This window comes from Balaenoptera acutorostrata, chromosome 12 (genome assembly GCF_949987535.1).
Source record: "Balaenoptera acutorostrata chromosome 12, mBalAcu1.1, whole genome shotgun sequence".
NCBI lineage: Eukaryota > Metazoa > Chordata > Mammalia > Artiodactyla > Balaenopteridae > Balaenoptera > Balaenoptera acutorostrata.
The window spans coordinates 53,528,398-53,661,562 of NC_080075.1; the positions used below are offsets into that span (position 1 = coordinate 53,528,398).

Sequence of the window (133,165 nt, forward strand, 5' to 3'; positions counted from 1 at the left end):
CCAATCTAATCATTGATACTGACTTCACCATGAAGGGGAACTGGAGTCTAATTTAAATTTTACTTCAAAATTAAAGTAATATGACATTTTTTCATGCTACATCACACCTGATATATCTATGCTTTGTAATGGTATAGACAATGGGGGTTAAAAAATAAAAACCTGTTAAGACAGTTTGAAATGTAAAATGAAAGGAATGTGAAACTGTATATTTGTACCTGCATCTGAATTATAATTTTATTAAATTCCATACAGTGAACAACATGTGATATAGTCCCACTGAGGTTAATGATGTACTGAGCTCATCAATTTTACCACTCTGCATCACCAATGGCTTTTGCAAATACATAGTCTCTCCCTCCAAAACACATAACACCATCTTTCAAATAGAATTTCCATTTGTTCTTGCTTCGATGAATCTGGAGGGAGAAAAACAGCCTAAATTAATTAAATTTAGAAGTTAAAGGACCATTTACATTTCTTTGCATATCCCATGGGATTATTCTGATCCTAAATGGGAGTTCTTTATAAATAAGACCCTCCTCAAGATAGTTTATTCATTCATTCAGCAAATATTTGTTGAGTTCCTATGTGTCAGGTATTGTTTTAGGCACTGGAGATCTATTAGTTTTTTAAAAAGGAAAATATAGATATAATTTTTTCGAACAGGAAAAAAATTCCTGTCTTTGAAGAGGTTACATTTTAGTAAGGATGGGAGAAACAAACCTAATATACACGTAAACTATATAGAATATTAAAAGGTGGTAAGTGTTATGAAAAATAGATCTAGAAAAGGAATATCACAAACAAAGAGGTGGGGTTACAATTTTAAATAGAAGAGTCAGGGTGGGCCTGACTTGTGAAGTAACATTTGAGCAAAGACTTAAAAAGAAGATATTGACTAGAGAGCATTCCAGACAAAGGGAACAGAAGTCCTGAGGAGGGGCATGCCTGGATTGCTCAAGAACAGCAAGAAGTTCACTATGTCTGCAAAGGAATAAACAAGAGAGGATGTAGTTAATATTATCCGGAATGAAAAAATAGTGGTGTTTCATTTCGAAGAAGAAAGTCACAATAACGCACTGAGCAAGGTCTGAAAATACAGCTATAATCTATCAGATTCTATTAGCTATTCTTTGGATTCAGTAAATCAGCCTGATACAAAATTAAAACTAGAAAATCCTACTACCTTAAGAGGTAAGAAATCATACAATCATTGTTACTTCTGGGTAAACCACAAGTGACTATTTTAAAAATTTAGAAATATATGATCTGAAATCGGGTAAAAATTAAACCTAGTTGTTGATTGCAAATAGTCAAATCAAGGAAGAAAAGCCTGTGACTAGTATTTGGATGCATTTTGTGAAGCATAAGAAAATACACAGGATAAGCTCTCTATTTCTGTGTGGGGGAAATGGCCTGGCGACGGAAAACTTCTTTTCTGAGTTTGACTTCCAAATTTTCACTTGCACTTTATCTTAAGTCTCGGGGAACACAACAGTGACAACAGAATCCTTAACACAGATGACAGAATCTGGCCAGAATTAGGAAAAGAACAGTGGTAGAAGCAGCAGCAACAACTCATCCCAGTAGCTTTATCTAGTGACTACGTTATTCTAGAAATGCAACAATGGTTCAACATTAGGAATTTATAGTATAAAAACTATATTACTAGACCTAAGGAGACAAATAATATAATCATCTTCAATGATGTTGAAAAAGCTTTTGATAAAACTCATGCATTACAGATTTTTTTTTTTAACTAAAATAAGAAAGACTATGTCCTACAAACATACACATACACACACACCCCTACCTCAACCCAAAAGCCGTGACTTAGTGCTTAGTGCGGAAACCCTAAAAGTACTCCCGCTCAAGTCAGGACATAGACAAGAATACCCACTCTTATCCAACTTTTCACTCTAGAGGTACTAGCCAATACAATTAGACAAAAGGAAAGTACAACTGGTACTAGCCAACACAATTAGACAAGAAGAAAGAACTAGAGAGATAAAAATTGGAAAAGATGAAATAAATTTGCAGATGCAATGACTGGATGTCTGAAAAACCTAAGATAATCAATTTAAAATGACTAAATAAGAATTCAGTATTGATACAAAATTAATAAACAGAAAGTCATTGCCTTCAAATACTGATATATAAGCAACAGTTAGAAGATATAAAGGAAGAGTCCGTTTACCACAGCAACAAAAGAGATAACATAATAAGGAAAAAATTTTAGAAATACTTGATCTACTGGCACCATTCAATATATCCTCTTTAAAATACTTTCCTTACTCGGCTTCTAGAACATGCCTGGCTTTCCACATGACTCTTTGGCCACTCCTTTGATTCCTCCTTCTCTCTCTTACCTCTCAATTTTAGAGTGTACCAGGACTCTTCTTTCTGTTTATATTCACTCTCTTGGTGATCTTATCTAATCTCATGGCTTTAAACATCATCTATATGCTGATGACTCCCCAAAATTATATCTCTAGCTCACACCTCTCCCTTAAACTCCAGATTCTCATTCAACTGCTTCAGCACCTCTTCATAAATGTCCAATAAACATCTCAAGCAAGTTTAAAACAAGGACACTAATATACTCTCCCACAAACCTCACAGTCGTCCCCATCTCAGTGAGGAATGGCCACTCATTCTTCTCATTCAGGCCAGAAATATTGGACCCAATCCTTACACCTCCTACTCATATCTCATATCCAGATCCATCAGTAAATGTTAGTTCTTCCTACAAAGCATATTCCAACCACTTCTACCACCTCCACTACTATTACTCTTGTCTAAGCCACCATCCTCTCTCACCTGGATTAATATGTCCCATGACTAGTTTCCCTATTTTCACCCTTGTCCTCCTCTTAGTCTACTCTAAACATGGTAGCCAGTCTACTTTTACTATGGCCCTATTAAAAACATAAACCAGATATCATTTCTATGCTCAAAACTCTCCAATGACTTCTCATCCAAAAAATAAAGTCCTTAAAATGGACTGTAAGATCCCGCTCTTCCCCTCACTTACTGCTCTGCTCTCCTCATTGTTCCCTGAACACACAGGTATTCTTCTACCTCAGGACTTATGTATTATTTACTGTTCCCTCTGTCTGAAATGATTACATCCAAATATCCTCATGGTTCATTCTCTTACCTCCTTTTTTTTTTTGATTTTTTAAAATTTATTTATTTGGTTGCACCAGGTCTTAGTTGTGGCAGGCGGGCTCATTAGTTGCAGCTTGCCAGCTCCTTAGTTGTGGCATGAGAACTCTTAGTTGCGGCATGCATGTGGGATCTAGTTCCCTGACCAGGGATCAAACCCGGGCCCCCTGCACTGGGAGCACGGAGTCTTAACCACTGCGTCACCAAGGAAGTCCCCTCTCTTACCTCCTTTTGATCTTTACCCAATCACGTTCTCAGTAAGGCCTCCCTTGGACATCACATCCAAAACTGCAACCTACTCCTTAACATCACTAAAATACTAAATTCTATTAATTCAATGTTAATTAATTACACGCTATTTCCCACAATGCAGTACCACAAAGAATACTATATCTATAATAGTCTAGAAAATTATTTGTGACTCTATGAAATGCATATATAATCTAGTGTCTATACAGTGCAATACACTGTTTATAGAACACAATACACTGTTTATAAGAATCTAAAAGAACTTTCAAACCAAGACCAGTCCCTTTTCTATTACCTTTTCCTTCTTATGTTTATGTTTACCAGCATCTAAATTGCCATTTTCTATCTATACAAAATGTTATAGGAGAGAAAATGATCTTATTTTTAGAGAAAAGGATTCATTTTTTACAGCAATTCAAAGTACCATCCTCCATCTCCCCTGAGTATACTGAAATTGTTACTGAAAAAAAGTCAAAGATGTAAATATGCATTAGTCATTAGGGAAATGCGAATCAAAACCACGAGATACCACTTCACACCCACTAGGATGGCTAGAATCAAAAAGTCAGATAACAAGTGTTAGTGAGAATCTAAACCATCATACACTGCTGACGGGAATGAAAAATGGTACAGCCACCTTGGAAAACAGTCTGGTAGTGCCTCAAATTATTACCGTATGACCCAGGAATTCCACTCCTAGGTATTTACCAAGAGAAGTGAAAATATATATTCACAAAAAACTTGTACATGAATATTTATAGCAGAATTCTTCATAATAGCCAAAATGTGGAAACAACTCAAATATCACTCAACAGATGAATGGATAAACAAAATGTGGTATATCCATTCAATGGACTAGTATTCATCAATAAAAAGGAATGAAGAACTGTTACAAGCTATGATATGGATGAATCTTGAAACACTGTGTGAAATAAATGAAACCAGTCATAAAAGACCACATATTATATGATTCCTTTCATATGAAACTCCAGAATACGGAAATCTACAATGATGGAAAGTACATTAGTAGTTCCTTACTACTGGGGATGGGAGAAAGGGGGCAATATGGGAGTAAGAACCAAAGGGTATGGGCTTTCTTTCTGAGGTGATAAAAATTTTCTAAAATTGACTGTGTTAATGCTTACACATATCCATAAATATACTAAAACCATTGAATTGTACACTTTAAATAGGTGAAGTGTATAGTATGTGAATTATATCTCAAAGCTGCTAAAAAATGTAAATATGAATAAGTTAAGAACTCAAAACTGACCATTCTACTACATAATCACAGTTATAGTGTTTAAAAACAAATTTAAGCTGTATTATATATTTTTTTTTTTTTAAAGGATTTTCTTATTTATTTATTTATTTATTTATTTATTTTTGGCTGTGTTGGGTCTTCAGTTCGTGCGAGGGCTTTCTCCAGTTGCGGCAAGCGGGGGCCACTCTTCATCGCGGTGCGGGGACCGCTCTTCATCGCGGTGCGCGGGCCTTTCTCTATCGCGGCCCCTCCCGTCGCGGGGCACAGGCTCCAGACGCGCAGGCTCAGCAATTGTGGCTCACGGGCCCAGCTGCTCCGTGGCATGTGGGATCTTCCCAGACCAGGGCTCGAACCCGTGTCCCCTGCATTAGCAGGCAGATTCTCAACCACTGCGCCACCAGGGAAGCCCTGTATTATATTTTAGTTGCTAAAGTTCAATTGCTATTAACCTAATTTTTAGGCTTGAAACCTGGTAGACACCTTTAACTCTCCCTTGTCAATCATTCTCTCATGACTAACTAATCACCAAGTACCAATGATACTTTTTTTAATTTTATTGAAGTATAGTTGATTTACAATGTTGTGTTCATTTCTTCTGTACAGCAAAGTGACTCAGTTATACACACACACACACACACACACATATATATATATTCTTTTTCAAATTCTTTTCCATTATGGTTTGTCACAGGATATTGAATATGGTTCCCTGTGCTATACAATAGGACGTTGTTGTATAATATTATATTATTATAATATATATATTATATTAAATATATATAACCACAAACTCCCAATCCTTCCCTCCCCTACTCCCCCTCCCCCTTGTCAACCACAAGTCTGTTCTCTGTGACTGTGAGTCTATTTTCGTTTCATAGATATATTGATTTGTGTCATATTTTAGATTCCACATATAAGTGATATCATATGGTATTTCTTTCTCTTTCTGACTTACTTCACTTAGTATGATAATCTCTAGGTCCATCCATGTTGCTGCAAATGGCATTATTTCATTCTTTTTTATGGCTGAGTAATATTCCACTGTATATATATATATATACCACATATTCTTTATCCATTCATCTGTCGATGGACATTTAGGTTGTTTCCATGTCTTGGCAATGGTAATAGTGCTGCTATGAACATAGGGGGGTGCATGTATCTTTTTGAATTATAGTTTTGTTTGGGTATATGCCCAGGAGTGGGATTGCTGGATCATATGGCAACTTTATTTGTAGTTTTTTGAGGAACTTCCAATACTGTTTTCCATAGTGGTTGCACCAATTTACATTCCCACCAACAGTGTAGGAGGGTTCCCTTTTCTCCACACCTTCTCCAGCATTTGTTATTTGTAGACTTTTTAATGATGGCCATTCTGATCGGTGTGAGGTGGTACCTCAATGTAGTTTTGATTTGCATTTCTCTAATAATTAGCAATGTTAAGCATCTTTTCACATGTCTGTCGGCCATCTGTATATCTTCTTTGGAGAAGTGTCTATTTAGGTCTTCTGCCCACTTTTGGATTGGCTTGTTTGTTTTTTTGTTGTTGAGTTGTATGAACTGTTTGTATATTTTGGAAATTAAGCCCTCATCAGTCACATCATTTGCAAATATCTTCTCCCAGTCTGTAGGTTGTCTTTTTGTTTATTTTTTTTTACTTAATTTTATTTTTTTTAATTGAAGTATAGTTGACTTACAATGTTGTGCCAATCTCTGCTGTACAGCAAAGTGACTCAGTTATACACATATAGACATTCTTTTTTTTAAATTCTTTTCCATTATGGTTTATCACAGGATATTGAATATAGTTCCCTGTGCTATACAGTAGGACCTTTTTGTTTATCTTTTCGTTTTATTTATGGTTTCCTTTGCTGTGCAAAAGCCTGTACGTTTGATTAGGTCCCACCTGTTTATTTTTGCTTTTATTTCTATTGCCTTGGGAGACTGACCTAAGAAAACATTGGTATGATTTATGTCAGGGAATGTTTTGCCTATGTTCTCCTCTAGGAGTTTTATGGTGTCTTGTCTTATATTTAGGCCTTTGAGCCATTTTGAGTTTATTTTTGTGTATGGTGTGAGGGTGTGTTCTAACTTCACTGACTTACATGTGGCTGTCCAACTTTCCCAACACCACCTGCTGAAGAGACTGTCTTTTCCTCAGTGTATATTCTACCAAACATACAAAGAAGAACTTATACCAATCCTTCTCAAACTCTTCCAGAAGATTAAAGAGGAAGGAACTCTCCCAAAAACATTTCATGAAGCCACCATCACCCTGATACCAAAACCAGACAAGGACAACTACCAAAAAAGAAAATTACAGGCCAATATCTTTGATGAATATAGATGCAAAAATTCTCAGCAAAATATTAGCAAACTGAATCCAACAACACATAAAAAAGGTCATATACCATGACCAAGCTGGATTCATGCCAGGGTCACAAGGATGGTTCAACATTCACAAATCAATCAATGTGATACACCCCATCAACACAAAAAGGACAAAAACCACATGATCACCTCAATAGATGCAGAAAAAGCATCTGGTAAAATTCAACACCCATTCATGATAAAAACCCTTAGGAAAGTGGTATAGAGGGAACATATCTCAACATAATAAAAGCAATTTATGACAAACCCACAGCCAATATAATACTCAAAGGCGAAAAGCTAAAAGCCTTCCCACTAAAATCTGGAACAAGACAAGAATGCCCGCTGTCACCACTTCTCTTCAACATAGTATTGGAAGTCCAATGATTCTTCCATCATAATCTCTAACTCTTCCATGTTCTACACTGCCATCCTTAGTCTGGGCTCTGTTACTTTATGTACTATCCCTGTTCTTCTTACTATTTGCCTCTTCCAAATTAGCAAACAATGCCAGTTTTTAAACCCAATTACAATTTTCTCAATATCATCCTCATAAGGTTAATGTACATCAAATCAAGTTTGAACTTCCCCTACCAGGATTCTGGATTTTCCAATCTGCTCCCACCTCTGTCCACCATCCAGCCTCATTTCCTAACACATTCAAAAGGAAAACACCTCATGCAAGGCAGAGCTGTCTCTTCACTGTCCCTTATAAATTCTACATGCATTCATTTCTCTGCCTTTTATCAGGCTATTCTACTCTGAATGCCTACTCTCCACACTTATCTATATCCTACAAATCATTCAAGACCTATTTCAAAGCCCCACATCACCCATGAAGGATTTGTGGAGAACTCCAACTACAAATGATTTCTTTCTTGTATTTCCTAGCCCCTTTTAGGACTTACTGTCTGTGCCACTTATGGTAGCATTTGATTTACATGCCACTCATCTTAGCATTTGATTTATATGCCATGTATTTTAGTATTTGATTTACCTGTCACGTATTTTAGCTTTTGATTTACCTACTATCTTATTGTATGCCATTCTATTACTCCATACAGAAACATCTTGCTTCAATAAGACTGTCACCTCCATAAGACGACTATCACGTTTTTGGTATCACCAAGACCACACAGCACATTCTGGGTATTTAGACCCAAAATACCCTCCCAAATTTATAGAATTATTTAGCTATTTTGAGATTAATTTAACTGAACAGTAACTGATCATCATATTTCCCATCATTTTGCTTATTTTCTACTATAAATGCAATTAATAAACCAAAGTCTAAAAGGTGAATACAGTACCTTTTCATACTGACAGACAATTACATTATCTGTGTCAAACAGGTCCGGCACATCCTGCTCACTAACATCATCTCCAGAATTTAAAGGGTCCTAAAGATGAAATATACTCACATTAATGAATTTCATGATGCTCTGAATTTTTTAAAGACAGAAGGACATATTCTGTCCCTCCAAGGACACAGAATAGTATCGTATTTAAAAGTCAAACAGCCTGAGTTTGAATCCCAGCTTAGTCACTCAATAACCACAAGACTGACCTTTGGCAAGTTACTAAAACTCCTTGTATCTCAGTTTTCTCATTTGCAAAATGAGGACAGTAATAAGACCCATAAGGCAGCGGTAATGTTAAATAACAAAAGGCAGTAAGATTTAGTATGGTACCTTGCACATATGTACGGCACCATAAACGATAGTTAATACCACTTACATGCTTCTTAATTATCACATTCCACAAAGATTTCACAGCATTTATTAGGATTAGAGAAGATATGATATGCCTCTACCCTGGCTGCCTTCTTTACCTCCACTCCCGTCCCTTAAACCTCTCACTACCTCTAGTTAAGACCAACAAATATAGTAGCTGATTCCTAAATACTTAATACTGATTTAAATTACAGTTTAAGATTAGAAGTTTAAATACTAGATACAAATAAGTCTCATTTTAAAGACAAAAGACAGGATTAACCTTAATTGTTATCCCTCTTGGTTCCAAAGTATATTAAAGTACAAATGCTATACATTTTCAAAAGTTTCAGCTCAAAAATAATCCTTACCTCTTCCACAAGGTCTACTTGAGGGTCTTCATTATCACTACTGTTGGCCGTTGAATCTTCATTTGATATACTGCTGGCTTCTTCAAGTACCTTCAGGTCTCCTGCATCAGTAATCCCTAGAAATTTGTTCTCATCTACATCTCTTGTAGTTCCTATTTCATCACTGGAAGATGTATCTCCAGTTCCATCTATTTGAATTATCTCATTAATATCATCATCAGCTACATGAATGCTTAAATCCATCTGAGAATTAGAATCCTAAAAAGAGAAATAAATGCAATAAAGTTTTTTCCTGTCAAACAAGGTGTATAAAACATTGGATCACACAAAATATAAAATTACTTAAACAGTTCACAAGTGGCCTCTGAAAACATATTTCTTCCCTGTCAGATGATATTCCCTAATTTTGAATTTTAGAACACCCCTAGCATTTCTATATAAGATGGGAATAACTTTTAAATTGTAAATAAAGTAAACCCACTTACAGTCATACATAGACAGCAAATCAGTTGACTGTTTTCAGATAATATTTACCAGTTTTTATACATACTATCTTAAATTTATATACCTCTTAGGTTTTAACTATTTCATTTTAAACAATAATTCAATGAAGTAGAAAGGACAAGTGACATCATGCTCAATGGATAAATAAAAAATATAAAGGACTGTACTAACTAGAATAAGCCAAATACAAAAGGACAAATATAAATCAAAACTGACAGAACTGAAAAGATTAAAAGACAAATCCACAAATATAGCTGGAGAATTCCACATTCTTCTTCTTACTAATCAATAAAAAAAGCAGACTGAAATTCAGTAAGAATGTAGAAGAACTGAACAACACAATCAACCAACATAACCTAATTGGCATTTATAGACTACTCCACCCCCAAATAGCCAAATGCACATTCTTTTCAAGAGCACACAGAATGTTCACCAAGATGGACCATATTCTGGATCATAAAACAAATCTTGGCAAATTTAACACACACAAAGTATGTTCTCTTAGCACAAAGGAATTAAACCAGAAATCAGTAACAGAAAAATCTGGAAAATCCTCAAATATTTACAAATTAAACAACACATTTTTAAATACCCATGGGTCAAAGAAGAAGTCACAAGGGAAATTAAAACATAATTTTAATTGAATGCAAACAAAAACATTACATTTCAAAACCTGAGATGTACCTAAAGCAGTGCCTAGAGGGAATTTATAGCATTACATGACTATATAAGAAAAGAAGCAAGTCTCAAATCAGTGGCCTAAAATTCCACCTTAAGAAATTAAAAAAGAGAAGACCACAAGCTCATAGCAAATAAGGAAATAATAAAGATAAAAAGAAAAATACATGAAACTGAGAACAGAAAAAGTCAATTAGACCAAAATGGTCAATTAGACCATTTGATTTTCATTCCTTGAAAAGATGAATAAAAACGAAAAAACGTAGCCAGACTGACAAAAGGAGAAAGGAAACAAGTAAACGACATTACTAATTGAGGATAGGGTGCCACCATAGATCCCGAAAACATTAAAAGGATGAGGAAACTGTTTTAGATCATTTGGGCTGCTATAACAAAATACCATAAACTAGGTAGCTTATTAACAATGGAAATTTATTTTTCACAATTCTGGAGGCTGAGAAGTCCAAGATCAAGGCACCCGCAGATTTGGTAACTGGTAGAGCCCACTTTCTGGTTCACAGATGATGGCTTCTCACTGTGTCCTCATATGGCAGAGGGGCTAGGGAGCCCTGTGGGGTCTCTTATAAGGTAACTAATCCCATTAATTGAAGACTCCATCCTCATGACCTAATCGCCTCCCAAAGGCCCCACCTCCTAATTACCACCACCTTTTGGGGGTTAGGATTTCAACGTATTAATTTGGGGGTTACATAAACATTCAGACTGATGTAAGGCAATTTACAAAAATTGTATGGCTGTATAGTAGCAATAAACAATTGGAAGCTGAAATTTAATAACAGCACTATTTAAAGCAGCAAGAGAAAAGCAACTCATCACGTACAAGGGATCCTCTGTAAGATAACAAGCAGATTTCTCACCAGAAACTTTGAAAACAAAAAGGCAGTGGTATGACATATATTTAAAGTGCTGAGGGACTTCCCTGGTGGTCCAGTGGTTAAGATTCCACGCTTCCAGTGCAGGGGGCATGGGTTCGATCCCTGGTCAGGGAACTAGGATCTCACGTGCCGTGTGGTGTGGCCAAAGAAAAAGAAAAAATAATAGTGCTGAAAGAAAAGACTGAACTGGCAATTCTATATCTGGGAAACTGTCCTGCAAATAAGGCATTTCCAGATAAAAGCTGAAGGAGTTTATTACTACTAGGTCTACCCTACAATAAATACTAAAGGGAGTCCTTTAAATCGGCATGAAAGGAAGCTAGACAGTAATCTGAAGCCACACAAAAATATAAAGTTCTCTGGTAAAGATAAATACAATGACAAATATAAAAACCAGTATTATCATAATTTTGGTTTGTTAACTCTACTTTTTATTCCTCTATGAGATTTAAGAGATAAAAGCATTAAAAAATTATAATTATAAATCTATATCAAGGAGTACACAATATGTAAAGACATAATTTGGGACATCAGTAATATAAAGTGGTGGAGGATAGAGCTGAAAAGAAGCAGAGTTTTTATATGAAATTAAAGGTGAGTTGGTATCAGTTCAAAATAGATTGTTACAACTTTAAGATGCTATAAGTAATCTCCATGAACCACAAAGAAAATATCTATAGAGAACACACAAAAGGAAATGAGAAAACAATCAAAATGTGTCATTACAAAAAAACTACACACAAAAGAATGTAATAAGGGAGGAAATAAGGGACAAAAAAGCTAAAAGACACACAGAAAACAAAACAGCAAGAGTAACCTCTCCCCTATTAGTAATTACTTTAAATGTAAATGGATTAAACTCCCCAACCAAAAGAGACAGATTGGCAAAATGGATAAACAGTATCCAGTTACATGCTGTCTACCAGAGACTCACCTTAGGTCTAAGGACACACAAGGTTGAAAGTAAAATGATGGAAAAAGATATTCCATGCAAATAGTAACCACAAGAGTTGGGGAAACTATGCTAATAACAGACAAAATAGACTTTAAGTCAAACACTGTTACAAGAAACAAAAAAAACATTACATAATGATAAAAGAATCAATTCACCAAGAAGATATAACAATTACAAATATATATGCACCAAACATCAGACCTCCTAAATATATGCAACAAAAAGGGAGAAACAGCTCTGCAGTAATAGTAGGGAACTTTAATACTCCACTTCCAATAATGAATAGAACCACCAGACACAATGTCAATAAGGAAATAAAGAACTTGAGCATGACAGACTAACTGTACCTAACAAACATATACAAAACATGCAAAATAGCAGGATACACATTTTTCTCAAGTACACACAGAATGTTCTCCAGGATAGGCCATAAATTAGGCCACAAAACAAATCTTAGTATTTAAAAAGACTGAAATCATACAAAGTATCTTTTCTGATCACAATGGAATGAAACCAGAAATTAACAGCAGAAGGAAAACTGGAAAATCCACAAGAGGTAGAAGTTAAACAACAGTCCCCAAAAAAAAAAAATCAATGGGTCAAAGAAGAAATTTAAAAAAACCAAAATCTTTTGTCAAAAGATAAAAAAATATCTTGAGACAAATGAAAAGGAAAACACAGCATACCAAAACATATGGGACTCTGCAAAAGAAGTGCTAAGAGAGAAATTTATAGCTGTAAATGCTCATATTAAAAAAAGGAGAAAGATCTCAAATTAACAACCTTAAGGAACTAGAAGAAGAACAAATAAAGCCAAAGCTGGTAGAAGGAAGGAAATAATAGCAATTAGGGCAGAGATAAAGTAAAGAATAGAAAACAATAGAGAAACTAAACAAAACCAAGAACTGGTTCTTCAAAAAGATCAATAAAATTTATAAACCTCTAGCTAGAATGATGAAGAAAAAAAGAGAGAAGACTCAAATAACTAAAATCAGAAGTAAAGAAACTTTACTAGTGATTTTACAGAAATAAAAAGAATTATAAGACTAACTGTATGCCCAAAAATTGGATAACCTAGATGAAATGAACTAATTCCTAAAAACACAAAACCTACCAAGACTGAATCATGAAGAAAGAGAAAATATTAATAGACTTATAACCAGTAATGAGATTCAATTAGTCATCAAAAACCTCTCAACTAAGAAATGCCCAGGACCAGATAGCTTCACTAAAGAATTCTACCAAGCATTCATCAAAGAAGAATTAACACCAATCCTCAAAAATCCTCAACAAGGGAATTCTCTGGCAGTCCAGTGGCTAGGACTTCACACTCTCACTGTGAGGGCCCAGGTTCAATCCCTGGTCAGGGAACTAAGATCACACAACATGGCCAAAAAAAAAATCCTCAACAAAATACTAACAGAATTCAACAGCACATTAAAAGGATCATACACCATGACCAAATGAGATTTATTCCTGAAATACAAAAGTGGTTCAACATATGAAAAATCAATGTAATACAACACATTAACAGATTGAAGTGGGGAAAAAAATGACACAATCACCTAAACTAATGCAAAAAAAGCATTTGACAAAATTTAACACCCTTTCATGATTTAAAAATAAAAATTAAAAAAAAACACTCAAACTAGGAATAGAAAGAAATTACCTCAACATAATAAAATTGACCTATGAGAAACTCTCAGCTAACAGCATATTCAATGGTGAAAACTCAGCTTTTCCTCTAAAATCAGGAACAAGGCATGGATGCCCACTCTTGCCACTTCTATTCAACATAGTACTAGATGTCCTAGCTAGGGCAATTAAGCAAGATAAAGAAATAAAAGGCATCCAAATTAAAAAGGAAGAAGTAAAACTGGCTCTGTTTGCAGATGACATAATGTTCTATGTACAAAACCCCCAAAATTCCACACACACAAAAAAAAGTTAGAACTAATGAATTCAGCAAAAGGTACAAAATAGAAAACAACATACAAAAATCAGTTGCATTTCTATACACTAACAATTAACAACCTGAAAACAAAGTTAAGAAAGCAATTCCATTTACAAAACCACCAAATAGAATATTTAGGAGTAAACATAATCAAGGAGGAAAAAGACTTGTTCACTAAAAACTACAAAACATTGCCAAAAGGAGTTTAAAATGATACAAATTAATGGGAAGACAGTCCATGTTTATGGATTAGAAGAGTTAATATTATTAAAATGTTGATACTACCCAAAGACAACTAAGATTCAATGCAATCCCTATCAAAATCCAAATGACGTTTTTGGTGCGAATGGAAGGGTAATGCATCTTGAAATTCATATGGAATCTCAAGGGACCCTGAATAACCAAAACAATCTTGAAAAAGAAAATACAAGTTGGAGGTCCCATTCATCCTGATTTCAAAGCTTGCTACAAAACTACAGTAGTCAAAACAGTGTATTTGCATAAAGATAGACAAAAGACCAATGGAACAGAGAGACCAGAAATAAATTCTCACATATATGGTCAAATGATCTTCTACAAAAGTGACAAGACCATTCAACAGGGAAAGGATAATCTTTTCAACAAATGCTAAGAAAACTAGATATCCACATGCAAAAGAATGAAGTTGGTCCCCTACCTTACACCATATACAAAAATTAACTCAAAATGGATTAAAAAGTTAAATGTTAAGAGCTAAAACTACAAAACTCTTAGGAAAAAAATCATAGAGGAGAATCTTCATGACACTGAATTTGGGAATGATTTCTTAGATATGATACCAAAAGCATAGGCAAAAAAAAAAAAAGATAAAATGGACTTCATCAAAATTAAAACCTTTGTGCATCAAAGGACACCATCAACAAAGTGAAAAGGCAACCCACAAAATGGGAGAAGATATTTGCAAATCATATATCTGATGAGTTAATATCCAGAATATATTTTAAAACACCTACACTCAACAACAAAATGAAAAACTTGATTTAAAATGTGCAAAGAACTTAGACATTTCTCCAAAGAAAATATACAAATGGCAATAAGCACATGAAAAGATGTTCAGTATCACTAATCATTAGGGAAATGCAAATCCAAACCACAATAAGATACCACCTCATACCCATTAGGATGGTTATTATCAAAGAAAAAAAAAAAAACAGAAAATAAGTGCTGGTGAGAATGTGGAGAAATTGTGCACTGCTGGTGGGAAGGTAAAATGGTGCAGCTGCTACAGAACACTATACGGTAGTTCCTTAAAATATTATAAACAGAATTGTCATATGACCCAGCACCATATCTGGCTATATAATTGAAAGCAGGGAATCAAGGAGACATTTGTATACCCAAGTTTATAGTAGCATTAGACACAACTGTCAAAAGGTATAAGCAATCCAAGTGTTCATGGATGGATGAATGAATTAACAAAATATGGTATATATATACAATGGAATGTTATTTAAGAATAAAAAGGAAGAAAATTCTAATATATGCTACAACATGGATGAACACAAGACATTATGCTAAGTGAAAAGGGACACAAAAGGACAAATACTATCTGACCTCCTGCTTTGAGATACCTATAGTCAAATTCATAGAGACAGAAAGTAGAACAGTATGTGCCAGGGGCTGGAGGAAGAGACGAATGGGGAGTTAGTGTTCAATGGGTATAGAATTTCAATTTGGGAAAATAAAAAATGTTCCAGAGATGGATGGTGAGGACAGTTGCACAAGAATGTGACTGCACTTAATGCCACTGAACTGTACAGTAAAAAATCGTTAAAAGGTAAATTTTTACAATAGACAAAATCAATGGTGCTAGTAAACTGTCAAGTATGTGGTAAAACTGATAGAGTGCTGGTGGCAGGAAAAATTGCACAACCTCTTGAAACTACTGTGGCAATGTACTTGAAGAACCACGGAAATTTTTAGTTTTTTTCCTCAATAATCCTATCTTTGAAAATATTTTTTAAATTAATGCAAATGAAGCTTAAAATATAAATAACGTTGTGCTTTATGGTGTGTATTATTTTTTATGACAGCACCCAAAACCATGAAACACTTAGATAAAAACAGAATATGTGCAATATATGTATGTTGAGAACTATAAAACTTTAATAAAAGTCAAAGACCTAAATAAATGTAGCAATAAATTGGAACACTCATTGTGAAGATGTCAATTCTCCCCTTGTTGATCTATAGATCCAACAAAACCCATATCAGAATCCCAGAAGCTTTTTTTGTAAAAAATGACAAGCTCATTCTAACATTTATATGGAAAAGCAAAGAATTAGAATAACCAAAATAACTTTGAAAAAGAATAAAGTTAAGAAACTCATACTCTCTGATGTCCAGACTTACTACAAAGCTGACATAATCAAGACAGTGTGGTGCTAGTGAAAAGATAAGACACATGAATTAATGAAACAGAGTGGAAGTCCAGAAATAAACCAACACACATATGATAACTGATTTTCATTAAAGGTGAACATGCTTTAAACACTCAGTGTGATTTAGGCAACTCAATGGAGACAGGGTAGTCTTTTTAACAAATAATGCTAAAACAACTGAACAACCATATGCAAAAAAAAAGAACCTAAACCCTAACCTTGCACTATACACAAAAATTAACTCAAAAACGGATCACAGTCCTAAATGTAAAATCCATAAAATTTTTAGAAGCATTCGATGATCTTCACAACCTTTGGTTAGATACGACACATTAGCAGAAATCAAAAGGAAAAAAGAATAAATTAGACTTCATCAAAATCACAAACTTCTCCTCTCCTAAAGAGAGCGTTACATACCAAGGACATGAAGCAACTACAACTCTTACCCATTGGTAGCAGAAATTTGCATTCCACCACACATTGCTGGTGGGAATGCAGCCACTTTGGAAATGAGTTTGGCAGTTTCTTATAAGCATACAGGTATCATATGACCTAGAAATCCCACTCCTAGGTATTTACTCAAAAGTAAAGAAAACCTAAGTCCACACCAAAAAGGAAGGAAGGGAGGGAGGGAGAGAGAAAGGAAGGGAGGAAACCCACAAACCCACACATGAATGTTTTTAGGGGATTCATTCACAAATGCCCAAACTGGAAACATCCAAATGTCCAAATGGTGAATGGATAAACTGTGGCACAATGGAACATACTAATATATGCAAAAACATGAATGAATTGCAAATATATCATGTTAAAGTTACATATTGCATGATTCCATTTGTTTGACATTCTGAAAAAGCCAAGCCTATACCAAAAGAAAACAGATCAGTGAGTGCCAGGGACCAGATGTGGAGGGAGGCTATTGGCTACACAGGGGCCTGAGGGACCTCTTTGGGGTGATGGAAATGTTCTGTATCTCAACTGTGATACTGGTTATATAACTCCAAGTGTTTTGTCAAAATTCATATGTACATCTAAAAACTGTATACCTAAATAAAGGTGAACTTTATTGTATGTAGATACTACCCCAATAAATCTGATTGTGTGAAAAGTAAATTATGGTAAGGTTAGTCCTGGGCCTAAATCACATGTTGGAATTGGCTTTTCATGTTAATAGCAACAAGTACTGAAAACCTTAAACTGCAAGATCTTTTGTTACAAAATGAATCAGCGCTCCCATGGTACTTTACCAGATTAGTATAAGCTTATTAAGGAATATTAAAGATTCCAGGACTCTTGTAATTGAATTCACGTAGCATCATCTTATTTTACTTATATCAGTGAGGTCCTCTTTATTCTGGGAAAGGAATAAGATTACAAATCCAAATTTAATATCAATAACTGCAAAAGAGTTTCGTCATTCTCAACTTCTTTCTTCAGAAGCACTTCCACCAAGCATGAGAAAGTTCATATGATTATCTGACTCCAATCTCCTTTTCCAAGGTGGTAGTTTATAACCAAAATAGCAGGCAGTTTTGCAGCAACATCCGTACGTAATTGATACCGCAGGCCCATGAATAGAAAGATTTAAGCCTTTCGTATGGCAAACATCCACTACATAGATCAATGAACTCCTCCAAGTCAAATTGTTATTAGGAGGTTTCTGTCGGACATCATCCGACAGAAGCACTGCTTTAGTTTTCTTTCTCTGCTCTAAACAAACCAACTCAATGATTTCCAAGATTCTCAGCTTCACCAAGGTTTTTTCAACTGCATACAGCTTCTGTGACTAGGCAGTACAATGAGCAAATGCATAGGACGCTTCAAGATAAAGCTGTATTTGCCAAATACAGCTTCCAACCTTTTCAACTTAAGCTTTCCCCTAATGAAAGGACCATATTTTTCTAATGGCTGGTAAGGACTGACACAACCTCATACGCATATGTGGGAATAAAGATAAAACAAGAGAAGCCTAAGCTATAACATACTTTCTTTTCACATTTTCAAACTAAACTATGTGAAATTCAGTTGCCTATAATCATAATGGCAGGGTACATCTTTAATTCTTAACAGAAATTTAATCCAGCTATCTCCCACAACATAATGGCGATAATGATTATATATTACCTAACCATGTACAGGGGCATCCCATGCCACTCTACTCTTATTTGGGATGAAATATACCTCAACATATTTTGACAAGTACGAAAAAAAAGTATCTTGTTAAATTGGCTTTTTTCCTCTAAAGAAATAAAAATGTCACATACCTGGTTTAAAAATCTGATTTAGAGATATTCATTTAGAAGTAGCATATAATGACTCAAAAAAATATGTGCTCAATTAACTGAATCATGAATTCAAATAACTATTGGTATGATATTTTATCTTTTAGAGTATCAGAACGGATTGGAAGAAAAATAAAAGCTCTTAAAGTTATATATTCTCTAATCCCCTCACTCCATCCATTTTTCATTTATAAATTGATATTGAGCTAGATCAGTGGTTCTTAATCTTAACTATGTATTACAACCACCTCAGAGAACTCCAACAATAATGAGTGGACCCCACTCCAGACCAATTAGATCCATATCCCTTGGGGCAGACCTGAACATTTTTTTAATGCCCCAATAATTCTAATATTTAGCCAGAGTTGAGACCTATTGAGCCAAATAAACTAGTCATAGATCCTCTTCTTTTAAAGCTTATATTCTAGTACACATGAATATATATGTGTGTATGTGTGTGTGTGCATGTGTGTGTGTGTATATATATTCTTAGGTGTTGGGTATACAAAGATTAATAAAATGTACCTCTCAATGCACACAGGACATTTTAATGCATCTTTTAACTACACTATGACAGATACATACGTAAGGTGCTATGATAACACAGAAGAGATACACCCAACCTAATAATGAAAGGGGAGAGGGTAGATAGAAAGGTATTAAGTAAGATTTCTGGAGGAAGTAATAAATGGGTAAGTAGGAATTAACTTTGTTGTTTCCTGCCTCTCTTTGCTTTTGTTATCCCTTCTGCTTTGTGCCTGGCTTTTCTCCCGCCATCCTTTCTTCTGGTTAACACAGATAATTGCTCACAGTTTGTTGTTACCAATAAAGTAGTAGGCATGAAATAAAGGAAGAGTAAATAAGAAACTCCAGTCGAAAAAGAACATGGAGGTCCTCGTATGCCACATTAAGAATGTTGACCTAAAAAAAAACAGACTGCCAGATATTTCTCAGGCAAAGATAGGTTTATTCAGGATCAGCAGAAATTTGGGGTGTGCAACCATGGAGAGCCGCATGCAAGTCCCCTCGAAGGAAGAAAGCTTATATAGAGAAGAAAAGGAAGTTGGGAGGGCTATAGTAAACAAAGGGTCCACAGCTCTTCATTGGCTAAGTTGTTGTCAGGATAGAAGCGGGGTCTTCTAGTTGGGCTCTGCTATTGCCACAGGGCATGAGAGCACCCCCCTCAGGTCACCCAACTCTATTTAATTGAGATTTCTGTTTATTAATTTTTTTTTTACAAGCTTAAATTTTATCCACTGGGCAGTCAGTGACATGTTAAGCAGGCTGCATGCTGAGTAAATCTATGGTAGCCCTGAGGAGCAGAGATCATAGCTAATGTTCACTGAGCTCTTACCATATGCTAGGCAGTATGCTGCTTAGCACTTCACATTGATTATCTCACATAATCCTCCCACCATCACAATTCTATGGTAGCTACTATTATCTTTATTTTACAAATGAGGAAATAGTAGCTTGCCCAAGTCACGTAGTTATTAAGGGATAGAGAAGGAATTCAAAACATTTCTGATCCCTGAAGCCTTTAACCTCTAGGATGGATGGACTGGAAAGAGTGGAGTAAGAACCAGCAGAGAGTACAGGCTAATAAATCAGTTAGAAACTAGATTATCCCAATTGAGAGACAATTAGGGCAATGGCAGTGGGGATGGAGAAGAGGGAACAGATTCCAGAAATATTTGGTTTTAAAAGTTGTCAAAAATTACATGATTCAGCCTTTAAAAGGAATGAAATTCCCATATATGCTACATGAATGACCCTTGAAAATGTGCTAAGCAAAATAAGCCAGTCACAAAAGTACAAATATTGTATGATACCACTCATGAGGTACCTAGTAGTAGTCAAATTCATAGAATCAGAAAGTAGAAGTTACCAGGAGCTGAATGGAGGGGGTAATGGGGAGTTATTGTTTAATGGGTACAGAATTTCAGTTTGGGATGATTAGAAAGTTCTAGAGATGGATAGTAGTGATGGTTGCACAATAATGTGAACATGCTTAATGCCACTGAACTGTACACCTAAAAATGGTTAAAATGGTAAATTTTATGTTATACAGAGGACCCTTGAACAACATGGGTTTGAAATGCGCAGGTCCACTTATACGTGGATTGTTTTCAATAAATACATACTACAAGGTATGTGATTGGTTGAATCCGTGGATGCGGAATCATGGATACAGAGGGTTAACTATAAAGTTAGACGCAGATTTTTGACTGCACGGAGCTCAGTGTCCCTAACCCTTGCACTGTTCAAGGGTCCACTGTATATACTTTATAAATTTTTTTTTTAATTTTTAAAATAATTTTTAAAGGACTTCCCTGGCAGTCCAGTGGTTAAGACTCTGCACTCCCAGTGTAGGGGGAACAGGTTCAATCCCTTGTTGGGGAACTGGGATCCCACATGCCACATGGTGTGGCCTAAAATAAATAAATAAAAATAATTCTAAAAAAGCACATGATATAAGGAGGAGGATAAGGGGGAAAGGGGGCCAAAAAGTCACTGCAGTCCTTAGCTTGGGAGACCAGGTGGGCAGTGGTACTATGCAGTATCTCTGATGAGGAAACAATGACTTATTATAACATTCAGGGAGAGCTGTCTAGAAAGGAAACAGACATGAGAATCAAGCTCAAGGGAATAACTGGGCTGAAAATGCAGTCATCGACAAGCAGGTCATAGTTAAAAACCATGATAATGCATGAGATTGCCCAGGGAAAACATGAAGTAAGAAGAGAAATGGGCTGAGGATAGAACCTTAGGAAACAGGAAAGGCAGATAAAGAGGAGCTCACAAAGGAGATAAGAGGAAGCAGTCAGAAAGGTATATAATTAAAAGAGAAGGTAGCAGAAATGATAATATTTGGGAGAGAGGGCAATGAAGATGGTGGGGAGAGCCGGCAAGAAATAAAAAGGAGCTGGAGAAGATACACCACCATACCCATTTCTCTCCTTCTACTCCTACTTTTTGGAGTTCCAATGAAGACCTGAGTTTCTAATTTTCTATAGCATTATAAGATTAGCAAACAAAATTCCTACACTGAGGAAAAACTTAACATAGTAATATGCAGTTTAAGATAGGAACACATCAAAAATTGTCAGGAATACATTTTATGAAACAGTAATAATGCTAAACCTACATAAAAACTTAAGATCTCTGGCAGTCTACACAGGAAAAGTAAATAAGTAGGGCTAATTGTAACTTGCTTTAAGCAATAAGAATTTCTGAAAAGCTACTTATAGAGAGCTGTTTATAAAATTTTCTGAAAATTAAATCAGCATTAACTTTACCAGATCACTATTTTAAGATAACCTACAGTAAGTTTTTTAAAATGTTATAAATTAAATTCTTTTGAATGTTTGGATGTTTGTGTTTTAAATATAGATTTTAAAACAAGCAACAAGTTATATGAAAAGTTATCCAATATATCACATGCCCATAAAGCATAATAGCACTAATCTAAAGCTTATTATGGTGACTGAAGCTATTAAAAACTCTATATACACCTCTGATAATTCTTAAAATTATGAGCTTGGTTTTATGCCCAGTTTACAGACTTATGACTGAATTTCAGAGAGCAACATTACCTAGCTTGCTTGTAAGTGGTAAATCTAGAATTTGAACCTATTGTGGCTTTAAAGCTTAAGCTCTTTTTTTTTTTTTTTAATTTTTATTTATTTATTTATTTATTTTTGGCTGTGTTGGGTCTTCGCTTCTGCGCGAGGGCTTTCTCCAGTCGCGGCAAGTGGGGGCCACTCTTCATCGCGGTGCGTGGGCCTCCCACCATCGTGGCCTCTCTTGTTGCGGAGCACAGGCTCCAGACGCGCAGGCTCAGCAATTGTGGCTCACGGGCTTAGTTACTCCGTGGCATGTGGGATCTTCCCAGACCAGGGCTTGAACCCGTGTCCCCTGCATTGGCAGGCAGACTCTCAACCACTGCGCCACCAGGGAAGCCCCAAAAGCTTAAGCTCTTAACCACTACCCCCTAAACAATCCTTAATCTCCCTTAACTAATCTACTTTCCCATATCAGAACAAAGTACAATAATAAGTAACAGTAGAATAAGTCCTTGAATCATCACACCAGAAATCTTCAAAGTTCATACAGAGTCCAGGAGAAAAATGCCTCTAAAAGTTATATTACAAGTGATAAAAACAAACACTTATTTTACAGTTATTTTCCCTCAAAACCAAATGTTTCATAATTATGAGTTTATCCTCCATTTCTTAATTTTATATATTATGTGAAAAATATAATGAAAAAACACTCAAAAAACATTTTAACCTTAATACGTTATACCAAACTAAACCAAAAACAGACTTGCTAAAAGATTTTGAACAGGCTTCATCAAACATCTGAAATACTCTAAAACAAGTCAAATGGTTTCTGATGGACATATTCTTTGTTCATTATCCTTCACTGTACCCTATACCTTCCCCTTCTATCTAGAAAAATGTTAAGGTGACACTTAACTACCACATTGATACAGATTTGTGCAGCAGTTCTAAAGGACCACTAAACCATTAGCTAGAGACACAAACCTTTATTTGTCATGTCACTAAATTGTATAAATGGAGTTAGCTGTTAAGACATAATTTTACATTTGTAAAAAGATAACGCAAGATTTTTTAATTTTACCATGTGAAATTCTCCATGAATCTTTATGCCATCACTATGAATTCCTTGGAAATTAATAATGTAAACTTATTTTTATATGGAAAGCTAATTAGAAGCTATTTTTTAGTGGTTTGAATTCCAAAAGAAATTAAGTTAACTAGTATTTTAGCAAACGGAGAAACAAAGTATCTACTAGCAAGATAATTCCTCATGTAGAGACAACTTTCATATGGGAATTTAGGAAAATTAGGTAGAGCAAGAAAAAAAATACTTTGAACCTCTTTTGTATATTAAGTATGACAATGAATTACCTCAAAACACTCATTTAATTACTACGATGCATTTCTGAATCTTAAATTTTATGTGCAGACAAAAACCAATTCTCACAATGTAAGGGAGAGGTAAATGAATTACCTTAAAACAAATGCATTTTCTTTAAAGAAATATTCTAATTCATTAATCGAAACTAAAAGTTTAGACATGCTGAGCGTGAATACTTTTAAAAACTGATAGTTATACTAAAAATAATAAAGAAACAATCTTCTAAAGGAAAAAACAAAACATACTTTTGAGTAACCTTACAGTTTAAAAAAAAAAACACTCAGGACATCTAATCACTTGTTACTGTTTATCTCCTAATTCCATTAAATTGAACATAGAACTACCTTCTCTGAGACAGGTAGGCTGCTGGGCTCCTCTGTATTTCTTGGCTGCTTTACAGAATCACATCCACACATCCTATTTTTAAGAACACGAAGCTGAACATCAGGCATGTGCTGGTGCTGAGCCCCCTGAGGGCCTGTGGACAGGGGCCCACCATGCAGATTTTGAGTCATGCTAGCTGAAACACTGAGCACTGGCTCCACATCAGAATCCATTTGAGAGACCTGTGGAGGAAATACAACACCTGAAAGGCTGATATACTGAGAGTTTTCCGGATGACTCAATAAAGCTTCAGACATGATTTTATGCTCATTTCCAGGATGTATAAGAGTATCACCAGTAGCATTTTCTAAATGTTTCCTATCCACTGTCCCAGAACGAAGAACTACAGGTTGTTGGAGCACAGTTTCCATTCTCTGTGATTTTTCAGTAGTTGCTTCAAGACAGTATGGGTTTAATTGTGGAATACTGGTCTGTATTATTGAAGGCTGCCCAAGCTGCTGAAATACTTGCTGAAATGGATGCTGAAGAATATTTGCTCTTCCAGAAGTCTGTGTCACCATGATTGGTACATTAACTTTATAAAGGTGACCTTAAAAAGAAGAAAACAAAACTGTAAGTAAAACAGAATCCTAATTTCCTTTAAATTTCCTAAAAAAAAATCTCATGCACAGGAGGCTGGGAGGAAATACATCACTATGTTAATAGTGGTTACCTCTAGGAGTTTTTCTTTTATTTTTCAGATTTTTTGTGTTTTCTATAATAAATATGTATTACTCTTATTTTTAAAAATTAAATATATCTTGCTTTAACTCTAGCCTTTTCCCATTATTGCTTATATGGCACATTTTGAGACACATATAGGCCACCAATATTTATTCCATGAACCTCTCCCATTGTTTAATAAATTACAGTGTTAACAACCCAAATTGGGATTTTAAGAAACCTCATCATGGAGAATGTATTTCATATAGTTAAGATATAAGATACCATATAACAACTATAAGACAAGGCTACCCAAAAAGGGTTTAATAATTTCAAAAGTTATCAAATTTTCCCCCCTCTTTCCTTTAAAATAATACTAACAAGAAGAAAGAAGAAATTTATTTTTTGAGCATTGAGTCAGGTGCTTGCTTAAACTCTGTAACAACCCCAAGAATAGGTATGATTCTCTTTCAAATCAAGAAACAGTTCTTTGAAAAGCAGAGGTTAATCTCCAAATTTTTCAAATATTCTTATACAATCTCCAATAAGAAAGGAGGCAAAGGTTGATAAATCTAATCTTTAGTTTTTCTTGATTAAAGCTAGCCGGGACACATGTGTGTCAGAATTCAGGTAACTGACTTGAATTAGAGAAAACCTATATAAAGCATCTTACATAATGTTGGGATGAGAATTGGAAGTGAAATATAGGACAAGCTTAGTACCTGCCTTAGTAGACAGGCTTAGTGTATTTCGTGGTAGATTGCTTCCATAACAATAAAAACTACCATTTATTACTACTTTTAAATAAGTTTTATTAAAAGCTCCTATAACTTCAATAACTTGTGGTATACAGTTTATTTAAAATCATGAAAGTTAATACCCAGAAGTCAGTACCAAAGCTAAAAACAAAATATTTTAAAACTATACTCTTACCAGATGCCGTCTGTAGTGTCACACCTGCTGGTACGTGAACAGGATAACCAGGATAAGTAAAGTTTGCACTGGAGTTTGAGGTGCCCTAGATATGAAAATTTCATATTAGAAAGTTAGAGAAAGGCTTTACTTGAACCTTTTTTTCCTGATCTTACAGAGGATAAAAAAAATCTGATTAAGGTCAATAGGACAATAGTAGCACTTAACATTAGGGCTGAGTTCTCTGAATAAAACAGCTTTTTAATATTTGATTTAGATCGTCTCATTAAAAATAAAAGGAATTCTGTTCTATGGCTATTAGCAATGAAGTCAGTAAGACTTCATAAATAACATGAACATTGACTCATAAAACTTGCCCACAACACAGCTTTGCCTGGGCCACTGATACCCAGATGTCAAATATAAGAACCACAGTTGTTTATAGGAGTCCTCTAGTCTGTAAGTTGATCACTAATGTTATTTTAAAGCAGATAAAACAACAGTGTATAATTTTTATTTTGGAATAATTAAACCTTAGGGTTTTACATTTTTAATACTAAGTGAAAAGACAAAAAAGTTTTTGCCTACTAGACCTGAAAAAATTTAAAAGATTGATTAATAATAGCCAATGTTGGTAAGGATGTGATAAAAATCAGTTCTCTCAGACCACTGCTTATGAGTGTATATGGTACAATCCTTTCAGAGGCCAATTTTGTAACATATACCAAAATTGAAAACATGCATAATCTTTGACCTAGAAATTCTACTTCTAGGAATTTATCCTGATTACCTGATTATCACACAAATACACCAAGACATATCTACAAGTGTAATCACTGGAATGCTATATTAGAAAAACACTAGCAAGAATTTAAATGTCCATAAACAAAAGATTGGTTACTTAAACTTGATACATCCACTAAGGCTAATCAATATTTAACTGGCATTGAAAACGGTCCATCTATATTACTAAGTTTAAAAAACAAATTACGGAAACAGTACAGAGATTGATTCTGCTTTTACCCTGAAAATTAATGTAACTTTCTTTAATGAAAGAAGTCTAAATGGATATACATCATACAGTTAAAACAGTTATCTTTGGGTTATAATCCTATAGGGCGCTATCACTTTTTACTTTATAAATTTGTTTATTTGTTTGCTTTTACTCTTTAGAAGTATATTATTTCTTTAATGAGGAGAAAAGGTATTTCCAAGAATTTCAAAGGCAGAGATATTTCTTCACTGGTTTCATATCAAAATTAGCACCATTCTTCCCAAAAATCCTGGTAAGGGCTATGCTTTTTGTTTGTTTTTAATGAAGAAATAGAAATAAATGGCCTGCTAAAATCCTGTACCCTAGGAAGGAAGCTCATGGGCTGAAGGAAAACGAAAAACTTTATATATCATGTTTTACCTTCAAAGAAAGGTAAAAGAGAAAAAGTTCTATTTTTCCCCACCTAAAAACTACTCAATTTTCTATATATAAGTTTTAATTTTATCTTCTGCCCCCAACTCCTGGGGGGGGGGGAATCTAACCTCTATTATACAATGGTAAAAAATAACCAAAATATTCCACTTAAATAAAAGGAAAAATTATGATGTGCCTCAACTCTAGGGGAAAATAAATCAGAAAAACATTCATATCAGAATCATCTATTTAGGATCCACCAAGTATGTAACATTATACAGTGTATTAAAACTCCATACAATGTAAGTTAAGAAATTTCCTAACCTTGTAGGTACAGTCTTGGCAGATGCTAAGAACTGCTCTGGAAGATAGGAAAAGTTGGTAAGAAAATATTAATTCTGGAACTCCTGAATTTTTGCAACACCTATGTTACAGAAGGTATTTCTATCTCCTCATCCCTTACCACATCTTTTCTCATTCAACTGGAGGATTACAAATTACATCTCTGCCCAGCCTTCTGCCACTATTCACTAACACTGGGGCATCTCTGTTAAAATATATCTTAGATATTGCTTCAAGATGGCGGAGTAGAAGGACGTGCTCTCAGTCCCTCTTGCAAGAACAACAGAAACACAACTAACTGCTGAATAATCATCGACAGGAAGACACTGGAACTCACCAAAAAAGATACTCCACATCCAAAGACAAAGGAAAGCCATAATGAGATGGTAGGAGGGGCACAATCACAATAAAATCAAATCCCATAACTGCTGGGTGGGTGACTCACACACTGGAGAACACTTAGATCACACAAGTCCACCCACTGGAGTGAAGGTTCTGGGTCCCACGTCAGGCTTCCCAATCTGGGGGTCCGACAACGGGAGGAGGAATTCCTAGAGAATGACACTTTGAAGGCTAGCGGTATGTGACTGCAGGACTTCGACAGGACTGGGGGAAACAGAGACTCTACACTTGGAGGGCACACACAAAGTAGTGTGTGTGTCGGGACGCAGGGGAAGGAGCAGTGACCCCATAGGAGACAGAACCAAACCTACCTGCTAGTGTTGGAGGGTCTCTTGCAGAGGTGGGGGGTGGCTGTGGCTCACCATGGGGACAAGGACACTGGCAGCAGAAGTTTTGGGAAGGACTCCTTGGCGTGAGCCCTCCCAGAGTCTGCCATTAGCCCCACCAAAGAGCCTGGGTAGTCCCCAGTGTTGGGTCGCCTCAGGCCAAACAACCAACAGGGAGGGAAGCCAGCCCCACCCATCAGCAGACAAGCAAATTAAAGTTTTACTGAGCTCTGCCCACCAGAGCAACACCCAGCTCTACCCACCACCAGTCCCTCCCATCAGGAAGCTTGCACAAGCCTCTTAGACAGCCTCATCCACCAGAGGGCAGGCAGCAGAAGCAAGAAGAACTGTAATCCTACAGCCTATGGAACAAAAACCATATTGACAGAAACACAGACAAGATAAAAAGGCAGAGGGATAGGTACCAGATGAAGGAACAAGATAAAACCCCAGAAAAACAACTAAAGGAAGTGGAGACAGGCAACCCTCCAGAAAAAGAATTCAGAATAATGATAGTGAAGATGATCCAACCTCAGGAAAAGAATAGAGGCAAAGATCAAAAAGATGCAAAATGTTTAACGAAGATCTAGAAAAATTAAAGAATAAACAAACAAACAGAGATGAACAACAACACAATAACACAATAACGGAAATGAAAAATACACTAAGAGGAATCAACAGCAGAAAAACTGAGGCAGAAGAACGGGTAAGGGACCGGGAAGACAGAATGGTGGAATTCACTGCCTCGGAACAGAATAAAGAAAAAAGAATGAAAAGAAATGAAGACAGCCTAAGAGACCTCTGGGACAACATTAAACGCAACAACATTCACATTATAGTGGTCCCAGAAGGAGAAGAGAGAGAGAAAGGACCTGAGAAAATATTTGAAGAGATTACAGTCGAAAACTTCCCTAACATGGGAAAGGAAACAGCCACCCAAGTCCAGTAAGTGCAGAGAGTCCCATACAGGATAAATGCAAGGAGAAACACGCCAAGACACACTAATCAAACTGGCAAAAATTAAAGACAAAGAAAAATTATTGAAAGCAACAAGGGAAAAACGACAAATAACATACAAGGGAACTCCCATAAGGTTAACAGCTGATTTCTCAGTAGAAACTCTACAAGCCAGAAGGGATGAAAGGGAAGAACCTACAACCAAGATTACTCTACCTGGCAAGGATCTCGTTCACATTCGATGGAGAAACCAAAAGCTTTACAGACAGGCAAAAGCTAAGAGTATTCAGCACCACCAAACCAGCTCTACAACAAATGCTAAAGGAACTTCTCTAAGTGGGAAACACAAGAGAAGAAAAGGACGTACAAAAACAAACCCAGAACAATTAAGAAACTGATCATAGGAACATACATATCGATAATTAAACGTAAATGGATTAATTGCTCCAACCAAAAGACACAGGCTTGCTGAATGGATACAAAAACAAGACCCATATATATGCTATCTACAACAGACCCACTTCAGACCTAGGGACACATACAGACTGAAAGTGAGGGGATGGAAAAATATATTCCATGCAAATGGAAATCAAAAGAAAGCTGGAGTAGCAATACTCACAGCAGATAAAATAGACTTTAAAATAAAGAATGTTACATGAGACAAGGAAGGACACTACATAATGATGAAGGGATCAATCCAAGGAGAAGATACAACAATTATAAATGTATATGCACCCAACATAGGAGCACCTCAATACATAAGGCAACTGCTAACAGCTATAAAAGAGGAAATCGACAGTTAACACAATAATAGTGGGGGACTTTAACACCTCACTTACACCAAAGGACAGATCATCCAAGCAGAAAATTAATAAGGAAACAAGAGCTTTAAATGACACAATAAACCAAATAGATTTAATTGATATTTATAGGACATTCCATCCAAAAATAGCAGATTACACTTTCTTCTAAAGTGCGCACAGAACATTCTCCAGGATAGATCACATCTTGGGTCACAAATCAAGCCTCAGTAAATATAAGAAAATTGAAATCACACCAAGCATCTTTTCTGACCACAACGCTATGAGATTAGAAATCAATTACAGGGGAAAAAAACATAAAAACACAAACACATGGAGGCTAAACAATACATTACTAAATAACCAAGAGAACACTGAAGAAATCAAGGAGGAAATAAAAAAATAACTAGAGACAAATGATAATGAAAACACGACAATCCAAAACCTATGGAATGGGGCTTCCCTGGTGGCACAGTGGTTGAGAATCTGCCTGCCGATACATGGGACATGGGTTCGAGCCCTGGTCTGGGAAGATCCCACATGCCACGGAGCAACTAGGCCCGTGAGCCCCAACTACTGAGCCTGCACGTCTGGAACTTGTGCTCCACAACAAGAGAGGCCACGACAGTGACAGGCCCGCGCACCGCGATAAAGAGTGGCCCCCACTCACCACAACTAGAGAAAGCCCTTGCACGGAAATGAAGACCCAACACAGCCAAAAATAAATAAATAAATTAATTAATTAATTAATTATTTTAAAAAACCTATGGGATGCAGCAAAAGCAGTTCTCAGAGGGAAGTTTATACTATACAAGCCTACCTCAAGAAAAAGAAAAATCTCAAATAAACAATCTAACCTTACACCTCAAGGAACTAGAGAAAGAAAAAAAACAAAACTCAGAGTTAGCAAAAGGAAAGAAATCATAAAGATCAGAGCAGAAATAAATGAAATAGAAACAAAACAATTGCAAAGATCAACAAAACTAAAAGCTGGTTCTTTGAGAAGATAAACAAAATTGATAAACCATTAGCCAGACTCATCAAGAAAAAGAGGGAGAGGACTCAAATCACTAAATTTAGAAATGAAAAAGGAGAAGATACAACAGACACCGCAGAAATACAAAGCATCCTAAGAGACTACTACAAGCAACTCTATGTCAATAAAATGGACAACCTGGAAAAAATGGACAAATTCTTAGAAAAGTATAACCTTCCAAGACTGAACCAGGAAGAAACAGAAAATATGAACAGACCAATCACAAGTAATGAAATTGAAACTGTGATTAAAAATCTTCCAACAAACAAAAGTCCAGGACCAGATGGCTTCACAGGTGAATTCTATCAAACATTTAGAGAAGAGCTAACACCCATCCTTCTCAAACTCTTCCAAAAACTTGCAGAGGAAGGAACACTCCCAAACTCATTCTATGAGGCCACCATCACCCTGATACCAAAACCAGACAAAGATACTACAAAAGAAGAAAATTACAGACCAATATCACTGATGAATATAGATGCAAAAATCCTCAACAAAATACTAGCAAACAGAATCCAACAACACATTAAAAGGATCATACACCATGATCAAGTGGGATTTATCCCAGGGATGCAAGGATTCTTCAATATACGCAAATCAAACAATGTGATACACCATATGAACAAACTGAAGAATAAAAAGCATATGATCATCTCAATAGATGCAGAAAAAGCTTTTGACAAAATTCAACAGCCATTTATGATAAAAACTCTCCAGAAAGTGGGCATAGAGGGAACCTACCTCAACATAATAAAGGCCATATATGACAAACCCACAGGAAATATCATTCTCAATGGTGAAAAACTGAAAGCATTTCCTCTAAGATCAGGAACGACACAAGGATGTCCACTATCGCCACTATTATTCAACATAGTTTTGGAAATCCTAGCCACAGCAATCAGAGAAGAAAAAGAAATAAAAGGAATACAAGTTGGAAAAGAAGAAGTAAAACTGTCACTGTTTGCAGATGACATGATACTATACATAGAGAATCCTAAAGATGCTACCAGAAAACTACTAGAGCTAATCAACGAATTTGGTAAAGTAGCAGGATACAGAATTAATGCACAGAAATCTCCTGCATTCCTATACACTAATGAAAAATTGGAAAGAGAAATTAAGGAAACACTCCCATTTACCACTGCAACAAAAAGAATAAAATACCTAGGAATAAACCTACCTAGGGAGACAAAAGACCTGTATGCAGAAAACTATAAAACACTGTTGGAAGGAATTAAAGATGATACCAACAGATGGAGAGATATACCATGTTCTTGGATTGGAAGAGTCAATATTGTGAAAATGACTATACTACCCCAAAGCAATCTACAGGTGCAATGCGATCCTTATCAAACTACCAATGGCATTTTTTACAGAACTAGAAGAAAAAATCTTAAAATTTGTATGGAGACACGAAAGACCCCAAATAGCCAAAGCAGTCTTGTGGGAAATAAACAGAGCTGGAGGAATCAGACTCCCTGACTTCAGACTATACTACAAAGCTACAGTAATGAAGACAATATGGTACTGGCACAAAAACAGAAATATAGATCAACGGAACAGGATAGAAAGCCCAGAGATAAACCCACGCACCTATGGCCAACTAGTCTATGACAAAGGAGGCAAGGATATACAACGGAGAAAAGACAGTCTCTTCAATAAGTGGTCCTGGGAAAACTAGACAGCTACATGTAAAAAAATGAAATTAGAACACTCCCTAACACCATACACAAAAATAAACTCAAACTGGATTTGAGACCCAAATGTAAGACCAGACACTATAAAACTCTTAGGGTAAAACATAGGAAGAACACTCTTTGACAAAAATCACAGCAAGATCTTTTTTGATCCACCTCCTAGAGTAATGGAAATAAAAACAAAACTAAACAAATGGGACCTAATGAAACTTCAAAGCTTTTACAAAGCAAAGAAAACTACAAACAAGACAAAAAGACAACCCTCAGAATGGGAAAAAATATTTGCAAATGAATCAACAGACAAAGGATTAATCTCCAAAATATATAAACAGCTCATGCAGCTCAACATTAAAAAAACTAACAACCCAATCAAAAACTGGGCAGGGGCTTCCCTGGTGGCGCAGTGGTTGAGAATCTGCCTGCCACTGCAGGGGACACAGGTTCGAGCCCTGGTCTGGGAAGATCCCACATGCCGTGGAGCGACTGGGCCCGTGAGCCACAATTGCTGAGCCTGCGCATCTGAAACCTGTGCTCCGCAACAAGAGAAGACGCGATGGTGAGAGGCCCGCGCACCGCAATGAAGAGTGGCTCCCGCTTGCCACAACTGGAGGGAGGCCTCACACAGAGGCGAGGACCCAGCACAGCCATAGATAAAAAAATAAATAAAAAGCCAGACTCTTAGCTCTTTAAAAAAAAAAAAAATGTGCAGAAGACCTGAATAGACATTTCTCCAAAGAGGACATACAGATGGCCAAGAAGCCCATGAAAAGCTGCTTAACATCACTAATTATTAGAGAAATGCAAATCAAAACTACAATGAGGTATCTTCTCACACCAGTTAGAACGGGCATCATCAGAAAACCTACAAACAACAAATGCTGGAGAGGGTGTGGAGAAAAGGGAACCCTCTTGCACTGTTGGTGGGAATGTAAAGTGATACAGCCACTATGGAGAATAGTATGGAGGTTCCTTAAAAAACTAAAAATAGAATCACCATATGACCCACCAATCCCACTACTGGGCATATACCCAGAGAAAACCATAATTCAAAAAGACACATGTACCCCAATGTTCATTGCAGCACTATTTACAATAGCCAGGTCATGGAAGCAACCTAAATGCCCATCAACATACGAATGGATAAAGAAGATGTGGTACATATATACAATGGAATATTACTCAGCCATAAAAAGGAACGAAATTGAGTCATTTGTTGAGAAGTGGATGGATCTAGAGACTGTCATTGAGAGTGAAGTAAGTCAGAAAGAGAAAAACAAATATCGTATATTAATGCATGTATGTGGAACCTAGAAAAATGGTACAGATGAGCTGGTTTGCAGGGCAGAAGTTGAGACACAGATGTAGAGAACAAACGTATGGACACCAATGGGGTAAAGTGGCGGGGGGTGGGGGGGTGGAGGGATGAATTGGGCGATTGGGATTGACATGTATACACTGATGTGCATAAAATGGATGACTAATAAGAACCTGCTGTATAAAAAAATAAATAAAATAAAATTGAAAAAAAAGAAAAAGAATAGATTTTAAAATGCACATAATATCACAAAGTTGGTAGGGACAGAAATGACCTAACACAATTAATGCCATACCATACTGAAAATGCTATTTAATACTATATACTCTCAGATTATATTTTGTCCTTATTCAGTCTTTGCATTATAGAATGACAAACTGTTTTAAAGCTGAAAAGAAAAATTTTTTTTAAATATAGATATATATATCTCTTAAATAAGATACATACCAGTTCTGCTGTGATAAAAGTGGGAAGAGTTTTACCAGCAGGAATAAGTAATGATGCTGTATAGAAAACAAAATAAACATTATACATTCGTTAGAATTTTCCAACTGAATAAAACTGCTAAGTATACATTATTTTTTAAAAATGTTTTCCATCACTAACATATTCAACCATGACAAATTCTAAACTTTCTGATTCCAAGTGAGGAAAAAGTATTTAATTACATCTTTTCCCAACAATTTTAGATAAAATATAGGTAGGTTATAAGTCTTTAAGTAGAGGTTACAGATTATAGTATAGATTTCCAAAAGGAAATCTCATTGTAATCAAGTATACTATACTATAGAAATCCATAACAAAATACCTAGGCTGTCTTTAGGAAGCCAATGTAGCACTAAACCTCCATTCCAACTTTTTATAGGGGAGAAAAAGTAGTATTTGTTAAAGTGGCATGTTTCCAACCAACTATACTTTGAGCAAAAAAATATAACCCAACATAAACCATTCTAAATCGTATAGGTACAAAAGAAACTTCAATTCATTCATTTCATGAAAAGTTATTTATACTACTTTGACCAAGTAAGCAAGCACAGCTACACAGTTTTAGGAATAAATGAATAAGTACATGTTTCCTGAAGTCTTTGCAGGACTTCAGTAAACTGAAGAGAAAAATATAAGACAATAAATTCTTAGGAGAACACCAATTCAACCTGCATTAAATCTACAATTTCATTTATCTTTCCTTTATTATCACCAATTTTCTATGCTAACTATCCCTTCATTTATCGTACATCTAAAAGGTTGACCTGGGCTTCCCTGGTGGCGCAGTGGTTGAGAATCTGCCTGCCAATGCAGGGGACACGGGTTCGAGCCCTGGTCTGGGAAGATCCCACATGCCACGGAACAACTAGGCCCGTGGGCCACAACTACCGAGCCTGCGCGTCTGGAGCTTGTGCTCCGCAACAAGAGAGGCCGCGACACTGAGAGGCCCGTGCACCGCGATGAAGAGTGGCCCCTGCTCATCGCAACTAGAGAAAGGCCTCGCACAGAAACAAAGACCCAACACAGCCAAAAATAAATAAATTAATTAATTAATTAATTAAAAGAAAAAAATTTATAAAAGGTTGACCTGAGAGGAACCAAGATGGCGGAGTAGAAGGACATGCTCTCACTCCCTCTTGTGAGAACACCAGAATCACAACTAGCTGCTGGACAATCATCGACAAGAAGAGACTGGAACTCACCAAAAAAGATACCCCACATCCAAAGACAAAGGAGAAGCCACAGTGAGATGGTAGGAGGGGCGCAATCACAATAAAAACAAATCCCATAACTGCTGGGTGGATGACTCACAGACTGGAGAACACTTATACCACAGAAGTCCACCCACTGGAGTGAAGGTTCTGAGCCCCACATCAGGCTTCCCAACCTGGGGGTCTGGCAATGGGAGGCGGAATTCCTAGAGAATCAGACTTTGAAGCCTAGTGGGAATTGATTGCAGGACTTCAACAGGACTGGGGGAAACAGAGACCCAACTCTTGGAGGGCACACACAGAGTAGTGTGTGCACTGGGACCCAGAGGAAGGAGTAGTGACCCCAGGGAAGACTGAACCAGACCTACCTGCTAATGTTGGAGGGTCTCCTGCAGAGGCGGGGGGTGGCTGTGGCTCACCATGGGGACAAGGACACTGGCAGCAGAAGTTCTGGGAAGTACTCCTTGCCATGAGCCCTCCCAGAGTCTGCCATTAGCCCCACCAAAGAGCCCAGGTAGGCTCTCCAGTGTTGGGTTGCCTCAGGCCAAACAACCAACAGGGAGGGAACCCAGCCCCACCCATCAACAGTCAAGCAGATTAAACTTTACTGAGCTCTGTCCACCAGAGCAACAGTCAGCTCTACCCACCACCAGTCCCTCCCATCACGAAACTTACACAAGCTTCTTAGATAGCCTCATCCATCAGAGGGCAGACAGCAGAAGCAAGAAGAACCACAATCCTGCAGCCCGTGGAACAAAAACCACATTCACAGAAAGACAGACAAGATGAAAAGGCAGAGGGCTATGTACCAGATGAAGGAACAAGATAAAACCCCAGAAAAACAACTAAATGAAGTGGAGATAGGCAACCTTCCAGAAAAAGAATTCAGAACAATGATAGTGAAGATGATCCAGGACCTCGAAGAAAGAATGGAGGAAAAGATCGAGAAGATGCAAGAAATGTTTAACAAAGACCTAGAAGAATTAAATAACAAACACACAGAGATGAACAATACAGTAACTGAAATGAAAACTACACTAGAAGGAATCAACAGCAGAATAACTGAGGCAGAAGAACAGATAAGTGACCTGGAAGACAGAATGGTGGAATTCACTGCCTCGGAACAGAATAAAGAAAAAAGAATGAAAAGAAATGAAGACAGCCTAAGAGACCTCTGGGACAACATAGAATGCAACAACATTCGCATTATAGGGGTCCCAGAAGGAGAAGAGAGAGAGAAAGGACCTGAGAAAATATTTGAAGAGATTACAGTCGAAAACTTCCCTAACATGGGAAAGGAAATAGCCACCCAAGTCCAAGAAGCACAGCGAGTCCCATACAGGATAAACACAAGGAGAAACATGCTGAGACACATAGTAATCAAATAGGCAAAACTTAAAGACAAAGAAAAATTATTGAAAGCAGCAAGGGAAAAACAACAAATAACATACAAGGGAACTCCCATAAGGTTAACAGCTGATTCCTCAGCAGAAACTCTACAAGCCAGAAGAGAATGGCACAATATACTTAAAGTGATGAAAGGGAAGAAACTTCAACCAAGATTACTCTGCCCCACAAGGATCTCATTCAGATTCGATGGAGAAATCAAAAGCTTTACAGACAAGCAAAAGCTAAGAGAATTCAGCACCACCAAACCAGCCCTACAACAAATGCTAAAGGAACTTCTCTAAGTGGGAAACACAAGAGAAGAAAAGGACCTACAAAAACAAACCCAAAACAATTAAGAAAATGGTCATAGGAACATACATATCGATAATTACCTTAAACGTGAACGGATTAAATGCTCCAACCAAAAGACACAGGCTTGCTGAATGGATACAAAAACAAGACCCATACATATGCTGTCTACAAGAGACCCACTTCAGACCTAGGGACACATACAGACTGAAAGTGAGGGGATGGAAAAAGATATTCCATGCAAATGGAAGTCAAAAGAAAGCTGGAGTAGCAATACTCATATCAAATAAAATAAGACTTTAAAATAGAGAATGTTACAAGAGATAAGAAAGGACACTACATAATGATCAAGGGATCAATCCAAGGAGAAGATATAACAATTCTAAATATATATGCACCCAACATAGGAGCACCTCAACACATACGGCAACTGCTAACAGCTCTAAAAGAGGAAATCGACAGTAACACAATAATAGTGGGGGACTTTAACACCTCACTTACACCAATGGACAGATCATTCAAACAGAAAATAAGGAAACACAAGCTTTAAATGACACAATAGACCTTAGAGATTTAATTGATATTTATAGGATATTCCATCCAAAAACAGCAGATTACACTTTCTTCTAAAGTGTGCATGGAACATTCTCCAGGATAGATCACATCCTGGGTAACAAATCAAGCCTCAGCAAATTTAAGAAAATTGAAATCATATCAAGCATCTTTTCTGACCACAACACTATGAGATTAGAAATCAATTACAGGGAAAAAAAACATAAAAACACAAACACATGGAGGCTAAACAATATGCTACTAAACAACCAAGATATCACTGAAGAAGTCAAAGAGGAAATCAAACAATACCTAGAGACAAATGACAATGAAAACAGGATGATCCAAAACCTATGGGATGCAGCAAAAGCAGTTCTAAGAGGGAAGCTTATAGCTATACAAGCCTACCTCAAGAAACAAGAAAAATCTCAAATAAACAATCTAACCTTATGCCTAAAGGAACTAGAGAAAGAAGAACAAACAAAACCCAATGTTAGCAGAAGGAAAGAAATCATCAAGATCAGAGCAGAAACAAATGAAATAGAAACAAAGAAAACAATAGCAAAGATCAATAAAACTAAAAGCTGGTTCTTTGAGAAGATAAACAAAATTGATAAACTATTAGCCAGACTCATCAAGAAAAAGAGGGAGAGGACTCAAATCACTAAAATTAGAAATGAACAAGGAGAAGTTACAACAGACACCGCAGAAATACAAAGCATCCTAAGAGACTACTACAAGCAACTCTATGCCAATAAAATGGACAACCTGGAAGAAATGGACAAATTCTTAGAAAGGTATAACCTTCCAAGACTGAACCAGGAAGAAATAGAAAATATGAACAGACTAATCACAAGTAATGAAATTGAAACTGTGATTAAAAATCTTCCAACAAAAGTCCAGGACCAGATGGCTTCACAGGTGAATTCTATCAAACATTTAGAGAAGAGCTAACACCCATCCTTCTCAAACTCTTCCAAAAAATTGCAGGGGAAGGAACACTCCCAAACTCATTCTATGAGGCCACCATCACCCTGATACCAAAACCAGACGAAGATACTACAAAAGAAGAAAATTACAGACCAATATCACTGATGAATATAGATGCAAAAATCCTCAACAAAATACTAGCCAACAGAATCCAACAACACATTAAAAGGATCATACACCATGATCAAGTGGGATTTATCCCAGGGATGCAAGGATTCTTCAATATACGCAAATCAATCAATGTGATACACCATACTAACAAATTGAAGAATAAAAACCGTATGATCATCTCAATAGATACAGAAAAAGCTTTTGAAAGAATTCAACACCCATTTATGATAAAAACTCTCCAAAAAGTGGACATAATAAAGGCCATATATGACAAACCCACAGCAAATATCATTCTCAATGGTGGAAAACTGAAAGCATTTCCTCTAAGATCAGGAACAAGACAAGGATGTCCACTCTCACCACTATTATTCAACATAGTTTTGGAAGTCCTAGCCATGGCATTCAGAGAAGTAAAAGAAATAAAAGGAATACAAATTGGAAAAGAAGAAGTAAAATTGTCACTGTTTGCAGATGACATGATACTATACATAGAGAATCCTAAAAATGCCACCAGGAAACAACTAGAGCTAATCAATGAATTTGGTAAAGTAGCAGGATACAAAATGAATGCACAGAAATCTCTTGCATTCCTATACACTAATGATGAAAAATGTGAAAGAGAAATTAAGGAAACACTCCCATTTACCACTGCAACAAAAAGAATAAAATACCTAGGAATAAACCTACCTAGGGAGACAAAAGACCTGTATGCAGAAAACTATAAGACACTAATGAAAGAAAGTAAAGATGATACCAACAGATGGAGAGATATACCATGTTCTTGGATTGGAAGAGTCAATATCGTGAAAATGACGATACTACCCAAAGCAATCTACAGATTCAATGTAATCCCTATCAAATTACCAATGGCATTTTTTACAGAATTAGAACAAATAATCTTAAAATTTGTATGGAGACACAAAAGCCCCCAAATAGCAAAAGCAGTCTTGAGGGAAAAAAACAGAGCTGGAGGAATCAGACTCCCTGACTTCAGACTATACTACAAAGCTACAGTAATGAAGACAATATGGTACTGGCACAAAAACAGAAATATAGATCAACGGAACAGGATAGAAAGCTCAGAGATAAACCCACGCACCTATGGTCAACTAATCTATGACAAAGGAGGCAAAGATATACAATGGAGAAAAGACAGTCTCCTTCAATAAGTGGTGCTGGGAAAACTGGACAGCTACATGTAAAAGAATGAAATTAGAACACTCCCTAACACCATACACAAAAATAAACTCAAAATGGATTCGAGACCTAAATGTAAGACCGGACACTATAAAACTCTTAGAGTAAAACATAGGAAGAACATTCTTTGACATAAATCACAGCAAGATCTTTTTTGATCCACCTCCTAGAGTAATGGAAATAAAAACAAAAATAAACAGATGGGACCTAATGAAACTTCAAAGCTTTTGCACAGCAAAGGAAACCATAAACAAGATGAAAAGACAACCCTCAGAATGAGAGAAAATATTTGCAAACGAATCAATGGACAAAGGATTAATCTCCAAAATATATAAACAGCTTATGCAGCTCAATATTAAAGAAACAAACAACCCAATTCAAAAATGGGCAGAAGACCTAAATAGACATTTCTCCAAAGAAGACATACAGATGGCCAAGAAGCACATGAAAAGCTGCTCAACATCACTAATTATTAGAGAAATGCAAATCAAAACGACAATGAGGTATCTTCTCACACCAGTTAGAATGGGCATCATCAGAAAATCTACAAACAACAAATGCTGGAGAGGGTGTGGAGAAAAGGGAACCCTCTTGCTCTGTTGGTGGGAATGTAAAGTGATACAGCCACTATGGAGAACAGTATGGAGGTCCCTTAAAAAACTAAAAATAGAATCACCATATGACCCACCAATCCCACTACTGGGCATATACCCTGAGAAAACCATAATTCAAAAAGACACATGCACCTCAATGTTCATTGCAGCACTATTTACAATAGCCAGGTCATGGAAGCAACCTAAATGCCCATCAACAGACAAATGGATGAAGAAGTTGTGGTACATATACACAATGGAATATTACTCAGCCATAAAAAGGAACGAAATTGGGTCATTTGTTGAGACGTGGATGGACCTAGAGACTGTCATACAGAGTGAAGTACGTCAGAAAGAGAAAAACAAATATCGTATATTAATGCATGTATGTGCAACCTAGAAAAATGGTACAGATGAACCAGTCTGCAGGGCAGAAGTTGAGACACAGATGTAGAGAACAAACGTATGGACACCAAGGGGGGAAAGCCGCAGGGGTGTGCTGATCGTGGTGTGCTGAATTGGGCAATTGGGATTGACATGTATACACTGATGTGTATAAAATTGATGACTAATAAGAACCTGCTGTATAAAAAAATAAAATAAAATTCAAAAATAAAAAAATATATAAGGTTGGCCAAATGGTTGTAAATGTAATCATTTAAAAATAAGTCTTAATACTACTCAGCCATAAAAAGAACAAATGTCATTTGCAGCAACATGGATGAACCTAGAGACTGTCATACCGAGTGAAGTAAGTCAGACAGAGAAAGACAAACATCATATGATATCACTTATTTGTGGAATCCAAAAAAAATGGTACAAATGAACTTATTTAGAAAACAGAAACAGAGTCACAGATGTACAAAACAAACTTATGGTTACCAGGTGGGGAAAGGGGGAGGGATAAATTGGGAGACTGGGATTGATATATACACACTACTATACATAAAATAGGTAACTAATAGGGACCTACTGCATAGCACAGGCAACTCTCCTCAATACTCTGTAATGACCTATATGGGAAAAGAATCTAAAAAAAGAGTGGATAGATGTATATGTATAACTGATTCACTTTGCTGTACAGCTAAAACTAACACAATATTTTAAATCAACTATACTCCAATAAAATTTTTTTAAAAAAATAAGTCTAAAGAACAAATAGTTACTAAAGGATCTCAGTTGACCAATGTAACCTTAAACCTTACCTCAAGGTTCATTTTACCTACTTGAACCTGACTGTTAGATGACCATTTTGCCTTTTCTTTAATAAAAACAAAAACATTTTAGCATGTTTATGCAGCACGTATATACTGAATGTCATGTTTTTTATGGTATTTTTTCACATACTGTGTTAAGGAAAACTGTCCTGAAGATCCATTTCTGACACTAGAATGGCTCCATCATAGACAACAAACAGCTCAGAAGAGCAAATTTTTTTTAACCAACCATTCTTCTCACATTAAGACAAAGAAGTGAAGCTACAAAGATTGATGGTTAATGAAGTACAAAAATTATTTTTATCCTCTGTCATCTATAGCTTTGCTTCTTAACAGGCATTCTTTTTGGAAAGGCTAAATTAGAACTGGAGTGGCAGGAACACAATGGTATTAGTCTTAATTAGCTGAAGTGAGAAAAGCTTAGGCTGGTACAGCATAAGCCATAGCCTGAGAGGAAACAAAAATCTGTTAACATACTGTCTGAAGCAATTAAATGAATTTCTTGAGGAAAAATAGCAACAATTCTCCCCTTTTAAATACTCTGCAATAAATCCCAAAGGATAATTCTCTCTACTCATATCAATCAAACAGAGCTAACAGAGTTTTAAGAGTTTCTTTAGAGCCATCAAAAAATTGAACTAACAAAATTTTAGAGTAAAGTTTCATGTAGCTTCTACTTAATTTTGATACTAAATTCACAAGTTATATTCATCATTCATATACATTCACAAATTATGTACACCATTATATGTGCCTGAAACATACTTTTTACAATACTCAAGATAGTGTCAATAAGCAATTAAGTTTTAACTGAATACATGTTTTTACTTAAAGTGTCAGAATTTTGGTCTTCATGTATATATTCTAGAAATAGTAAATTTCACAAACAAGCTTTAGAATAAAGGAAGAATTTAATCCAACAAATATAATTTAAGGAGTTTTGCAAAAAGATAATATAGCACAACAACATTCACAAGTGTATTTTTCCCTACACACGAAAAAGTCTTTGATACATTAAGGCAGTTAATCATTTAACAATTTTTGGTCCCACTTTGAACCATACCAAATTTTAATATCCAAGTCACATAATTGAAGAGGTGCAAAAACTGTTAAATTTCTTTTCTGTGACTACTCTTTAGTATATGGCCGTCTCCTGATAACCAAACTGAATATTCTAACTCAAATCACCCCAAGAAACAACAACATTGCTGAAATTTTTAACAGATCCAAGTTCAAGAACAGGACATACAGTTTGTACCTGAAGTTTAGGAGTTTTAATACTCAAAGATGAAAGCTAACAAACCTCTCAATGTTCCTGGTTCTTCCCTGTCTTCCTCCCACAATGACTGATGGTTTCATCAAAAAGACTATGTGACATGAAGACCAAATAACAGAAGATGATTTGAATTGCCCTAGAAATAAGGCAATTATAGACAAAGTGACTACATGTCCCAGTGCGCTCACGATAGTCCTAGTTTACACCTGTTATTCTGAGGTTATTATTATTATTATTATTTTTAATGACTGCATTGGGTCTTCATTGTTGCGTGTGGGCTTCCTCTAGTTGCGGCAAGCGGGGGCTACTCTTCATTGCAGTGTGCGGGCTAATCACTGCGGTGGCTTCTCTTGTTGTGGAGCTTGGGCTCTAGGCACATGAGCTTTGGTAGTTGTGGCATGTGGGCTCTAGAGTGCAGGCTCAGTAGTTGTGGCGCACGGGCTTAGTTGCTCCATGGCACATGGGATCTTCCCAGACCAGGGATCGAACCCGTGTCCCATGCATTGGCAGAAGGATTCTTAACCACTGCACCACCAGGGAAATCCTGAGGTTATTATTAACAGAATCCCATTTCTCTCTCAAAAGTGGATTATAAGCAAAAGAGCCAGAATAGCCAATATGATATTCAAGGAGAAAATGCTGAACTACTAACACGACCTAACTTCAAGACTTACTGTAAAGCTACAGTAATCAAGACAGTGTAGACAAATACATGGCAAAAAAATAGACACATAGATCAGTGGAACAGAATAGACAGCCCAGAAATAGACCCCCATAAATATAATCAACTCATCTTTGACAAAGGAGCATAAGCAATACAATGGAGCAAAGACAGTCTCTTCAACAAATAGTGCTGGAACAACTGAACATCCAATGCAAAAAAAAAAAAAAAAATGAACCTAGATACAGACCTTACATGCTTCACATAAGTTAACTCAAAATGGATCACAGACCTAAATGTAAAATGCAAAACTATAAAACTCCTGGAAAATAACATATGAGAAAATCTAGATGACTTGAGTATAGCAAAGACTTTTTTGATACAACACTGAAGGAACAATCCATGAAAGAAATAACTGATAAGCTGGAGTTCATTAAAATTAAAAACTGCTTTGAAAAAGACAATGTCAGGAGAATGAGAAGACAAGCCACAGTTTGGGAGAAAATATTTGCAAAAGACATATCTGATAAGGGACTATTATCCAAAATAAACAAAGAGACAGAGGACCTTCAAGGTGGTGGAGGAGTAAGACATGGAGATCACTTTCCTCCCCACAAATACATCAAAAATACATCTACATGTGGAACAACTCCTACAGAACACCTACTGAAAGCTGGAAGACGACCTCAGACTTCCCAAAAGAGCCATGTGGCTCACAGGGTCTTGGTGCTCTGGCCAGGTGTCAGGCCTGAGTCTCTGACATGAGAGAGCCGAGTTCAGGACGTTGGACCACCAGAGACATCCCAGCCCCACATAATATCAGTCAGTGAGAGCTCTCCCACAGACCTCCGTCTCAATGCTTACACCCAGCTCCACTTAACGACCAGCAAGCTCCAGTACTAGACATCCCATGCCAAACAACTACAAGACAGGAACACAACCCCACCCATTAGCACAGAGGCTGCCTAAAATCATACTGAGTTCACAGACATCCCGAAAACACACACCAGACATGGTCCTGCCCACCAGAAAGACAAGATCCAACCTCATCCACCAGAACACAGGCACCAGTCCCCTCCACCAGGAAGCCAATACAACCCACTAAACCAACCTTACCCACTGAGGGCAGACACCAAAAGCAATGGGAATTACAAACCTGCAGCCTGCGAAAAGGAGACCCCGAACACAGTAAGTTAAGCAAAATGGGAAGACAGAGAAATATACAGCAGATGAAGGAGCAAGGTAAAAACCTACCAGACCAAACAAACGAAGAGGAAACAGGCAGCCTACCTGAAAAAGAATTCAGAGTAATGATAGTAAAGATGATCCAAAATCTTGGAAATAGAATGGAGAAAATATAAGAAACGTTTAACAAGGACCTAGAAGAACTAAAGAGCAAACAAACAATGGATGAACAACACAATAAATGAAATTTAAAATTCTCTAGAAGGAATCAATAGCAGAATAACTGAGGCAGAAGAATGGATAAGTGACCTGGAAGATAAAATAGTGGAAATAACTACCACAGAGGAGAATAAAGAAAAAAGAATGAAAAGAATTGAGGACAGTCTCAGAGACCTCTGGGACAACATTAAACACACCAACATTTAAATTATAGGGGTCCCAGAGGAAGAAGAGAAAAAGAAAGAGACTGAGAAAATATCTGAAGAGAATATAGTTGAAAACTTCCATAATATGGGAAAGGAAATAGTTAGTCAAGTCCAGGAAGCACAGAGTCCCAAGCAGGATAAATCCAAGGAGAAACACGCCAAGACACATATTAATCAAACTATCAAAAGTTAAATACAAAGAAAAAATATTAAAAGCAGCAAGGGAAAAGCAACAAATAACATACAAGGGAATCCCCATAAGGTTAACAGCTGAGCTTTCAGCAGAAACTCTGCAAGCCAGAAGGGAGTGGCAGGACATATTTCAAGTGATGAAAGGGAAAAAACCTACAACGAAGATTACTCTACCCAGCAAGGATCGCATTCAGATTCGACAGAGAAATTAAAACCTTTAGAGAAAAGCAAAAGTTAAGAGAATTCAGCACCACCAAGCCAGCTTTACAGCAAATGCTAAAGGAACTTCTCTAGGCAGGAAACACAAGAGAAGGAAAAGACGTACAATAACAAACCCAAAACAATTAAGAAAATGGTCACAGGAACATACATATTGATAACTACCTTAAATGTAAATGGATTAAATGTTCCAACCAAACGACATAGACTGGCTGAATGGATACAAAAACAAGACCCGTATTTATGCTGTCTACAAGATACCCACTTCAGACCTAGGGACACATACAGACTGAAAGTGAGGGGATGGAAAAAGATAGTCCAGGCTAATGGAAATCAAAAGAAAGCTGGAGTAGCAATTCTCATATCAGACAAAGTAGACTTTAAAATAAAGACTATTACAAGAGACAAAGAAGGACACTACATCATGATCAAGGGATCAATCCAAGAAGAAGATATAACAATTGTAAAGATTTATGCACCCAACATAGGAGCACCTCAATACATAAGACAAATGCTAACAGCCATAAAACGGGAAGTCAACAGTAACACAACTGTAGTAGGGGACTTTAACACCCCACTTTCACCAATGGACAGATCATCCAAAATGAAAATAAATAAGGAAACACAAGCTTTAAATGATACATTAAACAAGATGGACTTAATTGATAATTATACGACATTCCATCCAAAAACAAGAGAATACACTTTCTTCTCAAGTGCTCACGGAACAGTCTCCAGGATAGATCATATCTTGGGTCACAAATCAAGCCTCGGTAAAGTTTAAAAACCCGAAAACATATCAAGTATCTTTTCCAACCACAACACTATGAGACTAGATATCAATTACAGGAAAAAAATCTGTAAAAAATACAAACACATGGGGGCTTCCCTGGTGGCGCAGTGGTTGAGAATCTGCCTGCTAATGCAGGGGACACGGGTTCGAGCCCTGGTCTGGGAAGATCCCACATGCCACGGAGCAGCTGGGCCCGTGAGCCACAATTGCTGAGCCTGCGCGTCTGGAGCCTGTGCCCCGCGACGGGAGGGGCCGCGATAGAGAAGGGCCCGCGCACCGCGATGAAGAGCGGTCCCCGCACCGCGATGAAGAGTGGCCCCCGCTTGCCGCAACTGGAGAAAGCCCTCGCACGAACCGAAGACCCAACACAGCCAAAAAATAAATAAATAAATAAATAAATAAATAAATAAGAAAAATCAACACTAATGTCAAATTGGGATCAATACAATAAAAAAAAAAAAAAAAAAAAAAAAAAAAAAAATACAAACACATGGAGGCTAAATAATACACTACTAAATAACCAAGAGATCACTGAAGAAATCAAAGAGGAAATCAAAAACTACATAGAAACAAATGACAATGAAAACACGATGACCCAAAGCCTATGGGATGCAGCAAAACCAGTTCTAAGAGGGAAGTTTATAGCAATATATTCTTACCTCTAGAAACAAGAAAAATCTCAAATAAACAACCTAACCTTACACCTACAGCAATTAGAGAAAGAGGAACCCAAAAAAACCCCAAAGTTAGCAGAAGGAAAGAAATCATAAAGATCAGATCAGATAATAAATGAAAAAGAAATGAAGGAAACAATAGCAAAGATCAATAAAACTAAAAGCTAGTTCTTTGAGAAGATAAAATTGATAAACCATTAGCCACACTCATCAAGAAAAAGAGGGAGAGGACTCAAATCAATAAAATTAGAAATGAACAAGGAGAAGTTACAACAGACACTGCAGAAATACAAAGGATCATGAGAGATTACTACAAGCAACTATATGCCAATAAAATGGACAACCTGGAAGAAATGGAAAAATTCTTAGAAAAGCACAACCTTCCAAGACCGAACCAGGAAGAAATAGAAAATATAAACAGACCAATCACAAGCACTGAAATTGAAACTGTGATTAAAAATCTTCCAACAAACAAAAGCCCAGGACCAGATGGCTTCACAGGCGAATTCTATCAAACATTTAGAGAAGAGCTAACACCTATCCTTCTCAAACTCTTCCAAAATATAGCAGAGGGAGGAACACTCCCAAACTCATTCTACGAGGCTACCATCACCCTGACACCAAAACCAGACAAAGCTGTCACAAAGAAAACTACAGGCCAATATCACTGATGAACACAGATGCAAAAATCCTCAACAAAATACTAGCAAACAGTATCCAACAGCACTTTAAACGGATCATACACCATGATTAAGTGGGGTTTATCCCAGTAATTCAAGGATTCTTCAATATACGCAAATCAATCAATGTGATACACCATATTAACAAACTGAAGGAGAAAAACCATATGATCATCTCAATAGATGCAGAAAAAGCTTTCTACAAAATTCAACACTGATTTATGATAAAACCTCTCCAGAAAGTAGGCTTAGAGGGAACTTACCTCAACATAATAAAGGCCATATATGACAAACCCGCAACCAACATGGTTCTCAATGGTGAAAAACTGAAACCATTTCCATTAAGATCAGGAACAAGACAAGGTTGTCCACTCTCACCACTATCATTCAACATAGTTTTGGAAGTTTTAGCCACACCAATGAGAGAAGAAAAAGAAATAAAAGGAATCCAAATAGAAAAGAAGAAGTTAAACTGTCACTGTTTGCAGATGACATGATACTATACATAGAGAATCCTAAAGATGCTACCAGAAAACTATTAGAGCTAATCAATGAATTTGTTACAGTAGCAGGATACAAAATTAATCTACAGAAATCTCTTACATTCCTATACACTAATGATGAAAAATCTGAAAGAGAAATTAAGGAAACACTCCCATTTACCACTGCAACAAAAAGAATAAAATATCTAGGAATAAACCTACCTAGGGAGACAAAAGACCTCTATGCAGAAAATTATAAGACACTGATGAAAGAAATTAAAAATGATACAAATAGATGGAGAGATATACCATGTTCTTGGATTGGAAAAATCAACACTGTGAAAATAACTATACTACCCAAAGCAATCTACAGATGCAATGCAATCCCTATCAAAGTACCACTGGCAGTTTTCACAGAACTAGAACAAAAAATTTCACAATTTGTATGGAAACACAAAAGACCCCGAATAGCAAAAACAGTCTTGAGAACGAAAAATGGAGCTGGAGGAATCAGGCTCCCTGACTTCAGACTATACTACAAAGCTACAGTAATCAAGACAGTATGGTACTGGCACAAAAACAGAAATATAGATCAATGGAACAGGATAGAAAGCCCAGAGATAAACCCACGCACATATGGTCACCTTATCTTTGATAAAGGAGGCAAGACTATACAGCGGAGAAAAGACAGCCTCTTCAATAAGTGGTGCTGGGAAAACTGGACAGGTACATGTAAAAGTATGAAATTAGAACACTCTCTAACACCATACACAAAAATAAACTCAAAATGGATTAAAGACCTAAATGTAAGGCCAGACACTATCAAACTCTTAGAGGAAAACATAGGCAGAACACTCTATGACATAAATCACAGCAAGATCCTTTTTGACCCACCTCCTAGAGAAATGGAAATAAAAACAAAAATAAACAAATGGGACCTAATAAAACGTCAAAGCTTTTGCACAGCAAAGGAAACCATAAACAAGACCAAAAGACAACCCTCAGAATGGGAGAAAATATTTGCAAATGAAGCAACTGACAAAGGATTAATCTCCAAAATTTACAAGCAGCTCATGCAGCTCAATATCAAAAAAACAAACAACCCAATCCAAAAATGGGCAGAAGACCTAAATAGACATTTCTCCAAAGAAGATATACAGATTGCCAACAAACACATGAAAGAATGCTCAACATCATTAATCACTAGAGAAATGCAAATCAAAACTACAATGAGATATCATCTCACACTGGTCAGAATGGCCATCATCAAAAAATCTAGAAACAATAAATGCTGGAGAGGGTGTGGAGAAAAGGGAACCCTCTTGCACTGTTGGTGGGAATGTAAACTGATATAGCCACTATGGAGAACAGTATGGAGGTTCCTTAAAACCTAAAAATAGGACTACCATATGACCCAGCAATCCCACTACTGGGCATATACCCTGAGAAAACCATAATTCAAAAAGAGTCATGTACCACAATGTTCACTGCAGCACTATTTACAATAGCCAGCACATGGAAGCAACCTACGTGTCCATCGATAGATGAATGGACAAAGAATATGTGGCACATATATACAATGGAATATTACTCAGCCATGAAAAGAAATGAAACAGTTATTTGTAGCGAGGTGGATGGACCCAGAGTCTGTCATACTGAGTGAAGTAAGTCAGAAAGAGAAAAACAAATACCGTATACTAACACATACATATGGAATCTAAAAAAAAATGGTTCTGAAGAACCTAGGGTCAGGATAGGAATAAAGATGCAGATGTAGAGAATGGACTTGAGGACACGGGGAGGGGGAAGGGTAAGCTGGGACAAAGTGAGAGAGTGGCATGGACATATATACAGTACCAAATGTAAAACAGATAGCTACTGGGAAGAAGCCGCATAGCACAGGCGGATCAGCTCAGTGCTTTGTGTCCACCTAGAGGGGTGGGATAGGAAGGGTGGGAGGGAGATGCAAGAGGGAGGGTATATGGGGATATATGTACACATATAGCTGATTCACTTTGTTCTACAGCAGAAACTAACACACCATTGTAAAGCAATTATACTCCAATAAAGATGTTAAAATAAATAGTAAAAAAAAAAAAAAGGATAAATAAAAAAATAAAAGGCAAATTTACTAAAAAAAAAAAAAATACACAAAGAACTCTCAAAACTTAACAATAAGAAAACAAAGCAATTAAAAAATGGGCCAAAGACCTAAATAGACACTTCACCAAAGATATATAAATGGCAAATAAGCATGTGAAGAATATAAAAGATGCTCCATATCATATGTCATCAGGGAAATATAAATTAAAACAACGAGATACCACTACACCCCTATTGGAATGGACAAAATCCAGAACACTGATAATAGCAATATGCTGGCAAGTATGCGGAGCAACAAACTCTCATTCATTGCTGGGGAATGTAAAATGGTTCGGCCACTTTGGAAGACATTTTGACAGTTTCTTACCAAACTAATCATACTCTTACCATATGATCCAGCAATCACACTTCTTGGTATTTGCCCAAAGGAGCTGAAAACTTATTTCTTCACAAAAACCTGCACACAAATGTTTACAGCACTTTTATTCATGATTGCCAAAACCTGGCAGCAACCAAGATGTCATCCTTCAGTAGGTGAATGGATATATAAACTGTGGTACCTCCGGACAATGGAATATTACTCAGTACTGAAAAGAAAGGAGCTATCAAGCCATGAAAAGACATGGAAGAACCTTAAAATCATATTATTGGACTTCCCTGGTGGCGCAGTGGTTAAGAATCCGCCTGCCAATGCAGGGGACACGAGTTCAAGCCTTGGTCTGGGAGGATCTCACATGCCGCGTATCAACTGGGCCCGTGCGCCACAACTACTGAGTCTGCGCTCTGGAGCCCACAAGCCACAAGTGCTGAGCCCGCATGCCACAACTGCTGAAGCCCGTGTGCCTAGAGCCTGTGCTCTGCAGTGGGAGAAGCCACCGCAATGAGAAGCCCGTGCACCGCAACAAAGAGTAGCCCCCGCTCACCACAACTAGAGAAAACCCGGGTGCAGCAACGAAGACCCAACGCAGCCAAATATAAATAAATAAACAGATTTATTTTTTTTAAAAATCATATTACTAACTGAAAGAAGCCAATCTGAAAAGGCTGTATACTATATTGTTCCAACTACATGACATTCTAGAAAAGGCAAAACTATGGAGACAGTAAAAAGATCAGTGGTTGCCAGGGATTGGTGTGAGGGGAACGGATGCAGAGGAGCACAGAAGGTATTTCAGGCAATGGAAATACTCTGTATGAAACTATTACAATGGATTCAAGTCATTATAAACTTGCCCAACCCCACAGAATGTACAATACCAAAAGTGACAATGTAAACTATGGACTTTGGGTGTTTACGATGTGTCAATGCAGGTTCATCAACTGTTAACAAATGTACCACTCTGGTGGGGTATGTTGATAACTGGAAAGGCTATGCATGAGTGGGAGCAAGGAGTATATGGGAAATCTCTGTACCCTCTCTCAAATTTGCTGTGAACCTAAAGATGTTCTAAAAAATTAAGTATTTTTTAAAAGTGGATTATAAATTACATATAATAGAATATAAGAATAGAACGGCAGTTCTCAAAGTTTAGTGTACAAACCCCTGGGGAGTCCCTAAGATACTATCAGGGTGTTCACAAGGTCAAAACTATTTTTATAATATCAAAACAATATATGCCTTTTTCATTTCTCACTAAATATTTTAAGGCGGGGGGTGGTGCTGACATTTGCACTGATAGCACAAAGCCGTGATAAATAAAACTGAAGGCACCTTCACACGAATTAAGCCTGTAAGCACCAAACCTTACTAGTGCTCACTGTATTTAATCTCCATTGCTATTTACTCAGAGTTTAAAAATAAATAAAACCAGCAAGAACAAAACTGTTTCACTTAAGAAATTCCTTAATGTAACCATAAAGAATTATTTTTACTAAATTTCAACCCTCAAGTATACTTGCTTTTAATATTCTGTGTGAGGAAATAGGAAGAACATATAAAGCATTTCTGTAGCATACAGAAGTACAAGGAAGTATGAGGAAATGCAATGGTGCTATTGTTTAAGTTGGGAGCTGACCTAGCTAATTTCTTTTTTCAAGAAACACTATTTTACCTGAAAGAAAAACTAACAGAAACTATGGTTCATCAGACTTGGGTATCTGGCAGTTTTTTGAAAATGAACTAAGTGTGCCCATCACTTCAAGGAAAACAAACTGACAGTATTTGTTTGGCAATGATAAAATTCAAGCTTTCAAGCAAAAATTAGAATTTTGAAAACTATATCCACTACAGTGAGCTTCATTGCTTTCCAATACTTAAACACTTTTCTGTGAGATATGTGAAGATATTAATATGATTTTTTATCCTGTATAATGAACAATGTGTCAAATGTATAACTCGGTGAACCAATATTTTCCATGTCACCAACGTATGTTACAAAATTACATAGGGGTTAGACAGTCATTCAAAGTGCAAGATATACCAGTGAACTTTAACATCACAAAAAGTCCATTGATATGGTTTCAGATTCCACTTTGCAGCTAACCTCTCAGAAACTACCACATGTTGAGTTTTAGCATAGTACCAAATTACCTAAAAAAGCTATTAAAACACTCCTCCTTTTCCAATTATCTATCTGTGGAAGATTAGATTTTCTCCTGCCAAAACTACATATCACAACAGATTAAATTTAGAAATAGATATGAGAATCCAGCTGTCTTATATTAAGCCAGACATTAACAAGAATTGCAGAATAGTACAACAATACCAGTCCTCTCACTAAATATTTTTTCGTTCTGGAAAAGTTATTTTTAACAAATATATATTAACATACAATCATTTTTTAAATTAATAAATCAACATTTTAAAAATTTCTCAGCTTTAATTTCTAATATGGTAAATAGATACTTACAACCCACATAAAAGGAAGCACTTTGAGGTTCTCAATTTTTAAGTGTAAAGGGGTCCTGAGACCAAAAAAAAAAAAAAGTTGACAACTGAAGATACAGCAAATTATTAAACAAATGGATAATAGAGTCAAAGAAAATACAACAGGGCAAACAAATTTTAACAGTGGAAAAGACAAAGGCAAAGGACTTATTCCATTGTAGATTTAATTTGAACTTGTTATCAAGAGATAAAAAGGTTGTAGAGTGTGTTTAGGCTATCTTAATCAGGCTTTTAGAAGCATACAATGAGATGATATAATTAAAAAGTACTTCAATTTTATGAGGCTGTTTACTTCAAGAATCTTATTGCAGAGTACCTAGAAATGAAGAGGGATAGGAAAAAGGCCTATAATGCAGCTTTACAGGATACATGTGCTTCCTCTTCACTTCATTATGAACGATGCAGAAAAGAATAAGAAGAAAAACTGTCTTGTTCAAATGTAATTATTTCTATTATTCTAACCTCTAAGACAGAATTAGAAAGAAGTGCTGAGTGAAAGTCAGCTAGATATATTAGTTGCAAGACTATTTTGTGATTTAAATCACTGGTAATATTACCATCTTGAGGCAAAATCAAGTATTACAATTTTCAATGACAAAGAACCTGAGAAGTGTTCCAGCTAGTCTTTTCTTAAGAACCATGCTTTTCATAAAAGACAATCAAGTATTTTACTACTCCACATTCACCACCCTCCAAGCCACTCCTAAGAAAAAAATCTTTAAAGTTCTTTAATGAAGAAAAAAATTAAAAGAATGTTATTTAAATAGAGAAATAAAAGGGATGCCCTAAAAAAACAGTCAAGTTAAAAATGAAAGCATAGCCAAAAACCGAACAATTAATGTAATTCAATGTGTCAACTTAATAATTAAAACAGCCATGGCTAATTCTTAAAGAGCAATGTTACACATTTTAAGCACAGCTTTAGATAAAAGTTGTGTTTGGTAACTCAACACTCATTGTTAATTTCATTTTATACGTTATAATTGCTGTCACACTTAAATTCTCTCATTTTGTAACAGAGGAGGTACTAGCCTCCTTACTATCGATATTTTCCCCTCACCTTGACCCACAAGATTTTCATGTGAATTTTCCCAAGTATGCCATGAACAATCTAGTTTTTACTGACAATCTAATCCAAAATCTACCCTTACCTCTTGCAGACATTCATCTATTGAATTTCGGCTAAATCCAATAAAACCTACTTGTGTGTGTCTGTCTGTGTCTGTCTGTGTCTGCGCACGTCTGTATCTGCGTGTGTCTCCCTGAGTCTGGATATGTCTGTTGGTGTGTGCCTCTGTGTCTGTCAGTGCATCCCTATGTGCCTGCGTCTCTGTGCATCAACATGTTGATGTATATACACACACACATCAGGATACCATAAGGATTATAAGAATCAGAGGAGAAAAAAAGAAATAAAGGCTAGAAAGATATAATAGAAATAAAGGCTAGAAAGATATAATAGTATTGTTTTATCTTTTAGCAGTTAGTCTTTTCCAGTTTAAATTGATAGACATAGTATGAACAAATATTTCCCTTAAAAGCATAGGTCTAGATTTAAGTCCAAGATTAAAGACAATACGCATATGGCCCATTTCTAGCCATCATTTTATATCCAAAACTGTGAAGTAGCCTGAATAACCTCCATATTCCTGTTTATACTCCATTTTGCTTCCAATTCAATGACAGATTTACAATACATACAGATAGCAAGAGAAAGAGAAAGAGGAAGAATGCACAAGCTTGCAAGCACCCATCTTTCCCTCTGCTTCTTCACCAAGTGGCTGGATTATGCCTTTACCAGAGTCAATCAAATCCTCTGAGATAAACAAAGGGTACTTCCAATAGCCCGCAAACTATATAACTTGTTCCTATGAAGTAAGGCTTTGTCACCTTTGTGGACTATAATAGTTTTAAAAATAGTTTAAATAACCTAATTTTTTGGTCAATAATTACATGGCAGTGATGACTTATCCTGTGTTCTTTTAATAGCAATGATTTTGAAGTCTAAGCCCTCTCCCCTTAAGAACATTACCCTAATTCCAAACCGCCACCAAATGAGAATCTGTTCTGCATATAGTACTAATTTACTAACTATATCCAACCTGTTGATGATTGCAATGTTTGGTGCAAGCCGCGCGGCAACTGAAGGGTGAACAGAGGGGAATGGACACTATTTCTGAAGAAGTCTTCTGTTGCTTTAGACTGCAAAACCTTTGTTTCCCAGAGCTGCAGAGAAAAACAAAATGTTTGCTCTAAAAAAAAAAAAAAAATAGGATATTTACTCCTATATTTTTTACTTTTAAATTGTCAGCTGAAGGCACAATAAATGGGTAAGTATTAAACTATAATTAAGGGGTTTGAATTTAATTTATCCATTTTTTTAAGCTGAAAAAACAAAAGAGAGAAACTTCTACTGTCTACAAACCTGCTTCAAGTCTTTTAAGACTTGTTCCTCTATACCTTCTTCAGCAAATAGATCCCGCACTCCTTCAATTACATCTTCAATTACAGATCTGTAGAGTTTAGGCTACATAAAAGCAATTGTTAAAAGTTTTACATTCTCAAGTTTGAGTGTATCCAGCCTTAAAAAACATGCAGTGTACACTTTCTAATCTTATATTTGAAGAAAAGCCACCATAAGGAGTTTCCCTCTGTGCATCCTATTCCCAATACAGTCTTAGCTTTCCATAAATTGGTTAACTTCAGACCCATAGTCTCAGCCTATCTATAAGGCTGAATCACAATACCACAAAAAAATATGAGATAATCAAGATGTATGGTTACTTTTAGGATCCTTGGCTTTTGTGTCAGTATTTAACCTCCACACTCCTTTTTAAAAAGGAAATTAATTTAAGACAGGTGGAAATGAACCTTTTGTTTTCAATTTACCTTTTTCTCAGAGGGACCCAGAGAGCTTTTTTAGAGTTTACTATATTACTCCATAAATGTAAATAAATTCCAAGCCATACATTTGGGGTGAGCATCTACAATAGGGTCACCAAAGCCTGTCCCGCTTCCAAAATACACAGAGTCCAAAAAGATATTCTGAACCATGGTCAAGTAAAAGTACAACTGCACCAAAAAGGATTTCCTAAGAGAAACTAAGTAGGACATAAACAAACCTTACCCTTCCACAATCTGCATACTGCAGAGACTAAGTAACATCCTAAAAGCAGATCTTTACCAGATTAAAAACTGGTCAATATCAAAAGAAAAATAGCCCTGTGAAATAAACTCAGTCCTTCAAATCTATGTAAACTGTGCTCCACTCCCACCCTAGTCCAAAATGGCAATGCTGGGAAATTCCCTGGCAGTCCAGTGGTTAGGACTCGGCGCTTTCACTGCCTGGGTTCAATCCCTGGTGTGGGAACTAAGATCCCGCAAGCCACGCGGCACCGCCAAAAAAGATCAAATAAAAATAAATAAAATTAAAAATTAAAAAATGCAAAAAAAGAATGGCAATGCTAAGTGTACTGACAATACTGACCTAGTGGAAGTTCTACTGATAAGAAATAATAAAATAGGAATTTAGTTGAATTGCTGTTATTTCAAATTGCTTAATCAGGCCAAATTGAAAATTCTGTCCTTCTAGGACTGCTTTTTCATACTACTCAGTAAATATTCTAAGTACTCCTGTTCATGCGAAGAGTAGTTAGGTATTAAACGTATTCCTTCTAAAGACCCAGAGTGAGCCTATGAAAAAGCCAATCAGTAATATTTAAATAATATGTTATTCAAAAGCATAGCCAATAAGATTAAGTGCCCTAGATTAGTTCCTTCTTCTAAAACAGTTTACCCTGAAAAAGCCGTGCTTAATTGATGTTTCAGTGTTAGTCCCAGCTAGTGTGATCACACTTAAAGCTAGAGGTAAAAACTCCTAGGGATAAAAACATCTTTTAAGATCTACCCTCAGAATGTAACAGCAGCCATCAAAAATAACCCATTAGGGCTTCTCTGGTGGCACAGTGGGTAAGAATCTGCCTGCCAGTGCAGGGGACATGGGTTCGAGCCCTGCTCCAGGAAGATCCCACATGCCATGGAGCAACTAAGCCCGTGTGCCACAACAACTGAGCCTGCATGCTACAACTACGGAAGCCCACGTGCCTAGAGCCTGTGCTCCGCAGCAAGAGAAGCCACCGCAATGAGAAGCCTGCACGCCACAATGAAGAGTAGCCCCCGCTCGCCACAACTAAAGCCCACGCACAGCAACAAAGACCCAATGAAGCCAAAAATAAATAAATAAATAAATTTATTAAAAAAAATAAAAAATAACCCATTAGAACACAATTTTTCAAAAGCAAAGTAGGAATTGAACATACTTTCTCTTCTAGGACTACAGTTAGATTTTATATTCTCTCCCTGTTATCTTCATTAGTATATGTATAGTCCACTATGCATACATAGCCCAGGAAATCCATCTTAACCTCTTCCCTATTTAAAAGAAAACACACATACACACTCCTTGGAGTTTCACCATCAAATAAAATGGTATACACGGTAAGCTTACATTCAAGCATAATTATTTCACACATATTAAAACACATTATCAGAAAAAGGATACACATTAAAATAATAACTTGTCGTCAGAAATGAACCATTTTATCCTGCGTATGTATAGATGGAACCCATAAAACAACACAGATCTGGACAAGCACATTGCCTTTCACCAAATGTGAAGTCTGTTGAAATGAACTGAAAACAAACGTGACTTCTTGACTTTTTTTCTTTAAATCAATTTTTAAGATTGATAGAGGGCCTCACAAGACCATTTAGCCTGTCAGTTCTCATGTGAGGTTTACGTCCTCCTTAACGGTAACAAAGCAACGTCTGGGTTTATCAATTCCAACTGTACACTTAAACATTAAGATGCTTAAGGATGGGTAAATGGAGGGGTGGGGGAGAACTCTAAAAATATGTGGTGGGGTAACGTAAAGTATCACATTACCTATTATTTCGGGTAAATAATATAGCTTAGAATCAACAGTAGTCATACTAAAATTAAGAACTACAATTAGAGTACAACTGAACTCAGTAATTCTAAACACACTAAACGGGGAGGCTTAAGGTGCGTTCCATCTCTAACCACCTTCTCAAATCCTCACTCTAGAGGACCTCAGTTCGATAAGGAGTGAGAAGGAGAAGAAGAGGGGCACTTGTTCTTCTGGCGGGGGGCCAGGTCCAACTTCCGGCTGAGCTACTGGCCCTCATCCACTTCCTCCAACACGGAGGAGAAGAACAGAGGAGCCCCTAAGGGAAAGGGCTCCTGAAAGTCTGTAAAGAACCAGGAGGGGAAAAAAAGGGTGTGCGCAACTCCGCTGCCATGAGCCCAGGACCGCGCTCCCTCTGCACGGAGCGCCGGCCGAAAGGCCAGGCTGGAGGTCCTTACCACCGGGTTGACGCCGTCCATGACCGCTGCTCCGGCGCCTCGCCCCTTGCGCCTGCGCAGCACGCGGTGCGCCTCCGCGGACCGCTCCTTGGGCGCTTTGAACGTAGGTGCACGTTGTCCGCGCAACTACGTCAGGACGCTGGGGGCGGGGCAGGGGAGGAGAGAAAGGTTAATGACGAGGGTAAAGTGGAGTCGCGCTGCAGAGGCAGGGAAGAGGTTGACCTGCACGTGCAAAGAGACCAGATAAAACGGGGTGGTTTAAGTCCGGTGTAACCAACTTTGGGCCGTTCACATGACCCTTGAAGAGCCTTTATTTTCTCAATCTATAAAATAAAGGCTAAGAAAATAGGGGATGAGCAATGCAGCGGTAGATCCCAGTTCACTTTACCTTTGAGAAGAGGGGAGCTAGTGGTATCTGTCTTCTCCTTCTGCCAATTTTCATTCCTCCTCTTACGCCCCAGTCACAGCTGAACTCCAGTATATAATAAGAGTCAAACTCTTCTAAGATTGGTTCTCCAAGTGTAAGACAGCAACATCAGCTTCATCTGGAAACCCTTTAAAAATGCAAATTATTGGGTCCCTCCCCAGACCTACTGAATCAGAAACTCTGAGGCTGGGACCTAGGCTTCTGTAACTTTAACATGCTCTCCAGGTGATTCTGATGGGCACTTAAATGAGACTCTTTGTCCCAAAGCAAAGATTTTCAGCTTTGGCTGCACACTGAAATCACCTGGGGAGCTTAATAAAGGTTTGGCACCGGAGTCTCACTCCACAGAATCTGATTCTATTATGCAGCCAAGTTGGAGAACCACTGCTAAAATAAAGTCAGCACCCCAATACCACCCAGGCTCCTTTTCCTCCTCAGGCAGAAATCACACTCTTGACCTGTAATAACTCCCTCCTTCCCGTGAAGGGTAGAGCATATAGGGGCATACCTTGCCTAGGGCTGACGGTAGATGTAAGCACAGATAACCTGGAGGGTTAGATAAGGGAACAAGTCATTTATTGCCACTACTCTGCCTTTTAAAACAGCCTTTCTAGCCTGCAGATAGATCCTGACCTAACCAGATGGCTAAGTTAATGAATGATTAAAAATCCTATCAGGTTTAAAATTGGCTGTTTATTTATTTATTTGTGCATGTAAGTTCAGTAGAGCTATTTATGTCCAACCATTCTGTATTTGCTTTGCCTGGGTCAGGTACCTTATAGTTTGTGAGTTTCAAGAAGCTAATTTATACGAAGCCCTTTAGAAGACTTTCCTAAATTGAAAACTATCTGAAATTTCTTTTACAAAAAGCCAAGAATGTTACATACTGATTTTTAATGATTGTATCTCTACCTGGCAATTTACTACCAGAAGTATTCAAAGTGACTTAACTTATACCCAAAACAGAAAGCTAAAAGTAGGCATTGATTCCTACTGATATCATAAAAATTCAATTAAATTATTCAATTATTCAGCTTATTGCCGAAAAATCTCATTTTTCATCTTTTTCATAGCCAAGTTTTAAAACTTTATTCCTAAATGCATAGGATTGGTAATCACCTAACTTTTTGTGATAGCATACTGTTTTATATTACTTCATTACATATTTTACCCTTCTCAGGGCTACACTATAGATCATACATACTTTTGAAATTAAACTTGGACCATGGTACCCATAAAAAGTGTGACTAAGTTGAACTGTTGTTTCTTAGTATACTTAGTAGACTCAGGTTGCCAAGAGGTTATGTAACTGGCAGAGAAATGTCAGTAACTTTCCATTTGCCCCTGGTGGTCTGTCTGCATGGTCACTAGTAGACTAAGATGTAGTTTCTTCCCAATAATGGACAATGGCTTTTAGAGGAGGTATACTTTAACCTACGTTCCAGGTGAATCCAAGTTGCAAACCTGCTCTGGACCTGAGATAGCCAGCTTCCAAGATGGCCCCCAAAGATCCTTACCTCCTGGTATTTGCGACCTTGTGTTCTCCCCTCCCACATTGTACCATGGTTTGTCTGGGTGACCAACAGAATAAAGCAGAAGTAATGATGTATCACTTCTAAGATTAGGTTATAAACGACTGTGGCTTCCTTCCTTGGGATTCCTTCAGATCACTCACTTGGGAGAAGACAGCTGTCATGTTGTGAGGACAGTCAAGCACTCCGCCTATGGAGAGGCCCATGTGGCAAGGAACCAAGACTCCAGCCCATAGCCAACAGGGATCCCTGTTGGAAATTGATCCCTCCCCATTTGGGCTGTCAGATGATTGCAGTCCTGACTTGTCTGCATCCCTTTGAGAGACTTTGAACCAGAACCACCCTCTAGGCATCTCCCAGATTCCCAAACCTCAGAAACTGTGTGAGATAATAAATATTTGTCATTTTAAGCAGTTAAGTTTGGGGATAATTTGTTACCCAAAATGGGATAACTAATACAGGACCCATTCTCTGATTGGACTGTGCCTAGTGAAGGCTTGGTTTTTCCTCATTGTAATCGCAGCATTTAAAGTTTCTTGAGTACCCTCATCAGTCACAACAGCATTTGAAAAGTATGTAAAGGAATCTTTATAGGCTGATATTTGATAGTGTTGACCCCAGGTTATCATCAAACAAGCAGACTGTTGTAGTCATGTAATGATCACATTTCTTTTGTCAATTTTTCAAACTCAGAGGGGAAGTGTGTTGCATACACAAAAGACTTTTGATGCTAAAATTGAAATTTCAAGATCCCAAAGCCTCAGTGAGGCAATTTTACAGTAACTTTTTTTTTTTTTTACGTTAGTAATTAGAGAATAAAAAAGGAATGCTGAGCTTTGGTCTCTGAGTATACAATTTTTGAAATTACACCTGTGGCAAAGAATAAAGCTCTTCCCCAATTGCCCATCACAGTTCAGAGCATCAGATTTTCATTTTCTCCTGCTTTGTTTAGAGGCTATAATATCTATTTAACATATCATTTGTAATCAACACTAGTTTTGTAACATTTAAGCAAATCTTAATAATCAGATTAATTTCTCTGCATTCTGTAAGTTCATATTACTTTTGCCTAGAGGTTTCAGTGATATTATAAAAGTAAAGAAAAAACTTATTTGTTTATTGTGAGAAAAGACCATATCTATGAAGTCCTTTCTCTGAATAAGAATGTTTTTAAAAATGTATTTTAGAGAGACAGCCCATTATCTTTTACATATTAAATTTTACAGTCAAATGCAGGGCATTTCAGTAACTCTAGACGCTAAATAATATATTTATCAGTAATGAAAAATACAAGTTAGGCTATGAGCATATGCCTTAAGGCAGCAAATATTCACAATTAGTTTCTGAACATTTTTCACCCAATGCACTAAACCCAGCAGTATTGTGTTTCTCTGCCTCTGTTTCATCCTTCACATCATTCAGGAAATGAAAATCACATAATCTCTGCCTCACCTTATAACTTTGAAATGCCTGCAATGTTAGTAGTTCTGATTTGTTTATACTCTGCACTTTTATAACATTTTCCATTTTCTAATACAACTCTAAAATCAACTTATATTATTTGAACATCAGATACAATTCCACCACGATGAATCCTTCCCTCCTACCCCAACAGGATTTCAGTTAAAATGATCATGTGACACAGTGCGATGGCCAACTGGTGACCCTATCACACGGTGGAACACTGTTAATGGTCACATTACTACCTATTTTTAAATGTTTTAATATTAATATTAAAGAGATGTATGAAAATTAGTGACTATAATTAACTCAAGGAAAGTGTGAAGGATGACTTCAAACACAGTTTTCCCTATGGCTACTTTTCAACATTCTCATCAGGGTCTTGATAAGAATTCAGTAATTTCCAAGCTAACAAATTATTCCATTTTCATTTCTTTAATCACAATGTGTATAATCAAATGTGAACATGAAATATTAGCAAGAATAATGTCTGTTGTCTCCAGTGAATTTTCCAACCTAAATTTCTACTTAGAGAAGATGGAGGTAAAGACCAATAAATTGAACTTAAGGCTATGACCTGGAAAGAACCAACCAGCTTTGTTCCCATAGTAACTGTACTTATCTTCTTTCCTAATTGGTCTCATTTTGTAAGATGTAAAGGTAGCATCTTGAATATTCTATACTATCCTAGGTGCTTCAAATATCAGGAGAGGCAGGGACGACATGGAGTAGACACGCTCCTTCCTATTCCTTCTGCTAAGTACAGCTAAAAAAAACTCTGGATATTACACATAAAACAAAGATAAGAAGACTCTGAAAGGCAGAGAGAAGAGCATAGACAGTTAGGGACCTCACAACCCAAAGAATGACACAGCAGTAAATCCCCTTGTTTTCTTTTTGCCTTGCCTATACCAGCCTGGGTACTGGTGAAGCTTGCAACCCGGAAACATCAAAGGTCACAGACCAAAAAGAACAAAAGCCTTTCTTCTCTAGCTAAGGACCAGAAAAGGGGCAGCAAGACAGAAAACTTTTAGACAATAACTGCTCTACTTCAAACGCCACAGGAAAAAAGCAGCCCCACCCAGAGCCGTCAGCAAAGGCAGAGTAGGGAGTTTAAACTTCCACTCTTGCCCGGCTGTAACGAGGTGCAGCCATCCCCACAATGTCACTGGAGGTCACCTGGGATGCCTGGACTCGTCCCCCCAGCCCAGCTATGATGAGGCATCCCCACCAGCCACTAGGGTTGTGTCAGAGAAGACCAAGACCTTCATTCCTGCTGGGTGATATTGAGACCTCCCCCTGCAGGGTCCGTGGGGGCCATGTGAGAAGGAGTTACAAGGTCCCCTTCCCTGCGTCAACCAGCGCGATGTCAGTGGAAGCCGGGTGGGGGGCCTGAACCCCTACCCTACCCAACTGTCACGAGGAGACCCTCCTTCCCTGGGCTGTCAACAGAGGCTGAGCCAGAAATAAGGCCTGGAAACCTTGGCAATAGCAAGTGGGTACTTTCACTTTCCCCTACTGGCCCTGTGTCAGAGGAGACCTACTAAAATAGAAGATTTAAACAAGATCCAGAGTCTCATAATAACCAAAGTGTCCAGGATGCAATTGAAAATCATTTGTTATACCAAGAACCAGGAAAATCTCTACTTGAATGAGAAAAGACAATTGACACCAACACAGAGATGACTAAGAGGTTGGAATTATCTGGAATTATCTGACAAGAATCTAGCCTTCATAAAACTGCTTTAATGAGCAATTAAGCAAGCAATTTAACAGGCGCTTTAAACAAATGAAAAAATAGAAAGCCTCAGCAAAGAAACAGAAGATATAAAGAAGAACCAAATGGATATTTTAAAACTGAAAATAACAATAACCAAAATAAAAAGTTCAATGGATAGGCTTGTTATGGATTGAATTATGTCTCCCCTAAAATTTTGAAGTCCTAACTCCCAGCACTTCAGAATGTGACCTTATTTGGAAATAGAGTCACTGCAGATATAATTAGTTAAGATGAGATCATACTGTAGGAGGATGGGCCCCTAATCCAATATGACTGATGTACTTATAAGAAAAGGACAAAGATAGACAGAAAGACAGCCATGTGAGAACAGAGGCAGAGATTGGAGTGATGCATCTACAAGCCAAGGAACACCAAGGATTATTGGCAAACACCAGAAGCTAGAAGAGACAAGGAAGAAATTCTCCCCTACAAGTTTCAGAGGTAGTATGGCTCTATCAACACCTTGATTTCAAACTTCTTGCCCAACTTCAAACTTAGGACAATAAATTTCTATTATTTTAAACTACCCAGTTTATGGTAGTTTGTTATGGCAGCCCTAGGACACTAGTGCAGGGCTCAACAGTAGAACGGAAATGAGAAAGGAAAGAATCAGTGAACTTGAAGATAGAACAATAGAAATAACCCAATTTGAACAACAGAGAGAAAACAGTCAATTCAAATGTAAGTGGATTTCTTGTCAGAAACCATGGAGGCCAGAAGGAAGAGGCCTGAAAGAAAAGTGCTAAAAGAAAAGAACCATCAACTCAGAATCCCATACCCAGTGATAACATTCTTCAGGAAATAAAGGGAAAATCAAAACATTCTCAAATGAAAAGAAACTAAGATAACTTATCACCAGCAAAACTACCCTAAAAGGATGGCTAAAGGAAGTTTTGAAATAGAAAGGAAATGATAAAAAGGAGGAATATCAGGAAGAAAGAAGAATGAAAAGTAAAAATATATGTAAATATAGTAGACTTTTCTTCTTTTGAGTTTGCTAGTGTGTTTGACAGTTGAAGCAAAAATTGTAATAGTGCCTCATGTGGTTCTCAAATTCTATTATCAGTAGGGGAGGATAAAGGAAAACACGGTTTCTTCAATTCACTGGAACTGGTAAAAATGTTGACTATGATAAGTTCTGCGTGTATAATGTAATACCTAGAGCAACCACTAAAAAAAAAGCTACACAAAGAAATACACTATAGATAAATACTATAGATAAATCAAAATGGCATTCTAAAAAAATGTGTAAGTAACCAACAGGAAGGCAAAAAAAAGAAAAAGAAAAGAGAAATAAAGAACAGAGGGGACAAACAGAAACCAAAAAGGCACAAATGAGTGTTGGCAAGAATGTGAAGAAAGTGTAAAATGGTGCAGTTACTTGGAAAACAGTTTGGCAGTTTCTTGAAAAGTTAAGTATAAATTTACCGTATGACCCAGCTATTCCGCTCATACACAAGAGAAATGAAAATATATGTTGACACAAATACCTGAACATGAATGTTTGTAGCAGAGCTATTGATGATAGTGAAAAAGTGGTGAAAACCCAAATGTCCACCAAGGGATGAATGGGTAAATAAAATGAGGTATAGGGACTTCCCTGGTGGCACAGTGGTTAAGAATCTGCCTGCCAATGCAGCAGACACGGGTTCGAGCCCTGGTCTGGGAAAATCCCACATGCCGCAGAGCAACTAAGCCCGTGCACCACAGCTACTGAGCCTGCGCTCTAGAGGCTGTGCTCCGCAACAAGAGAAGCCACCGCAATGAGAAGCCCACACACCGCAACGAAGAGTAGCCCCTGCTCACCGCAACTAGAGAAAGCCCACATGCAGAAACGAAGACCCAACGTAGTCAAAAATAAATAAATAAATAAATTTATTTTTTAAAAATGTGATATAGCCATACAATGGAATACTATTTGACAATAAAAAGGAATGAAGTATTGATATATGCATGAACCTGGATGAACAACATGGATGAACCTCAAAAACATACTAAGTGAAAGAAGCCAGAGACAAAATGCCTATATTATAAAATTCTATTTTTATGAAATATCCAGAAAAAGCAAATATACATAGAAATTAGATTAGTGGTTTCCTGGGGCTGGGATGAGAACAAGGAGTGACTGAAAATGGGCTTGCAGGAGCTTTTGGGGGAGACGGAAATGTTCTAAAATTGATTGTGGTGATGGCGGTACAATTCTGTGACTATACCAAAAACCATTAAATCGTACACTTAAAACAGGTGAATTTTATGATATATAAATTAATCCTCAACAAAGCTGTTGAAATGTATCAGGGGAGGCTCTCTTGTTTAGGTTGGAACTAATTTCTTTTTAATTGTGGTAAAATACACATAACATAAAATTTGCCATCTTAACATTTGTAGGTATACAGGTCAGTGGCATTAAGTACATTCACATTGCTGTGCAGCCATCACCACCATCCATCTCCATAACTGTTTTCATCTTGCCAAAGTGAAACTCTGTACCCATAAAACAATAACTCCCCATTTTAATTTAAGGTTACATTTTATCCTTATGTGGACAGGTCAAGGAAATTAAGTATCTGGTCTCGTTTCAAGTGCAGGAAAAAACCTTCTGCAGCTACAGAATGGTTCCAGAATACTTTTTTTTTTTTTTTAATTTTATTTATTTATTTATTTATGGCTGTGTTGGGTCTTCGTTTCTGTGCGAGGGCTTTCTCCAGTTGCGGCAAGCGGGGACCACTCTTCATCGCCGTGCGCGGGCCTCTCACTATCGTGGCCTCTCCCGTTGCGGAGCACAGGCTCCAGACGCGCAGGCTCAGCAATTGTGGCTCACGGGCTTAGTCGCTCCGCGGCATGTGGGATATTCCCAGACCAGGGCTTGAACCCGTGTCCCCTGCGTCGGCAGGCAGATTCTCAACCACTGCGCCACCAGGGAAGCCCCCCAGAATACTTTTAACAAAAGACAGATACTCTCATTTCACAACCAGAAATAACACCTTACTGGATTTTGAGTATTAAATGAAAAAACTCGATCCGTAGCACACCGTAGGAGCTAAAAGGCTAAAGGTTCTTCTTCACTTTCAGAAGCTTTCACAAACAAATTTAAACCAAATTTTAAAATAGACATTTTAATCTTTTCAACCCCTTGAAGATATGTGTGTTTATTAAGAAAAAGTGTATTTGTAATTGTAAGTGTGATAGGTTTTAAATTTCTTGAGGACTGAGGCTATTACTCATCATTATATGCCCCCTGAGTTCCTAGCATAGTACCTCCAATATGGAAAGCATTCATTAAATGTTACTGATTTGGAAGGGTAAGCTGGGATGAAGAGAGAGAGTGGCATGGACTTATATATACTACCAAATGTAAAATAGATAGCTAGTGGGAAGCAGCCGCATAGCACAGAGAGATCAGCTTGGTGCTTTGTGACCACCTAGAGGGATGGGATGGGGAGGGTGGGAGGGAGACGCAAGAGGGAGGAGATATGGGTATGTATGTATATGTATAGCTGATTCACTTTGTTATAAAGCAGAAACTAACACCATTGTAAAGCAATTTTATTCCAATAAAGATGTTAAAAAAATGTTATTGATTTGAATATACTGTTAAACTTCTGTAAAATGGAATTTCTAGCCTGTTTGTTGGGAAAAATTAGGGACTAAATTGCAACTATCTTTAGGAGAAGTGGTGCATAGATCTAAATTCATCCTATCATTCATTCATTCAAAATTTTTTATCCAACGTATAGATCATAAGCTCTGGCTAAGCTTATGATTAATTGACATTGATGCCACCATCACCTACCACCACCCCTGTATTTGGGCCTCTTCCCCAAAAATGGGAAATCACTGGGGACAGAGCCACCCCAATCGAAATCCTAGTTGGGGAGGAGGGGGAAGAGATATACACAAGCATCTACAATATAATGGGATTAGTACTAAAAATTATTTATAAGGAGCAACTAACCTGAATGGGGGTAGTCAGGGAAGGCTTCCTGGAGTAGGATGCCTAAACTTCGATCTGTGGAATGAGTAAGGGACAAAGGAAGGGGGCAAGGAAGGGTGTTCCAGGGAGAGGGCACTGTACAAGCCAAAGCTTGGGGTGTCTACACCTCTAGGGAACGCAGTGGGTTTGAGGAAATGACAGCAGTTTGGTTTGGCCAGAGGATAGAGAACAGGGAAATCTTGGCCAAGCTAAGGCTGGCTGGTAAGTAAGGGCCAGATCACATGTTCTCCACCGACTACAGCATGGAGGTAGATTGGAGGATGACCACACAGGAAGCAGAGAAGCAGTTAGAAGTCTGTGGGGTAAGGAAAAATGAGCAGCTCTGTTTGAAAAGCCTGCAGCAGAAGCAATTTCCCCGGACAAGAACAACAAGATCTAAGTTACCAATGTATAGCCTTTCCTGGCAGTCAGTCATATAAGGCAAAGAGGAAGAGAGGGGGAAAGACTCCAAGAGACTTTAGGGGAAGGGGATGGAGCATTCACTTAAGGGGGGAAAGGTAATAAAAAGGTGACAAACATCATCTAGTTCACAATTTTATCCAAGGCCACTTCTGGTTCCAGTGTAAGTTTAATATAGAATTTGTCCTTTTCCACAATGAGTACTTAGCAAAGCCTTTGAAAAGTATTTCAATGTCTCAAAATAATCCACTGGAGAGGCAGGCTCTTGGCATTTAACAATGCCACCGTTCAAAGATGCTCTTTCCTTGTCCTTTTCATGGCACTTGAGGACCTTTGGGTGGAATTCTCTCTGAGCAGTGTGAAAATATCAAAACAAAGCCCTACAGAAAAGGACAAGCGCTGCAACTGGGTGCCACCTCCCACCCCCACGCCGCCACTCTCAGATCTGCAGCATCTTTCTCAGAGATGAGAAGCAGAAAGAAACTAAATTCTACAGTGATCCCAACTGGGTTTCCCCAATCAGAACATTTATTCTCTGGTAGAGGGAATTCATAGTCTCAGTTCCAAAAATCACAAAAATGTGCCCGTTGGGTCAGCATAGTTGATATTCAAGCATTAATACCAGTAAAGAGCAAATAAATGGAAGGACATGACCAAAGTACTCAAGAAAAGAAAATCAAAGTTGGTCATAAAGGGTCCTTAAAGGGAATTCATAGACACTCACCCTCTATGGGAGGGTGGAAGGTCTCTGAATCCAATTCCATTTCTGTAAAAGAAACTAAGAAATAATACCTTGGATATATAGGCCTGCCTGCATCTGTACCCGTAAACTCTGCCTTGCCTCCAACTGCAGTGTGTGAACCGTTTACGCCCTTATCTAAGTCAGCCCTCTGCTGGCTGATCTCATCCCCTCTGATCTACTCAGAGATACGGCCCTAGCAATTTTCTCCCTCTCTGTCTTCTGCATCATCAGTTTTCCTTCCACAGCTGGATCACTGCTAGCCTGCAGAGATATCCACCACCTGAGGTATACCAAGGACGGGGGAGAGGGCAGTCAGTCCTGGGCACAGGCAATAATGGTACACACTGTCTGTAGATAATTTAAATACATAAGGAAATTGACTAAAAGTCTCTCTCTCTCACTCTCTTTTTTTTGACCATGCCACTTGCAGGATCTCAGTTCCCCAACCAGGGATTGAACCCATGCTCCCTGCAGTGGAAGTGCAGAGCCCTAACCACTGGACTGCCAGGGAATTCCCATAAAAATCTGCTTTCTATTATTACCATGTGCTGACAGTTCTAAGCAACGTCTGAGCTAAAATGCCCCCCTCCCCAACTTTTTTATTGGCATAGTGTTCTAAACAGTTGCTACAATTACTGTTGTTTTAATAATGCATATGTAAGCTTCAAATTGGCACATTTTTCTTCCATTGGCGCATTTTAATTTCTTAACATTTAATAAACACATTTAATAAACTTAACATTTAATAAACACTGTGTTCTACATAGAAGTTAATTTGGAAAACTCCCAGTTACACAGTTGGACCAGGACACATGTGGACTTAGATACACATATTTGTTTTGGGAATTCATAATGGTCCAGAATTGTTCAAACTTGCTCCAGGCACAATTCTTGTCTCCATCCCGTTTGGTACTACGTATTCCTGGGTTTGAACCATAGATTCAAAATAAACAATGATGGTAAATATGAAGAAATAGAACTTGAGTTACTTCAGTTTTGTCATTCTATGTGACCACTTGGAGTTGCTATTTGTGTCTTTAAAAGAGTGTAGCAGAGTATGAATGGCAAGATGTAATAGTTTTGTTTGGTAAGTTTTGTTTGGTTACTTTACACATGAAATACTGTATTTGAATAATAATATATTTAAAATTGACATTTATTCTTCTATTTTAATCATTAATTGTTTTAACACTAAAGAAGGAATCAAGAAAATAAAACATTACATCAGCAGCTACTTAAATTGTACTTTTTCCAAATGTTTTAATTTTATTAAAGTTCACTTATTAGTTACTAGAAAACTATTGACATAGAGTATTATTATACCAGACTATAACAAAGAATCAAAGTACAAACTCTTAGGTAAATATAAAAACTACTAAATAAATAGTTGTGTATGGGACTTCCCTGATGGTCCAGTGGTAAAGAAACCACCTTCCAATGCAGGGGACGCAGATTCAATCTCTCGTCGGGGAACTAAGATCCCACATGCCACGGGGCAACTAAGCCCGTGCGCCACAACTACTGAGCCCGTGCTCCTCAACTAGAGAGCCTGCATGCCGCAAACTACAGAGCCAACGCAGCACAACTAGAGAGACGCCAGCACGTCGCAACCTAAGAATGCACATGCCGCAACAAAGGCCCGACGCAGCCAAAAACAAACAAACAAACAAAAAATAGTTATGTATATTCTGTCCTCTAGGAACTTGGAGAAATTTGCAGGTGTTCACCACATCAACATGAAATGACATTGACCAGTAGAGTTCAATCAAGAAAATATTTAAAAGCAAGAGACAATTGAAGCAATGGCTGAATTTATATAGAAGTATATAATACCTTCAACACCACACATACAGTTAATGAAAACTGAAGAAATAGGCACATCTGAAGATATAAATGACACAAGATTCAGATGACATGGGATTGAAAGATGACAAGGAATCATTTTCTGTAAGTGCTGACAGTGAGAAAGAGGAGGAAATTTTTAGTAAGAGTCAACATCAGTAAGGTTAAAAAATAATAATAATGAAGGAGAGACACTAGTAAAGACCAAAGCCAAGACTTAGGTCTCAAGGGTGGAAGGGATGTTAAAAAAGATCTCATCCTCACCAGCTACTGTCCCAAAGTTCATATTTGCAGCAAAGCTCCCCCCAGAAGCCATCTACTCACGGTCTCCACATGCACTTGAGTTGTCTGTCAAGTTCACCGATGTTCTCCATGTTGCTAAATTCAATGGTCAACTCTTAGTCCTCATCTTATCCTATAAGCAGCATTTGAGGCAGCTGATTACACTTACTCCAGTGAGCTACTCTTCCCAAGTCTCCTTTATGGGATCATCCTCACTTTCCTGACCTCTGAACTTTAGAGAATCCAAAGGGTCAGTTCTCAGACCACTTCTACTCTTTATATTCACTCCTAGGTGATCTCATCCAGTCTCACATCTTTAAGTACTGATATCTCTAAAAGTCACATCCCTAGCCCAGACCTCTGTCCTTCCTTATATAGCCAGTTGTTACTTACTGTCTCCAACTGGATATCTAATAGGCATCCCAGAGTTAACACATCCAAACCTGAATTTCTGACCTTTCTCCTCAAACTTTCTCCTAACAGTCTTCCCCTTCTCCGTAAAAGACAGCTCCATTTTGTAGCTGCTCAGCCAAAACTCTGGGAGTCATCTTTGGTTCCCTTCTTTCCCCCACTCTGGGAATCCAATCCAATCCATCAGCACACACTATTAGCTCTGTATTTCAAACGTGTTCTAAGTCCAACCATTTTTCATCTCCCATACTAGTCACCATCACCTCTCACCTGGGTTATTGCAGTAGCCTCCTAAGTGCTCTCTCTGCTTCTCTCATTGCCCCGCTTCTTTGTCCATGGAACCATCTTAACATGTAATTCAGTTTATGTCACTCCTCCGCACAAACCCTTCTAGTGGTTTGCGTTTCACACAAAGTCCTTCCCATAGCCCATGGAGGCCTACTGATCTGCTTCCCTCACCTACCCACAACCTCTCTGATTCCTCCCCCAACCATCCTCCTTGCTCACTCTGCCCTGGCCACCTTATAGCCACCTGCCTCCTTGGTGTTCCTCTGACAGGCTAAGCACACCTTGACTGCAGTGCCTTTGCACTAGGAGTTCCCTCTGCTGGACACACTCTTCTCACTTCTTTCAGGTCTCTGCTAGAATGTCATCTCAGCAGACAGGACCTTCCTGACCAATCTATCTAAAAGGGCATTCTCTGCCACTCTGTTGCTTTTTTTTTTTCCTACATAGCAATGATCACAGCCTGATACCTGTTTATTGTCTGACTTCCCCCACTATTACATATCCTTTACAAGAACAGGAACTTACTGTTTTTGTGATTGTTTATCCCCAGTGCCTAGAAAAATGCAGGTACCTAGTAGACACGCAGTAAACATTAGAATTAGCAAGACAATTAATTGGAGCAATGGTCACATAACATTTTGAGGTGATTCAAAGTCACCACTTAAGGCACCCAATGTCTTAAACAAGCCTTCTGTACTTCAGAGTGTGGAAGACAGCTTCAGGGATGCCTCAAATGTTTAGCCACATTTTTGGAAACACATTGTTCTAACAGGCTTTATAAGGGAATGACATCATCTACCCAGAAAGATTTCTGAGAGAAAGATAGAACCCATCTTGAAAAGACAATGCTCATTACTGATTTCAGACAACTAAACAGGGTAACGTCTTATCCCTGAGACAAGGTGGCATGGAATATTCTCCTGAAAGCACATATTTGCTTGTTCTTACCTCAGAACCTGAAAGTACAATCCTGGGCTGGAGCTCTTTAGAGACCACATCGATCTTGATATATGTACCTGAAAGCTCAGAAGGTGAACATGATGGATTCATTGTAATATGTTATACATCTTTCAAAGTAAGCAGATTTAGTTCATTAATTCTCATTAGAAAAAGTTTGTTTGACATGTGTTGAGAAGGAAGGCACTATTTTTCTATCTCTTTAGTACTTACAAATGTTTAGAGATAAGTATGGTATTTAAATCTTCGGGATGTGTAAAATTGTATTCAACAGCCTTTTTAGACAAGGCATTAGGAATACTTTAAAGTGTTTGTCTATTGCATTAATTTTAATTATACTCCACTGGATTCACAATGCTTTGAAAATGCTTTACAAAATGCCCCCAAGATCTTTTATTAATCATAATACAAGCACCATCAAATTCAAATGCTGTTTCTCATTCTGGGTAGCAGCAGCTTGCCTGCGAGCGCCCTCTTCTGTTTCAAGATAATACCGCAAATTGCATTACAGGGAATTCACAGCAATTCTGGATAGTACAAAAATGGGCTTTTCAGGAAAATGTCAACACACACAATCATATTATTTAAATATGCTATCCTCCCACCTGAGGTTTGTACGGCTCTTCTGGAGCAGACAGATGAGGCGAAGATGAGGGAAATCTTGCAGTCCCCGAAGTATAGTGGTGATTTGCATTTCTTCCCTAGGCAGTCTCATAGAAATGAACTTTAATCTTTTAAAACATGGGGCAACTCGTCTAATCTGTTCTCCTTACAGACAGGACATGATTTTAAGGCATAAAATCACCTGGAGCTTTTATCTAAGGTAGTTTCTGTAACTCAACTATTTGCTTTCTGGCTAGCAATTCTGTCTTGCTTTAAAAATTGACAAATTCGTATTTAGATGCCAGGTCTAAGCAGGATCTTATTAACAATTATAGCAAAAATCTTTTGTTTCAGTATAAACTGGGGAAATATGCAGGCAATTAGGTTGAGCGCCATGAAATTGCCATCAAGAATGGTTAAATATTGTCAATTTTACATGGTTCAATTAAATACACCCAGCCTTGTCTGTTAGGACCCTGGGTAAGAGCACAAAAGGTCCTGGGAGTAGAGTAGCTGCTGAGAATGGGAGGGGCTGGAAGAGACCCAGCAAAATGTAGTGAAATCACCTTGTGTCTATACAAAGAGGGCGGGCGAGTCTAGGTGAAGTTGAGACAAAACAGGAAAGAAATGATTGATGGAATCTGAGAAATTTTGTTATAAATAGGATTGGTTTATGTTACTTAATCTTTTTGTTGTTCCTGCCCAATGAGAATCAAGCCCTGTTAATTTCAGTAGTGGCTAAAACAGTTCCAAATGATCTGGCCTCTATGAAGTTTCATTTCCTGATGCAGTTTTGAAATTTAACTTTAATATAGCTAGATAAGAATTGAATTTCAACACATGGCAGCTTCCTCATGCAAACGGCGGGTGGAAAGGTTGTTAGGTTGGTTTTTATTAGAGCTAATTTATTTTTATATCTTTAATGCCCCCCCAAAACACAGACACTTTATCTGAAATAGATTCTGTAAAATTGCATAAAAATAATTTTCTAAACTTAAAAAAATTTCTTTACATGCATATCATTTCTAGTTGCCAAAGTTTGCAAGTTCCTTAGAATTCTCCTGGTGATAAAGTTCGTCCCGTTGGGAAGAATTGCGAAAGACTAACTAGTTCATTTATTCAGGTTATCAACACCTTCATTGTCTTTGAGTTATTTTACAACTCTGTAAATTTTAGAAAACTGATAATAATATACATGATCTTTGTCCATACAGATGCAAGTTAATTAGGGGAAACTGATTATTGACATTGGCCTATGGATAGATCCATTTTGCATCTATTTGTAAACTCTTTTCAGAATTCCTTATTTCCTGTATGTGTCTCTGCTCTTTGAATTCTCCTTAGAACCACTTGTAACATCTTACCAGTTCCCTCGTTAGTTAATGAGTTAAGTAAGATCTTGGGCACATACTCATATCATTTCTTTATGAGAGTAATGATTATATCCTCTTTTAAAAATCATCCTTTAACATCACAAATTGTAGTTTGATCGTGTTATTTTTCCAGGATGTGCCTAGACGCCATGTACACTGAGCCCTTAATAGTGAAGCAGGTATACATTTGCCTGACAGAGTCAATTGGTTAAGGTTATTGAAATTGATTTCATACCTTAAAAAAAATTGCCCCAGACCTTGCAAAAGAAGATGTAAGTCCATTGCACAGCAAGAATCATTTTAAATACATCTTTAATTTTTAAAAATCAATATGCAATCTACAAAATACTTCGTTACATGATTATTAAGGCTCAATCTGTTTTATATTTGTATTGATGACATAAAATCATATTTTGAATAAGATATAATAATACTTAGTCATTATTAAGGAAGGCCTTCTGACCTAATTTATAAGAGAAAAAGGGCTATATCAAAAGCAGAGACCCAGAATGAAGGGAACTAAAACCCTAGAACTGTTTAATATATAAATCAGGTCAAAAAATGCCAGCCTTTATTCATGCTAGGAAGGGTTTTTTCCCATACTTTTTTTAATGGATACACTATTTCTATCCCCATAAAAAAAGAAAATGTCCTTAAATTCAGATCTGTAAATTGATCAGGTAACCATCAAGCCATGAATTCATTTATGCAGTTAATAGGATCCTTTGACTGGTAAGGCAACCAGACCAAACCAATTAGAGCAGAACAATTCATCCCAAACTGGCCAACTCCTTGGAAGTCTGCCATTGTGTCAATTAAACAAACGACCCCCAAGGGGGTCAAACTCATTAAGCATTGATCTAAATTACCTAAATTAAAATGCTAGAAAGGAGTAGTTCCTCCTTCATTCACTTCCTTCCTCCATTCCCTACCTTAAAAGCAGGAGTTTTTATTGTTGTTGTTTTGAAGATCATCATTTACTTTCTGGCAAAGAATATTCTACTTCTTAATTTGTAAGTCTAAGTGGACCCTACCTGATTTTTCACTTAGAGCATCAGGATCACATTTGACCTTCTGCCATTTCTGAGGTCAGAAGAATTGTATTAAAACGCCTCTCCACCTGACACAGAATGTTAATTTAACGTTAAGTAATGAATATTTAAGGATCCTAATAGATGTGCAAATGAACAATTACGCTGCAGCACCCCGCTGTTCCTGCCATCAACCTTTGCATCCCTGCAGAAACTCACTTGGGCTTCAGTCAGCCTTTTGTTACATTTCCAGCACTGAATCTTGAGATGTTCCTGAAGGCTGGAGGGCTGGTGAATAAATGACCCCAGCAGTGAGGTACCCACACATACTGGCAACCTGTGAAGCCTAAGGGGTGATTAATTGAACCCTAGGCTGAAATTACTTTGAGGTGTAAATATTCATCAAGTTCATCTGAATCAGACTCTGAGTTCTTTATGGTCAGGATGCCGTAAAACAGATCTGAAAGGACCAGCAGTAATTAACCCAGCTACCGTCCCTGGTATCATGGAGCTGCATCAGGTTCGGCCCGCCTCCATATTTGTTCTGAGCATATTGAAGTCACTCCAGAATGTGCCACACCAGACGATGAGGCAGGATGGTGGAATTTTTTTTAAATGACGCGCACATAGATTTGCCCTCCTGTACATCAACAGTGAGTCTCAAGCATAGGATATTATGAGCAATACATCAGCTGAAGTTAAAAAGGGCAATACCAATTCATTTTAACAGTCAACTTTTGCGTTCTTTGCCTTTACAGTAAAATAATGAAAAGCATTAAATCTGCTGATTGATGCAGATCATAAATGTTTGTTTTAATCTGCATTTTTAACAGATTAAAATGAATGTGATGTAACATTAAATAAAATGTATGAGACAAACTCTGTGGGCCAACAAATAATGTTGTTTGGAAGAACACTATTATATCAGTTTTGACTCAAAACAAATCTAGTAAATAAAGAAAAATACCTCCTAATCATATTTAAGGATCAACATAAATTGAAGGTACATTAATACCACATGTTTTTTCCACATGTTTTTCTGACTAAAAAAATACCTAGAATATAGATTTCCTAAATTTAAAAGTCTGACCTTTCACTGTAAACACTGAAAGGAAATTATAAACAGAATTATAACTGCTAATGCCATTGGCTTTTCATTAAAAAACAAACATTTACCTGACTTTGAAGAATAGAAATATCACTTCTTAGAAACGTAGATAAAATAATCTAGTGTCTTTCACTTTGCTCATCTTTTAAAGAAAATTACTCTAAATTAAGCAGAATTAGCATAAATAGCATGAAAGCAGAACTAACATAAAATAATCGTAATATGATTTAGACTTCTACTCAAGAGAAGGTTGTGTTAATTACAAAAAAAAAAATACTTTATCAAAATACATTCTTAGAGTCTGCACTTCTGGGAAACAATATTCATGAACTTTAAAAATTCATTTTTAACATACATAAATATTTTAACTAGTGTCCAATAATACTGGGATTCCATTTTGAAAGGAATCTCTCTAAGCAAAGGGCAATATGTCTTAGTGACTTGTACTAAAATATGTATATCAACAGAACTAGCTTCTTTGCAGCACACACCAGAATACAAATGTATTTTGAAAATAATGATACCGTGGGTGAAAGACAGGTACCAAATACAGCTGATGGTTACTCACCAGTGTGGTAATAGGACAGGAAGATAAATAATTCAGAGTCAGAGACAGTCCCACATCTCCATGTTAGCCTGTGGTTTCAACATCATCCTACAACTAGCCACGTTTCAGAGAAGAGCAAGAGGGAAAATTAAGTAATTTGGTTTATGTCTCCTTTGATTGCCTCGTCCTCTAGTACTAGTGCTAGCTCAATTAGAAGAGGTAGGGGCTGGAGGATAATAAATATGGCCCCAGGTAACCCAGAGAGCAAAACAATCAGCCACCAAGTAATCAAAAATCAAAAATGCTTTGGCCAAGTGGCTGTCAGGTCACAATAACAGCGCCTTTGAGTTTCACTAGGAAACAAAAACATCATGAAAATTATAGACACAGTTTAGATCACAGCCCCAGGGCACAAACATATCAAAAGCATAAAGTACAGACGGTTCGGTTGCAGGTCTAAACTTCTCTAAACGTAACCACTGGACCTGTCATTTCCACTCTACAGTAGCAGAACTTGGCGTGGTTTCTGTGAATTCCGTATTTGGAAAGTGGGTCGTCATCACTGACTCTTGCTACTCCTACTGAGTTACGCAGTCACCAGCTTTATCTGGGTCTTCTCCATCGATTTTAATCCACTTCTTTTCTATTTCAACCTGTCACGCAAAAGCAAAACAGGGGCAGCGTTAACAAATGCAACACAGCGTAACATCGCTTCAGTCCTCGTTTGCAAATGAGGCAAGGACTGCAGCCACCACATCCTCTGGACACAAACACAGCCCGTCTACCCTGTCATGCCCGTTCCCAAGTGAAGCACACTGCTCTCCTTTGGGACAACAGAGTCTCCCAAATCCTTCCCTTCTAGGGTCACATCTTGAAGAGGACAAACTTTCTTCTAAGTCAGACACAGGTTTTATAAAATGTATACAGACTACATATACTGATAAGACATTTACAAATCTGGCCAGACATATGATCAAAGATGCCCCCGAGTATCATATATCCAGCCTCTGGCCCACCTGAGATTTAGAGCACACCCAAAATCATCTCTCTAACTAAAACTAGTTTACAACAGTAAACAGTTGGGCCAAACCATCTGCCTGCCCCTCATCTTTTTCATCTCACCTCAAACGGTACCTCCTCACAGAGGCCCTCCGGGACCACACTAGATAAGGAAGCCCTCCATCCATCTCTATCCTGTGACCCTCTTTTACTCTCTTCTTAGAATCTGTCACTACTTAAAATTATGTTATTTGCTTGTTTACTAATTATTTTTTGCTCCACCACTAGAAGGTAGGCTTTATGAGGACAGGGAGTTGTCTTTTGTTCACCTTCGTGTTCCCAGCATCTACAGCAGCAGCTGGCACTTTGAAATTGCTCAATAAGTACTTGTTAAATGGAAGATAACATTTTGAAACTGACTGCCACCAGTGCTATTAAAGCTCAAGAGACTTTGGTATATAATTTTGAGCGGTCCTCTACCACTATGTGAAACTGGCACACCCCCTGAACAGCAAACAGTATAAATGACATCTCCATGTGCACCTGACACACATTTCGGTCACCCATAATACTTAGATGCCTAGTGTTACAGGTCAGGGTCCCCAAGAAGCAGATGCTTAGATGGAGACTGGTGTGCAGGAAGTTTACTGGGGAGCGCTGCTGGGGTGGACACCTGACGAGGAGGGGAGGGGGCAGAACAGGAAGAGGGAGAGGTCGGGCCGCAAAGCAGTCACAGTAAAGGCTTCAGCCCATCCCCAGGGAGGGCTGAAGCTAGCAAGGCCCTGCAGGGTTATTCCAACTTGAGGTAAAAGGGTCTTTAGACCCCTGATCCACCAGTTACTGGACACAGGCTGCCCCAGGAAGGGGGCGTGACCTGGAGCATGGCATCCTTCTTCATCCAGGGCAATTCCCAGCTGCCGAGGGAATAAGTCCTTCAGTCCTGAAGGGGCTGCACAGAACAGCACCCATTCGTCATTCATTTTACCAACAGAATAAAAATCACTGGACCCAAACATACAGGCTTCTGAACAGATAGTCCAAAATAAAGAAAAATCCAGACTTGGTTACTATATTATAGAACCACCAGTTGGTGCTAATGATGTCTTATATAATCACACCATTTCAAGATACTATGGGGGACTTCCCTTGTGGTGCAGTGGTTAAGAATCTGCCTGCCCATGCAGGGGGACATGGGTTTGAGCCCTGGTCCGGGAAGATCCCACATGCCACGGAGCAACTAAGCCCGTGCGCCACAACTACTGAGCCTGCGCTCTAGAGCCTGTGAGCCACAACTACTGAGCCTGCGGGCCTAGAGGCCATGCTCCGCAACAAGAGAAGCCACCGCAGTGAGTGAGAAGCCTGCACACTGCAACGAAGAGTAGCCCCCGCTCGCCGCAACTCGAGAAAGCCAGCGCACAGCAATGAAGACCCAACGTAGCCAAAAATAAATTAATTAATTTAAAAAAAAAGATACTATTGGAAATGTGTGGCAGAGGTTATCTCTATATCTAAGTCTGAAGATGAGAAGGAAAAGCAAGTTTAGGAACAAACTTGTGCAAGTGTATGTCACTCTTTAATTCATCTGGCGCAAGAATGTAGATGAGCTGATGGTGAAAGTTTAAAATTGTGGTGATAGAGTAACTCAGTATTTCCCAAAGAGTGCTCCACAGAATATTATTCCAGAAGATATTGATAGGTGTTTTACAGGAGACAAGATTCCATAATTGATGAGTTGTGAGAAACTGAGTTAAGTTTAACAAGTTTCTTTATTGCAGAACTTCTCAGAGCCTTTGTTCAACATTAATTTAGTGTAAGACGTTCCCCAACTTATTTTTTTCTTGGATCATTATATGGGACATATGTTCCATAGAACACATCTTGGGAAATGCTGTTCTAACAAAATCTTTATTATAAATATGCTTCTGAAATGTGAACTTATTTTTAATGCCCCGTTTTTCATTGAGAGCTAAGTACACAGCACTGTGTCCTCAGGCTCCCAATCTTCTCTAGAACTGAGGGGAAGAATTAGGCTCACTGGTGACCATCACTCTTTTCTAGGTCAAATACACACATACACACACACAGTCACTTAAGAGGGCAAAGCAAATATCTAAAGCCAAATCAGGTCAAAGCTTCGGAAGCCCCAACTTGAACTCCAGGGCTTCAGGATGTACCTGGATGTTGTAGCAGGCTCGCTGATGAACATGTTTCTGTGGCTGGACATCACTCTCCACCCCCAGAGACCTGACCTCTGTCCTTGAGGCACAGGTGTCAAGAATCCCAAACTGAACAGTAGCAAATGGATACCAATCAGAGGGAATTTCTTGGTCTGATCCAAGTTCTAGTTTGTATGACAAACAATGGGGATGATCAGGACCTTGAAGAAAAAAATCAAATGGTCAGTCAAAGTATTTCAATGGCCACTGAACATTTCTCTTGAGCATAAGAGGCATGCATCCCTCTCTTTAATAAGCATTTCCATTAGCACTATGGTTGTGTGAATTCCATTAAACGACATACCATAAAAATTCACAATTTTGCACTAACAGGAGGGAAGTCTACCTGCATTTTTTAAGTACTGGCTTTAAAATAAAGTACAACTTTATCATTATATAGTTATATATGTTAACTCCCAAAATGTTTTCAATAAGAAGTATGCTGTTTCTTTTTTTAAAAAGAAAGTTTAATATTTCATTTAATTATTCAAATAAAACAATGACCAACAATACAGCGATCAGAAAAATTTAGAATTACATCAAGTTCATATGTGAGTGCCTTCTATTGGGTGATTCTAATTCAGAATAATACAAGTATGCTAAGTTTTTTAAATTAAAAGGTGAGTAATATTTATATTAAGCATCATTATTTGGCTATAATGTGCATAAGATCTGTAGAGAAAGAAAACTTTCTCTTAAGTAGACTGAATAAGATCTTACAATAATTCTTAATTTATTCATTTTCTTACCACTCTATTTATTGATAGATTATGCAAAGGTAAATTTCAGCCTAAATTAGGTCACATTATAAAGAATTATGATTTTTTTAAAAAGTTAAACTTAATGAATTTTTTTACATTTCAGAAAATATTCTAGGCCAAGTATTCTTTTTTTAGTAGAATGGATTATTTTTTAGTACACTGATTGCCACTCACCCTCCTTAAAGCTCTGACTGGAACAAATGTACCGTGTAAATATGGGCATACTGACTTTCAATGTTTCAATGAAATATCTGTTTTCACTTCACTTTGCCATATATTGAGCATCTACTCTATGCCAAGCCAGGCTCTGTGCCAGACCTAGGGATATCAGATACACACAAAAGCTTTAAGAGGGGTCAGGTACTGTGTGTGTGTGTTTATGTGTGTGTGTTACAATGGAGTAAAAAATATTTTCAATGTAATCACTGTAGTAACTCTATAAATGTTCCATGATTCTGTTGCCTTAGTCCACAGCATCTACATATCCCATGCAGCTATCTTTACTTAAATTAAATGTGTGAGATGACAATAATTTCAAAAGCCAGGTTAAATTACTACACCACTGACACGACTCAAGAAAGAACATTTCCATCAGAATATAGCTTTAGGCCCAAAAACAAGAGTTTAAAGGATTTCACTTAATTCTTAAAAGATAAATTGCCTCTCATTCCTTACAACCTGTTTCTTGTAGAGAGACTAATAGAATTCTAAGGCTGTAAAAGGACTTGAGAACTCATCCATCAATTAACCAACAGATGCTCATTAGCGTTTCCTCTCACTTGTAGGGGAGGACAACAGCGGCCTCAGAGGTGCTCTAAGATACCCAGATCACTGCAGGCAAGTGATAACTTTATTCACACACACACAAAGCCAGGGGAGATTCCACAGTCCATTAGCCTTTCTGGCCTTCTGTCTGCAGGATACCTAAGTTTATTTAAACTTAATTCAGGCACTCTTCAGTCCTTTATGGCATAGTGGTTAAGCACATAAACACTGGACTCAGATGGCCTGGGGTCAGATCCCAGCTCTGCTACTTAAAAGGTGGGTGACACTTGGCAAGTTATTTGATCTCTCTGAGCCTCAGTTTCCCCATCTGAAAACGGGGGTGATGATGATAGTGACAACACAAACCTTATGGGATTGCTGTGAGGATTAAACAAGCTAGTTGGCACACGTAAGAGCTCTAGGGACATGGTATACTATAGTGGTATAGATAGAAGTGCACAGTGCTATTCAATTATAAATTCAGTATTGTTATTTAATTACCATAATTTTGCTAATGAAAGCACCATGAATTCTACACTTTTAGAGCTGAAAATGATATTGCAGATGATCTAATTGATATTAGATGTGAATATTGATATTCACATTTTAAAGAAAAACTCTTTTGGAACTTTTGCAATGAAAATCACCCAAGCTGAAGATCTAGTACTCCAAAAATAGGTTTAGAAACAAAACCTTTCTACCCACTTTTCTAAAAAACTGGTAAAAGAAGAACGTTTTTCCTTTCAAGTTTTCTGGCATATTTTTCCTGGCTTTTAAAACTCTAAATACTCTACAATGTTCAATAACTCACACTCCCTTTGGACTTTGATATCCATGAAGAGAAGTATCATGTCCGTCCTTAGCACAAGCCTGGCACATTTGGGGCTCAAAGGATATCTGTGGAATTTACAAGTGAATGAATAAAAGATAGAGGAAAATCATGTTCTTTATCTCAGTACTGACCACCAGGGGGCACTCTCGGGCTTCGGTAATTAGTCCCTCATCACTTTCTAAGGACCAGGAATGCAATCACGAAATCTATTTAGGTCTAGTAAACACCGGGTCCCTCTTGCACCAAAATATTTCACATCTGAAACTGAATTGGTGAGAGCTGGAGGGAATGAATGGTAGAAGGATGACACAAGTAGTGGAGGAGGAGAGAACAACCAATGTGCTGAAGAGAGAGCAAAGAAAAAAGTAAAGGCGAGTCATATTTAAAAATTGGTAAAATTGGGAAAGTGGAGATAGATACATTTGTTAATTGACCCTCCACCATGCTCACTTCTCTTTCTAATTCTACGCTACCATATGTACCCTCTATGGCTAATTGGTGTTTTCAAACGTCCTCATTCTCTTCTCCCTCTCCTTCCTCCCTTTTCCTCTCTCCCTCCCCTTCCTTTTCCACCACCTTCTCTTCCTCCTCCTCCCCCCTCCTCATCTTCCTCCTCCTCCCTCCCCTCCTCCTCCTCCCCCTCTTTCCCACCCCCAGCAAAATCTGTGCACAAGAAACTGTCCTCTGTTGTCATTCACACCCTAGCCTGAATGAACTATCTGGGGCCAACCTTTGTTGTAAAATGAAAGGCTCACCCACTGTTAAAGGAATATTAAGCATTGACTTGCTGGTAGAAGAGACATTTAAGGAGCCAGCATCCCTTCCCACCTCCCCTGAAATCACATATAAGTTATTTCACCAATAGGAAAATTCAATTCCAATCTCACAAATCCCCAGGAAAGGGGCATAAAAATTTTTTTTACATTAGTACATATACTTCATATATTTTTTTAGTTTCTTTTAAAAAAATTTTTTTCTAACAGGTTGTTCGGAAACTAGCTTGAAAGGATAACGTGTTAAAGACCCTCTTTAAAAATCTTCTGTTCTCTAAATACCCAAGTGATTTTAAAATCATATAGAAACATCGAGATACTAAGTCCTTGCTCCTCTACGTGAGGTCCGTGGCCAGCCGCGCTGGCATCACCGGAGCACGTGTGGGTGACACAGTACGGGGGAGCCCCACCTGCTGACTCAGAGTCCACATTTTAACAAGGTGATTCATACGCACACAAAAGTTTGAGAAGCACTGCCTTAGGATAAAGATTTCCGCTCTGCCCCAACCTTACTCTTTCTGTGCTTCTTCTCAAGAAGCAAAATGCTAGGCAGCCTCTTACTCTTTGCATTATCCTCCCCCCACCCCTATCGTGGAGAAGCCTCGGTGACAGGGCCACGTGATCCCAGAAGTGTCTGGGCCCCAGCCTGGCTCAGAGCTTCCCCCTGCCCCCCCAGACTCCAGACACAGCCTCACTGCCTTTTCCCGGGCCTCCTCTTGGTGCACAGACCTGATTTGAACAAAGCAGCTTTGATCCCAAAGAATTTGGTCAGTGAATTCTCACCATGTAATTGTCTGGAATGCTTGTAAAATGTCATTCTGTGTGAGCCTGGTGCTATGACAGTCTTCCACAAGAATTCCCAAAGGCCAAGACCAAGTCCAGCCAGCCTCTCTGGGAATGCACACTCTTCGAATTGTTCTCAGTGAGCTCAACTGTTGGTAAATATGGATGGGAGGGCAATAACAGGGCTCTAGAAGACACAGGGATACACGGAGCAGGGAGGAATGATGCCTAGGCGGCCATGACAGGTCTCCCAGGAGAGGTACGAGGCCAGCTGCATGGGAGAGCCTCTTACAAGCACCAATAGCTGGGCCTCACCCCCGGAGTCTGATTGGTAGGGATGAGGCCTAAATATGGGTATCTTAAATATTAAAGCTCTAACGATTTTAATGACTCTAACATGCAGCCAGGACTGGGAAACATATTTTAAAAGGAGTGAGGAGAGGCTATCTCAGCTAATAGCACCATCACCCACCCGGACCTCCTCCCAGCCCCTCCCTTTCCCCCAGGCCCACAGACCATCTGTCACTGTCTCGGGGTCACCTCTTCTGAATTCGCTCACCCACCGCTCACCTCTGTCTCAGTGCTCCCACTGCCCTCCACCTTGCTCAGCCTCTCTCCCCTCCTACCAGCCTCCCTGTACTATAATCTACTCCTGAATCTTTCCTCTGCAACGTACGCCTGACTTTCTAAAACAAGGTAGGATTCCATCACAGTCATGCCTGAAAACATTCCGGAGGCCCTGCTGACAAACTCCACACCCCACAGCATGGCTCACGACCCTCTTGGCAGGCTGGTTTCTTTTCCAACTATCTCCTGGGTCCCATAACTCAGGTAAGATCCCCTATTGACACACCTGTGTTTCTGCTGTTTCTATCCTTGATGGAGTCCCACTGATTCTCACAGGCCAAGCTGAAGCATCACCTCTCCAGCAGAGCCTTCCCTACTGCCCTCTGCAGTTGAGGACTCCTTTCTCTGGGACCCCTATTAGATAACATCTGTACACGTTCCAGAATAGGAGAGAGCAGATTTCCACAGCTCATTTGGATAGTTGCTTCCGCGTCTGCCTCGCCTACTAGATTTATGTTTCCAGACAGCAGGGATCATGTTTGCATCTGTATCCCCCAAGCACCCAGCACGGAGCCTATACCTAGAGGAAATTCAGTGGGTGTTTGTGGAATGGACGTGTGAATGAGTGAGCCCTCTTACTAAATTCTTGTTGACTGAATCAATTAACTCTACCATTAATTCTGAGAAAATGCACTGTTATGAACAGGATCATTTTCACAAGAAGCTTTGTATGTTGTTCTCCTTCCAAAATTAGAAAAGAAGGATTGGTATGGGTTCTCAGTTTGAAAATTTTAAAAAAAAGTGTGGTTGCCCCGGAGGGTCTAGCTGGAGTGCCTGCTCCGAGGTAGAGCAGCTGGAGTGGGCTCCTTGCGAACCTGTCCCCCTGGCCCTCTGACCCCAGCTGGACAAGCCAGCAGGCTGAGCCCTCTGTGCTCCTCTCTCAGAGGCATAAGCATTGCTGCAAATCCATGCAAAAGGTGCACCTGACCTTTTGTTCTGGGCCCAGAACAACAGGAGTCAGGTTATCACCCAGACCTCAGAGGACATCTGGGGACCAAGGAGGTTACAGTTCGCGTTCCAGCCTGCCTCCCCCTTTCCCTTTGTGTTCAGCAAAATAAAAGGCAATGATATTCTGATTTTTATAACGTCTCTCACCTAAAAGTAGCACAAATAACTTTGAGAATAGATCCCTTGGAACCACACACTCAAAACCTCAAAATCTGTTTCTCTGGGGGGAGATAATCTGAGAATGGTTTGAACTTGCTCCTCCAGCAACGTTATCAAGAAGGCAGGAAGCATTACCGCTGTGGATGATATCCTGGAAGATATTCCCATCATGCTGGAGTTGACCAAGAGGTGCCGTTAGAGGTCACGCCTGTGACCACGTTATCCTATCACTGCCTCTCCCCGCCCTGGGCCTGGGCTCTCCTGGCTGTTCCTTGGAACTAGAAGGTAACCACCAACTACCGTGAGTCAGGAGAACACTGTGGAGGGGAATTTGGCATGAATGGAGAAAAGCAGGGAGTGTCAGGAAAGGCTACTGAATGGGGGCTTCCCTTCAGCACAGGGGCCTAGGACTCCTCAGCTGCCAGCTGTGTCTCTCACCTGCTGGGCCCTGTCTGTAGCTCAAGATACAATCAGTCGACAGATGTTAAGCCAGAAAATTGCAGGGCACAGACAAGGTGACATGCTGTCCCTTAGGTCCACTGTAGTCTGGGGCTAGCTCTTCCTGCCCCAAAACATCACGAGACCTGCAGAGCAGTTTCCCTCAACCTGGGTCACACATTAGGTTCACCTGGGGAGCTCTCAAAACATACGGGCGCCTGGGGCCCTCCCCCAGAGATTCTGATTTAATTGGCATAGAGTAGAGCTTGAACATCAAGGTTATTTAAAAGTTCTCAGGCTATTCTGACGGCCAGTTTTGAGAAACACTGCTGTAGGTCCACCCTGAATAAAAATGCTTCCTCTGCAGTCCATAGCATGGAGGGCCCTAGGATGTAATTAAATTCTCCTGAAGGATTAGACCATCTATGAGCTATTTGGAAACAGGGATCAATCTTACTTCTCTTTAGCCCCAGCACCTGATGTGGCACTTGGAATACAGTAAGTGCTCAATAAAGGTTTGCCTAAATGATGAATGCATCAACTCAGATGCCCCAAATCTGCCCCCAACTTAGCTCCATAGCCCAGTGTTCTGCCAGAAATAACTGAACTAAAACAGGCAGCAGCCCTAATTTCAAATTTTGCTTTTTTGCTTTATTATGTTACACTCACTACTAACTTACTACTTTAAAATAAATGCAGTGCTAGGGCTGTCTCTTCAAAGTTCTAAACTTCTAGATTCATTGTTTGCTTTGCAAAATAAAAAAAAAGTAACTGAATTTTAATGCTTAATTAAAATTAAAACAACTTGTCAAGATGGTCAAATTGGTCAATTCAGCAAAAGAAATTAACTTGGGTAAAAATGAAAGGTAGTCTTATTTCAAGAAGCAGGGAACAAAACCTAAGGAGGAAGTGGTACTGGCTGAGAACACAAAAAAGTTCAGGTATGTTCAAGGATGACAGATCTTAAAAGGTCAGTTAGGGAATCTAAGCTATATGAACAATAATTTTAATATTTGAGGCTGACGGTTGATGTCAAGAGGTCCAACTAGAAATTTTCCCTCAGTACCGCCATCCATAATAAAATCCTAGCCTCAGATGGTATTTCTTATGATATCTTAAAAAAATTTTAGGCTAAACTTATCTGGTAGAAATAGGCATAAGGGGACAAAATAAACCAGCTGTTTGACTAAATGTTCCATCTCCCATCCAGCGATGTAATCATGGCCTCAGCTGACTGACGTTACCCCATCTGCCTCAGCCTGGTTTCAACCCAAGGAGGAGGGTGAAAACATTTAAGTGACTTCATATGAAAATCAGCTTGGCGTGTTGAATATTTACTTGAATTTTTATCAGGAAGCCGGTCTATCTTCCATACGACGGCCCGGTAGGCACTCTCATATTTTGCTGACCCCACAGTGACCTGTATGACAGGTTCAGATTCAGGTTCATGTAAACTCCCCAGACACGCCCGGCGGTTCATTTTGGCTTTCAGGGACTTCTGCCTCTGGAGGTTCATGGTCCAGAGGGCCTTGATCCACTGCGATGGAACAGGAAAGTGTATCATTATGTTGTCACAGGACCTCAAGGATGGTCTCTGGACCAACGGGGCCATGTTGACAAAGGCCTGAAGCTCCACATACGCCCCCTGGACAACCACTACAGACTTCAGGGAAAAGGGAAGATCTTCCCCGCTATACAAAGTCTTGAAACGCATCAGCTCAAACCGGCAGGCATCCAGAGGTACAAACTTAATGATTCTTGATTGCTCAAATTCTTGTGCTTTCACACACTTATGAAAATGATAGTCAAGAATATCAATCCCCTTCTTTTCTGGGTCTTTTTCAAAATAGCATTCATTTCGTTTCTGCAGCTCAAGGTCATTCAAGGTTAAAAAGCATTCTGTGTTCCCATTCACAAAGCAGAGGCAACAGATTTGAGTTATCACAGCACTTTCAACCAATTTTCCTTCTTCTTTAGTGATTTTACCCCAAAAGTTGTCCACAATTTCAAGGAAAATTTCTTGTTCCTCATAGTTCTTCTTTGGTTTTGAAACAGCTGGCAGCTTCATCAGCTCCTCCTCCACACTGGTCAGAAAGTCAAGGAAGTCATGGTACTCTGTGGATCCCAACTTCAGCATTTGTTCTATGTCTGGTTCGTGAACTACTTCTGTCTTAGAATGGTATTTCCTTTTTTCTGTGTAAGACACATGTTCAATCTTCACAGTATGGATTTTTCCTGTCACACTAAAGTTCTCAACTTTGGGTTCAGAAAGCCTGCAGTATGGATTGAGCTGTAACTCTTTAAACGGTTTTTCTAACCCCTTCTCATAATACATTTGCAAAATTCCTCCAGGTAAGACTTTTAGAAAAATTGGCCCCCACTGACGGGAAGACATCATGTTCTTCTTCTCAGGAATTCTCAACATGAAAGCCCATCCGGCTTTTGGCTGACTCCTGAAGAGCATGTGGGGGACAAAGGAAGAGGCAGCATCTTCAGCATACAGATACTGCGTAGACAAATTTCCAAATGAGTCTTGGTTCTCAGCTGATTGGAGATGTTCAAGTTTCTCACAGATGTAGTTGAGTGAACATTGATTTAAGCCTTTTTGATCAATAGGCATCTCTTTGTCTCTTGATGGGACCATCTTTCTGCTTCCTGGAGGGTCAAAGGTGAGCTGGGAAGCACTGCCTTCATCTTTCCAAAATGGACTTGAAAAGGCACAATCCTCCTGAAAATACTGAAACTGGGGAGTATCACTTTGGAACCCTAGGCTTTCAGCCTGGTGAGGGTTCATTTCATCTGGAAGACCCACTTTGGGAGCTGGATGTATACATGAGTGGTCACTGAGTAAGGAAGCATGGGATAAACAGGTTGGTTTAGTAGGCAATAAGGAAGATCCTGCTCCAGGTATAAGTGGACTGTTTGAAGATGATTCTGGAATAGGATAAAGCACATGAGTCCCTGCTTTGGGGATGCCAGGAAAACCTGGGAAGTCTTTGGTAGGTGTAGAAAGAGGAGAGTTACTTGGAGGTCCTGGACTGAAATAAAAGTCTATGATTGGAGAGGAGAGAGGGGTACTGCTGGTGGAGGAATATCCACTGGGAAATTCCTTAGTACCAGAAAGGTTCAGTTTAAGTCCATTTGGCCTACAAATGCCTTGATTCTCCAGAGGGAAATTCTTTGACTTTTGAGAAGACTGAAAAGCAGGGTCATCATCAAATGTGACCCAATTGCCTGGGTTTGTGGAGCACATCTTTGGGATCAGATTGTGGTCCTGCCAATGAATCAGATATGTTGTCTCTGTTAAAGGAGAAAGAGAAAATAAGAATATAAAATGAGGGGGAAAAATTCAAGTTACTAGAGGTCATTTGTTCTGAGAAACACTTGGATTTAAAAGTATCCAGATTTATAAATTAACTGAGTTTAAAGAAATGCTTAAAAACTGTAACACTTTTGATGGCTGAATGGATTAAAAAAACAAGATCTAACCGTATGCTGTTTATAAGAGACCCATTTTAGATTTAAGGACACACATAGACTGAATGTGAAAAGATGGAAAAAGATATTCTATACAAATAGAAACCAAAAGAGAGCAGGGGTAGCCATGCTAATAAAGGACAAAATAGACTTTAAGTCAAAAACTGTCACAAGAGACAAAAAAGGGCATTATATAATGAAAAAAGGGTCAATTCACCAGGAAGATATAACAATTATGGGTATCAGAGCACCCAAATATATGAAGCAAACATTAAAAAACTGAAGGGAGAAAAAGATAGCAACACAATACTAGTAGGAGATTTCAATACCCTAATTTCAATAATGGATAGGACATCCAGATAGAAGATCAATAAGGAAACAGAGGACTTGAACAACACTATAGATCAAATGAACCTACCAGACATATACAAAATATTCCACACAACAGCATCAGAATACATTCTTCTCAAGCACATGCATAACATTCTTCAGGATAAATCACATGTTAGTTTACAAAAAAAGTATCAAAAATTTAAGAAGACTAAAATCATATCAAGTATCTTTTCCAACTACAATAGAATGAAACTGGAAATCAAGAGCAGAAAAAAACTGGAAAATTCACAAGCATGTGGAAATTAAGCAATACACTCTTCAACAACCAATGGGTCAAAGAAGAAACCAAAAAGGAAATTAGAAAATATCTTAAGACAGAGAGGGCAGACAGCAGAAACAAGAATAACACAATCCTGCAGCCTGTGGAACAAAAACCACATTCACAGAAAGACAGACAAAATGAAAAGGCAGAGGGCTATGTACCAAATGAGGGAACAAGATAAAACCCCAGAAAAGCAATTAAATGAAGTGGAGATAGGCAACCTTCCAGAAAAAGAATTCAGAATAATGATAGTGAAGATGATCCAGGACCTCAGAAAAAGAATGGAGGCAAAGATCAAGAAGATGCAAGAAATGTTTAACAAAGACCTAGAAGAATTAAAGAACAAACATCTAGAAGAATTAAAGAACAAACAAACAGAGATGAACAATACAATAACTGAAATGAAAAATACACTAGAAGCAAAAGAATAACTGAGGCAAAAGAACAGATAAGTGACCTGGAAGACAGAATGGTGGAATTCACTGCTGTGGAACAGAATAAAGAAAAAACAATGAAAAGAAATGAAGACAGCCTAAGAGACCTCTGGGACAACAGTAAACGTACCAACATTCACATTATAGGGGGTCCCAGAAGGTGAAGAGAGAGAGAAAGGACCCAAGAAACTATTTGAAGAGATTATAGTCAAAAACTTCCCTAACATGAGAAAGGAAATAGTCACCCAAGTCCAGGAAGCGCAGACAATTCCAGGCAGGATAAACCCAAGGAGCAACATGCTGAGACAGACAGTAATCAAAGTGACAAAAACTAAAGACAAAGAAAAATTATTAAAAGCAACAAGGGAAAACTGACAAATAACATAAAAGGGAACTCCCAAAAGGTTAACAGCTGATTTCTCAGCAGAAACTCTACAAGCCAGAATGGAGTGGCATGATATATTCAAAGTGATGAAAGGGAAGAACTTACAACCAAGATTACTCTACCCAGCAAGGATCTCATTCAGACTTGATGGAGAAATCAAAAGTTTTACAGACAAGCAAAAGCTAAGAGAATTCAGCACCACCAAACCAGCTCTACAGCAAATGCTAAAGGAACTTCTCTAAGTGGGAAACACAAGAGAAGAAAAGGACCTACAAAAACAAATCCAAAACCATTAAGACAATGGTAATAGGAACATACATATTGATAATTACTATAAATGTGAATGGAGTAAATTCTCCAACCAAAAGACACAGTCTCGCTGAAGGGATACAAAAACAAGACCCATATATATGCTGTCTACGAGAGGCTCACTTCAAACCTAGGGACACATACAGACTGAAAGTGAGGGGATGTAAAAAGATTTTCCATGCAAATGAAAATCAAAAGAAAGATGGAATAGCAATACTCATGTCAGATGAAATAGACTTTAAAATAAAGAATGTTACAAGAGACAAGGAAGAACACTACATAATGATCAAGGGATCAATCCAAGAAGATATAACAATTATAAATATATATGTACCAAACACAGGAGCACCTCAATACATGAGGCAAATGTCAACAGCTATAAAAGAGGAAATCTTTTATAATAATAGTGGGGGACTTTAACACCTCACTTACACCAATGGACAGATCATCCAGACAGAAAATTAATAAGGAAACACAAGCTTTAAAAGACACAGTAAACCAGATAGATTTAATTGATATTTATAGGACATTCCATCCGGAAACAGTAGATTACACTTTCTTCTCAAGTGCACAAGGAACATTCTCCAGGATAGATCACATCTTGGGTCACAAATCAAGCCTCGGTAAATTTAAGAAAATTGAAATCATATCAAGCATCTTTTCCGACCACAACGCTATGAGATTAGAAATCAATTACAGGGAAAAAAACGTAAAAAAACACAAACACATAGAGGCTAAACAATACGTTACTAAATAACCAAGAGATCACAGAAGAAATCAAAGAGGAAATCAAAAAAATACCTAGAGACAAATGACAACGAAAACACAATGATCTAAAACCTATGGGATGCAGCAAAAGCAGTTCTAAGAGGGAATTTTATAGCAATAAATCCTACCTCAAGACACAAGAAAAATCTCAAATAAACAATCTAACCTTACACCTAAAGGAACTAGAGAAAGAAGAACAAACAAAACCCAAAGTTAGTAGAAGGAAAGAAATCATAAAGATCAGAGCAGAAATAAATGAAATAGAAACAGAGAAAACAGTAGCAAAGATCAATAAAACTAAAAGCTGGTTCTTTGAGTAGATAAACAAAGTTGATAAACCTTTAGCCAGACTCATTAAGAAAAAGAGGGAGAGGATTCAAATCAATAAAATTAGAAATGAAAAAGGAGAAGTTACAACAGACACCGCAGAAATACAAAGCATCCTAAGAGACTACTACAAGCAACTCTATGCCAATCAAATGGACAACGTGGAAGAAATGGACAAATTCTTAGAAAGGTATAACCTTCCAAGACTGAACCAGGAAGAAATAGAAAATATGAACAGACCAATCACAAGTAATGAAATTGAAAGTGTGAGTAAAAATCTTCCAACAAACAAAAGTCCAGGACCAGATGGCTTCACAGGTGAATTCTATCAAACATTTAGAGAAGAGCTAACACCCATCCTTCTCAAACTCTTCCAAAAAATTGCAAAGGAAGGAACACTCCAAAACTCATTCTATGAGGCCACCATCACCCTGATACCAAAACCAGACAAAGATACTACAAAAACAAAAAGAAAAAAGGAAAATTACAGACCAATTCTACAAAAAAAGAAAATTACAGACCAATGTCACTGATGAATATAGATGCAAAAATCCTCAACAAAATACTAGCAAACAGAACCCAACAACACATTAAAACTATCATACACCATGATCAAGTGGGATTTATCCCAGGGATGCAAGGATTCTTCAATATACGCAAGTCAATCAATGTGATACACCATATTAACAAACTGAAGAATAAAAACCATATGATCATCTCAATAGATGCAGAAAAAGCTTTTGATGGGAGGCCTTCAAGATGGTGGAGGAGTAAGACGTGGAGATCACCTTCCTCCCCACAAATACATCAGAAATACATCTACATGTGGAACAACTCCTACAGAACACCTACTGAACACTGGCAGAAGACCTCAGACTTCCCAAAAGGCAAGAAATTCCCCACGTACCTGGGTAGGGCAAAAGAAAAAAGGAAAAACAAAGACAAAAGAATAGGGACAGGACCTGCACCTCTGGGAGGGAGCTGTGAAGGAGGAAAAGTTTCCACACACTAGGAAGCCCTTTCACTAGTGGAGACGGGGGGTGGTGGGGGGGAAGCTTCGGAGCCACAGAGGAGAGCGCAGCAACAGGGGTGCAGAGGGCAAAGCAGAGAGATTCCCGCACAGAGGATTGATGCCGACCAGCACTCACCAGCCTGAGACGCTTGTCTGCTCACTCGCCGGGGCAGGTGGGGGCTGGGAGCTGAGGCTCTGGCTTCGGAGGTCAGATCCCAGGGAGAGGACTGGGGTTGGCTGCATGAACACAGCCTGAAGGGGGCTGGTGTGCCACAGCTAGCCAGGAGGGAGTCCGGGAAAAAGTCTGGAACTGCATAAGAGGCAAGAGACCATTGTTTTGGGGTGTGCGAGGAGAGGGGATTCAGAGCACCACCTAATCGAGCTCTAGAGATGGGTGCAAGCAGCGGCTATCAGTGCGGACACCAGAGACGGGAATGAAACGCTAAGGCTGCTGCTAGAGCCACCAAGAAGCCTGTGTGCAAACACAGGTCACTACCCACTCCTCCCCTCCCAGGAACCTGTGCAGCCCGCCACTGCCAGGGTCCCGTGATCCAGGGACAACTGCCCCAAGAGAACACACAGCGTGTCTCAGGCTGTTGTAATGTTACACAGGCTTCTGCCACCGCAGGCTTGCCCTGCATTCTGTACCCCTCCCTCCCCCCGGCCTGAGTGAGCCAGAGCCCCCTAATCAGCTGGTATTTTAACCCCGTCCTGTCTGAGGGAAGAACAGATGCCCTCAGGCAACCCAAATGCAGAGGCGGGGCCAATTCCAAAGCTGAACCCCAGGAGCTGTGCCAACAAAGAAGAGAAAGGGAAATTTTCCCCAGGAGCAGCAGGAGCAGCAGATTAAATCTCCACAGTCAACTTGATGTACCCTGCATCTCTGGAATACCTGAATAGACAACGAATCATCCCAAAATTGAGGCGGTGGACTTCGGGAGCAACTGTAGACTTGAAGTTTGCTATCTGCATCTAATTTGTTTTTGGTTTTATGTTTATTGTAGTTTAGTATTTAGAGTTTATCATTGGTAGATTTGTTTATGGATTTGGTTGCTCTCTTCCTTTTTTTTTTTATAAATAGATATATATCTTTTTCCTTTTTCTCTTTTTGTGAGTGTGTATGTGTCTGCTTCTTTGTGTGATTTTGTCTGTATAGCTTTGCTTTTACCATTTGTCATAGGGTTCTGTCTGTCCGGTTTTTTTTTTGTTTCTTTTTGGTTTTTTGTATAGTTTTTAGCACTTGTTATCATTGGTGGACTTGTTTTTTGGTTTGGTTGCTCTCTTCTTTCTTTCTTTCTTTTTATTACTTTTTAATTTTTTTATTTTTAATAATTCTTTTATTTTTTATTTTAATAACTTTATTTTATTTTATTTATTATTTTTTTCTCTCTTCCTTTCTTTTTTTTCTCTCTTTTCTTCTCAGCCATGTGGCTGACAGGGTCTTGGGGCTCCGGCCAGGTGTCAGGCCTGTGCCTCTGAGGTGGGAGAGCCGAGTTCAGGACATTGGTCCATCAGAGATCTCCTGGCTCCACGTAATATGAAATGGCCAAAGTTCTCCCAGAGAGCTCCATCTTAACGTTAAGACCCAGCTCCACTCAACGACCAGCAAGCTACAGTGCTGCACACACTATGCCAAACAACTAGCAAGACAGGAAGACAATCCCACTCATTAGCAGAGAGGCTGCCTAAAATCATAATAAGGTCACAGACACCCCAAAACACACCACCGGATGTGGTCCTGCCAACCAGGAAGACAAGATCCAGCCCCATCCACCAGAACACAGGTACCAGTCCCCCCTACCAGGAAGCCTCCACAACCCATTGAACCAACCTTAGGCACTGGGGGCAGACACCAAAAACAACGGGAACTACAAACTGGCAGCCTGCGAAACACAGTAAGTTAAGCAAAATGAGAAGACAGAGAAACACATAGCAGATGAAGGAGCAAGGTAAAAACCCACCAGACCAAACAAATGAAGAGGAAACAGGCAGTCTACCTGAAAAAAAATTCAGAATAATGATAGTAAAGATGATCCAAAATCTTGGAAATAGAATGGAGAAAATACAAGAATCGTTTAACAGGGACTTAGAAGAACTAAAGAGCAAACAAACAACGATGAACAAGACAATAAATGAAATTAAAAATTCTCTAGAAGGAATCAATAGCAGAATGACTGAGGCAGAAGAACAGATAAGTGACTGGGAAGATAAAATAGTGGAAATAACTACCACAGAGCAGAATAAAGAAAAAAGAAAGAAAAGGATTGAGGACAGTCTCAGAGACCTCTGGGACAACATTAAACACACCAACATGCGAATTACAGAGGTCCTAGAAGAAAAAGAGAAAAAGAAAGGGACTGAGAAAATATTTGAAGAGATTATAGTTGAAAACTTCTCTAATATGGGAAAGGAAATAGTCAATCAAGTCCAGGAAGCACAGAGAGTCCCATACAGGATAAATCCATGGAGAAACATGCCAAGACACATATTACTCAAACTATGAAAAATTAAAAATACAAAGAAAAAATATTAAAAGCAGCAAGGGAAAAGCAACAAATAACATTCAAGGGAATCTCCATAAGGTTAACAGCAGATCTTTCAGCAGAAACTCTGCAAGCCAGAAGGGAGTGGCAGGACATATTTAAAGTGATGAAAGGGTAAAAGCTACGACCAGGATCATTCTACCCAGCAAGGATCTCATTCAGATTCGACGGAGAAATTAAAACCTTTAGAGACAAGCAAAAGCTAACAGAATTCAGCACCACCAAGCCAGCTTTACAACAAATGCTAAACGAACTTCTCTAGGCAGAAAACACGAGAGAAGCAAAAGACTTACAATAACAAACCCAAAACAGTTAAGAAAATGGTAATAGGAACATACATACCAATAATTACCTTAAATGTAAATGGATTAAATGCTCCCACCAAAAGGTATAGACTGGCTGAATGGATACAAAACAAGACCCGTATATATGCTGTCTACAAGAGACCCACTTCAGGCCTAGGGACACATACAGACTGAGAGCGAGGGGATGGAAAAAGATATTCCATGCAAATGGAAATCAAAAGAAAGCTGGAGTAGCAATTCTCATATCAGAAAAAAAGGACTTTAAAATAAAGACTATTACAAGGCACAAAGAAGGACACTACATAATGATCAAGGGATCAACCCAAGAAGAAGATGTAACAATTGTAAATATTTCTGCACTCAACATAGGAGCACTTCAATACATAAGGCAAATGCTAACAGCCATAAAAGGGGAAATCAACAGTAACACAATCATAGTAGGGGACTTTAACACCCCACTTTCACCAATGGACAGATCATCCAAAACGAAAATAAATAAGGAAACACAAGCTTTAAATGATACATTATACAAGATGGACTTAATTGATATTAATAGGACATTCCATCCAAAAACAACAGAATACACTTTCTTCTCAAGTGCTCATGGAACATTCTCCAGGATAGATCATATCCTGGGTCATAAATCAAGCCTTGGTAAATTTAAGAAAATTGAAATCATATCAAGTATCCTTTCCGACCACAACACTATGAGACTAGATATCAATTACAAGAAAAATCTGTTAAAAATACAAACACATGGAGGCTAAACAATACACTACTAAATAACCAAGAGATCACTGAAGAAATCAAAGAGGAAATCAAAAAATACCTAGAAACAAATGGCAATGAAAACACGACAACCCAAAACCTATGGGATGAGGAAAAAGCAGTTCTAAGAGGGCAGTTTAGAGCAATACAATACTACCTGAAGAAACAAGAAACATCTCAAATAAACAACCTAACATTACACCTAAAGCAATTAGAGAAAGAAGAACAAAACAACCCCAAAGTTAGCAGAAGGAAAGAAATCATAAAGATAAGATCAGAAATAAAGGGAAAAAATTGAAGGAAAGAATAGCAAAGATCAATAAAACTAAAAGCTGGTTCTTTGAGAAGATAAACAAAATTGATAAACCATTAGCCAGACTCATCAAGAAAAAAAGGGAGAAGACTCAAATCAATAGAATTAGAAATGAAAAAGGAGAAGTAACAACTGACACTGCAGAAATATAAAGGATCTGAGAGATTACTACAAGCAACTATATGTCAATAAAATGGACAACCTGAAAGAAATGGACAAATTCTTAGAAAAGCACAACCTTCCGAGACTGAACCAGAAAGAAATAGAAAGTGTAAACAGACCAATCACAAGAACTGCAATTGAGACTGTGATTAAAAATCTTCCAACAAACAAAAGCCCAGAACCAAATGGCTTCACAGGCGAATTCCATCAAACATTTAGAGAAGAGCTAACACCTATCCTTCTCAAACTCTTCCAAAATATAGCAGAGGGAGGAACACTCCCAAACTCATTCTACGAGGCCACCATCACCCTGAAATCAAAACCAGACAAAGATGTCACAAACAAAGAAAACAACAGGCCAATATCACTGATGAACATAGATGCAAAAATCCTCAACAAAATACTAGCAAACAGAATCCAACAGCATATTAAAAGGATCATACACCATGATCAAGTGGGGTTTATCCCAGGAATGCAATGATTCTTCAATATACGCAAATCAATCAATGTGATACACCATATTAACAAACTGAAGGAGAAAAACCATATGATCATATCAATAGATGCAGGAAAAGCTTTCGACGAAGTTCAACACCTATTTATGATAAAAACCCTCCAGAAAGTAGGCGTAGAGGGAACTTACCTCAACATAATAAAGGCCATATATGACAAACCCACAACCAACATCGTTCTCAATGGTGAAAAACTGAAACCATTTCCTCTAAGATCAAGAACAAGACAAGGTTGCCCACTCTCACCACTATTATTCAACATAGTTTTGGAAGTTTTAGCCACAGCAATCAAAGAAGAAAAAGAAATAAAAAGAATCCAAATCAGAAAAGAAGAAGTAAAGCTGTCACTGTTTGCAGATGACATGATACTATACATCGAGAATCCTAAAGATGCAACCAGAAAACTACTAGTGCTAATCAATGAATTTGGTAAAGTTGCAGGATACAAAATTAATGCACAGAAATCTCTTGCATTCCTATACACTAGTGATGAAAAATCTGAAAGAGAAATTAAGGAAACACTCCCATTTACCATTGCAACAAAAAGAATAAAATACCTAGGAATAAAACTACCTAGGGAGACAAAAGACCTGTATGCAGAAAACTATAAGACACTGTTGAAAGAAATTAAAGATGATACCAAGAGATGGAGAGATATATACCATGTTCTTGGATTGGAAGAATCAATATTGTGAAAATGACTCTACTACCCAAAGCAATCTACAGATTCAATGCAATCCCTATCAAATTACTAATGGCATTTTTCACAGAACTAGAACAAAAAATTGCACAATTTGTATGGAAACACAAAAGACCCCGAATAGCCAAAGCAATCCTGAGGGAAAAAAACGAACTGGAAGAATCAGACTGCCTTACTTCACACTGTACTACAAAGCTACAGTAATCAAGACAATATGGTACTGGCACAAAAACAGAAATATAGATCAATGGAACAGGATAGAAAGCCCAGAGATCAATCCACACACCTATGGTCAACTAATCTATGACAAAGGAGGCAACGATATACAATGAAGAAAAGACAGTCTCTTCAATAAGTGGTGCTGGGAAAACTGGACAGCTACATGAGAAAAAATGAAATTAGAACACTCCTGAACACCATAAACAAAAATAAACTCAAAATGGATTAGAGACCTAAATGTAAGACCAGACACTATAAATCTCTTAGAGGAAAACATAGGAAGAACACTCTTTGACATAAATCACAGCAAGATCTTTTTTGACCCACCTCCTAGAGTAATGGAAATAAAAACAAAAATAAACAAATGGGACCTAATGAAACTTCAAAGCTTTTGCACAGCAAAGGAAACTATAAACAAGACGAAAAGACAACCCTCAGAATGGGAGAAAATATTTGCAAACGAATCAATGGACAAAGGATTACTCTACAAAATATATAAACAGCTCATGCAACTCAATATTACAGAAACAATGCAATCAAAAAATGGGCAGAAGACCTAAATAGACATTTCTCCAATGAAGATATACAGACAGCCAAAAAGCACATGAAAAGCTGCTCAACATCACTAATTATTAGAGAAATGCAAATCAAAACTACAATGAGGTATCACCTCACACCGGTTAGAATGGGCATCATCAGAAAATCTACAAAAAACAAATGCTGGAGAGGGTGTGGAGAAAAGGGAACCCTCTTGCACTGTTGGTGGTTATGTAAATTGATACAGCCACTATGGAGAACAATATGGAGGTTCCTTAAAAAACTAAAAATAGAATTACCATATGACCCAGCAATCCCACTACTGGGCATATACCCAGAGAAAACCATAATTCAAAAAAGACACATGCACCCCAATGTTCATTGCAACACTATTTACAATAGCCAGGTCATGGAAGCAACCTAAATGCCCATCGACAGACAAATGGATAAAGAAGATGTGGTACATATATACAATGGAATATTACTCAGCCATAAAAAGGAACGAAACTGGGTCATTTGTAGAGACGTGGATGGACCTAGAGACTGTCATACTGAGTGAAATAAGTCAGAAAGAGAAAAACAAATATCGTATATTAACACATATATGTGGAATCTAGAAAAATGGTACAGATGAACCAGTTTGCAAGGCAGAAATAGACAGACAGATGTAGAGAACAAATGTAGGGACACCAAGGAGGGAAGGAAGAGTGGGATGAATTGGGAGATTGGGATTGATGTATATACACTAATATGTATAAAATAGATAACTAATGAGAGCCTGCTGTACAGCACAGGGAACTCCACTTCACTGTACAGTAGAAACTAACACAACATTGTAAAACAACTATATCCCAATTTATAAAATTTTTTTTTAAATTGCAGTGTTTTTGAATCAATTCAAAAAGTCTTTATTTGAATGACTATTATGTAGTTAGACCTTGTTAGTGCTATAGAAAAATACAGGAGGAGAAGATAAAAACCCAAATTATAATGAACTTATAACCCATTGACAGCCCCAAAGGTTTACAGTTTAGAAGCATTTTCAAATTCATGATATCACTTATCAAAACAACCCTGGGAGGTATATATCATTATTCCCATTTCATAGCTGAGATTACTTGGATTTAGAGTCATTACCTAAAGTCACCCAACTGGTAAGAGGCAGAACTAGGATTTTTTTTTTTATAATAGGTTTATTGATATATAATTCACATATATAGGGACTTCCCTGGTGGTCCAGTGGGTAAGACTCCACGCTCCCAATGCAGCGGGCTCGGGTTCAATTCCTGGTCGGGGAACTAGATCCTGCATGCAAGCCGCAACTAAGAGTTTGCATGCCGCAACTAAAGATCCTGCATGCCACAATGAAGATCCCGAGTGCTGCAACTAAGACCCAGTGCAGCCAAAATAAATAAATAAATAAATAATTTGAAAAATTCACATACATAAAATGACAATTCACTGATGTTTCATTCAGTGATATTCAGAGTTGTGCAACCATCACTACTATCTAATTCCAGAACATTCTTATCAATTTAAAAATAAACTTTGTACCTATTAGCAGTCACTTCCCATTTTCCTCCTCCCCCAGGCCCTGACAATCTCCTTTCTTTTCCTATGAATTTGCCTAGTCTGGACATTTCATTTAAATAGAATCTACAACATATGGCCTTTTGTGCCTGGTTTCTTTCACTCAGCATAATGTTTTCAAAGTTCATCCATGTTGTGGCATGTATCAGAACTTCATTCCTCTTTGTGGCTGAGTAATATTTCATCGTGAGAGTATCTCACGTTTTGCTTACCCACTCATCGGTTGAGGGACATTTGGTGTGCTTCTATTTTTTGGCCATTATGAATATTCCTGCTATGAGCATTTGTGTAGAAGTCTCAGTGTGATCATTTCTCTTGGGTATATACCTAGGCTAGGAAAGAACCAGATTTTGAACACAGGTCACTTCATCCTGATCTAGTACAACATATATTATTGAAAATATTCTAACGATATCAGAGGCAATGAGCTGTACAGGCCCCAGCACTGACCTAGGGGCTGGGTACCCGAATGCTGGTCACTGCTCTGCCACTTACAAGCTGCGTGCTAAGCCCCTCCGGACGTTCACTGATTAGAGTAGAATAATCTCTGAGGTCATTTCCAACTCTAAAATAATTCTATTGTGGTTGACATCCAACTGAATTTTTTTTTCCAAAGCAGAAATTGTGTTACCACTGGGATTTTTAACCAAACTGACAGAAAGTAAAACTCCATGAGATCTACTGATGTGAAAATTCAAAATCTGTTGGAATAAAGCCCATGAGAAAGGCATATTTTTCTCCCTCTGACCCGCTTGCTCACCTCCCCTTGTGGATAATGAAGGCTCAACCAATGCAGTCATTCAAGCTTGGAAAAGAGCCAACACAAAGAGAGAGAGGGCCTGGGGCTCCACTGGGGACCGGGCACGCTCAGTGCTGTCATTTGCTAAATCCACACATTCCTGAGGGCACAAAAACACACAGTGGAGCAGTAGCCCAGGCCAGCTGGCTCTCTCTGGAGGGCATTTCACTGTCACTGCCCTTGGGCTAGAGTTGCCATAAAGCACTTTCCCTTCGAAGCAGGAAGGGCAGTGTTTCCATGGGACACAGCCAGGAGGTGCAGAGGCAGGAAATCAGGAACAATATTCTTGATCCATCCCATCCCACCATCTTCAGAAGGAATCCAGCCAAAATAATTCTTCATATAGGGTGAGAGATTGTGTAAATATTTGCTTTAGTTGGGTTTATAAAAAAGAAAGAAAAAGAGAAGACCAAGAGAAGAAATAATTCAGCTTCAGACTGAATTCTATTCTGATCGACACCAAACATTTCACTTCATCCATTTTCCATTGGGAGCTTCAAAATTTGGAAGTGATACTGGTTTCTTCAGAGTTTTTGCTTATTATGAGAAAAAAAGTGACTTCCATAAGCCAAATAAAGAAATCAATCTCACTACTTTTTAAGTGACATTTGAACTTTTTAAAAGCACACCTTGCAAAAAAATATCTCCTACCTTGAAGGCAAAATCTATGCAAAGCGCACTCTTTGCCCTGTGTAAGACTCTTCCACAGGGAGGCACTCAGCAAATATAACGTAAGTTTAATTCAACCAAACAGAATTGTGCCCAATAGGAACCCAAACCTTTGTCCTTGTTGAAAAGGCAGCCCTTACATGTTGCTCTGAGGTGAGCGGCTAAGACTCCAGCTCTCTGTGGTCAGGGACAGGTTTGCTTCCCACTGTGCTCCTCTTTCTCCTCTTCTGTACCCCTCTTGTGCCCTTCCTTATCAATCTTTATACACGTATTTTCATTTCTCTCTTACCTCTTTTGCCCCTTCCCTCTCTATATAACCTCATCTTTCTATTTTAGTCTCAAAGAACCCACAACCCCAAGCTGTTCTCCCAAAGTCAACAACTAGAATCAATTCCAACCAGCACTTTCCTTCCCTCCTGACCCATCCCCACCCCAAGCAGGGAAAGGGGGGGGGGCGCACATCCTGTCCAGAGCATTGGTCTGTCCAAGGCCCACTGGGTCTCAGGGAGGGATGAGAAAGCTCAGAGTCAAGGGATCTAGAACGTGTCTTCTTTTAATCATCTGCAACTTCATGCCATCTACTTCAGGACACTGGAATCCAAAAGTATTCAAGCAATAACACCTATTTAACCTCAGTATTTTTTTTTCTGCATTGCAAATGGAATAGGATTTAAATCTATGCCTCCCAGAGGGCCCTGAATTCTACCACTCCAGAGCCCTTTCAAGGCAACATCTCATTTAAACTTTACAACAATCCAGATGTGACGAGAGCATTGGAATGCCATCTCCAAAGTCAGGATCCGGTTAGTGGAGAGCTGGGAACCCAGGACTCCTGGGACCAAGTCCCCAGCTGCCTTCCTCTGAAGCAAAGATTCCCCTGGTTCAACTCCCTGGCTTTCTCCTAAGCTGTGGATTCCATCCTACCTTACATACCCTAATCCTTTCAGAGGTCTGTTTTCAGTCAATCTGGATTATCCTGAAACTCCTAGAAGACAATTCCAGACAAACTTCACAGACAGGGCAAGACACCAAGACTCCAAATGAGGCACAGAGAGAAAAGTAAAATGTATTATGGTGGAAATTTCTAGAAGTCAATCTCTGAGGTTTGAAGGTTTCTAGGGGAGCGTGTTTGCTTCCCCTTAAGACTATCAGACATTCTTTTCAGCTGCCTATTTTCAAAGCAGCATCAGGGTCCAGTAAACTTAAGAACAAATTAAAAGTCAATGCACATGCTTACACTGGGAATAACAAGGTTGTAGGTAGACAGTGGTTTTTCAACCTTTCACCTCAACACCTGTGACAGTGGCATTCAGAAGCATTTAACAACCTCTCAAAATACTTAGGGAAGCCCTAAAATAATTAATTACCACCACCATTCTAAGTGTTGGGTCAGCAAAGGAGGGCCCCAGGTCACGACAAACGTGAGAAAGGCTGTACTTACACACAATTCCTGCACCTGACCCCCTTCTTCCACTGAAGAAATCACACCAGGAGAAAGACAAATATTATATGATACCACGTATCTAAAAAAGTAGTACAAATGAACTTATTTGCAAAACAGAAACAGATTCACAGACATAGAAAACAAACTTATGGTTACCAAAAGGGAGGGGTGGGGGAAGGATAAATTGGGAGCATGGGATTAACAGATGGACACTAACACATATAAAGCAGATGAACAACAAGGATTTACTGAATAGCACAGGGAACTATATTCAATATTTTGTAATAAACCATAATGGAAAAGAATCGACAAAATATATATAGATATATACATATATATGTATAAACGAATTACTTTGCTATACACCTGAAACTACCACAATATTGTAAATCAACTACACTTCAATTAAAAAAATAAAAATAAATCATACTGGAATTCTTATAAAAGTATTATGGAGATTGTCATAAATTTATTCAAATTATTTTAAAAAGTAAACCTTTTACCAATAGAAATACCTTAAATATTATTAATGATATTGCAAATTATTTACAATAAGCCTTATGAATAAGGAGCACTGGTATGGAAAAATGACCTCACCAAAAAGAATTTTTGGATACAAGTTTTCAAGTTATTGTAGGAAAAATTCATATATTTTTTTTAAAAATTATTTATTTATTTATTTATGGCTGTGTTAGGTCTTCGTTTCTGTGCGAGGGCTTTCTCTACTTGCGGCAAGTGGGGGCCACTCTTCATCATCATATATTCTTTGAGAGTCAGAAGGAGGGGTCATGTCTCATCCATTAGGGCATTTTCCACATTGCCTGCAAATGTCTGACTACATACATAAATATGCACCTCAATAAATTTTTGATTGAATAATTTTAAACGGTCTTTTCAGTTTTCCATAAAGTAAATCTCTGTACTGCCCTCCCCAGTTCAAAGAATCACTGAATTTAGAGTTTGTTGTTGTGTTAACCTAACACAACAACAAACATTTATCAAGTACTAGGTGCTCCCGGTCTGCTAAGGACTGTATGTGCATAATCTCATTTAATCCTTACAACCCTATGAGGGGTTGATATAATAATATGATATAATATAAATTTATATATTATTATCATTTTTTTAGAAAAGGAAAATAAGGCTCAGAGAGGTTTATCTACTTGCCTAAAGTCACACAGCCAGTAAGAGGCAGACCTGGACTATGACCTGGTCTGTCTGATCCCAAAGTCTATGATTGACAGCATCCACCACCCCAGAGGTACCGACAGATCCAAGGACTTGCCGGTGTCACCATGCCACCTTTCACTAAGGGGAAAGCTTCAGGGCAAGAGCCACCACTTCCTGGAGCCAGGAACTCTCTAAACTGAAGGATGCTGTTCTCATCTGAGAAAAGCCTGTTTCTCCACAAGCCCAGCCCAAGTGTCTGCCTTGGGACATCAGGCTGTGGGTAAGACAAACTCTGAGACAGTCGTTCTCAAGAACAACAACTCAGGAGCAATTTGGGTCAATTCTGAGAGTAGCTTTCACATCTCAGCCTGCCCTACTTCCCATCCCACCCTTAGTGATGAACAATTATTCAGACTTGCTGCCCAACACATACATTTAGGTCCACCCTCCCTTCTGGTGACCATCTTGGTATACTGTCTAAGTCCCCAAACTCTGCGTAACCCCCTGCATCCGTCCTTCCTCCCATGCCATCCCCCTCCCGTCTCTATTCTCCAGTGTCTACTTCTGCTGTTCTTGGCAGTTTTCCTTTGCTTTTCTGGAGAAACCATGCAAACAAAGTGTAGATATGAAGTTCTACCTTTCCCCGATCGTCAAACAAAATCAGATTAGAGGCATTTGGTTGTTAAATCAGCATTCCAGGTGGTCTGCAGCTGCAGACTCTGTCCCCACTTCAGTGAGTCATCTGTGGAGACCCCCACCCTCTAGGATGACCTCTAGGCTCTTGCTTCTCTGTCTCTGCCAGGCGCTGGGGGAGGACTGATGCTGAAGAGGTATCCAGCAGAGCTCAGGGAAGCGCCACCGACACCTAGCAGCAGCTTCTTGCTCTCAGCCCCGCCCGAACTGTCACTGTCGGGCTGACTCCTACTCAAGCTCCATGAACACATCTGGACCCTGAGCAACGCCCTCGCCTCTCCAGAGGGCTGAATTTAGTCCTTTATGCCTGTGACTTTATTGCTCTACAGCAACGCTGCATAATCTAGAGAAAGAAATGTCTTCATGTCAGTTTCTGTGTGGTTTCATTGACTGCCCCCCAAAGAAGGAATTCTCTGACTCTCCCCAATGCCTGACTCCTCAACTGCAATACTGGAACCAGGCTGGAGCTGCGTTTGAAAAAAACAACCTCCCTCTCATTTTGTCTGGTTGGGAGTCTGTAATACCCTCTTTGCATTCCGGGATATATCGAGATATCCCAGAAACAAAGCCAAAGTCAGGGATAGCCGAGTGTGCAAAATGCATCTTTGAAGAATTTTCTTAAAGGTTTGCTATGAAAGTATTTAAACTATTCCTCTAGAATTTTTCCCTTTAAAGGGGAAACTGAAAATTTGAAACAGACAACACAAAACCCTAAGTGGAGGGAAAACCCTTGCAGAGCACACTCTCAACCTAAGTCGTAGGAGAGGTGCCCACTGCATGTACTGCATGTATTATTAATACATACGTTCTGCAGCCCATAATATTTCATCGCAAACACATGTGGCATTTAGTTCACCTCTGTGACAGGAAATACCATGTGTAAAATATTAACCCACAGCAAAAGCTATCCGTGCCTTCCAATATTATCCTTGCTGGTTCCCTTCCTACATGTGGCTGGTGGCTGTAAACTTAAAGCCTGAAAACCTGGGACCCACAACCCAAGACTCAGCATCACTCCATACGAGTGGTTCTCGAGCGATTTAATTTCCCAGCGCATGTGTGGCAGAGTCTGGAGACATTTTTGGTCATTACAACTAGCGGTGGGCAGGTGCTACTGTCATCTAGTGATTAGATGCTGCTGAATTGATCCTATATTGCACAGGATGGCCCCACAGCAAAGAATTACCCAGCCCAACGTATCAGTAGTGCCCAGGCTGAGAAATCCTGCCCTATATTGAGATCAGTGAGCTGAGTGTGGTGAGCGGGTGTCCACCCCCCTGCATGTGTCTACTTTCTGCATGGTGAATAGGAAGCTTTAATTTGGCGATTTGCCTGAAGTTGCACAACCAGAAAATGGTCAGAATCGAACCCTGTGTCGGTCCGCAAATCTCCTGCTCTTTCCACTACATCACACTGTCTACCAGAGCAGGAATCAGAATAGGAGAGAGGGATTCACAATAGCCAAGACATGGAAGCAACCTAACTGTCCATCAACAGATGAATGGATAAAGAAGATGTGGTATACATACACAATGGAATACTACTCAGCCATAAAAAAGAATGAAATAATGCCATTTGCGGCAACATGGATGGACCTAGAGATTATCATACTAAGTGAAGTAAGTCAGACAAATATCCAATGTTATCACTTGTATGTGGAATCTAAAAAAATGATACAAATGAACTTATTTACAAAACAGAAATAGACGTACATAGAAAACAAACTTATGTTTACCAAAGGGGAAAGGGAGGAGGGAAAGGGATAAATTCGGAGTTTGGGATTAGCAGATACAAACTACTATTATAAAATAGATAAACAACAAGGTTGTACTGTATAGCACAGGGAACTACATTCAATACCTTGTAATAAACTATAATGGAAAAGAAAAAATATAAACAGAAGTTATACATTTGTTTCATTTCAACAAATGAAACAATCCAAAAATGCATAAAGAAAAGTTAATCCTTTTCCATTTATTTTCATCCCACTATGGTAATTCTGTTAAAAGCACAGTATGTGTTTTTCCACACTGTTTCCATGTTCATATAAATACAAACAAATATATGTACACATATGGAAGTTTTGCTTTAGGTTCATACTATACATGATGCTTGCTTTTTAAAATATCTGCTTAATAATATATTATGGATATCCCTCCAGTTTGATAAATATAGATCTAACTCAAAAAAAAAAACAAAAAAAGAATAGGAGAGAGGGCAATAAAGGAATATTTTAAAAGAAGACTTGACAGGACTCGGACACCAAATGTGATCCAGAAAACACAGGAAAGGGGAAGTCTGGCACTTAGAAAAGTAGAGACATAGGAGAGGCAGGAAGAGGAGCCGCGTTTACACACGTCGGTCAAGTCTGAAGTACATCCAAGTAGAAACACCCAGCAAGGAGCTTGAAGCACGGGATGGTACCTGGAGAGAAAACAGGCAGCAGTACATGTAGAATTGGGGGTCTTTTTTGGGTAAGTGAGAGTTGAACGCAGGAGAGAAAGGGAGAGGCCACAGGGTGCCCAAAGCTGAGGACTGGGTCGCTTTACAGGAGGAGGAAAAGAAAAGGAGAAAGGAAGACACGCCGAAGAGGCCAAGGTAAAAGCAGGAGGTGCAGGGACCCAAAAGGCAGAAAGCATGTCCTCATGGGACCTTGAAGAGCTGCAAGGGGCAGGAAAATAGAGACGGGACAGATGACCTTCAGGTTTGGTGATTAGGTCAACGGTGACAGGGGTGGGAGTGAGGCCAGTCTGGAAGCAAAGGGAGCACGGATCCTGGGGGTCCATGGGCAGAGTCTGGGCTATATCTTGGCCACCTCCCCCGCCCCGCCCCTCCAGTTCCTGGGTTTCTGCAGCTCTGGGGCTGTGTTGTTTCCTGGGTGGACTGATTTCTGGCAGCCTTATAACTGCCTGCCTCTTCATACCTTACCTACCTCCTGGTCTCTGGAACACAAAAGGGCCCCAGGGCCTCCCACTCTCTGAAAAATCCAGCCCACCCGGGGCCAGGGACAGCGCGCAGGCAAGGGCCTGCGCAAATAAAGCCCGCTTTCAGGGCTGCCTTCTGGTATTTATATCCCGTGGGTTCCTCAGTGGGAAGAGCAAGGCTCAGGAGCGAGGGCATGATCTCCATAGGGGCCCCCAGGGCAGGGCTGGGTGGGAGGCCCTGTGGTTATTAGATGGCAGCTCCTGGATTTGGATTCTGAGTTCTCAAAGGAAACCATGAAAAAGATGTGGGATATAGTTAGCTGTAGCTGCAGGGGGTTGGCTCAGATCCCGCATCTTAAATATACAAATCTCCTCCTTTTTCTCTCCCCCCACTGCCCCAGGCCCACAGGACCTCCTGAAGATAAGCAGAAAGTCCTGGTAGTTTAAAGAACTATAAAGAGAGTCTCTCTCTGGACTTCAATATTTAGTGGGGGGAAAACCAAAGTCAACCACTTTGCTATGAAAATTGGTCAAGTAATTTTTCTTAATTACCATGTAATTGCTTCTAGTGTTTTGAGAGGAGGCAGTAGCTAAATGGCCCAGAAAGGCTATTTAACGCTTTAAAATGTGATTCCTTCCCACACACTAATCACACTGAGTTCAGATTGGAATAGCATGTATGAGAAGTTAAGGACCATCATATGCCAAAAGAGATGCAGGATCTCGACCCTTGGATGCTGGACTTTGGGGAACGTCTGCCAAACATTCTGGTACAAATTCTTGTCCCACACACCCTGCTCATTCATTCAGTGAATAAGTTACTATGCCTTCTGAGTGCTGGGTCCTGGGTGGAGCACACTGCAGACCACAGATTAAGACCTGAGTCACTGGTCGTCTGGTGGGGAAAGAAGGGTTTAGACTGTGAATCCCAGTCCTGCCACTGACTACCTGTGTGACCTGGGGCAAGTTACTTTAACTCCCTGAGCCTCAGTTTCCCCAGGCTTGAAACAGGGATGATAATAGTTAACTTTTAGGATTTATTCGGGGCTGAACTATATCCCCCCGAAAGTCATCCCTAACCCCCAGTACCTCCCAATGTGACTGTATTTGGAGACACGGTTTTTACAGAGGTAATTAAGTTAAAGTGAGGCCATTGGGGTAAGCCCTGAGGCAATGTGAATGGTGTCCTTACAGGAAGTGATCAGGACACACAGATATCAGGGACTCGAACACACAAAGAAAAAGCCATATGAGGACACAGAGAGAAGGCAGCTGTCCACAAGCCAAGGTGAAAGGGCTCAGAGGAAACCCAACCTGCCGACACCTTGATCTTGGACTTCCAGCCTCCAGAACTGTAAGAAATAAACTTCTGTTGTTGAAGCCACCCAGTGTGTAGTGTACTGTCCTGTTATGGCAGCCAGAACAAACTAAGTATGTGCATCTATAAAATGGTAGGTGCATGGGGGAGATCATAAGTCGAGGCTGTTATTACTATGGATTCCTGCTCCTAATGTAACCTATGGGGCCTTCCTGCAACCGACCCCTCCTGCCATGTCCTCTGCCTGCCTCTTGTTTGTATAAAAGCTGTAGTATCCCAGGCCTCCCTAGAGTCACAGAAGCCTGGTTCAATAATTAATGATTGAAAGGATGTGAACAGGTAGTGACAAAAGTTGCAGTTGGGCCAGAAGAACTGGTAACAATTTAAACAGTAAATCAGTCATATGGCAGTCACAGAATCTCTAGCTCCTCCTTGAAGTACCTAGATAACTGTATCTAATGCACATTTCCTGAGTTGTTTTACAGTTGCTAAAACCCCCACCAAATGGAAGAAGTTAACTACTTAATGACCATGAGCACATAGTCCCCAGACCTACTAGAGCTTGAGGATTGATAATGTTAACCCCTATGACACTGTCCTGTTACTTCATCAACAACCAAAGAGAGAACTGTTTAGGAGCTGATCACACACCCTGTGATTCCCTTCCCTCACCTCGCCTTTAAAAATGTTTTCCTGAAACCCATCGGGGAGTTCAGGTCTTTTAAGCATGAGCTGCCCCGTTCTCCTTGTATGGCCCTTGCAATAAACCTTTCTCCCCTCCAAACTCCAATGTTTTGGTTTGTTTGGCTTCACTGTGTGTTGGGCACATGAACTTGTGTTCAACAACACTAAGGTACTTATAACCTAGAAGGAAAGACCAGAGAAAGCCACAAATGACAGGCAGAATGTGCCCACTCTCCTGCACTAATGTGCAACGGGAGGTTTGGAGAGGAAAGTCCCGGCTCAAGGGCAAGAGGCTTCCTGGGGAGGGGGCATCTGCTTGGGCAGAGACAAGGGGCAGCAGATCAGGCAACAGTGATCATACCCTCTGCCCATGTGTCTGTGCATTTGCATCACATGCCAGTTGACACCAGCATAAGGGAATTTCTCCCACCTGATTGCATTCACTCCACTACGCAGACACAAAATCCAGTCACACACACCCTGAACATCGCTGTGGCAGGTCTCTCTGGCTGCCCAAACTGGGCCACAAGCCACGGAGATGACCTCAGAGGTGATCAGGGCTGTTTGCGTTCTCCAAATCAAATGCATTTTGGTTTATCCATGGCTAGTCCGAGGCTACTGCTGACCACCAAGCTCACCGGGCAATGTCCACATCAGTGGGAATACAGAGGCAGGAAGCACTGACGTACAGAGGGCACAGCATGTTTGTTTCGATTCTCACCACTGTTGGGAATTCCATGAATGTACGTGTGTACAAATATGCAAAACTTGAGCAATTCCAAGAATAGGGAAAGATTTTTAAAAATCATTTAGTAAGGTCCTATTTACAAACCAAGTATAGATCAACATTTATTTGGGCTCTTAGTCTCAAATGCAGATATCACACACAAAACTAATACTTGTGTCTCTAAGTCCAAAGGGAGTGTGTGCAAAATATTTGTTAATTTTATCACAGTTCGAAGGCCATTAAAGGCTTTACAAAGAATTTTGCACTGAGAGCAAAGTCTGATCAGAAATGTGTAAGTGGATATGAATGAATGGAATTGCCACATGACACTCTCAGCCATGGGTGTTGGCTTATATTTAAACTTAGGGGTCTCTAAGTCTCAACCTGGGCACTTGAGCCTATAGCAGAGTGACATCCTTCATCCTGACTCAGAGTCTTCATGGAAATGAGTAACTTCCAGCATCCTCACAAAGCGCCCCAGGTGCCTCTGCACAGCCCTGCCCGGCGAGGCCCATGTGCTCCTGCGAGAACCAGCCAGCACAGCAAGGGGCTCACCGGCCTCTAAGACGTTGGGTCTCCAATGGACGCCACCCAGGGCTCCGCTCTCCCGCCACACCCATCGCTGCACCAGATCTCTGTACTACTGCTCACGGTCCCCACAGCTGCTTGCCCAGCCTGGGAGCCAGGGGGCCAGTGTTGGGGAGGTTTGGTTCCAGCTCTGCTTCTCCCTGCTCTGTAATTTACAACAAGTCCCTGCTAGCAAGCGGTTTCAAGGGCCCTTCAGACTCTAGCAATTTATGAAGATGAATTCTCCTAAAAAGGAGTCTGCAGAGAAGTATGTGCCTCCCTGAAGACCCCTTCCTACCTAAACACCTTAGGACTCCTGCAACCATGCCCAGGCTGGAAGTTTTCCAAAGATGGCCACAGCAAGATCGCCCATCTAATGCCCTTCTGAAAGGTCACCTTGTCCCTCCCCCACTGAGAGGGGGCTCTCTTTCCCCTCCCCTTGAATCAGGGTGGGCCTTTTGCTCCTCTAACCAATACAACGTGGCAGAAGTGACATTGTGACAACGCTGGGCCTGAGCTGACCCAGACGCTGCCACTTCCTGCTTGTTGGAGCCCTGAGCCACCACATAAGACGCCCAGGCCATGGAGGTGCCGCACTGAGGCGCCACCTTGGACATCCAGCCCCCTGGGCTTTCAGTGATTCCAGCCCCCATCACCATCTGACCACAGCAACATGACAGACCCTAACCAAAAACCACCCAGCTGAGCCCAGGCAACCCACAAACCAGGAGAGAGAATACTAAATAGTGGTTTTAAGCCTCTACACTTTTTTGTGGTAAAATATACATAAACATAAAATTTACCCTTTTAACCATTTCTAAGTGTACAGTTCTGTGACATTAAGTACACTGACATTGTTGTGCAACCACCATCCATCTCCAGAATGTTTTCATCTTCCCAAACTGAAACTCTGTACCCATTAAACACTAATTTCCCATGCCCCCCACCCCAGCCCCTGGCAACCACCATTCTACTTTCCGCTTCTATGGATCTGATGACTCTAAGTACCTCATATAAGTGGAATCATACATTTGTCCTCTTGTCACAAAAGGCTTATTTCACTTAGCATTATGCCTTCAAGGTTTATCCATGCTGACGCACGTGCCAGAACTTCCTTCCTTTTTCGGGCTGAAAAATATTCCATTGTATGTGTATACCAAATTCTTTTTATCCATTCATCCATCGATGAAAACCTCTACGCTTTGGAGTGATTTTCTGCAGCTGTAGACAATCGGAGCAAGGACGATGCGGCTCTAGGGCAGCAGAGCAAGGCTCCCAAGGTAGATGTCGGGGTCCGGAGAGTGTGACGGAAACACAGAGCACCAGGACACTAACCCCCCAGAGTAGGTGACTGGCCAGGAGCTCGCAACAGCACTTGTCACAGCGGGCTGGGTGTCTCCCGGGGTCTCCATTCTAGGCTGGAGCAATCCCAGGGCAGGGACCGGCAGGATCTTATTCAGGGCTGGGTGCCTTGCCCTGGCACAGACTGATAGGTCCAATAAATGTTCAGTGAATGAGTGAAGAATGTACCTGATGCTGAAGCCAGGTTCTGACTCATCCCAGAGTTTCTTATAGGCTACCCGTAGGGCAAGAACTGTGCCAATGAAAGCACAGGAGAACAGCTGCTTCTGGCTGGAAAGGAAAAGGGGTGGGGAGGTGGGGCAGAAGAACATTCTGACAAGGGAAAGAAAATTCATGGCCAGGCCCAGGCTTCCCAGGAAGCTCAGTCTCCAGCGAAGCACCCACCTGACCTAGGCAGCCTTAGCAGGGGCTTCACCATCTGGAGTCAGCCTTGCTCAGCTTGTTGGGCCCAAATCCCAGGGCTCAGGGCAGTAGAACTTCATGTGCCCTTTACAGGGGCAGGCGCAGGGCTTAGAGGGGCTCAGCCCATGGTCATGGAGCAGGCCGTGGGGGTAGGGAAGGAGACCTGAGCTGTGAGCTGAGTTGCATATTCCAGCCCTGGGAGCTTTGGGATAGCGAACTTCCTTCACTGCAGGAGGACCCAGATTGGTGGCACGATGACCCCAGCCCTCTCACCCGTAACCACTTCACCAAGGAAACCAGTCCATTCTTCCTGCTGCACTGCTCCATTTGGCCATTCAACTAGGGAGCCCGACCCAGGTCAGGATACGCCAGAGCACAGACATTAACTCCAAATCGAAGAAGAGGACTTGTACCTGGTTGACTTAAAGAGTGAATGCGGGCTTCCCTGGTGGCGCAGTGGTTGAGAATCTGCCTGCCAATGCAGGGGACACAGGTTCGAGCCCTGGTCTGGGAAGATCCCACATGCCACGGAGCAGCTGGGCCCGTGAGCCACAATTACTGAGCCTGCGCGTCTGGAGCCTGTGCTCCGCAACAAGAGAGGCCGTGATAGTGAGAGGCCCGCGCACCGCGATGAAGAGTGGCCCCCGCTTGCCGCAACTAGAGAAAGCCCTCGCACGAACCGAAGACCCAACACAGCCAAAACTTAAATAAATAAAAAAAAAAAAAAAAAAAAAAAAAGTCTATGAGCTTTCTGTGGATAAAATACTGGAATAAACTTACTTTCATCATGACAGACAGGAACATGGAAACATATAGGTAGAGTACACAAGCACACATTAATTTAATAAAATTAAATTAAAAAAAAAAAAAAGAGTGAATGCCACCTCTGCAAATGCCCATTTGAGGGTTTAATAAGAAGGGCTCAGATTGCATTTCAACTCTGCATTTAGGTTTTCCAGCCTCTAAAGATAAAGTGAAACCCTGGGTAATAACCACGAAGGTGTTTTTCTCTATTTCTCTTCAAAGCATACTTACACCCTGAAGGTTAGGAACTGCTTACTATGTGGAAAGCAGTTATAAGTACCAGTGAAAGAACTCAGAAAACATGGATTTGGGACTTGGCTCAGTTTCTAAGTCACTATAGGAATTTGGACAAACCATTTACCCTGTTTGGGCCTTAGTTTCCTAATCCATGAATGGAGGAAAATACTATGTATCCCCATGGTTTGTTTATGTGCATTAATAAGAATAAATATATATGAGATCTAGAGAGAGATGTAGATAGCTATAGATACAGATACAGATACAAACGCACACATATATGAGGTCTTCATAAGAAAAGCCCTAACTATGTAAGAGATTTATTTATGTTCAGTAGGTGCTTGCTGATACTGCTGAATAAATGGCCGAATAACACAAGATTGCAACAAGACTCACATTTGGTGCAAGCGGGTCGCTCTTCACACTTTGGAACCCCCAGCTAGCATATCTACCAGATCCTAGAAAGCCACCCCTTTCCCCACATCTTTTTTTTTTTTTTTTTTTTTTTTTAATTGTATAGCTACTTTATTTATTTATTTATTTATTTATTTTTGGCTGTATTGGGTCTTCGGTTCGTGCGAGGGCTTTCTCTAGTTGCGGCAAGTGGGGGCCACTCTTCATCGCGGTGCGGGGACCGCTCTTCATCGCGGTGCGCGGGCCTTTCACTATCGCGGCCCCTCCCGTTGCGGGGCACAGGCTCCAGACGCGCAGGCTCAGTAGTTGTGGCTCACGGGCCCAGCTGCTCCGTGGCATGTGGGATCTTCCCAGACCAGGGCTCGAACCCGTGTCCCCTGCATTAGCAGGCAGATTCTCAACCACTGCGCCACCAGGGAAGCCCTCCCCACATCTTAACAACCGACACCCCAACCTGCACACTTCCTCCCACCTGGCCTTATATTCTCCCAACCCACTCAGATAGAGTTGGCCTGACCTCCAGGGCCACGGCCTGACCCCCTGCCCCTGCCCTAGCCCCCTGGCCCAGATCCCACCTCCAAACATAGCATGAGGCCACTTCTTGGGCCAACTGCCAAGCCCAGAACCCTAGGTTGCCCCCAGCGTCTCCACTGCCTTTGGTACCAGATGGAAACAACTCATCCCCTTGCCCTGATTTTCCAGAAGCACAAACACATGGAAGATTTGTGGACCAGGAGCCAGGGTGTCTGATCAGGGGCTCCTCCCCACAGCTCACGCCTGGACTCTACCTGTGACCTTGGCCTGCAAAATGAGGCTCACCTGGGGTCTTCCACCTCAAGGGGCTTTGGGGAGCATCACATAAGGTGACAGACCTGAAAGTTTCTTTGAAAAATATGAAGCACTCCATAAGTTCTTTAGCTCTTGTCATTCTTGTTAGTTTATTTCAGTGTGCTCACAGACTGAGTCTCTAAAGCCTGGGATTGGTCCCTGGGTGAATTCTTTTGGTACAGTGAGCACACACACACAGAAATACTTGATGCTCTTTGTGACTACAGTGCTATTAGCACACGCAGTGTGATCTCTGGGACAGGACAGCGGCTGGGACGGAAGTCAGGAAACCCGGTTCCAGCCTCTTTGCCTCTGCCAGTAAATTAAGCACATCACTTAACTTGTCTGGGCATTTTTCTTCACATGCACAATGGAGCTGACAAGCCACCCACATTCTTATTCACCAGGATACAAGGAGGGCAAAGAATTTGAAAACAAAAACATTGCGCAAGTAGAAATGTCACAGTCCTCAGCGGGAAAGAAGAAATGAAGAAGAAAAAAGAAAGGGGAAAAGAAACAAACACCAGAGAGAGAAAGCATTTGGGGTGAAATGTGAGGCTCTTGAGAGTGTAGGAATGGAATGCCATGGAAGATCCCAGTACAGAAAGTTTCCCCCCAGCCTAAGAGTCAGTGTCAAGATGAGCAGATTGACCACAGAGACATCTGAAATCCACCTCTGAGGCGGAAGGAAATGAAGTCTGTGCATCACCTGAGGTGGCGCAGGACACACCAGAAGCCGAGGCTCGCTGCTGTTCACTCTTACAGCTCAGCACAGAGCGAGAAGGTAGATGAGAAATTGAGAGGTCCACTACCTGTCATAATTGCGGAATGTCCCTGGAGAGGCCCTGGCCAAGCCACGTCCTGGCACAGGAGGTCCCATTCAGGGTGCCCCACTTTAAGTAGGACATTCAAACACCAAAGAGTTCCCAAAAAAGGCTGGTCACAAGCTGATCACAGTGGGGTGTGCTGAGATCACGTCACAAAAGGAAGGGCTATGAAATCCGGAAGTGTTTCCCTAAACAAGATTTGGGGAAGACATGAGAAGCAAAGCCTCTCTTAGAATCAGAAAAAGAAAAACTTTAAACATCCTCCAGTCCGATCTTCACAAACGGGGAATCTTTAATACCACATCTCGTCTGAGGAATTATGTAGCTGCTGCGGACACTCTTGCAGTAATGGAGACCTCATTACTTTATAAGTGAGTTCATCTCATTACCACTTGGACAGAATTAAACTTTTCTCCCTCCTATTAACCCCAAATTAACCTCCTCCTGGCTTCCATCCATGCTCTGGCAGGGACACAGGCTAAGTCTAAACACTTTTTCACCTACTCATTCTTCAGACAACTTAAGACAGCTGGTCTTGATGACTTACACTGGGTTTTCCTGACTCTCCAGCGAGGGGCACGTTTTCAGCACACCCCTGAAAGCACGCTATCCATTCCCTGTCAGTGCTTCTTTCCTGGTTATCTCCAGCCAGCTCGGACCTCAGACTGCCATCAGACGCTGACGGCTGCCCCTGCCTTGCTCAGGGCATCCCATCCCGGCCACAACCCCTAGCTCTGTGTTTGCTTTATAACTAGGTCTTGGCCTTCTGCCATAGTTTGGGCAAACTCTGGTCCATCTCATGGTCTCGGTTTTGCTGCTCTGCCTGGTTCCCAGGGCTTATCATGAACATGCTCCATGATGAGGCCAAAAAAATATAAGTCCCAAATTCATGCCACTTAATGGAAAGCAGCTGGTCATTTGACTTTAAGCCTTCTGATAAATATTGAATCTAGAATGTTCAATAAGCATTAAATATCTTTTCTAACAACTCATTTGACAGATGAGGAGACAGAGGTCCAACTAGGTAAAGTGATGCACACAGCTAACGTAGTCAAGAAGATGAACATGAACTCTAATCTCTGGTTTTCCAGTCCCACATTCTCTCTACTGCAGTTGAGAGGAAGCGAGGCTACACTGCAGCTCAGGGTACATTTTGGAGTAAATTTTCCATAGTCTGTGTGTATGTGCATTCATTCTTTCTTTGACTCAACAGATATTCACTGAGCACCTACTATGTGCTTTGTAAATATCCCAGTAAGAGTTGAAGTAAGTTTCCATATGGCTCTACATCCTGCTGTGTGCACACGCAGTGTGTGTGTGTGTGTGAATTAGTTAATTCTTTCATGCATGCTGACATTCACTCAACAATATGATAACTGAGCACCCTTAACACTACGCTGTGCACTGGTGCAAGTGAAAAAGTCACAGTCTGTTACCCCAGGGCAGTCTCTGTCTAGCAGGGACAATTCTCAAATGTCATGTTAATGTGATAAAGCCCAATGCAGGGTATTGCAGTACTTAATTAAGCCAGATGCTTCATTAAGATCGGTGCCAGAGATGGTGGTAATGTCCATAGTTTTGATAGGCATAAAGCTGCTGGTACTGGTGGTTTGAAAAGGCCTCAGGAAGAGTGGGCTTCTGAGATGAATCTTGAAGGATGATATAAGTTGATCAGGCAGAACAGAGTGGAGAGAGGCGAGTGTGTGTGTAAACCCAGGGAGGCGGCAGAGAAGCTGATGCTGCAGGTAGGTGGGCGTGGCTGCGGCCAGGAGTTCGTGCGGGTGACACGGCAAAAGAGGCAGATGGGTGAGTAAGGTGCAGAAGCCCTGCTGTAGCATGCTGAGGAGTTTGATTTTATCCTAAAGGCAACAGGATGCGGTGAAAGAATTTTAGAGAAAGAATAAACAGGATCAGATACGAATTTTAGAAAGTTCTGACAGGGGAGGATGGAGTGGAAGGGGTGAGGCCAGAGGCAGGGAAACCAGACAGGAAGCTCTGGCAGGAATCCAAGAAAGAAACCAGGGTTGAACCTGATGGTTCCTGCCTATACACACGTAGTGTTAAAGGCTGAAATATTAGAAGAGAGAAGAGATTGTTTTCCCGTACATCTCTCGTGGCCTGGGGCAATTTCCACAAAACTGTGCAGAACCACGTCACCTTCGTCATTCTCCACAGTGACGTGGTGGCACCAGAAAAGTGATGTTGGCCGTCGCATCACCACCAGTCGTGGTGTGCAGGAGCCTCGAACAGAACAGCTGCTCCGTAAGTGTTGGCTGCTTGCATGAGCCACATCTACCAAAAGGGGATGGGGACGGACAAGCCCTGCACAAAGTAAGGTCGGGTCCCAGAAGCATGAATAAGTCAGGTCGGAGCAAGGCAACAAGTCAGAAATAGGACAAACAGAAAAGTTCCAGGAGGGATGGGATTAAAGGAACCAGCTCTCCACAGGAACAGAGGATGAAGAGCACAGACAGACTAGGAAACCAATGAAAGAGCCAGCACCTGTCTCAGGTGGTGAGATTCTGCGGGTCTCTGTAGGCACGATGCAGTTCGGGGGCCCACACAGTGCTCTTGTGAGGATCTGGGAAAGGTGTCCCCTCCGGCCAGACCAACAGCAAGCAGGCCACAAGCGGGGGACTTTGCAGCCGGGTTCCACCCAGAGCTGGTGAGAGCCTATGCGTGCATGCGGATGGGCACGTGTGAATGGATAAGTAGGAGCATCCGGCTGGAGAGGGGAACGTGTGGGTGGGGATGAAGCACATCTCGACAAGCAGGGGGCTGTCGCAAGCCGGGTACCCCATCAGGTGCGGTATAGGGCCATTCTCACTGGGAGTTTAGAGTCAAAGACGAATGAAGGGAGGATGAGGTGGAAACCCTAAAATAATTTCCTTCCTTATGAGGGAAAAATGTTCATCTAGGCAGGTCTGAGCCTTCTTGGAATTGGAAGATTCTCAGATTATCACCCAGTTCCTAGGAAAGCCTGACTGCTATTCCCCACCCTCCCCCGTGATAATTTTTCTGAGAATCAGGAACACCTGACCACCCGTGTGCTACCTAGAATGACCCCAACTAGGCACCTTCCACTGCAGCCACGACTAGCAGCGACACCAGGGACTTTCACAAAGTTTACAAGGTTCTGCTTCAAGCCACAAACTAGCAACAGGCCTGGAGCTGCACAGCGGGAGGAGGGGGGCGGGGTTCTCAGTTGTAAAGATCTGAGATTAAAACATCTCTCTATGTTTGTATTAACAGTAAACTGAGGCCAACAAAAGCAAGGTTGATGGCATCAATTACCATTTTCTAAGGCCTCCAAATTGGCCTGAATATGAGTTATCATGAGCTAGGGGAAAAAAAAAACAAAAAACATTCAAAGGGATGAACAGAGGCCAATGTGTCAGCCCCAACTCTGAATTTCTGGGCCACGGCTGTTTTAAATTAGATTCTCAATGCCGCTTCCATGAAACTCTTGGCTTAGCTCTGCAGGAAAAGTTATTTTTGTGCTCTGAGCCACAGACATTTATATGGAAGCATATCCATAATTCCAATTATGTTCTGTTTTCATGATGTCCTTTTCCTCTACTTAAGAACAGTCATAACTATCATTATTATTATTTCTGATAAGGCACATAAAAAAGCTCTGGGCCAAATACAGATTCCACAGGCCTGGATAAATGATTGTTCTAAAATAGGCAGATTTTACGTCTTGTGAAATCCTTAAGAAGTAGCTTCAGTTTTTCTATCCACTATGGCGGCCTCTTCTTTGTCAATTCCCTAACCCCACCTACCCCTCAATCACTCAGGACCTTCATGACCCCTCTTGGGAAAACCTAGTCCCAGAAGTAGTTCTGTTATTTATGTACACTCTCTGAGGTCTTTGCATTTAAAAGGTTATATTCAAAAATGAAATGAAAGGTTTTTATCTCCTTAAAGAACAGAAGCACCAACAAATAAAGCAAAGAGATATTTCTGGTTAAGAGAGGCATGGTTCTTAAGTAATAACATAGTTATTCGATAGAAAGGTTGATCTGTAGGCTGGGAGGGCTATGAAGAAGTGGTACAGATGCAAAATAAAAATGGTGGAAATTCATCCAAGAGAAACCTAAACTGATTACCAAGAAAACATAATATACTGGGAGACGTACCCATGGCCTCTCCCCAGAGGTCTCTCTGATTAGAACTTCTGAAGCACAATCCTGGTTCAGAAGAACCAATGCAAGGGAAGGGAGATGATGGGAGGAAACTAACATTTGTGAGCATTAACATATGCCAAGCACGTGGCCCATGTCATTCCCTGTTATCTCACTTAATCTTCGGAACAACCTTTTGAGGTAGGTTTTATTATCACTGTTTTATGGAAAAGGAAACTTGGCCCCAGAGATGTTAAGTAACTTGCCCAAAGCCACTGCTCTGGTCTGAATGTTTGTGTCTCCCCAAAATTCATATGTCAAAATCCTAACCTCCAAGGTGATGGTATTAGGAGGTGGGGCCTTTGGGAGGTGATTAGGTCATGAAAGTGGAGCCCTCATGATAGGGATTCTTATAAAAGAAGCCTCAGAGAGCTAGCTCACCCCTTCTACCATGCAATCACACAGACAGAAGTTGGCCATCTGCAACCTGGAAGAGGGTTCTCACCAGAACCATGCCAGCACCCTGATCTTGGACTTCAGTCTCTAGAACTGTGAGAAATAAATCTCCATTGTTAATAAGCCACCTGGTCTGCGGTATTTTGTTATAGCAGCCTGAACACAGTGAGCCACACATCTAAGTTAGTGGCAAAGCTTGGATTCAACCCCAGATCTGCTTGACTCCTAAGTCCATTTCTTTTCCATTATCACATAGATGTGAGGGCCAGAGACGACGGCCAAAGATGACTGCTGGTTTGGTTTCCTTAAATTAACAGAATTTGTTGGGAGGATACAGGAAAGATATGTCTATATAGATTTCTTTAAACATTATAAACAGGCTCTGCTGATCTCGATCAACATTCCCAGAGATGCTATCAGCCACAAGTAAAGAATCAATTGTTCAATGTAAACCTCTCTGCACTGTTAGAGACACAAGTAAACACACATGCCAGGGGAGAGAGAACATCATCTCCATGACCAAAGGGAACAGGAACCTCTCCATAAAGGCTTTTCTTCTCAACATCGGTATGAGTTAGGATGCTGGTTGATTGTGAGAAGGTTTTAATCTACTATAAAGAATCTAAAGGACAGCATTTGGGGACTGGAATGGTGTTTAGGAAATTCAGATCTCTTCTGGACTAAGAACATGTGGCCAGATGTTGAGCGAGACACCATACCACAGTGCAGAGTCCCCCTGTGATGCTGGTGTTAGCCCACTGTACTGTTAGGGCCTCTTCTCTGCTGCATTCATTCAGTAGCAGCGGATTTCACATCCAGGGGCTAATGTAGATGCATTTACTTACTTGTATTCTACTTTACATATAAACTTTAAAATCAGTAGTTAAAAACTTCAGTCAATACGACAGGTTGAGTTGACATAAGAAATGACCCCTTCCAATCCAAACACTTCAAAACACTGAACAAAACTATAACAACAAATATTACCACAAAAAACATAGATAAAACAGAAATCTCCAGATACCAGAAATAAAGAGGGAAGTCAAAGCAGATCAATCAGTGGAAGCTGAAGCTAAGGGCCTCATGGAACCATCCAGACCAGTTAGAGGCCTAAATGGCTGGCGGCTGAGACTTTAATGACATGCATGCAGTGAGGGGAGTCCAGTAATGGCCACCTGATGCCAGGAGCTGTCAGTAAAGCAATTACATAAAGCTGGAGGTCATAAAGGCCTACTTCATAAGTGGAAGAGTTCTAGAGGAACATCACTTGCCAGTCTGAGGAAACCCTAAGAAAGCTTGTCATCTGCTTGAGCAAAGAGTAGAAAATGAGTGACCTAAAAAAATCTGAAATCCAGGCTTACACCACAATACAGGAACAAGGTTTAAATGCATACTTTCAGGTTATACAGGGCCTATATGCCAAGACATTAACAAAAAGGCTAATTTGGAATGGGTAAAACCCAGAGAGGATCAGCAGGAGCAAATGTGAAATCACTTTATAGTGATACGCTAGCAATCCTGAGGTAGATAGGATTTCTACAGAAAACAACTCCTAATGAAGATGCAAGACACAAGAGAAAATGAATCGTAATTTAAAAATTCAAAAGCAGAAATAACAAATAATCTAAAACTACAATATGTTTAAAATACTGAAAGACATAAAAAGGACTAGAAATTAAAAGGCAAAGAGATAATATTAAAAAAAGAAAAAGAACAGGTAGATATCAAGTACCAAATAGAAATTCTAGAAATAAAAATATATAGACATTAGGGCTTCCCTGGTGGCGCAGTGGTTGAGAATCTGCCTGCCAATGCAGGGGACACGGGTTCGAGCCCTGGTCTGGGAAGATCCCACATGCCGCGGAGCAACTGGGCCCGTGAGCCACAACTACTGAGCCTGCGCGTCTGGAGCCTGTGCTCCGCAACAAGAGAGGCCGCAATAGTGAGAGGCCCGCGCACCGCGATGAAGAGTGGCCCCCGCTCGCTGCAACAAGAGAAAGCTCTCACACAGAAACGAAGACCCAACACAGCAAAAATAATTAAATAAATAAAAATATATAGACATTAAATTTAAAAAAAAAAACAGTGGATGGGTTGAATAGTAGACCAAATGCAGTTGAAAAAAATTAATAAACTGGAAAATAGAATTAAAAAATCACTCAGAATATAACTGAGAGATAAAGAGATATATATAGTTGACCCTTGAACAATATGGGTTTGAACCATGAGGGTCCACTTATACGCAGATTTTTTTCAACAGTAAATACTACAGTACTACACGGTCCTCAGTTGGTTGAATCTGGGAGATGTGGAACCACGGACTTGGAGGAACTGCAGATACAAAAGAACTGCATATATGAAGGGCCAATTATAAGTTATACACAGATTTTCAGTTGCACAGAGGGTCATCACTCCTAACTCGCACATTGTTCAAGCGTCAACTGTAGTATGAAAGAGAAATCTCAGACGAAGAAGACATAGAAGATAAAATGAGAAGGTTCAACATTTGCCTAATGGGTATTTCAAAAGGAGAGAACACAGAGTATGAGGGACTCAATAATCAGGGTAGGGGATTTTGTCTCTTATGCTCATTTCTATATCTCTAGCACCTGGAAGCATTCCTGATACACAATAAGTGCTCAATAATTACTTTAAAATAGATTTGTGGAGAAAACAACTGAGAAACCTTTAGATATGAAAACAGAGATGAGTCTTCAGATTAACGAGCACACTGAATTCCAAGTAGGATATATAAAACAGACTATCCCTGGACACATTATAATGAAAAGGCACAACATGAAAGACAAAAAGATCAGACTGAAAGTCTCCAAGAGAGAAAATAAATTACCTGCAAAAGAATGGCAGACTGAAAAGAGATTTCCCATAAGGAACAATTGAGATGAAAAGACAGTGGAGTAATAATTTACAAAACACTGAGGGGAAAATATCGACTTAGAATTCTATACTTTGATAAATTATCTCTCAAGTGGGACATGAATAAAGACACTTTCAAAACAAAACCAAAACTACCCACAAGATTGGAGTATTACAACTCTAGACCTTCCGTGAAAAAATTATCAGTACAAAGAAAATGAACACAGAAGTATAGAATGGTATGCAAGAGGCAACGTTGAGATAAGAACTTGGTAAAGTTAAATAAATTTTGACTGTAAAAAAGAAAAAAAAAAAGTGGAAATAACAATGATGACTAATTGCAGGGGTGGGGAGAGGACTATACACACTGTGGGATTAAACCACTAGACCACAATAACCAGGAAGATGGGAAGAGGGGCAGATTAGATTTAAAGCCATCTAAGGCCACTGCATTGTTGAGAGGAAATAGAGAAATTGATTAACTTTAGATTAAATGGATGCACATGTTAAAAATTTAAGAATACTAAAAGGTAATACAAATAGAATTTTGTCTTTCAAAACAGTGGACAGAAGTAGGAATATATAAAACTTGATCAATCCAAAGAAAACTATGGGGCTTCCCTGGTGGCGCAGTGGTTGAGAGTCTGCCTGCCGATGCAGGGGACACGGGTTCGAGCCCTGGTCTGGGAGGATCCCACATGCCGCGGAGCGACTGGGCCCGTGAGCCACAACTGCTGAGCCTGCGCGTCTGGAGCCTGTGCTCCGCAACAAGAGAGGCCGCGATGGTGGGAGGCCCGCGCACCGCGATGAAGAGTGGCCCCCGCTTGCCGCAATTAGGGGAAGCCCTTGCACAGAAACGAAGACCCAACACAGCCTAAATAAATAAATAAACTTATAAAAAAAAAAAAAAAAACAAAGAAAACTATGCAAAGAAGTATAAAAGAAGCAAACAAAAAATGCTAAATAGGAAAAACAAAAACTTAAGATGGCAGAAAGAGGTCAAATGCATATAAATTACAAAGAATGTAAAAGTTTAAACTCAATTATTAAAAAGACAGATTTTCAGGTTATAATAAAAATGAAAATGAAGCTACACATAAAAACTGTTTCTGAGATTAACAATTAAGGCAAAATTATAGAGAGAAGTTAATATAAAAGGATATACAAAGACATACAAAAAATAATAGCCAAGAGGAAGTAGGTATAGCAACATTAATATCAGACAAAATAGAATTTATGCCGAAAGCATCAACAGAAATAACAGAGGACAGTACATAACACAATAAATTCACCCCAGAGAAATAACAATCATGAACTTGCGTAAACATTGATGGATTACAAGGAGAAATTGACAAATCCACAGAATGGAAGATTTTAACATTCCTTTCTCAAGAAACTGAAGAGAACTCAGAAAGCAGGCAAAAGAAAATCAGGAAGAACATGAGAAATTTGAAAAACACCGTTAATAAGTTTGACCTGTTAGATTGATATAGAATGCTGCAGCCACCAAGCAGGGAATATATTTTTCTTTTAAACCACACATGAAATATTTGGAAAAACTGTTTATGTAATCGAACACAGAGGATTGTTATTATACAAACCATGCTGTCTTTTCATAATGCTACTAAATTAGAAATCAACAATAATTTAAACAAAGTTAAGAAAAAGGTTTTTTTAAAAGTTGAAAATGGAAAATTAAATCCATGGGTTAAAAAGAAAATAAAAGAAATATGAAAATGGGATTGACATATATACACTAATAGGTATAAAATAGATAACTAATGAGAACCTGCTGTATAGCACAGGAAACTCCACTTCACTGTACAGTAGAAACTAACACAAGATTGCAAAACAACTATACTGCAATTTAAAAAAAAAGTTATAATAGAAAAAAAAATCTAGAGCCAAGTGGTAATGAAAGTACACATACCAAAACTTGTATGATGTGGCTAAAGCAATATGTAAAGCTAACTTTGTAGCTTTAAAATGCTTTTATTTTTTTGGCCGTGCCACACATCTTGCGGGATCTTAGTTCCCTCACCAGGGATTGAACCCGGGCCATGGCAGTGAAAGTGCCAAGTCCTAACCACTGGCCCACCAGTGAATTCTCTAAACTGCATTTATTGAAAAACAAAAAATAAATGAGCTAGGAGTCAATTCAAGTAGCTAGAAATGGAAAGAAAAAATAATAAAAATAAGAGAGAAAAAAAAGAAATGAAAAGCAAAAAGTATAGATAAGAAAGAAGCTGGTTATATCAGAAGACTAATTAAGTAGACTTCTATATTAATTTTTAAAAAGAGATGGCCCAAATAAACAATATTAAGGGGCTTCCCTGGTGGCACAGTGGTTAAGAATCCGCCTGCCAATGGAGGGGACACGTTTTCAAGTCCTGGTCTAGGAAGATCCCACACACCGCGGAACAACTAAGCCCGTGCGCCACAACTACTAAGCCTGCGCTCTAGAGCACATGAGCCACAACTACTGAGCCCGCGTGCCACAAATACTGAAGCCTGCACACCTAGAGCCCGTGCTCCACAACAAGAAAAAGCTACCGCAATGGGAAGCCCATGCACCGCAACAAAGAGTAGCCCCCGCTCGCTGCAACTAGAGAAAGCCTGCATGTAGCAACGAAGACCCAATACAGCCAAAAATAAATAAATAAATTAATTAATTTTTTTAAAAAAGAAGTTCTGAAAAAATATAAAAGTAATTGTAATAGCTAACAATTATTGTGTGCTTCCTAATATGGCAGGCACTATTCTAACATTCTGCATACATTATCCTTAAAGTGGATACGATTATCTATTTTATAGACAAGGAGACTGAGAGAAATTAGGAAACTTACCCAAGGTTACTTGGTATTCTTAGGAGTAGCAATAGACGAAAGAAGACAATTACATAATATGTTCCAAACACTGAAGGAAAATAATTATGAGTCCAGAATTTCACACTCAGTCAAACTCTCATTTGTAAGAGCAAAATAAAGACATTTTCAGCAATATAAATATTTTAAAGTTTACCAAAGGCCTTCTATGAAAGAACTTCTAAATTTCCATTGACATGAACTCAGAAGGAAAGAGTAGGGTATCAGAAGTAGCAGCCTCCAAAATGAATTGGATAAATAAAACAAAACAAGGTAAAGTAGGTGAGAAAGGTGGAACCAAGTATACATAGGAAATAGAAGGTAGATAATAATGTTATTAGTTATTCAAAGTAGAGGCCATAAAGTCCTATGCATATGCTAGAAGTAGTCCACTAAGTTGGCTCTGTGCTTCCTTTTGGCCAAATAAGAAATGGGAAACGTCAATTAAAGGATTCACAGCACCCACAAAACAAAACAGACAAGTTGTTCACAAGAACAATTCCTGGCACTGAGACCACAAAGACATTTCTCATATGGTCAAACGGATACAAGATCTGGGATTTTGTTCCAAGTGTGATGATTTGGGAAAGAGATCCTTGACTCTTACAATTTTTTTTCAACAAGAAGGTGATTTAGAAGCATCAGCCTTTCAGAAAACTTTTCCTTGAAGAATAAAAGAGATAAAGCCTCCTACTTAAGGTGTGTTATTTGAATGACCAAGTGTTTTAGAAAAGCCCATCTTTAGGTATATTCCAGGAAGAGGATGGATAAGGTGACCTCTAGGGGCCTGGTTGCCTGTGAGGACACATGGTGGTACAGGATGTGGGCCTCTTCCCCAGAGCTATCCCCAGAATATCTCCATCTCTGGTTCATCTTGCCAATGCGTGGGATCACCCACATAGCCAGGCTTCCAAAAAACAGTTTATTATTGTGTTTTCACAGTAATAAACATCGAGAAGCAATACACTTTTCTCTTCCTTTCCTGTTCCATGGTAAATCCTTGACCTGCCTATCCTGACATTCCATATAACACGTAGATAAGATAAATGGGAGCCTGGCAGCTTTCCCTGGGCCTTCCTACCCATCTCACTCCCCTGACAATGCCAAGAAAAATGAACACCCATACTGGTAGGGCTCTGAAGACATAATTTGCTGATCTTTAAAAATCCTGCCTTTTACCAGGACTGTTCCAGAATCCCATGGGGTTCCTGGAATTCCAGGCTGTCCAGGAAGCGTCTGAGGAATTCTGGATTATTTCTCATGGGTATAGCTGGCTCCCAAGGGAAGGTGGGCTACCTCTGGCTAAGTCTGGAGCAATTCCCAAGGACTTCCAAAGAGAAGTGACAGTGGGAGATGGAAGAGATGGGAGATAGAGGCATTTTACAATTAATCAAAATATCAGTTCTTACTGAACCACAAATTACTTTCCCTTCCTTTTCTATTTTTTTCTTATAATTAAAATAACAATAATAATACATGTGCAGGGAGATGGTAGACAGCAGTGATTGATATGAATAGACTTTGGTCACTGACCTGATTTCAAGATTTGATTCTAGCACATAGTGGCTATGCAACCCTCTGATTTTACTTTCTGAATCTTATATCATGAGAATAATACTGGTACTTACCTCAAAGAGTTTTAAAATGAAATACTCTATGTATGTGCTTTATACTCAATAAATGTTAGCTATTACTATTATAAAAACATTGAGAAATACAGGCAAGCACAAAGAAAATCAAAAGCACCTGTAATCCCACCATCCATTTTCATGCATACAATTCCAGTATTTTGGGGGTGTATTTTCAAAGAGTGAGACACAATGCTTTCTATTTCATAACCTGCTTTTAAAATTTAACAAAACACCCTAAGCATGTCTATATAATTTGGTATCCTTGTACAACACGATTTTAAAAGGCCACACCATATTCCTTTAGGTTATTTTACTTCTTAAAGTAAATAAGAAGTAAAAATAACCCCTTCCCTCCTTTCTCCTCTGCAGGTTCCACTGTTCGTCTGTTTCCAACTCATCTGACCCGTCAGATGATAGTTGGCTACTTTCTACTGGCTAACTGGGGATGCAGCCTTCATCTCACCATCCAGACCACCTGTTCCATCAGCCAGCCTTCATTACATCCCCAGAATCCAGAGCAGCCATTTGGGGCTGCACAGCAAACCCTCGTGCATGATGGCAAACCACCCAGTTTAACAAGATTCCATGAGGTGGTACAAAAGCTGAACACGACAGAAAGGCAATTTCTTTGCAAATAGTATAAGGCTGACTTCTGGGACATTAAATACACTATTAAAAATTCTCAGGAAGAGGAAGAGACTGAAGATTTTTATCTGAGTGCATTGTTTTTCTAAGCACCAGGGCCAAACAAGTTCAAAACTTTTAAGGGCTTTCTTTTCGAATGGAAGTCACAACACTTTCTTACCAATGACATTTTGAAACCACAGTAAAACCTTACTAATTCATACTAATGGGGAACTACCACACTCAATCAGCAGAGAAAAATGAATTACATCCTTTTTAAAATAAAGAAGTTTCTTTCCAATGAAATTCATTTTTTAAAAAATCTTTATTTCTGAATAGTTCAATACCTTGACCTGTTTTGACGGGTTGTTCTGAAGCTGATCTAAGACATATGTTACAACCACATTTATTGTTTATATAGAAACAGGAATGGCTTAAGTTCTTGAGAAGGGCATTCTCCATAAAAACAATAAAAGTTCAACACTCCCCACAATCCTGTTCATACAGCTCACTCCTTAGGAAAGCTTTTTCTTCCTTGGTCACGTGGAAGCAAACCCCAGTTCAGGCTGCCCCCAGCTGCTCCGGTTCTGAGTGAGTGGGCAGAAGTTTGTAATATCAACCCAGATCAACCCCTTAAAAAAAAAAAATCCAAAAACCTCCAGATTCCAGGCTTGACCAGACCCATCTGAGAATTAACAAGCTCCTTCTAAGCACCCAGAGAACTAAGCCTGTCATGGAAACACTGATTCAACCCTAATGAGAACAGACATAAAAACCACACAAGTGAACTAAACATTCCTCTACCCAAATGGAGTCAAGTTGAAGCAACAGCCTCAGGATTAAAATAAGTGAGGCTGTTTTTTTCTTTGGGATCCTGCTCAGTTTTGCCTCTTCCATTGCCTTGTTTTCACACCTCCTGTTTATGAGAAAGTGGGAGTCTGGGCGTTGGGAGAGGGATGGAGAGGAGGGCTAGTAGGAGGAAAGAGAAATTCAGGGTGAGTAGCCAGGCTGGGGAATGCCAACAAACACTGCGGTTTATGTCAGGCAAATGAAAACTTCTAGCCTGGGGGAGGCTGTAATAATCTGTTTGGGGTAGTCCGAAAATAAGCTACAGTGAACTCTCATCTCCCACTAAAACAGTTAAGTATGGAATGAAGTCTTTACTTTCCAAAGATCAGGTTCTGCACAGTATTTTTAGCAAGCACTCTTTTTCTCTATTTTCTTTTTCTTTATTATTTTTTCCTATTTCTTTCAGAATTAGAAAGGCTAATTAAATGATGTATCATTACTATTGGAAGAAAGCACAGTCAGAGAGGTTGAAAAAAAAAAAAAGATGTTCAACAGAAATAGTAAAATCCCAAGGAGGAACATATTTTAATTTCCCCTTGGACACACAAGGCATGATTTGTGCGGCCAGGGGATCGAACATCAACTCCTAGTTAAAGTCCTTCCTGCAGGAAATCTTTGGGCAAGTGTGCAGACCCCGGTGGCTATGGCTCCCTGGCCTGGGTCATCGCCTTCTAGGGCTGGAGGGGGCACCAGGCTGGAGATATCAGCCAGTGGGACAGGAGCCTCCCGGAGAAAGGTGGGGGGGACGGGGGAGAGAAGGTAGCAGCATGAGTAACAGGAGCCAGGAAAAAACAAGGAAAGTGAGAGAGTGAGAGTCCTGGGGGTGGGGGTATGCTGAGCCCCCCGGGGGAGGGATGGAGGACCGGGGCTGGTGACCCTGGTCCGGGAGGCCAGGGCCGCACGGGTTGGAACGAGTCCCCGCCCCCCACCACCCCTTGGAGCTGAGTCTAGATTCTTTTCTTTCCTGCTTGAGTTTTCTTTCTCTTGAGAGCGGGACCCAGGTCACAGCTGCAGCCCCAGAGCTGTGGTGTAGAGGGGAAGCCGGTGGGGCTCACCCCGTGCGGGCCCTGCCCTCTGGGGGCTGCGAGGGCGGCGAGGGGGAGAAGGGGCACCGCGCAGGGCACCCAGCCTGCCCGGGAGATGCCCGCGTCCCGCGACGTCGGCTGCGCAACACCCCCTTCTCAAACTTTCCCAGCAAACCGCGGGTAACCCACCCCGGAGAGGGGGCTCCCCATGCCTCCCCGTCTGTCCCCTGGGGGCGGTCACTCACGGGCAGCGCGGCTGGGGCTCCGACTCTGGCCGCCGCCATCCACCCGGGGAGGAGAAGCAGGAGGAGAAGAGACAGAGGGGTAGGAGAGGGGGAGGAGAGGGAGGGCCCCGAGCGACGCGAGCGGAGGGGCGGGGAGGGCGTGGCCACTCCGCAGAGGCTCTCCCGCCCCTGCCCCACCCCACCCCCTGCTTCGTCCCCGCTTCTCTCCTCACTTTTTCCCGCCCTGGATCCCCCAAAGTTTTTCTGGTGTCTGATTCTCCATTCTCTTCTCTCCTCGTATCTTCCTTCGGAGTCTCCGGCCCCCAAGTGGGGGGAGAGGGTGCTCCCTCCAGCAGAAGTGGGGCGGGGTGGGGGCAGGTATGCGAGTTACGTTTAGATGCCCCTGGAAGCAGACGGCTGGGGCCTTTGGCAGGTCTGAAACCACCCTCCCCTTCTAGGACCTTGTCTTTTCTGGGTGGTGGGATGATTGGGGCG

General features: G+C 39.5%; 2 protein-coding genes across 4 annotated transcripts; both read right to left on the minus strand.

Moving 5' to 3' along the window:
• Positions 1–253: 253 nt before the first annotated feature.
• GTF2A1L (general transcription factor IIA subunit 1 like) lies at positions 254–60,288 on the minus strand. 2 transcript variants are annotated; one of them, XM_057558384.1, is made up of 10 exons: positions 59,422–60,288; positions 59,034–59,255; positions 56,073–56,174; positions 55,750–55,873; positions 34,463–34,518; positions 25,754–25,838; positions 24,118–24,707; positions 9,138–9,395; positions 8,365–8,454; positions 254–419 (listed from the first exon to the last, which is right to left on the minus strand). In XM_057558384.1, the coding sequence occupies exons 2-10, from the start codon at positions 59,052–59,054 to the stop codon at positions 312–314; spliced, it is 1,434 nt and encodes a 477-aa protein (XP_057414367.1). In that variant the 5' UTR covers positions 59,055–59,255; positions 59,422–60,288; the 3' UTR covers positions 254–311. The 2 variants fall into 2 exon arrangements, with proteins under 2 accessions (XP_057414367.1, XP_057414368.1); XM_057558385.1 differs by lacking the exon at positions 59,422–60,288 and having other exon boundaries at positions 59,034–59,309.
• A 15,261-nt stretch (positions 60,289–75,549) lies between these two features.
• On the minus strand, positions 75,550–132,789 carry STON1 (stonin 1). Of its 2 annotated transcripts, XM_057558382.1 has the most exons (5): positions 132,692–132,789; positions 94,615–94,788; positions 88,450–90,411; positions 80,984–81,186; positions 75,550–78,463 (listed from the first exon to the last, which is right to left on the minus strand). In XM_057558382.1, exons 3-5 carry the CDS (start codon positions 90,362–90,364, stop codon positions 78,389–78,391), a joined length of 2,193 nt encoding a protein of 730 aa, XP_057414365.1. In that variant the 5' UTR covers positions 90,365–90,411; positions 94,615–94,788; positions 132,692–132,789; the 3' UTR covers positions 75,550–78,388. The 2 variants fall into 2 exon arrangements, with proteins under 2 accessions (XP_057414365.1, XP_057414366.1); XM_057558383.1 differs by lacking the exon at positions 94,615–94,788 and having other exon boundaries at positions 132,692–132,762.
• Positions 132,790–133,165: the final 376 nt, after the last annotated feature.

Bases quoted from the DNA above. Each gene is read 5' to 3' on its own strand.
- GTF2A1L (XM_057558384.1), bottom strand. From the start codon at position 59,054: ATGGACGGCGTCAACCCGGTG. The intron at 25,839-34,462 runs GTATGTATCTTA...TTTCATATCTAG, and splicing joins CTTTTATCACAGCAGAACTG to GGCACCTCAAACTCCAGTGC. The intron at 9,396-24,117 runs GTAGTTCTATGT...TTCTCTTTTTAG, and splicing joins GCCTACCTGTCTCAGAGAAG to GATTCTAATTCTCAGATGGA.
- STON1 (XM_057558382.1), bottom strand. From the start codon at position 90,364: ATGTGCTCCACAAACCCAGGCAATTGGGTCACATTTGATGATGACCCT. The intron at 81,187-88,449 runs GTAAATATTCAA...TTTTTCTTCAAG, and splicing joins GCTTCCTGATAAAAATTCAA to GTCCTGATCATCCCCATTGT. The intron at 78,464-80,983 runs GTACATCCTGAA...TTTGCGTGACAG, and splicing joins GAGCCTGCTACAACATCCAG to GTTGAAATAGAAAAGAAGTG.